Here is a 144,179-nt window from a genome sequence, read left to right as displayed (position 1 = left end):
GTGGACAAGGGTGGACGGAGCAGACTCTTCATTAATGTCATCTAGTTTGGCATTTATTAGTGTCATCCAGTTTGACATATGGGGACTGCAGGAAAATGTGGAAGAGCAGGAAGGAGCCTCAGAGACCTTCCTGCCCTTCCTCCAGGAGCAGCATGGAAGTGTCCTAGCTTGCATCAGTACATTTTAAAGAGATGCTAGTAAATGAAAGAAGCCAAATAGTGTTTATGTTAATATCTACTATGCAAAGCCAGTTGGGTGTGGGGATTTTGTTGGTTGGTTGGTTGGTTTGTTGTTTTTTTCACAATTTGGTTTTCTCTGGCCCTGGTTATAGAAGCATCACATATTTAAAACTGCTTTACTCTGCCTCTTCAATCTGGCATTTGTGCCTGCCTGACAGTATGTATTGTCAGACCACTCAGGTGTTTTATTTCTGCCACAGAATAATGCATGGCACGAGTTAGACTCTGAGCTGGAAAATTAATTCATGTTTTTCTTCTGTGTTCTGAGTGAGACAGTGGCTGTTTGTTTGGTTTTTTTTTTTTTTTTCTTTATTATTCTGTTGGTTACAGAAGTGATATTGTTGGTTGCAGGGCTTAGGCTGGGTCCTGGCAGCAGCTGCAGTTGAGGAAGCAAGGTTCCTGAAGGGAAAGGAGGAACCCACAGAGTGAACCATATATAAAACTTTAGTTGCTACTGTTGTAAACCACTGACGTATTTAGTTGCTGGATCTGAAATTAAATGCGAGTGGCATATCTCATGAAGAGCAAAGCACACCATTATCTCTTGACCATAATGGAAATACAAACTATGGGCTTGCACGTGGTGGTGTGGTAAAACACAGCTTCATTTTGGGGTTAGTCTGGGGACAGCTGATGCTGACTTACATGTCACTGAGGTGGGTCATCAAAGATGACATTTTCTAAATGCCAATTAAATTTCTTAGGCCAGAGATTGTTTAATTTGATTGAATTGTTATTTGACACTTTTTCTACGTCTGATTATTTAGTCAGTATTACGAAGTCTGGCATTGATCTTTCCATCTCTTATTAGAACAACTCCTCCTCCTTCCTCCTCTATCCACAACATTATTTCTTCAGTTGCTCTCTCTGATCTTTTGCATTGCTTCAGTTAGACAGGCTATGAAAATACACACCTGATTTCTACCACTTTCTGCATCAAATGTATTAAGAATTCTTTCTGTGGCTTCAATGTCAGTGGTAGTAGTAAAACTCCCACAGGGAAATTAATGGAAATGTTCTGCTGTGCTCTGGGCAGATGGTGTGGGTGTATACAGGAAAAACAAATTCCTGTCCCTGCTTAGCACCTGCTGTACCCAGAGGATAATAATTTCTTTGCAAATAATTGGAAGGAATTATTTTTTCTGCTTATCAACAATCTTTTTAAGCTGCACTTATCTCCTCAAAAACTCCCTTCAGAAAGTTTAAGAAAAAATTAGAATTGTGGTTCTGCAACATACTCCTTGAAGATGTTAGAATTGCACATGACGATCTGTGGTAATTAATGTGAAGTCAAAGGTATGCCACTGCCCTTAAAAGGCGGTTTTAAGCAAATATTGACATTTTTCAGTTCCATCAAAATCAGGACCAGCCATTGGAACTGCAGGATGCACTACTGCTAATACATATTGACAGCAGTGCCCTGATCCTTAATGTTTTTGGTAACTTGTTTTTGGGAGTCCACCTTTCTAAAGCATTTTTAATGCATGTGATCTGTAGCTGCTTAAGAAATTGAGAAGAGCTGAAATTCATAGCATGAGATTCCTCTGCCTTGAAAGTCACCAGAGTAAAAGCCCATATTTCTGAGACTCTCTGCTTTGATTTCAGGGATCTTTTCCAGATTGCTTCTAATTCAGATATTAAGTCTACTTGGTAACTTCACACAGTCTGCCTAGGGGTGGCTGCTGCTGTGACAAGCCATAGGCAGAGATAGAAAATAATCAGAGATTCCCTGGTGCTAGCTCAGTATGTCAGAGTGCTCTCAACCTGAGGCTACAAAGGTGGTCAAAATGTAAATTTCTTAACTAGTTTTGAAGTCAGAGAACTTATGTTTTGGGAGTTTTATTCTGGAAGTGCATTACTGCTAAATGTTTTGATCCTCGCCCCTTTCTTATCTAGAGGAGCTGGGTGAGAGCTGCCCTGAAGGCTCCAGCGACTGTACAATAGAGATGATATCTCTTCTATTTCTGGTGGTACGGGCTGTTTTGGATGGACTGAAACAGTAGTCTTGGTTATGTTGTACATTTAATTAAATTAAAGGAGCTAAGCCAAACATCTGGTTTGAAATTCTAGAGAGGAATGATAGATCTTAGCCTTGTTTTGAAAATGGTGGCAACATTTGTCATGCAAAGAAAAAATGTCTGATAGTTATGCTGATAGTAGTGAAAACTGTGGCAAGTCTCAAACTCCTGGAAGTCCCTAGACATAAACATGCTTGGTTTTCTGCACAAGATCAAATACTTTAGCTCTTTAGCCTGGCATCACTAATACTTTTGAATGTGAGAAGGCTTGTACTACGTTTTATGCAGAAAATTCATAAAAATGTTAAAATGCTGTGGCAGTTCTGTCTGTAGTGGATCTAGAAATGTGGAAATCAGAATTAAATTACAATGAATGGGATAGCACAGTGGTTTTGGTTTAGTATTCCACATTTATTGAAAAGTTTGGATAAGTGATCAACCCTCATTGAGGTACTGAACCTATGCTGCCACAGCAACTGTTGTGGTTGAATGGATTCCCAGTATCCACAGAGGGCAGCCTGGTTTTATCCAGTTTATGTGGGTTATCTCCTGACATAAGCACATTTTATGGCATTCAAACAGCATTTCCCAGCCCATCTTAGGCCAAGTAGCTGCTTATTTTCTGGTGAAAACTGGTGACCCAACCATGACACTGTAAGGCTGCTTTTGACCTTTCTTTCTCTCAGTTCAGAGCTCTCGCTGCACAGGGGCAGCAAAGAGGGCTTGAGAGGGTTTTAACTCCTTGAATACTTTACTGATTATGTAGCAACAGAAGCCACCAAACACCACACTCTGACGTGGCTTTTCAATTCTTCCTTGTTTCTCCACAAATCTTTGTATTGGTGAGGATTCTTCTTCTGCTCCGCTGCTCTGTTGTGGACATCCAAGAGATTTGGATCTAGGGTTTTAACTCAAACCTGAAATGAAGCATGCTCTATGTGCCCATCCATATTCTTTTTTCCAAAAGGACGGTTGTTGTGAGCCAGCACTAAAGACAATAATAAGCTATCAGGCCTGTCAGTGGTAACACCTTCTGATGATGATTTGAAAAGGATGAGGCACAATCCTGCTGAAGCTGGTGCCAGTTAGATCTCCTGAGAGTTCCATCTTCACCTGGGCAGTCTCTGAGCAGTAAAAGCCTGGCAGCAGTGATGAGAGATGAAGCATTTCCTCCATCAGTGATGGGCCACCAGCTTAGCATTTGGTTGTTTCTTCATGAAACTGCTGCTTGACCAGATAGCAATGAATTATGACCCATAATATACATATATCATTATTTTCATCTTTTCCAGGGCTGAAAACTGCTGTCAAATGTCTTCCCAACAGCTGAATGTCCCAAATAACTGTTCAGATCCTCAGCTATTTTGTAGAAGAAATGTGATTTATTTTAATTTTGCACTGCTGTCATTTTAAGTGAGGATGTAACTTAAACACACAAACACAATGGTTTTCTAACTGTACCAGTTGTAAACACCAGACTGGTGATAGGTTAAATTTGTGTTCTTGGTAGCAGTGGCCAGCTCCAGTTTTTGAAATAGAGTTATATTAAGAACTGAAAAAGTATTTTAGAACACATGGGAGGATGTAACATTTCAGGATGCATTATAAACTGAAAATATATTGCAAAAGCTGAAGAAGTGGGAGATGGAAAAGTTTCTAAACAGAAGAGAACATAGGAAACATAGGAGTTCTCAAAATTGAAGCAATCCATAAGTATTTTTCCAATTTGGTTTTAGAAATCTCTTGTTATAGCTTTAGAATTAATTTTTGGACTTACTTTTGAGACTCTATTCCCAGTTTGAATGGCTTGAAATCTGTGCTCAAATCAAAGAGCAACACAACATGTGCTTTGTTTTGTATACAAGCATTCTTCTCTCTGGTTAATCGTTTCAGTGTGAGGGGAGAGGGGAGTGGATGGTTTGGTTTATTTTCATAAATGCAGCACCCATGAAAACACAAGATTTAACTGCTTAGGACTCTGGTTCCAGTGCAGTGGTAGAACCACTTGGGTTTATGGCTGATTAAGGAATTAACATTCATTTTCATGGAGAGTTAGGGCTCAGGGCTGTCAGAGGCTTCTATTTCAGAGGGGTTTTTTTGGCTCTGCCCCTTTCTCTCTCTTAGAATATGTGATGCTGCATCCATCCTGATCTTTTTCTGGGACAAAAATAGTTGTGAAGATACTACAGACCATGTCTGACCATATGTAATTACATGCTGACTCAGAAAGAAAAGATTTCTGCTACCAGGGAGTCCTCAGTTGTAGGAGAAGAAAATTAAGCCTGCTTATATTCAGGCTAAAATTATAGATGACTTTTGTTAGAAAAGGAAACCTGCCTTCTCCACAGTGGTTGGGAAAGGGAGTGGGAGCTCTGTATGATCAGGACTGTTCTCAACCACCTGGCAGAGGTGGTGATTAAGACAAAAATATCTGAGAACAGCAGTGAAGAGGAGACTGATGTGGTCTGAAAGGTGAGCCTTTGCAGAATGGGATGAAGCAGAGGAAAAGGAAAATAGAAGCTGAATGTCAAGAGATTCCAAATGAAAATTGTGGAAATGCTTCTTGCTCAAGTGATTTAATGACTGAGTGTTCTGCTGCCTCTTTTTCTGTGGAGGCAGGAACTTGATGTGTGTCTATGGAGGTGAGTCAGGGATGGTTGATTTGCTCAACAATTCACTAGAGTGTACTTGAAAAGAAATAATTGTAGGTTTTATGCAGCTTCAATCTCTTCCTTCTAAGGATGTTATTCCAGAAGAGCCCAGAGCCTAGGATGCATGTGGAATAAATATGACTTTAAATGTCTATGTCACATTAAATTTTGTGTAAGTATTCTGAAGGTCATGGAAACCAAGACCATGTGTTTTTTTAACAACTGGAGAAGGACCCAGTGTCAAGAGGCAGAGAGATAGAAGTTATTCTGTATCCTTCAGGCTGAAAGTAGTGCTGAACTAACAAAGTTCTGCTTTGTGCTTTGCTACAATGTGCTTCTGGCTCCTCATGATGACTCTATCTGTCTTAACAGCCACAGGTTATAAATAAATTGATTAAATGGCTTAAATTGCATCTTCTTTGATGCAGTTATAGACATAGCATTGGAGAGCTTGTATAATATACTAGTATTTTCCCAAGGCAGGAAAACACCTGACTCCCTAGCAATCTTTTTTTTTTCTTCCAAAGCTATTCAAACACACAGCAAGCACAGTGGCACTTCAGTCTTCATGAATATGACATATGTGAAAAATTTGCAGGAATTAGATTAACCTTTTTCCCCACTCATTCTCCCCCCAGACATTTTCCCAATGTTCTCTTCCCATTTAAATCTGTGTGTGTATGCATAAGTTTGTAATTTGAATACTATATATTAATACATGTTTATGTGTAAAAATTACATGTATTGCTACATGCTATGTAAAGCACTTGAATGTCACTATTGCTCAGAAACACTCTCTTGTTTCTCTGTATTTCAGTTATGTAGTTCTTTACTTTTTTCTCTCTTCCTTCTGAATTGAAATGTCCTGAAACCCCCTTTGTTGACTTCTCTGTAGTTATTTGTCCAGTGTTTAGTCCCCAAACACTGTAGGTGTGCAATTAAATTGTGGACCTGCAGATCATTTCTGTCCAGAAGCCAGGCTGCATTTCAGGGGAATTCATCCCACCTTAAGGGGATGGTTTGATCCTCAGCTGGATGCTGAGACCTCCAAGGTAATGGTTTGATGTTTGTCTCTCTGCAGGGAAAGTTGTTGCTGCTGGAGGTGCTGTTTCTTTAGTAAATGTTAAACCTTAGCAAATGCTAAACTGAGTTTTCTTTTCTGACATCTGCAGCTGACTACATCCTTCCAGCCAGAAAAAATTTTTGTTAGCTAAAGGCAAACCCCAGCCAAAGCAAAACAAATGGGTGATGACTTAATTGTGGGCTTCCAGCATATCAAGAGAGCCTACAAGAAAAATGGAGAGGAACCACAACAGCACACAGTGACAGGAGAAGGAGGAATGGCTGAAAGAACGTAGATTTAAATCAGATATTAGGACAAAAAAAAATCTTTACTGTGAGGCTGGTGAGGCACTGAAACAGATTGCCCAAAGAAACTGTGGTTGCTCCATCCCTGGAAGTGTTCAAGGTCAGGCTGGGTAGTCTAGTGGACTACTACAGCAGTTCTGTAACTACTACTACACTGATGCCATTGATCTCTCAGGGTAGTTGCTTGCAGCTGTATTCCAGCCAAATGCCTATCAGAGAGTTCCACAGAGTCTCAGTGAACTACAGATGTTTTGAACTATCTGAATTCACCACCCGGTCCCTGCTGTTATCCTTAAATTCTCTCTAGCATTTATCATACTTCACTGGAACAGCTTCACAAAAGTATGCAAAGAGATTTGTATGTCTGAGAGAGTGTTTTGATAGCAAAAGATTGATGAGCCTGACTTCATTTGTAGATGTGTGGCAACCCCTCATTTCCCTGGGTTTGTCACCATTACCAGCTCTCCAGAGAACTTTGCAGACTGTCTCATTAGATCGCCTCCTCAGCAGAACTGTTTTCTGGGCTCTTTGCACTGTAGGAATCACAGAGTGAAATGTCTTGAAAGAGTGAGGTTGCAGAAATGTGGCATGGACTGTGTATATGGAGAAGACTCTGTTGAGGCAGCTGCCCTTTTTGAAGCTGCCAGGAGAAAAAGACCAGTCATCAACTTTAATATCAATTACCAGCCCTCTGCTTTTGGGAATGGACAAGAAAACCTCATTGAGGTGAGCATTGCCTCAAGCAGTAAAGCATCAGTGATACTGGTTTCTGTTATTCATACAGAATAACTGCTGAGATAACAACCAGCAGCCTTTTGCTGTCATTAAATCCTTCCCATTCCTCTCCTAAACACAGCCAGTCTGTCATGGATACTTATCTCCTCTTCTGATTCTGTCTCCAGAGAAAATGTTTCTTCTTTTAATGCCCAATAGGCACATAAATTCCAGCTTAGTTTTCAATGAAGAGTTAAACCAGCTCAGTTGTTTAGAGATGCATTTTGTACCTTAATTTGCTTTGTTTTATCTTATCTTTCTTATTCTTCTTTTAAAAAACAACTGGTCATGGCAAGCTTAGGTTATGGCCTACTGCTCAGCTGGAATCATCTCAGCTTATTTTTAATGCTGCCCTTACTTAACCTGATTTGTGGAGTTTGTTACAACTTGAGATAACCAGCTCTTGTTCCCAGCTGTGGAGCAAATTATCTTTGTGACCCTCATATCCTCTTGAATGCTCTTTGAAATGTGCGTAGGGGCTCTTATCCATCTCATCATCCAGTGACTGGCTCTGTGACATTTTGCTGTATTCCCAGAAAAATGGGTGCCTTGCCCTAATTATTAAAATGAATTGTGATGCAGATTGCCAACCTTCTGTGAGCTGATTAAATCCAACCAAATATCTTTGTTAAATGTGTCTATGTGCCTTTGAAAACAATTCCTCTGGCCTGCCATGAGCTCAGACTGACTGTGTCATCTTGCTGAAGATCTCCAGCTTGTGGAAATTCTCCACTGCTGGGGTACTGGGAAGCTGTGTGATGACCAAAAAAATCCTATCCAGAGGAAGGGGCTTGCAGTCCTGAAGCTGGATCTTAGAAAAGGTAGCGGGAATGGCAGCAAAATGCCAATGGAATTAATGGCTTGTTATTTTTGTGGTTTTTTTTGCTCCACGTGAAATCAGTGCTGGCAGTAGATTGTCTGGCTTCCTTCTCAGCCATTGGGGAAGATTTCCCAGTGGCAGCAGTCCTTGAGGAGTGTTTCCCTGCTCATGTATCTGGTCATAATTACAGCATGGATCAGTGGGGTGCCATTTATCTCTCATTTGTTTGCAGGTTGGACTTCTTCCCCATGGATCTGTTTGTGTGACTTGGCCTGTGCATTGCTTCATCTAAATCTGTATTCCTGAGGCTGAGTGCCTGTTTAGAAAGGAGTGCAGTGTTCATGGGGAGTAACAGAAGGCTCTGAGCCTGCATCTCTCCTGGCAGGGTGGTACAGGAATCAATATCTGTTACGGATCTGGAACGCTTGGAGGCAGCTCTGTGTGCTGCAAAGAGCTGGTGGATCTCAGACATGCACCTGTATTCAGCATTTTCTCTGGGCTCCCACACATGGATTTCCTCACTTAGCTAGAAGAGTGGTTTATTTTGTAGTTGCAAAAAGACTTGTTTCTGGCTCAGATTTTGTTCTCAAGCTTCTACCCTCCGAACTTTAAGAGTGGTGTTTTGGTGTTTAATGTACCCTTACAGGACCTTACTTGGTTTACTTTTAAATCAATTATTTCTTTTGCATCTTGCCAATTTTATTTGTTTGTTTGTTGCTTTATTGGAGGGTGGTGCAATTCCCTCATACCCATTCCTCCCTTTTATTTTCACACAGTGTGTGTTCTCCAACATTGAACACTTTGCTTGTAGGGAGCTGTGGTTTCCCTACAGAGGATGATAAAGGGTTTTCTGGATCCTCTGTTAGAGGATCACCTGCTCTATAGATGCCATGTATGATAATTTTGGACTCTAATAAAAATATCACCTTCTGCATGATATTTTTAAATATTTTAAAATTTTAAATATCACCTTCCTTCTGGGAAGATAACAACCTACCTTATTCCCAGAATGTGCTGGAAGGGAAAGTATTCTGGGATTTGTCCACATCCAGATAGACAAATGGATGGATCTCTCACAGAGGGAACAGTCTGCTGGACACCCTGGAGTTTGGACATGGGTGCTGGGTGCTCTGTAGGGTCTGGATGGTTGTGGTGCCACTAGATGGTAGTGCTGGTCAGGCCCACCAGCTGATGGGGACAGGTGATGGCAGGAGCATCCCAGAACGAAAGTGGAAATTTAAAGTTCATGAACATGTCTCCACTGTAATCTGATCTGGTGATGTCAAGCAATGTAACCTTGTCTTCTCCTTGGACTGTGGAAATGAGCCCAGGTAAAATTTGCTGTGATTTGGTGTTGGAACCCTGGGCACTGAGAATTTTAGACTTTCTGTGCTGACAGACACTGACCCCCAGGAAAACACTGCATTTGACCTGAGGCCTTGGAAAAGGCTTCCAAAACTGAATAATAGAACTGGGATTATGGGTGTGTAGTTTGAATAAAAGTGTATAATATCATCTGGTGGAAAACTTAGAGTTTAAGGGTTTAGAATATAGTAATGTATATAAAGCAAGACGGAGTTTTTTAGGGAGGAGGCTACGTCCTTCTTGTTCACCTTCTTCTTCATGAGTCTGGGTGGTGTTTTGTAATTGGGTAGAAAAGTCCACATTGTGGGCCATGGGTGATTGGTAATTGGGTTGAAAGTAAAAATAATTTAGGTGTTACCTCGTCATTGGACAGTTTATCCTTAAAAGGCCTTGTAGAGAGACAGATGGGGCCATATTTTTTAGCTAGAAGTGCTTTAAAACTCATAGTTTGTTAGACAGCTGTATAAATAAGAATTAATGCACATCTGAGCCCGAACACAAAATACCATCTTGAACATTTAATTCTGACTCTGGCAGGAAAAAGAAGATAAAAAAGCAACAATTGGGGGACCATAAACTTTGTACCACAATTTTGTGTCACACCTTTTTTGAACTGAGGGTGTTCTTTTTAATATATCAGCAACATATTGTGCCTCAGAAAGATGAGAATATATATTTTCACTTTACATGTTGAAAACCCTATTAAATTTGGAAGTGATATTCTGAATGTTCAAAATGAATTGACTAATCAAATGTCTGTGAATATATCTGTAAGTTTGATTTCTCAAGTAACATAACTTAAAAAAAAAAAAACAAAACATACAGGGTATTATTTTGTCCCTCGATTTTGTTTTATGTCTTGTTCTAAGTTAATATACCCAGAAGATACACTGGCAAATATTAAAATATTGGTTCAGGGAATCTAAATGGACTATCTAAAGTGAAGGGTGATCTTTCTTCTCTTTCCATTTTCTCCAATAGGTTATTTTACATATTTCAGATTACATCAATTGGGAAAAGTCTCTTCTTTTGGGCTGCTTTATTTACTTCTTTGGGTGCATAGCAAAGATAGATTGTTCCAATGTATTCTTTGCTGAGAACTGGCTCTGAAAGCACTCAGCATAAGGGCATGTGGGAATGTGAATAGGGTTTTCTGCATTCTTAAAAAATTATCATTGCAGAGAGAAAAAACCACTCTACTTCCTTTAATTTTTTTTTGCAAAAAACCAAAGACATCTTTGATCCTGAGACTGTTTATCAAGAAGCGTCAGTTTTCATTCCCCTTTTCTAAACAGTGCCAAGAACATTTGGCTATTCTCTTCTCCATCCCCTTTAATTCCAGTCCACTCATGGAGTGCTTCATTCTCTTTTTTCTGATAATACCTAGAGTGAAACTCGTTTCCTTAATCTACTCTGATATGCTGTTCTCTGAAAATACCAACTGAATTTATGTGTTCTGATGAGCTGCACTGCACATTGTCTTCCTCTGCAAAGTTTGCAAGCAGGATGTTTAGGACCTTCTTCCTCCCTGTGGTTCATCCTCCTCTCTGGTTCCAGCTGTTGTTTTCCAGAAGGCAGCTCTGTGACCCAAACACACTGAGCCCTCTGGAGCAGCCAGCAATGTCACTGCAGCTGAGATCCCAAAGGAAAAGCCATTTAGGTTGTTCCCACAATCCTTTTTCTTGACTGGTTACTTTCTTCAGGGCTTGCCATTTCTGCTCTCCTTCCAGAGCCTTTTTGTTAAGATTGGGAACTGACCTCTTGACCTCAGTCCCTGCATCAATCCATTTTATCTCTGAGCTGGTTTATGCTACTTCAAACATGCAAAATAATTTTAAGGGCTGCTCAGAGAGAGAAGGGCTTGGTTAAGTGGGGAGCGTGGAAATTTTCTCTCCTGGACTTGGAACTGTTTAGGTTATATGTTTGCTGGCTTGTGAATCCAGATATTGGCATTGCTGGACCTGGAGCTTGATACAGAGTTTAGATCTTGAAATACTCCAGATTTGAGGGGTATTCAGACCTAGGGTTTCAGACCAGGTCATGGCAAGCACACATAACAGCAGCAAAGTTTGGAGCTTTGTTTATGCTCCAGTCAATTTCCACAGTTCTGAACGGTTCTCTGACAATAACAAAATTGTAGCAAAGGGACAGTGGTAAAGAACCATCATCAATTGTTCCTTTAGCCACCTTGGTGCCAGAGAGACTCGAGCATGGTTGGTATATAAACCTTTCATTGATAGACATCTGAAATTCACACCAACCCACCAAAATATGCATTGACCAATGATATGTTTCTGGCCAAATTCTGTGTGTTCAGCACTCTGGGCCTCGCTGGAGTTGTGTGCTGGCCCCCGAGGGTCTGTTCATTGTTGTTCTGAAATTCAAAAGATAGAGAAAACTGATTATGTCAGCATCTTCTTGAAGTCTTGCTTCGTTTAGAAAATATTCAAGATGACAGGAATTCTTGTAAATTCTATTTCACCACACATCAAAGAATCATCCATGTTCTTTTCGAAGATGCAACCGTAGTTGCATAGTTTTCTCTATGAGAAAAGCTTGGGAAAAAACCAAACAAACTTCCAAGTTCATTAAGATCCTTGGGAGTGAGTATCTTAAGTTCAAATTTTTCTACTTTTCTTTTTTGTTGTTGTTGTTATACTAATGGTATTCTAAAACTAAAGTTTTTATTGTCTGGAAACATATCTGGTGAACAAGACTTCTCATAGATAAAAGTTTGAAATTCTGGGTATTTGTCACTCTTCCAGTTACAATCCACCATTTCTCTTTGAAGTTCTTATCTTTGCTGAGAGGCTCTGATCAGTACTTCTAACCTGTCATCAAGCACATTTCCCATATGTATTTTAAATAAGGTCATATGTCCTTTGCCCCATTTATAAATAAAAAACAGGCTTAGAGGGCTGAAGAGATTTTAACAAAATCATACAGAAAAATGAGGCCAGGGCTCCTGTGCTGTACACCACAATGCATTGGGTCTTATTTTTTTTCCCCAGAGGTTAGATACCCTTTATTAGCCATTTAAACATTTCACTCTGTTTCTACACTTAAAACAGATGAAAGGCATGGGAATGGTGGAAACAATGCATTTTTTTACCTGGGATTTTAGGGGTTATGAAGCCAACAGCTGACCTTGAGGAGGGAGAGGAGGGGACTGTTTAACATTCTTTTATTGCCTAGTAAAACGTCCAAGGCCTCGTGTACCGAAAGGAGCTGCCAGGGTAGCTACAACACAGACACATTTCCCATTTACCTTCACCCCTGGTGACCCTGGGAGCGTGGCAGCAGACCATAAAACCTCCTATTATGGTCTCCTCCCCGCCGTGGCCTGGCCCCACGAGAGCAGGCTCTGCTCAGCCTGTGATAACCCTGCAGTCCCAGCCTTCCAGGGCGAGGTTCCCTGGGTTTTGTCACAGTGCAGAAAGTGAGTCTCCAATAAATAGCAGGAGATGCCAGAGGATGTGGTTGAGGCGCACTTGAACCAGGCAGGTCGACCCTGTTAATAAATTAAGGCTCAGGAATCCCACTGGGGTGGATAAAGGGTTGGTGTCTCTCCAAATGAGCAGTCTGAGCTTGGTGCCAACAGAGACAGAAGTTTTTTAGCAGAGCATCAAGTCCATTTTATCTCTGAGCTGTTTCTGTTTTTCTGTTTTATCACCACACTGCTGATCTTTCATTTCCTAGATACCTTTCTTGGTGTTTCTTAATGGGGCTTGAAAACAGAGCAATTCCCTTCAGCTGAGGAACTGTCCCTGTTAACCATCAGTGAAGTATTTAATGTACTAAATAATTTTATGTCTGTAAATTAAAAAAAAAATAATAATTTCTTAGGACATGGGGAAGAAACCACTATTCTGGTTATTATGAATCTGTGCCTCTAATTTTGTATGATTTCCAGCACTGCCAACTAGGACATAGAAATGACAGCGCTTCTTGGCTGTATTTTCTATTCTCTATTTGCAGCATTGCATCTGGGAGAAGATTTTTCTTGAGACAAACATCCACTAAGGACAGGAAAAGAACACAGGAGCAACTGTCATCTCAGTGAAAAAGTTATGAAGCTTGGATTCAATGCGCTGTATTCAAAAATTCATTTATCTTGCCCTTCTTTATTATGAAATTGTGCTAGGTCTTGGACAAGGTGATTTTTCAGAATGGTGAACTGATTTCTTATGGATAAGGAGCAGTTGTTTGAGGAGAAGAAACAAAACTAGGGGTTGGATGTGAAAGGGATTGTTTGCTTTTTTTTCTACTTACTAGAAATAGCTGTCATTAAAAGTAAGAATATAATTTTTTCTCTGTCTTCATTGCCTCACCTTTTAACACATAGTGCTAAGAAATGCTAATTATGCAGTTACCCTTCTCTGCAGCCCTTTCTAATATAATTTCTCATTACTGTGAGTGGGAATAAGGAATCACCCTTTCTAATGAAGTGGTGTAAATGTGTGCACACTGCCATCATAGGAAAAATCTTCAAATGAAGAAGAGAAGTAAGAAGCAACAGTGAGATTTTCTTTTAGAGATCTTTTTCTGAGTAGAAGTCAACATTTGAGGTGTGCCAAGTGCTATTGCTGTGGTGATTTGCTCAGCACTGGGTGGAATACATGAGGGGAAAAAACGTAAATTTCTCATTGCAAAGAACTTAATTGAGGAACTGCTCTGGTAAGTTCTTGAAAAATATGGGTGTTTTACTTAGTAAGCAGGTGATTTTTTGACTGACTTGGAGGGAGAATACACCTACAAATAAGGGTAGAAAAAGAAAATACACAGGCCTTAAAAGCTGTTATTGGTTTACTTACAAGAGTGGAAGACAGGTTAATGGACCCAAGGTGGGTGAGACCTTGGGGAAAAGCAGCTCCGTGTGAGTTGCCAAAGCCTTTGAAGGCAGCATCAGCAATTTTTTGTTGTTATTTCTATAGGGAAAACTATAAATCTCTAATTTTTTCCAGAGATGTCATTGATCTGAAGGAATGACTGAGCATGTAATTTTTGAGTTCATGTTTGACTGTGTGTGGAAGTAGGCAGGAAGAGAACTGCAGTACGGGATTTATAGAGTGAAAAATGGAGATGACTGAAGGGTAGATCTGTCTTAAGATATTTGGACAAGGAGGAACAACTGGAAGATTTACAACAAAGAACTTTTTATGATAAAAAGCCCTCCCCAATATCTAACTGTAGTATTTTTAATGTTCACAACACTTTTTTTATTCATTAAAAGCAGAGGAAAAAAATAGTAGTTGGTTTGAATAAACATCTTGATGCAGTTTAATCATTCTGGTAGGAACACTATCCTCTTTTCTCTCAATTTATTCCAGAGGAAGGGATCATTGGGTTTTGATATGAGCTTTTTCTTGATATTTAATGAATTTTTTAATTACAGGTGCTGTCAGAGGATCATCCTTCTTTTCCATGGGAGAATCATTCTCAGAGGAGGGTGAGCAAACATCAAGTTCTCTCTTGTGCTGCAACAAGCCATGCTTCTTTAAAGAATAGAATATTCATGTAAAAGAGAGGAATTGGTTGAAAATGCTATCATGGAACAGATTGGAGGATGCTCTCACAACAACTGCAGTTTCAGCTTTTACAAATTACTCCCTGTCCACCAACAGAATGAAATCAGCTTTTAAGACAGCTGCACAATTAGGTTTGGTCATGTCCACTTTGGTGTGGTTTCACTGAGGCATTTTGAAGGGGCTGATGGTTAGTAAATTATTGTCCCTTGTATCCAGTTAAGGGAACAGAATTTGGAAGTGTAAGAGTAAGGGTTCAGATCCAAAGTTCTTGATAACATAATGGGAATTATTTTTATTAACATCAGTAAACTATGAAACAGCTCTAATTCAGGATCAAAAGGGGTAAGTCTGAGGTAGTCTGAAAATTCAGTTTAGTCTTGATGCAGGTGTTTAAGTAGTGAATTATTCTGCAGTCAAGTCCCATCTTGCTATGTATTTTTGCATTAGAAAAAGATAATCAATTCAAAAAAGTGCCTCTCAGCCACCTTACTGAAACATTCACCAGTCTTTGGGAGTTTCTGAAAACTTCCTCTGACTTCTACTGGAGTTTGCCATTGGTACACATTCACTTCATGTAATTAGAAGCACTTTATTCCCTTCCTGAAACTTGATGAGCACAATAATTGCATGTTGGAAACACCATGCCTTTTTGTGCTTTTTTTGTGATCAGAGTTCAGACTGGGTGACAGAAGCCACTGGATCAAACCCACAAAGAACCATGTAGGAAAAGTGCAGGGCCTTTCTGACTGAGCTGAAATGCATGCTGTGGCTGTAAATCAAACTCAGCTGACAGACTGAGGGATATCATCTGGAGCTGGAGCTGCTGGTCAGTGAGTGGTGTGGCCAAGGACATGGAGATGATAATTATTATATTGAATATAGAATTGAATATAGAAAATTGATTAGAGCCATGGTTAGTAACCACTCACCCACTGACATCAGCTGTGAGATCATGACATCCGCAATGCAATGATCTTAATAAATGAACTTGTTTTCATACAGGTTTATGGGAATCCACAAGAATGTTTGAGAATAAGAGCCCTACTGACCAGAAGTTCACACTAGAAAACTACAGAGCACACTAAATTTTGTATGAGCTCACAAAAATGCTTGGATTAGCTCTCTTTTTAAAATGGTTGTGGGAAATAACTGTCTTAAGTGGTTATCAAGATATTTTCACTGAGCTCCTCACAGTAATCTAAATTAAAGTGTGGTGGGGATTGGAGTTTTTTTGGAAATGTTTTCTAAATGTCTCAATGTAAAACCAAAACAAAACTGACTTCAAATCCCTAAATTTTGCACCAACAATTTTCAAGTCTTTCCTTGAAGAAGATGAAGGCATTAAAACGGACCAGAATTTAGTGGAAAAAAACTTTGGCCCAGCACCTGGGAGAGGTATGGCAGAACATTGTGTCTATCATTTCATGGATGTTTTCAGTAGCTTATGGATTTCTGTCTGCAGCCATTTCCAAAACCCCAGAAGATCTTCACGGGCTACACAGGTAAGTTAAACACTGTGATCTTATAATCTCCACTTTTTTATTCTCTCTTTCTCTCTCTCTCCCTCTTTCTCTTTCTTTCTCTTTCTTTTTTTTTTTTTTTTTTTCTTTTCCTGCTGCATCTGTTTGTGAAAATTGGAGTGGTGGTAGATTTTGTTGGAGAAAATTACTTGAAACCAGGATAGTAACTCTGCTTCAAAATGATAGCAACTCTAACGCAGAGGTAAAGATCTGATGGTCTGCTTTACCATCATCTCTTCTTTGCTCCCTGCAGTAATAATTATTTTTTAAAAATCTGAGTTTAAACTTCTGGTAACAGCTCATAATTATATATAATATATTTTCATATATTATATATGAAAATATCAGTCTTTCACAGAACGTTACTTAGATTCTTGGAAGTCCGAGGATATCACTCTTCCCTAGCTTCTTGCCTCTCTAAAACAACTTTTGTCATTCCTGCTAGATTTTCTATTGAGTTATAAACTTGAATGTTTTAACTCTTTTGCAAAGAAATACTGTCCTTCACAGAAATCCCTTAAGGGAAGTTGCAGGCTTTTTGCATTTGTTATGGTTATTTCAAATATCAAAAAAAAAAAAACAGAGAAAAGAAGCTACAGGCAACTACTTACTGGTCTATTACAAGAGGTTTAATATTTACAGAACTATCTTTTGCTTTCTTCAGTTCACATAGACAAAGCATTCTTTTGTTAATGGATTTCTGTTAGATACACAGTAAAATTATATGAACTTTTTATTGTTGATAGCACTCGCTGCTTTAGAATTGAATTCTATTCCAAAGAGGGGAAATACACCCTGAATGCAAAAGTGAAATAATTTGGGTTGAAGTAGATGTAAACTTCTTTCCCAGATTTGAATTGAGCTGAATGTTTACATGAATGTGGTTTAGATTGTATCTGTCCTCAGGAGATACAAGATTTTTGGATATCAAGTGTCTGTGTTCAGTATTTTAGTATTGGCTTTGGTGAGAAACTGCAGAATTACAGAGAAACCCTAAGAACAAAGATAAAATTATTTGAACTTTTTTTGAACTAGGCTTTTATACTTTTTTTCTTTTTCTTCTTTTTTTTCTCTTCTTTTCCCTTTTTTGTTTTCTTTTTCTTTCCCCTCTCCTCTTCTCTCTTCTGGATTTTTTGAAAGCTGGATACCAAAACCTGGCATCGATTACAAATTCCAGACCTAATGTCATTGCACAATAATAATTTTATTTCTTAACAGTTAGATTTGCAAAAATAAATCCAAATTAAAACCTCAAAATATCCCACTGTTTCTGATTACTTTGCTTGGTCAGATCACTTGTGTACCAGCACTGGTGTATGAAATCTTACAACTGCTTTACAAGAAAATAGAAATTCAAACTTTATTGGGGTTATGTCCTTTTAGGATTATTTATTGGTTTTTTATTTGAATTTTTTTCATGTCAGAAGTTCCATCTGGGTCTCCTTGATATTTCTTGTAGTAATGACAGCTTTGACCAGGCTAGAGGAAACAGAGTGGAGAGTTAAATCATGTGTACTGACAAAGGAGTTTGGTGAAAACCCTTATTTTTCACATTACTGATACAGTCTTAGTCACCAGAACTTGCTGGATTTTGAAATGAGGTTCTGTAAATTCCCAATACCACATAGAATTTAAAAGGAAAGAACATGCAGTTTTTTTCTGTGAGGTATAATTTGAAATCTGCCTGTAAATATATATATATATATATTTCTGAATGATAATATTTTATGACAGGCCATGGCTGCTCCTAGTGATGCAGAATATTTCAGTCTGGTTTGAGACTGGTACTTGACACAGCCATCTGTATTACAATCAAGAGAGGTTCCCTGACTGAAAAAAAAAAAAAAAGAAAATTTTCAGCTCTTCAGAGCACCTGTGTTCAGCTGTGTTCTTAATTGTAAGGCTGTCGTTGCTGCTAGCTCTCACAGATTCAGTGTGTGGCTCATGACAAATGGTGTCTTTTCAAGCTTTGGTATGATTATACAGGAATTTCAACAATGCTTTTCTTTTAAGCTTGAAAGTATCTCCTAGAGTAGCTCCTGAAGACTGAAAGGCAGAGAATTCACTGTGTATTGATGTTTTAAAATTTCATAATTTTTTAGGAGGTGTGACCATTTCTTCTTATTTTTCAGTTTTCTAAGTTAGTAATAGCACACTCAGGAAAAGGAAGGCACGATATACTCAGGTAGACATACACATTTTTGTTGCCACAGTGTGTCTGCAGAGAATCACATTTATCAATACAAGCCTTGTATTTTTATAACATATCAAGTGCTTACTTATATAGAAGATGCAGAAATATGTAATTATACTTGTTTTTTTACATGATTATATTTTTTAGATTTATTTTTCTTCAATGTTAAAAATTAATATCCAGAAGCATTTGCAAATGCTCTATACTTGAGAGAATGACATCTGAGAAGTGATACAATCTTTTTGCCCATGGGTATCAGAGTCTACTGACAACTATCATAAAAAAAAAAAAACAAAACAAAAAACACCCCACCCAAAACAACCAAACAAAACTCAAACTCAAAACAACCTCATTTAATACGACAGAAGTGGCAAGAGACCAATGCTGCTTTGAGGAATGGAGATGAAATCAAGCAGTCCAAAAAGGCAGAAGGTGAAACTCCCCTCAAATTCTTGGGTTTATGAAACACCCAGTAGCATGGACTTACCTCATTGTTTCAGCCAGTCTACTTCAAACTGAAAATGGAGAGGAATCCTTCAAGTACAAGAGAGAAATTGGCCATTGGGGTGCTTTCTGCCCAGGATGTGATCCAGGGGCTTGACCCATCCCATGCAAACCCCAGCAGAGTCCTGCCCCAGGGATTTGCCACTGCTGCAGGGTGCATTAGCAGCCTTTGTCACAGGCAGTGGTGCTGGCAGAAACCAGGCTGAGCTGGCCTCACACAAGCCATCATCATCATCTCACCTCCTAGAAACCTCACACAGCACTGGCCAAGCCTCTGCTTTGTATTTCCATACCCCGAGGTAATTACTGCCTGGCATCTGCAGAGGACATAAAAATGCCTAACACCGGAGTTTCTGAGATGACACTGCTTTCATCATAGGTTTAATTTTGTAAAGATCATCAAGGCAGATACAGCAAAATGCCAAGAAGCCTCTTTTAATTAAAGCCTCTTTTTCTTTATCTTCTTAAGATTTGCATATGTATTGAGCCATTAAAGACAAAAGATAAAAGGAACCATAAACACTGTTTATACATAGCTTTTATGACTTCATCTACTTTGCAGGAGACATTATTTTGACTGGAGCAAGTTATAGTGTGGCTTTGACAGAACTCAAGGCTGCTTTGCAGTGCTCCAGAGGCAGACAGTGACTGGTGTTGGGAGTTTTTACCTCCTAGCATAGATTCTGCACCCAGATTTCATGCAGTGCCCTGCCAGATGTGACATTCTTATACCCTCACTCCTGTTCGCCGTGCTTTGGATTGCTTGGTTGGCCCAGGTGTGGAGGAAGAAGAATGGATTACAGCTCCCTTCTTCAGTGCTGAATCTTCCCCTGCTACAGGTTAATACTCATGCTCTGCTTGATTATTTACCATTTATATAATATACCTTTCATAAAGGTACACATTATGTACCTCCTCTTCAGATTAGCAGTGCATTATGCCTGGAACATGGGCATAGTTGGCAGCAGGTGAAAAACTTCCTCTGTCTAAATCTCCAGCAAAAATATCCCAGACCTCTCTGCCCAGGATCTCACCGCAGAAGCTCGGGATTAAGATCTGTACTATTTATTTGGTAGTACAGCTTTTTGGTGGGTTTCACCATTAATATAACCCTTCTATTTTTTCCCTATAATAGCCCTCCTAATTTTTCATCAGCTTTGAAATAGTTAGCAAGGATATTTGGAGCTATGCCTCACTGTAGATGCTGTTTGACTTCTCTATTCCAGAACTAACAGCCAAATAGATTCAAATAAAATGATCCAAATTTTACAGTGCTTATTCCGGTAAAATTCACTCTTTGTTTTCCTTAGATGAAGATTGAACAAAAAGCAAAACAGGCCTTTTGGAACTGGCCCCTTAATAGCTAGAAGGAACACTGGAGACATGTAATAAGATCAATAAGTGAGAGTTCAGCACACAAGACACCATATTTTTTTTCTTTTTTATTTTTTTTCTCATATATTATCTACAAGCACAAGCTTTCATATTTTTAATGTAAAAATGCATACAGATCATTATATATATAAAAATCAACTAGCCTTGTAGCAAACTGTCAGATCCAACTATCCCCAGGCTGGGGACAACCTGTCTGGATCCAGGTGCAAACCCAGTGGCTGATCCTCACTTCCATCTATGGTTGCACCAAACCCCCAGATGCGAAGATTCTCAAAGTTCTAGGGAACTTCTGGGTCCTGATCCAGGTCTTGCAGCACGGGTATGACTAACTCTTCATCAATTGAAGATAAATATTTAAAAAAATTTCATAAGTGACAATCAACTTGTTGCAGGTAACAAGTATCCCTTTCACCTTTCCTCCCTGTTTTTGTTTTTTGTCCCTCCCATCCTCTCTCCACAGAAATGGCAGCGGGCAGAGGAAAGAAATTTAATGTTAGTGTCACATACATACACTTAAACAGCAGCAGAAGAAATAGAATTTAATCTGTTGATTAATCTGCTGCAGAAAGGCCACTGAGTGTGGGTTCATGCTGCACTCCGCCTCTTCAATGCTTGGGCAATTTTGGGCTCAATTTGCACATCGCGGAAATACGACAGATTTATAACATATCCAGTAATGTGCTGCAACATTGTGAGCAACAGTAAATCAAGTTGCATTTAATACTGTGTGATGCATATCAACAGATTATAATATACCATAGTAGAACTGGCTTTGAGGGGGAAAAAAATTAGTGAGCAATTAAGTAAAGAAGTTTGTCTTTGTTTTGGAGTAAAGGTCACAAAACAGCAGCCTCCTTTTTGACCAAGTGTTTATCTTGTTTGGCAGTTTCCAAATTCAGTCCTTGCAAAGGAATGTTACTATTTTTATTCTAAGTTCTTTATGTAACAAGGGATATTTGCACAGTGCAACATTTTATTTTCACCAGGATTTTATAATTTGTCCACACAGATGTTATAAAAGAAGATACAATTTGCTGGAAATATTTTGGAAAGTATGAGGGCTGTAACTTACCCTCTCCTTCCTTTCAACTCTTCTAGTATAAATATAATTAATTATTTTCTCTTGTCATTCATTTATAACCTTTTTGTATTTTAAGTGCAGCTCCAACCTGAACCCCAAGAAAGGTTTTTCAGATAAAAGAACTGTTGAAATTTTCCAAGAGGGATGAATCAATTGCTTAGCATACCAAAATAAAGACTTGGCTACGTTGCCATGGGATTGCAGGTAAGGATTTTGTTTACTTCACATAGTGCACCAGCACTGATTTGAAAGATAACAAAACCTTGTGCTTCAGCTTGCAAATGCTCACTCTGGCTTCTAATGTAACTAAATTGCTTGAAAGTTCAGTCCCTAAAGCTTACGGATTCTGGTTTGTGAACGCTCTTTCACACTTGGATCAATTCTACATTACTAATAGGACTAAAAATGACAAAACCTCTATTTTTCTTTTTGTGTGTGTGTGTGGCTTTTTTTTTTTTTTTTTTTTTTTTTTTACAGAAGTTAATGATGAGTAGTTTGGGAACAAGTGTGTCACAGAGGGCTGCTGCAAGAACCCCCTGCTCAGAAGCACGTGGTGAAGTTTCCATTGTGTCCAGCTGATGTACAGCAACACACGTGAGCATGAGGACCAAAATATAGACATTGATTCCAGGAGAGTGAAATGAGTTTTTACCACCTAGAATACAGAAGCAGAGAAAACAAACTACAGCCCAAGTAAAATACATGTCTGAATGTGATGTTCTTTGCTAGTTGGGCAAAAGTGAAATTTAAAAAAAAAACTTACTTTGGCAAAATATCTTCAAGTATTCAAGTGAATACTTTTAATGAAGTCCTAATTTGGAACTTTGTTCACAGGGATATACAGATCTGCCTCTTCAGCCTGTTCCACCACCTGTATGGCTGCCTACGACTCTACAAAGTGCTAGCCAGTTAGATTTACTCACTTTCCTACATCTGTGGCAATTTGCATTTGATAGCCTTTTGGAGTTACTTCCTCACAAATAACCACATGAAGTACAGAGCAGTGGAGAATAAAGTTGCAAGTAAATGCTACAAGGGGGCTGTTCCTCAAAGAACAACACTGCTAATTTGTCAGACCAGCCCTTGGCTGTGGTTCTACATGTTGACAGTCTGAGCTGCCTAAAGGGATGCTACACCACTGGTGGGAGACCAGCACAATCTGAATGAAAATCTCCTAATCTTAGTTCTTGCATCTTTTAGCAGTTAACAAACCAATTAGATAGGAGACAAAACTTGGCAGCTGGCTTAAATGAGATGATGAGGGAGAAGGAAAAAAAACTGGACACCTTTTATCCCAGGCACCAAAATCTGATAAAATGTATTTCCACTTCAATGTGCTAGAAAAAAGCCACAAAAAACCTGCACTGCTTTAAGCCCCAGAGTGCTCCAAGAAGCATCTGGAAGGTTAAACAGTTGAAAATTATGGTCTTTTGATATGGTAGAGGCTATTCAGATCTGATTTACATTTGGGCTTAAACTTTAAATACTTGCCTTCCCAAGGATTCAGTTCTTCTTCGGTATAAACAGACTAAGAGGAATTACTTGAACTGAAACAAAAGACAAAAAAAAAAAAAAAAAAAAAAAAAAAAAAAAAAAAAAAAAAAAAAAGGAAAGCAGCTAAAATCTACCCATACTTAAATCAATACAACACATATACTCCCATTGTCCCAGGCACAATACTACTCTTTGAGGGTTAAATGCTGAAATGCCATTGGACTAGATTGTTATGTCTGAAGAAATCTGCAGAGGAGCTGGAAGAGCAGCTGAATTTCAGCTCTCTTGAAATGTGTGTCTAGCTGGCTAAACACTCCAGGAAACAGACCATTCCTATAATTTTTGTATACCTTGCTAAGAACATCAACACTCATGGATTTAACAAAAATAACAAGGAAGGAGTGAAAGCATACAATGAGCCAACTTAGAGCTGGTGAAGGTGTCAGGTTAACTTTCTGATTCAACACAGCAGCCTCTACACATACTCAGTCCTGGAGAACACCAGTTGTGACGATTGTTGATGGACTGAGGACTAAATCTTACTCTCCAGTGGCTACTGATCAGCTGTCTGGCTGGAAATGATGTTTAGGCACTACTGATTTGCAGGAGATTGGAGCTAGCCACGTAGAAGCAGAAGATTCTCTCTTCGTTGCCAATCCCCACAACTGTCTAATCTTTTGGAGCTCTTTTGGTGTTTATTTTTTTTTCCCTTGGTGTTTTTTTTGTTTTGTTTTTCTTTTTTTTTCCCCACATTAGTCAGAAGCAGTGTGGCTAAATACACTTCAGAACAGGAAAACAGTATGTTTCTGTGTTACTCAAAAAAAGTGGTGGTGTTCATCTTTTTGGTTTTTTTTCCATTGCAAAGATTCGACCGTCTCTCATTAAACACGCTCTGCTTGCCCCATCCCTACCCCAAACTAATACACTTCTCTGGCTCAGGGCAGCTCCTTTTTAGCTGCTGATTTTGGTAAGCATCTTATTAATGGCCTGCTTGACATGAGTGGTGGAGCTTCGCCTCCGAGTCTTGCCCTGGACCATCTTGCGGCGCCGCACCTCCCGGCAGAGCTCGTAGAAGGCCTCCATGATGTTGCCCTCTCCTGTGCAAGCAGAGCACTCATAAAAAGCACACGCAAGTTCCGTGGCCAGCTTTTCACCTTCCTCTGTGCTGACTTGCCTGGAGTGATCCAGGTCTGCTTTGTTCCCCACCAGGATCAGGGTGACGTTTTTGGGCTTTTTGACTTCATCCAACAAGTTCTTAAGCGGCAGCATTTCCTCAAAGCTGCCTCTGTCCGTGATGTCGTAAACCAGCACAAAGCCCTCGCCCCATCGCACGTGTCCTTCCTTCTGAATGGCATCCTCCTGTTGGAAAAGACAGCAGAATGCCTTTAGAATTTTATTTGTGATGAAGACAGCAGACCTTCTGAGAAGTGCTGGTCCTCCAAAGCCTACAAAGGCGTGTGAGTCTGCTCTACTTTATACTTTGCACACATCACTGATGCCTTAAGTTTTAGCTTTCATGGTTTTGACATTCTGTGCTGCCCAGGGTCTGAGCAGGGTCTGCAGGTCTGAGCCTCACATTAAGTGTCACTCAGCTCTCTTCACAGAGTAGGGAGACAAAACAAACAAATCCTTTTCCTGCTGGAGACCAAGGATGACTTTCAGCCCCAAAAGCACAAACAATGGTGGCTGAAGGGAAGAACAAAAAGGATAGGACCTCACAACCTGAAACGATAATTGGACAATTAAACCCCAACATGCAAATGGATCAAAACTTACAAAAGTGTGAGACCTCTTGACAAGTCATCGATTTTGTGACCATTCTTATTCCACCTTGGGTGTAACCCTGGTCAGGCCCTGTCCTGCCCAAGGTGTATCCTGGAGGCTTTTCAGTAAATACCGACTTTATTCTCTATCTCTGTCCAGTCTCTGTTCCAGGTCAGCCTTCCCAAGGCGTCACCACCTTTTTTATCACATTGCATAGGAGATCTATTACACCCAGTGCCATGACTTGCCTAGGCTTGTGCAGCATGTGCACCTGCCATGTTTTAAAAGAGAGACCTGACTATGACAAATCTTACTTCAGTGGGAATCACTGACTGAAGCTGTCAAGCCTCACCACTTGACTGTAGAAATGGACCGTGACTTTGTGCCTACTTGTTGGGCTGGTCCTGAATAAAAAGGCATGATAACAAAATAATGTCCGCCGCCCCCCCCCGAGTAAGCCCCTTGATTTGTTTGTTCTTGCAAGCAGGATCCCTTGAAGAAGGATATGGATCCAGCATGGGGGAGGAGAGAGGGGGGGTCTGCCCAGAAGCAAATCTGTGTCCCCAGAGTAGGGCACACCTGCCACCCACTGCTCTGCCGCAGATTTCCACCACGATTTTCTCCCCTGCTGCATACCCTAGCCAAGGAACTGGATAGCAGCACTTGCACCCACGCACCTGGCCAGCTGTGTCTAGTATCTCCATGGAAACCACTTCATCATCAATGGTAGCTTGGTGACGGTATGTCGACTCTAAAATAAGAACACATGTTGTGAAACGTATTAAAAGAACGTAATTTTCTTTTTTTTTTTTTCTTTTTTAGATCTTCCTCACAGATCTCCCGGCACAAGAAAGGGGATTTGACGCACAGTTTGAGTAAATTTTCTTTGCTGGAGCTCTTCCAGCCATCCTGGAGCACACTCAAGTCCTCTTTTCTAAAACAGCAACACTTTTACCTCTCTCCACAGGGCACAACCTTTCCTTTTCCATGCTTTTGACCAGCAGAAGCCTGATGGATGCTGCAATCTGTAGCCAACAAAGGACAGTTTGCTGTGGCAGAGAGCTCTGCAAAGCTGTATCCCATTTTTTGTGTTTGCTCCCAGGAAAGGCTGCTACCTTTGGAAGACAATGCCACAACTCTCAAAGGATCCAGCTCAGCAGACTGTCACTGCATAGCTCGTTGATCAAAACCAGTATGGTTGCAGATTAAGGAACCTAACCACTAAGCTCAGGCCTTACACTGTGAAAAAATTACAGACCAGTTAAGTATTTTAGGAATGTGTGTTTTAAACATGCTGAAATCATCACATTCCCCGCTTCTAGCAAGAGATCAAGCAGTGATTTCCCTGTTTATGATTTATAAGGATAACCAGCAGGCATTAAGCATTTACACTATGGGAAAAAAAAAATACAAACCAATAACCCTATTTACTGTCTCAGGTTCTGGAACCAAGCAACTAATCAGAAAACTAATGACAAAGGAGCTTGTTTTATCTTAATAAGCTGATAAGCTAAATTTGATAGCATTTGACCTAAAACGGGGAAAACTATCAGTGCTAACATTCAGATTTATTACTGTTGCCAGCTCACAGATGTCCTATATCAAAAGGCAAATATGTAAGGCTGTAAAAGTCTGGCCAGTGGCTATGAATTCTTTGCATTGTCAGAGACACAATTCTTTCATTTGGTGCAAATCTCTTCAATAGGAACAAAGGATATCTTTTGAGGAAACACATTTCTTTAACTCGAACTTTTGGAAGAGCTCGTGTTTCATGAATGTCTGTTTTCATTATTCAGTTAAGAATGTCACCTCTTCACAATCAGGAATGTTTCAGTGCTGTTAGTGCTGCAAATAGTCTCTCCCCAAACCAAAAATGTCACTCCCTCCTTGTGCCACCTTAATTGCTGCAATAGCCCAGCTGTCTCCAATAGGGACAAATGGTCAATTTACTTGGGCAGATGGCAAGCAAGCTTGCTGTAGGCTTTCAGGCCATGAAGACTGGGTTTTCTTAAAGGCTGTAAATACCCCTTCTGGATAAGATTTCCAGGCTGTTGAAGGAGTTGGAGTCTCCCTTTGTGATCCTGAGGGTGTACCTATGCAGCAGAGTGAGATATATCAAAGTCCCTTGGTGGTATGTCTTATCTGTGCCTTCCACACATCCTCCTTCCTGGCTGCAGCAATTCCCTCAGGGAATGCAAAAAAAAAGCAGGAAACCTTAATTTGGTGTTAGAGCTGCACCTTCAATGAGTTATTTCAGTGTTCAGTGTTGGGTTGGGATTCCCTGTGTAGTAGTCCAAGCTGGAGGTTATTTAGGAACTTCTGCTCTGTTTCTCTGGAGGAGGGTGCTGCAGAGAAGGGATGGCTCTCTGAGTATGAAAAGTGATTTTAGCTCCTTACTTGCTAAGGCTTTGCAGTGCTCATATGCCTTCAACCATCTGGCCCTGCTTGACAAGTGGCTGCTGAGAATTTTTCACAGAACCCGAGAAAGTTCTCACCCAGCCATGACTGCAGGATATCTGTAAAATGTCCTCAGGAGGCAGGATGGGTTAGGCCATATAGATCTTCCCTATGAAATGGGAGAATAAATCTCACGGGAGAGACTTTTGCTCACTGTGCAAAAGCAGAATGAATCTTAAGTGATACTTAACTTCTCAAAATAGGACTCTGGCAGCACTTTATGTTGCAAGTTTAACTTGCTTTGGCTGCTCACATTGGAAAGGAATTTGATCTTGGATGAGTAGCACCGATTTTAGGTCAGATTCGTGTAAATAAATCTCACTAAATGTGTGTCTGTTCCTGTGCTTTGGAATGTGTGGTAGCTGGGTGAATTTTAATGAGGAGTGTAAAACAGCTGGACGTTGAAAGCATTTTTGGTGTAATCACAGTCATGGCTTTTCCTTCAAGGGAACAGAAAAATCTGAAGAATCTAGTTGTCTTGTAAATTATGAGCCCTGAAGATGAGTTCCAGCCTGCTCACATTGATCCCATGATACATAACAAAAACAGTACCTTGCTTTGGGACTTATTAGTATCATTTTCCTTGTGGCACAGCTTTTTCCTTTTTTCTTTTTTTTTTTTTTTTTCTTTTTATTTTTTTCTTTTGACATGCAGCCAGAAAGTAATTACAAGGCTCAAGATAACTGCCAGACCCTTGACTGAGACAAACCACTGACAACAGAGGTGTCTGTGTCTCACCCAAGCACCCTTGACTCCTACTGGAGTTGATGAAATAACCTAGGTGCTGATGGATATAGCCTGTCTGAGCTCTCTCCCGGAATAAACTCCACCCCAAAAGTTCTTGACAGTCCAAAATTGGTCAGATGAATCCAGGCTGTAAAAATCCTATGCTTGCATCATCATGGTTAAGTAGAAAAAGCAAGGTGTAACACTCTACCAGTGGCTCCCAAGATTATTTCAGGCAAATTTCTGCACTTCAGATTGTGATTTGCACCAGGTGTTGCCTATACATTCTACCTCTAGCTATGTGGCTGAGCCCTCAGAGATGGGACAGACACCATGGAGCTGGGTTTTGCTCAGGCAGCAAAGCAGAATTAGGGAGATGCTGTGCAACCTGATCCATAACCTATGGAAAGAGATCGATTTATTTGCTCTGCTTCAATATAAGTAAGTAAACCTGACCTGTCCTTGCTGGTCTGGGGGTGTGCTGTGCTTCCAGTCATATTCCCAGTGAGAGGCTCAAAGGTGCTGATGAGTGTGGCTTTGAAAGGTGATAAGAGATTTCAGAGTGGCTCCTGGTCATAAAGCTGCAATCCCCCAGCACTCCTGCTGTGCAAGGCATTCTTGGTTCTCATGGTACCATCGTTTGAAAACTTAAGGTTTATTTCAAATATATTTAGAGCTTTCAAATGGGCTGAGAAATGTGTTGGAAAGTGGCAGCAGTTGGTTTGGGTTTGAGCCACAATAATTCATTAATTAATGAATTAATCAATTGACTATGGCTGCTGAATAATTATGGAAAAAATATTTTCCAGGGGAAAAAAAAAACTTCCCTGGAGTCTCTTGGTAAGCATACTACAAATATCACAATTCTTCTGAGCAGTATGATTTAAAAAAATCCAGTTACTGTAGTGTGAAATATGGAGAACAAATCCAGGAGGAATGAGGCTTGATTAGGTTGCTGCTTAGTGAACAGTTTGGTTTTTATGACATTTTCCTATTTTTAATTAAGTGGGAAGGTAATAGATAGCTAGTGTTTACATAGGCCCTCTATGCTGTAAAGCTTTCATCTTGGCATGAGAGGATCTGCTGCATCCCTAGAATTTCCTCTTTTTAGGTAGAACGCATGGGTAATATAAACCTAGTCTGGAGAAAAGCATTTCTTCTTGATCTGCTGATATTCTCAATAAACAATACTTTGCCCTCCAAACAGAAACTGTAGAATAGTTTTCCTGAAGAGGTCTCTAAAAGCTCTTATGAAAAATGTCTTTGTTACCTGTTGCTGCACGCAAATATGGTTTTTCTGCTGGATGTGAAGAATGGGTTTCTTTTGACAAGTGACGTGGTGCTGCTTTTCCTTTCCTATAGCTTCTGTCCTCATTCAACTTTTACTGGGATAGGCAAAGAAAATGTGGGCAGGTATCTGGGAACTGAATTCATCAAGGCATGCTAAAACCAAACCAATAAAGCCAATAAACCAATGCTAGCAAGTAGGGAGTAAGCTCAAAGGTTAAAACAGTTGTTGATTGTTTCAATTTGAATTTAATTTTCTCACCAATACTTGGAAGGGAGGTTGGTTCTTGGTAGGAATTATGTCCCTGATAGATCCAAGCCTAAACAAATAATAATTTGCTATGCCTTTTTGTCTTGCCTTTTGTTGGTGAAGCTGTGTTCACCTTGCTTCTGACACTATAAATGAAAACTAACCAGTGAGACTCTTCTCACGCCCAAAACAAGTAAAACAAAAGCCTTCTCTCCTGAAGGTGCAGAGGCAAGCGCTGGGAAATTCTGCTCATCTGGGAAACATTTCAGAATGTGACCAGCAACAAAAGCAGGGGACAAAATATTTTGCAGCTGTAGCAAGAACAGCCACTGCCATTCCTGATTTTTGCTGTCTGTTGAGCTACTGTAAAAAAAGCAGTATTTTTATTACTGACATCAGGAATACCTTCATCCTGAGACCCATATGAAAGAAAACAAACCACGTTTTTGGATAACTGCTTCCTATCTTATTGTCAGCATCTTCTGTTGCTGTTCTCAATTACAATTTCATCATTTCAAGTCTTTGTTGAGAATTTTAGAAGCCAGAGTTGGTGTTTTAAGGTGCTTTAGGCCATGTGAGTCCATTTCCTTAGAAACACCTCAGAGAAAACTGGGAATACTTTCATGGCTCATTGCTATAATAGATTCAGTATAAATCCCCCCTGCTGAAGAGCGCAGTAAAAATGAGGCAGCATATTAAATGTATATCAAGTTAAATAATGTTTCTACTGTTTTGATGTAGGAAAAACATGATCACAGGAAGATGCCTAGGAAGGCACAACCTAGACGGCTGAGGACTGAATCCCTTGAGCACTGAGGCAGAAGGAGTAATTTTGTCAATAAAAATCGAGGACACGAATAGCTGGAGTCTGGCTTGAGAATAAGGCTGTTTGCCAGTGATTTATGAAGTGCCTACACATTTGTCATGGCAGTCCCTGAGGCACAGGCTGGCAGCCATTCCTCCCAGCCCCAAATTGTTGGTTGTTCCTCAGCCCCACTCTGGCTGAGGGCCCTCTCAGCACCACATTACTCCCAGCCTGCGCTTGGACAAGCTGGAGTTGTCAACACGGGTGGTTTCAGATGAAATATGCAGAAGGCAAAGTTCTGCAAGATGATGGCTCTTCTGCTCGCTGTAGAAAATGGTTATTTTCCATCATGAAAGACTGCATTTCATCATTGTAGACTGCACTATCCTGCAGTGCAGCTGGAAGAGGCTGGCAGGGGAGGCTGCTTTCCTTCCAGGGCTGTCAGCCTTTACACGAGGGCTGAGAAGGCCATCAGTTAATGATTTCTAAACACCTCTTTTACTGTGGGCTGCTCTGTTGAAAGCTCTGTTTGCTGTCTGGGCAGTTTCTCCCTCAGCTGTGCTGCTGTAGGATTTTCCTGCTAGAGACAGGCAGTGAAACCTTCAGGAGTGTTAAGGGAAACTTGCTGAGTAAGCCACAAGTCAAGAAAACTAAAATCCCACAATGCACAAAGACAATGTTTCTTTAACTTGGGATCTGCAGTGGGGATGGCAATCCCAGGGATCAGGAGTTTGTATTCACATGGTATTCCAGCTGTCCAGACAATGTGTTAGCTGAATAAACCAGACAGTAAAGACAATCCTGGAGAGCTGCATTTGGACCTGAGCTCTTTATTGTGGCTTCAGTGGCACAAAGTTGGCCCAGAAAGACAATTCTTGCATCTTCTCTTGCATAATAAATTATGCTAAATGCTTCTAGTCTCTAGTCAGGTCTTGATTCCCACAGCTAAGCTATTTCTGGTTCTCAACCATTTTGATGAAAGCCAGTTTGGATATATTCCTGATATATTCCTGCTATACTCCTGATATATTCCTACTTTGCTCTGTTATGTTGTTCATGCAGAACTGTGTTTATCCAGTGCAGAAAACAAACCTAGGCCAGCATTATTTGCTAGTTTTGCCATATTATTTAGATCACATATGGGACTTCCAAGCTTTCCTTGTGATTCCTGAATGATACTGTTTTGCTAACAGAACCCCCCGGCTGTAGATGTAGGCAAAACTGCCCTTCTAATGTAAAAATAATCATCCTTGCAAGAAGTTTTCCAGTGGGAAAAGCCTTCTTGCCAGTGTAAATACCTTCGCAAAGTCATTTCTGCTGTTCTTGCCACAGTGGGGTAATTTGCAAGTCTTGAGCTCATCTGTAGGAGATTTAGTTTTCTGCTGTGGGAGAATTTAGGGCTCTGAGAGGTTTCTGTCTCCTTCCTTCAAGCAATTTTTACAACTTTGTCTCCTATCTTTCTTGTCTTCCTGATACCTACACATTTTACCCATGTTTGAGGGTCTCTTATGGGCTGTCTGTGTGCTGCATTAGATAGGAATTTAGAGCAACACTGTTCAAGTTTTTTATTCTGCCAGAAGAAAAAAGAGTGAACAAAAACCTGTAAAGAACTTGTGATATAGTTGGGAGAAATACTCTTCAAAAATGTCACTATTAATCTAATAGTCCTGGCAAAATCATAATTTTTCTTAAGACTCCTATTTCTTATGGTTACCTCTCCTCCTTTAAAGCAGTGAAGAGTCTTCTCTCCATCCCATTCAAATTAAATAAACTCCTTTGCTTTCTCTCTCTTTGCCTTCATATACAGGGCAGTCTGCCATGCCCTATTCTACTGATTATCTGCTAAGAGAGTTTTCTTTTCAGAGGATTGCCGAAGTCCTATGAAATGTGGGAATAGCTAGAGGAAGACATCCAGTGTGAGAGAACCAAGACACTTATAGAAAGGTCAACAAAAATATCATCTCCTTGTTTGCTGATAAAAGTAGATTTTTGTTTCAAATCCAGTCTTTGCTTTGGTGTTTCTGTGTGCCTTTGATGAGTGTCTTAAATCTGAGTATCAGTTACTCTAAGGATTTACAATCCTTCTGTAAGAGGTAGGATTTTATAGGAGAGACACAGAGGCAGAGAGACTGCAGACAACAAATCAGTTACAGAAACAAGGAAAGAGCTGAGGAGCCAGTCTCCTGCATTTACCTGGGGTTTTATTTGTTTGGGTTCTTTTCCTATATAGCAAAAATTGATGCTTAAGTCCTTGAGCCTCAGGAACCCCCTGATTCTTCCAACTATACATAAAAATGCTAATCCAAAACAAATGACATAACATAGTTCATAATACTCCCTGCCTTTTTTTTTTTTTCCCCTAATTCTTGGCTACCTCAGCTCTGTTTCTAGTAAAGCAAATCATTCAAGTTTTGGTGGAACAAATGTGTTCTCAGAGAAATGCTGCAAAATTATTTTTAAAAGTGCTCAGCCATAGCAACAATGAATTTTCTTCTTTCAACATTTGATCCAGGAGATTCTCCCTGCATGTCATGGCTTATGGAGGCAGGAAATTTGCTGCTACCCATGAAGTTCTCTGCAGGCCCTCTGTCTGTCTGTCTGCTGCTGTGATGGCTCTTTGGGCTTCCTCCTCCTTTTTTGCCTCTCAGGAAAAAAAAATAAGTTTAGCAGTTCCCTTGATTACTCTGATTCAGCATCTCCAATTTTAAAATCAATTAAATATCAAAGTGAACCACAATATCTCTCCATGTCTGAGCTCAGGTGAAGGCACCCTAAATTCTGGACACTGCCAGTAGCTCCTTGGGGAAACTGCTGAGATTCAGACTGTTACTGCAATACTGCAGCTGGGACTGGAGAGAGCAGCTATTCCCTGCTGAATTCCCTGAAAATTATGGTGTCAAGCCCTGGGGTCACTGAGCTCCACAGGAGTCCCACATTCATGGTAGGAGTGTGGTTTCACTGGTGTCCTACCCAGGCCAAGCATTCTGACATCACACTGAGCTTGCTTATATGTTTTTCAACTTGTGTTCTATTTAGGAACATGTAAACATTAATGAATTTTGGTTAAATCCATGTGGGAACCCAATGCCCTTTTCTCAGTGGATATTTAACTAGCTAAAGAAGACTGGTGTCTAATGCTGAATGCTTCATGTATTTAATATTTTAGAAAACAACTGCATGCATTTTTTTAAAATGTGCAGTTCCATCTCTACACAGAGCTCTTTCATCTAATTCTGTTGAAAATGTGAAATAGCTGCAATTTACTGTAAATGAAGATGGAAGTGGAAACCCATTCAGCTTGATAATGCCAGGTAGGAGTTTACCTTGAGGAATTTAGCACCTTTTGGAAAAGTAAACAAAAACCCCATGCCAAGACAGTGACAATGACTTGCCAATTAAACAGAAATATTGGACGAGTCAAGGCTGATGGTGCACACCGCCGAGAAAATGACCTTTGCTGTAGTTGTTGCCCTTTGGCTGAGAATAGTTAAATGAGAAGCAGAGTGAGATGTACTTTTATGAAGATGCAGCTGTCCCACCAGTGTCTGCACAGACCCAATGTCTGCACAGAAGTGGTAGAGCTGCCAAGCTGGGACTTCAGCAGCAGCAGCAGCTCTTGTTTTCCAAAGCTTGAAGGGCTCAGTGACGTTCCTCCCACCAGAAAATGTTATTTTGTGGTTGGTAATTTGGCTCCTGGTGGTGAAGCATTCCATCCAGGTGCTGCTAAAAATATGGCCCTTCGTTTTCTTCAGGCAGGTTAGAATAGTAAGGAATATTTATAAGGTGTGGTTTTTCCCCTTCCAGTTAAAATGTGCCACCCTTGAATAAAAAGAGGAATAGAGTTGTTGGTTTTGGTTTTTTGTTTTTTTTTTTAATATGATGTTTAGTTTAGATTAATGCTGAATTTCTATCAGGCCTTGAACAGCTTGGTGAAAGTGTTCCTAAAAATAGCAGTTTTTTGGGGATTGCTTGTATCAGAGGGCTAATGGGTGGTTGAAAACTTGACATAAGAAATAAACTATAAATTTGATTTTTTTGTCACAGCCCCAGTGATTTTTGGCAAAACCTCCCATTGCTTAGTAGCTGGATGGTTTGCATCTGTTTTACTCTTGTCCTTTTAGAATAACTTGACAAAGCTGCTTATTTCTCCTCATAGAGGAAATGACTCTCACTGACACAACTTTAATTTTTTATATTGATTGAGCATGTAGATATCTCTCTTTCCACAGGACTGCCAACCCATGACTGCTGAGAAGAAATGAATCTATTCTGCTAAAACTTCTCAGTGAATTCAGATGTTTACAGGTAACTGGACACCAAATCACTGCAGGATGACGATGCTAAAAGACAGAAATGCATTTTTTTCAGGCACTGGTTTCCAAAGCTTTTCAAGGTACAGTTTCTTTCTGACTGATCCCTGAAGGCCTAAATAGTGGCTATGATTTCAAGAGAATTTTTCATCTCTAACACTTCAGGGCCTTTTTTGAATCCCATTGTGATCTGTAGTTTGACGAAATAATACTTTACAAAACAATCTCTTGGTGAGCAGCTTCTACCAGAGATTACTGTGATTAAGAAATAACTCCTTGACAATAGTTTATTAGTTTTTGAATTTCTCAAATCGTTTCCTCAGAGCAACCTGGAGCGCTGAGCATCACAATGACTGTAATATATAACTTAAGCTATTATTCTCTAAACTGAATGGGGATGTAGAATTCAGTAAATCAGAAGAGATTTAATTTTTTAGTTTATTGAGATAACGCTGCTGCCTGCACGAAACCTTTCTGTGCTGCAAAGAGAAGACAATTAGATTCCTGAGGGGCACAGTAATTTGCAATTGCATTCATTTGTAAAACAGAAACTAATGTCAAGCCTTGTACAGCAAAAAGGGCATGGGGCTTTCATAATGGGGCAAAAAATAATAAACCTTCTGGCTTGCTAATAACTTCATTTGTGTGCTTAAACAAGGCAAAAAGGATGCTTTTGCATGCAGTGGCCCTGTAAGAGATTGTAAGAACTTGGACTACACTGATAGAGAAGGCTTTATACAGCTCTTGTCAAGTCCTCAGAATTATGTATTAGTGATAGAAATGTAAAGTATTAACATTAATCATACTAAAGGAACATTCTATTGAACATTCCACTGTGCAGCACAAGGCAGGTGACACATAATTCACTGAGGAATATATTGATAGCAGCAGATAAAATAATGTATTTGAGTTCAGGTTGTGCTGAAATTTATTTTCCCAAGATGGGAGTTTTGATATCTGTTCTCTCTCCATTTTGCCAAACAAAAATACTTAGTATGATCCTGGATACTTGCTTTTTACAAAGGGCTTCCTGGGTTCTGTGGTAGAATACATTAAACTTCATTTCTGCTGTGCAATTTTATGGCATCTTCTATTTCCTTAATGAGTAAGGAAAGAACATTGATTAAGAAATTGGTATTTAATTGTATGATCTGTGTTGGAGCCTGAGAAGAAATGTTAGGAAGGAGAGAGGAGCATGTTGTTAGAAAAATGAGAATTTTCCAGCCCTTTACTTTGAGTGTGAATTACTTAGTCCTGAGGTATTGAAGACACCTTCTAAGAAGTGAATGCCTTGTCTTGGACTTCATGGCCTGGATTTGCAGAGCATTTAAATATATGCTAATTTAAGAAATGCTAAGAAAATGGACCTTGGCACAAATTTTAAGTGAAGCCTCTAATTCAGGGCAACTTTTTGACAGGTTTTTTGAGATATCTGAGCCAGCTTCTTGAAAATGCCAGACCCAACAGAGGCTAAGTGGGAGCAGTGGAAGGGACATGTGGATGCCCTTTAGATGATTGGTACCCTTATCTGGTCACCCCAAAAGTCAGACAATATATGTTTGAAAATGAGGATGAAAAAAATTACCTAAGTCTATGTAGGCTAATTGTAAAAAACCTACCTTTGTTTGGCCATGAATTTTTAAGATCTTTGTCCTAGAATACAGATCTGCATCTCAGTCATCTCATTCTCAAGCAGAAGACATTTGAGTTATTCAAAAGCAGAAAACTGATCTCACAGTTAAGGCATCAGCCTTAACTTTCATGTTTTTCACATTCTGTGCTGCCCAGGGGTGCAGGTCTGAGCCTCACATTAAGTGTCACTCAGCTCTCTTCACAGAGTAGGGAGACAAAACAAATCCTTTTCCTACTGAAGACCAAGGACAACTTTCAGGCCCAAAAGCACAAACAATGGTGGGCTGAAGGGAGGAACAAGAAGGGTGAGACCTCACAACCTGAAGCTGGAATTGGACAATTAAACCCCAATATGCAAATGGACCAAAACTTACAAAAGTGTGAGACCTCATGACCAGTCATCCATTTTGTGACCATTCTTAGTCCACCTTGGGTGTAGCCCTGGTCAGGCCCTGTCCTGCCCAAGGTGTATCCCAAAGGACTTTCAATAAATACCAACTTTATTCTCTAGCTCTGTCCAGTTTCTGTTTCAGGTCAGCCTTCCCAAGGCATCAACACTAAATGGTCTGAAGAGCAAAATGCTGAAACAAATTCATTTTAATGGCAGAATTCCCATGGATTTCTGAGTGGGTAGAAATTTGCCTCACACATTAACTCAGCCTTTGTCTGGATGGTGCTGCTTCTCATTCTGCCATCTTAGGTAACAATTTGCTCCAGCCTAAAATGACCAGAGAGAAGCTTTTGTGCAGCAAACTTAGAGGCTGACTGAGGCTTGGAATTTTAACTCCTGTGGTTTCCATTGCTTCAACTATGGTATTGAGGTTTGGAATTTTAATTCTTGTGATTTCCATTGCTTCAGCCATGCCATCCCACACCATCCTTCCAGGACACAATGACCTACCTAGCGTTGGGTCGTACTCCCAGATGAACCGCTTGGTCAGGAACCGCACCACGAGAGCTGCAGAGAAAAAGAGATTTCAGGTGAGAAGGACAAAACATCAGCTCAACAGATTATTTAAAGCTTTCCCAGCAAGGTTTTCCATCTGAGTGGACAGGCAGCAGCTCCCCTGAACTGTGAGCAGGAGGCAGAGTTGCTTATTGGGGCACTTGAGAACTTGTCACTGTTTGTGGCCCACTTCACACTTTTAGGATGGGGGCAACAGAACGAAAACAAAGAAAAGGGGCAAAATACCCCCACAACAAACAACCAAAAGAAGTGCCGCAAAAAAAACAAACAAACAAAAAAACCCCAAAAAACCGAAACCAAAAAAACCCCACCAAAAAAAAGCAACCCAAAAACCCCACAAAACTCCCTCAAAACACACATAAAATAATAATAAAAAAAAAAACCAAAAGAAAAACCAACAAAAAGGAAAAACAAACAACAAAAAATATTGGGAAAAAACCCCCAAAAAACAAAGACAAAACCCCAAAAAACAAAGACAAAACCCAAAAAACCAAAAACATAACCCCTCCAAAATAGCAAAAAAACCCCAAACAAGAACAAAACAAACCCCAAAAAGTTTTAGCAGCATTAAAGCCACTAGTTTGGATGCTTTAGGTATCCTGTAATCAGTGGGAAAAGTGTTGGTGGTTTTGGAAGCAGCTTTGACACTTCAGACGCTGGTTGATCAAAATAATTTTATTCTTGAAAACTTGCCTTTGGATTGTAAGCCTTGTAAGGCAGAAATAATTGGCTAAATAGCTTCCCTCTCTATTTTGGCATGTTTTCCTTGTGACGGTTTAACTTCCACATTTTGCCTACTTGAAGAAAACAGATTAAGTATTTCAAACCAATGGTCAACACATGCTATTAATCAATTTTTAGAAACAGAAAAAGAAGTTTAGATTTTGGAGCACAGGACAGATTGTTCTTAGTTTCAGCTTACAGGCTAAGATCTTATAGGCTAATTATATGTTCTTGTATTTAATTTTTTCTATCCCTCCAAATCCTTTTAAAACAATTTACCTTGACTATTCTTGAATTTAAAACTATGTGGTGCTTTGAATTTGCAGTGATGTAAATGAAGAATTTACCACTGCAAACCATCCAAAATCCTTTCTGCAAATGAAGCCAGAGGTAGCACTGTACTAGCTTTTAGTGCAGCAGTTACAGCTACAGGGAAACTTTTCCTTGTGATCAGACCCATATGATTGTTCCATTTTTTTGGCTGCAGGTGGACAGTAAAACCCAATTCTGATCCTTTCGAAAACTGAAGCCGGGAGAATGCCCTCCATCCCAGACTTCCATGCCCAACAGTAGGATAAGGCAAGAATCTGTAGAATAAATCTAATGAATTAATATTTGCTTAATCAGATAATCAGAATATTAGTTTTAGAACTAATTAACTCTGTCTCATACTTGGAGGGGTAATAAGAAGCTGATCCAAAGAAAATTAGATCACCACACAATAAGAAATTTGAAGCTGGTGTTATTTTAAATTTCTGTTTTCCTTAGGAAATTCTAATTAGATTTTTTTTTTTTTTCCTTAGGCTTTGCTGAAATGCTGTCCTTGTTCCTCAGAGTAGATGGGGCAATTCTTAGTCAAAGTAACTTTTCAAGTCATGGTCCTTTAACCTGAATGTCATAACAAAACAAGATGATCTCTTTATAGCTTATTTCCCAGCCGTGGTGATGTTGCACCAGGACTTTTTTTTCTGCACTTTTATCATAGCTGGAAGAGTTCAAGCATCTTGTCGTTTTGAAAGTTTTGTCATGATTCCTCTCTAATTGCTAGTAATAGATTCTCTCTTACTATCTTCTTTGTCAAGGACAGATTTAAAAACAGATTTAAAAAATTCAACAGATTTAAGATGAATTAAAACAGATTTTAAACATCAAACAGATTTTAAAAAAATATAATTTGGCAGCCATACTCTGAAGGAGAAGTAGTGATGGGCTGTGTGGCAGAGCCTGAGCTTGTGCCTGGACGTCAAGAAGCTAATGAAGAAAGAGAAAAGGCAGAAGAATCTGTCCAAGTATTTTTATACTTAAACATGGTCCACCTATTTATGATAAGCTTGTACTTGTAGATGGAAATTGCTAGAGAGGAGAGCAGAAATGATGGAGGGGACGGGAACTTAGTCAAGCACAACTAAGGTCATGAAGAGCAGCTACTCTGAAGGAAAAGAGGGAGAAGATATGATTTTGGAAATGCACAAATATGAGAGATTGAGAAGGTGACAAGCCATAAAAGTAGAAGTAGAACTGGACTGGAGGTGCTGAGAAACCCAGAGTTATGTCCACAGGATGAAAAGGTGCAGGTGTGCAATGCTGCAGAGGTGAAGAATTAGAGATCACGGGTGTAAGCTCTGGTGAGAAGGGGGAAGCCAGGTGGTAATTATCTCCAGCACATGCAGATAAATAATTACATGCTTAGGAAGGAGCTGAACTAAAGAAAGGAAGGGTAGGAGGTGGCTGCCATGCACAGTCAGATGGCAATTAGTCTCTGCTGGCAGACCTCAGTGGTGAGCACAGAAGGCACTGTGAGCCACTTGCTTGGCACTGCTGCCAATAAACATGTCATTAAGTACTTTACCTTCCTTTGGGCCCAGTGAAGGGAAGAAAATACCCTTTTAGCAAAACCCCAGTGAGTGGGGAACTCTCAGCTCCAGAACCACGTGCTCTGTCAGTTTTGGGGCACACACCTTGGGGTGGTGCAGGACTGCTGCTCCTCCAAGGCTGGCTCTGCTCAGCCTCCCTGATTCTGACCTAGTCAATTCCTCCCGAGTACTTCTGCTCTCTTTCATGGCAGTGGGCACAGCACATCCTACAAAGCTTCTCATTTCCACACTTTTTTATGGGGCTGAAGATTAGCAGCTAGCTGCATTTTGCAGATGGGGAACGTGAGAGGCCCTTGATCCAGAGGCTGTTCTGTTTATGAGCCTTGCAGACTATGTTGGAAGGGAAATGTCTTCACTTTTGCCTCATTAGGGGTGCTTAGCAGATGGGTCTCTGACATCCAGGGGAGCATTAAAACAATGTATGTGACTTTGCAGTCTGATTTGACTGAAAATAGAGGATGAGGGAAGAGCTGGGAAGGGCATCCAAGTCAGTCTGGAGACCAACTTACTGACTTGTGCCTCTTGCCCCAGCAGTGATCCCCTGGAGCAGGGGAATTACTGTGGAGCCATGCTGTTTATGTTGAGCTCACTCACTGCCAGATTACATCACTTTTCTGTAAAATAACTCTGCCAGCAGAAGAATCAGGAGTGAGGACATTAGCAATCCACTAGACTTAGAGCTGGAGCAGTCAGATTTCTGCTGCTGGCTTAAATTATGCTTTGGACAAAGCAATCAAATCCCCCCAGTGTCCTTAGTAATGCTGCATAGAAGATGAGCTGAGATGGACATTATCTTCCCTCTCAGCTGAGCAAAGGTGCGTGTATGGTTTGACCAATTTTACTGACATGCTGAATGCTAACAAGGAGCCAAAAATTGCCCAACATACTAAAGAAAACCAATCCAAATGCTGGGTTTTGTTCAAAATAACATTGAGACTGAGACTGTCTGAAACACATTATTTTCTGATTAAATTAAGTGACTAATTCCAATATCCATATTACAATGGCCATTTCCAGGGCTCATCTTCAAATGCATTTTGAAGCAGCCAGGGTTCAGATTGATGCAGCAGTTAAAAGGAGTGAATTTCATGGCCCTCCACTGAGACTAATCCAGGCTCTTCCCTGAACACTTCCAGCTTGTGAAATGCAGGAATTTGCAGGCTTGGAAGGAAAGAATCTCCACCAAACTGCCTCGTGGATTCCCGCTGTGTGTTTTGGAGACATGACCATCACCAGAGGGAATTGATGTCACATCCCAGCAGAGGAAGAACAGACTCATGTCTCCTTCTGCTTTTCCTGACACCCTCATTTCCAAGTCAGCTGTTTCTTACAGGGTATAAATTAGGGTAGAACTTGGCACAGGGCTTTCTTTCACTCATGTTTAAAACTTCTGCCTTAGAAGTTATTCTTGGAGAAGAATCATGACTATCTGTCAAATACATTTGCAGTGCAACTCCACTGAAGACAATGAAGTTGTACCAGGATTTAACTTGGCATATTAAGCAAGATTATCAACCACAAAATTAATCAATTTCTTTCAAATTTGTGTGGTGGAGTCCCTTATTCAGCTCTAAAAATCCCAATCCATATCCTTTGGAACTTTTTTTTAGAGCATGTGTGATATTTTACTTTTTGATTTAGATCTTTGTTTGGATTTAGTAACATATAAATGCTCTAGCTAAATTTACAAACTGTCTGAATACATATCTTTGTGGATTTGGTACTGTTCCAGCTAATACAAGCTGAGTTTTTTGAGGAAGAAAGGAAGTAGGGTTTTATTTGAAAAACAACCCTCTTCCCAACAAGTTACAGAGTTCAAAGTTATTCTAAGAAAAATAACAGCTTTCCACAGTGAAATAATGGTATGATGACTCTTTTATGCCATGAGAATTTTCAGCTATAAAAATGGTCTGAAAGTAGTCCCATTATTTAACTTATCAACAAGTCCATTCCTGGTGCCATGATGATGTGTCATCAGTAAACCACACTCGGCAGGAGACACCAGAGTGGTTAAAACTAAAGGTTGTAATGATCAGAAGACACTTTCAGAAATTAGGCATTTTGCTTTTTCGTAAAATACATACTTTTTGTTAGAGAGTTTATCCCACATTCACTTTTTCAGAGGCCCTTTATGTATTGGAATTTCAGTCCCCCCTGGAAGATGGGATGAGTTCCAGCCTGCAGGATGGCAGTGTTGCTGGATTCATGGAGGTGATGTTCTGCCTCCTTAAACAGAAAAAACATGAGAATTTAATTTTCTTCTGACAGTACAGGTCATCTGAGGGCGTCTATGTGTGGGGGAAAGTGTGGGCTTATAACGCAGAGTCCTTTTCTGATCCATCAGGGATGCAAACATGCACTCACTGCCTCTTGCTCTGCATCCATGGGCTTCAGTTTGACTCAGCCCTGATGGGATATCTGGCAATTCAGTGAAGTGGAGATGTGAGACATGGACAGCAGGAGTTCTCAGCAGCTCTCTGCCTTTGTCTGCTCTCTTGGTTTGCTCCCCGTGGTCACTTCTGGTGCTGGCACCTGATGCAGTAAACTAGACTTTCCCTACAGTAAATCTGATGGAGCAAAAAGCAAGATCAGTGAGAAAAATAAGGGAGAACTCAATGAAGTATAAAAATGTTTTGTTTTACACTGTCTTGCTGTTTCAAACTCTGCATGTTTTAGGTATATTTAAGTCACTGTCTTAAGCAGTGAGCTGTTCAGAAAAATTCCTGTTTATGACAGTTTTTCTTTAACAGCACAGGGAGGTCCTCCACTGACTGCCAATATAAGTTAAAAGTATGTATACTTTAATATATAAAGATCAATTAAATACAAATACCAAATGTATATATTCTTATATATACCACATAGCAATTTATATACAACAGTGTGTGTCTATATACAGGTGTATATATACTGTGCTACAGTAAACACAGACCAGGATTGAACAGCTGTGTGATGAAATGTGTTGCTTTCGCCTTTCAGGAGGTTTCAGTCTGTAATGCAAGCCTTTTTCTTCAGTGGTAATGGTAAGGGCCTCACTTCTGTGGATTCAAATCTGAGCACCAAGAATGGTTCAAATATCTTTTTGTTCTGGTGGAATATAAAGGGACTGGAATATCTGTCTCAAATATCTGTCTCAATTCCCACAGCAGGATCATAGTTAAAACCACCATCCCATATTTAAGTATTTCAAAACTACCAATGAGCTTTCAAATGCACAATATTAAGTGCTGCACATTATATTTTGAATAATATTTTACATGCAGAATGTGAATGCCGCGGGATTGCAAAGGCTTTCAGATAATGATTCAGTAGGTTGTTCAGTTTGATGTCAATAACTGACCTTCTTTCTGCAAGTTGTTTGGAATGCATATCCTACTGTGGAAGAGACAAGGACCACAGTCCTGCTCAGCTCTGGTTTTTAGCAGTCTCTATCAGGTTATTCATATTCCAGCCTGACTAAATGCCAGTGTATTTCATGGCATTGTCACTTTTCAATTTCTGCTACAAGGTTTTGGGGAATATTTAATTTGTTAGAGGTAATTTCCATCTATCTCAGAGGTAATTGCATTTTGCTTCTGTGGGAAATATGTGATTTTAGGAACTTCTGAGTGGAAAGAGCCTGGGGAAAAGTAACCTGTTTCAAGGAAGTTATCTAAAATTCTGTAAGTCCATGGCACAATGTATTTACATATTCATCTCAACTGTCTTAATAGGAGACTGGACTTCTTTGCATGCTCCTCTGGATAGTTCACCCTGATTTATTTTTTTTTATTGATTAGTAGTCATTCATCCCATCCTCACTGAGCAGAAGGATTTTTGTAGCAAAACTCTCCCCACTGCTTTCAGTGCTCAAGGCATTTTTTTACAAAGGTTCCTGCATATGGAACTCAAGCAGGAGGCTTAATTTACATTATGTTACTCCATTCCATAACATATCATTTCAGTCTAAAGTTGTTTGTTCCACACATCTCCTCCCATGTGAAAGATAAATTAGACTGGTGTGTCTAATGGTTTTGATCATTTTAGGGTAATATCCACACTTGCATTGTTTCTCTCTTCTGACTCCACTGTATAACTTGTTCTGTCACCCCTTCTGTGAAGCCTAAATTTGTGGTGTGCTGTTACTAACACATACTGTTTTCCAAAGTTTTCCAAAGTTAGTTGTAACACCTCCAGATGTTTGTGAGTCTGAGGCAGAGTATATTTGTGATGGTGTTATAGAGAAAAATCTCAGGGATGAAATCACACACAAATAACTTTTTGGCTTTTCTGGATAAGTGACACAGGTAAGTTTCAGATCTCCATGCTCTTTAGAAAGACACTGGGCAGAAGAAAGCAGAACAGTAAAAAACGTCGACATAACCCAACCCTCCATCTCAAGATGAAAGTTAAAAAAGTTAGATGTATTTGCGGGGGAAAAAAAAAGAAAGAAAGAAATAAGGGGTGGAAAGCTTTCTTCTTTAAAAATCCAGTACTTCAATAAGACAATGACAAGATGTTAAAATTTTCAGTGGCTGTAAATTTTTTTGTATTTTCTTTTTCTTGCGTTTCTTCCAGCGTTGGATTTAGAAAACATCCCACCCTCTTTTTATGGTCAAATTAGTTTGTCATCTTTAAGAAGGAAAAAGAAAGAAAGTAGATATAGGAAGGAATTCCATAATGCTTTCAATGGCAGGATGATCTGGTTAGCGCCAAAGCATTTTTGCATGAATTTTTGTTGGTAAATGTATTTTGAACAGAAAGGCCTTTTTTTTGCAAGGAAGTTAGGATTTTCAAAAGAAATGACTCAACACCTCACCATTTGTCTTCAAAGAACTTTCAATTTAGGAATTGCATATTTAAAACAAACGCAGTTTTATTAGCCTCTGATTATTCTTTCATTCACTGCTGTTTTTTATCACACTGGATAAATCTGGGGGATTAATTGGATCCTTTTATCCCGGTGTCACTGCTACAAGGGGAAGGCAAAGGATCACTTTCTTTGCTGTTGCCTGCACCAGCTCCTTGGCTTCAGCAGATTCCTTTGCAGATGCCAAAAGGGTTCAAACTTGATTTTACTCTGTCAGAGCTGAGCCTGAAACAAAGTGTCGGCACCATGAATGATAATTCTGATGGAGAAAGTAATTTTGGATGTTTTGCAGATGCCTTGAACTGCTCCTAGGATGGTGTGGAGCTGCTGCCTCATCCCCTGAGAGGAATACACATGAGCACTAGAAAGAGTGGCCATAAACATATGGCCAGCGCTGAATGGTGGGGATTTTTGTTTGGTTGTGATATTTTTGGTATTGGTGGCGATATGGCTGTGGTTGGTTGGTTGGTTTTATTTGTCTGTTTTTGTTTGTTTGGTGGGGGGTTTTTTTGTGGGAGAGTGGGGTGGTTTTTTGGTGGTGGTTTCTTTTGGTTTTTTTTTTGGTTGTTTGGTTTTTTGTGTTGTTTTGTGTTTGTTTGTTTTTTTGTTTTGTGGGAGAGTGAAGGTTTTTTTGGCTTTTTTTTTTTTTTTTTAGGCTCTCCTCCAGCTTTTTGTCTGATCCCTGCTCTCCTCCCTCTCCCACGCTCAGAAGCCAAGAGATGAATAGGAAGAACTGGAAGAAATGGGAGAGAAGTGAAGTTCCCTTATTAACCCACGCATCCAGAGAGGGTTGCAGACCACTTTCCCAGGGAGTAGGAGAGCAGGGGACACGGTCTCATGCACAAAGGACATGAAGAAATCTCTCCAACAAAGTTTCAAGAGGGTTCTGTGTGAGCCCTTGGCCAGAGCAGGGACTGGTCAGCAGGGCCCAGCTGTCCTGTGAGACCATCCTGGCTGCCAGCAGCAACCTGGCCATAAATCCCAGCCCTGCCTGAGGGGGAGGCTGCTCCTGAGGAACTCAAGGAACTTCCTGTTGGGGTTGGTACTTGGTAGTTCTGAGGGCTGGTGTTTCAACATCTTCTCTTCTGCTGCTCTGGCCAGGAGCAAAACATATTTTGTTTGACGTGCTAAGTTCTGGTAATAACAAAGCCATCCTGGAAAGGCACAAGTTACTCTTTGCTGCTAAGCTGAAGGCTTGGAGTAACTCAAAATGCTTAAAAACACAGTTTAATCAGGCTCTAGTGAGTCAGCTTGAATGAGAGGGCAGTCTCAGTGAGTAAAAGCATTACTGCGGGATCACTGCCTGTACTTGTAATCTTCACAACAGGAAAAGTGCCTTTGTCAGACTGCCTTGCTCTGCTACTGTTTCACTGGTTTGTATGGATCAGCATAAATGGTGACTGGAAATGGCATAAAGGGGTGCGGGGCTCTGTATTTCATGTTGGTAGACAGCACTGGGTAATTCTGTGTGGTCAGCATCTGAACAGACTCATTGTTACTCTCTTCTCCTCAGACTGACCATAATAATTTTCTTGTCTTATTTTCAGTTATGTATACTATACCAAGTGAGACTATAGCTTGAATCAAATTTAAAACAAGCTGTTCCCTGGATTTTTCAGTGATAAACTAAATTTTCAGTGATCAACTAAATTTTTTTTTGCTTGGTTTCTGGATTTGGCTCCATGGAAATCTCAGACAACCTAAAAAAGCTTTGCAATTACAGTCCATCTAGAGTAGGATATTCAAGAAGATCTTGAAAGATCATGTCCTGTGCAATTTCCACTTTTCTTTGACAGTGGAGCTTTGGTGAACACCAGAAGTTTGAACCAGCCCTATTGATTGGTGATTGATGAATGAAGATGCCTTTGTCCCAGGAAGATGAGGAATTAAGGCAACAAAATACACTGAAAATTGACTCATGAATTTTAATGATCCTCTTTTTTATATGAGCCTGATGACATAAGCCTTGAGAAATGTTACATCTTTTTAACTCAGTGCACAACCAAATATTTAGAAGGACCTATCTTTTTCAAAATTAGGTATTATTCTCATATTTTAGCTATGCCTTTTTTTCTTTTTTTTACACTCCCTCCTTCTCTCTGTGTTGTAAAGACAACACAGAAAGTTCCTGTTGTATGCCAGCCCCTTGGAATCTTGAACTTTTCTTTGTACCAGCAATTTAATTTTTTTTTAGGAGAAAACAGCTTTGCCATTACACCTGGAGAATTAAGAGACACAGGTGGAGGAGCAGAGAAGCTCTTTAAGAGGTATTTCCACAGCAGGGTTTGCAATGCTGCAGGATGATAGAATTGAATGATAGAAATGCTATGAGCAACTGAAGGGAAATGGAAGGTAAACATTATGGACCACATCTTATAAACAGTAAAAAAAATATGCTGCAAAGTAGAATTTATTAGCTGAAGACAAAAGCTCAATCTGAACAAAGGTTTCCTAACGTGCTGTAGAAGTGATCATCCCTGGAGGCAGAAAAGTCACCCTAGAGGAGATGGAATTGGTAGCTACCTAAGAATATCTAAGAGTATCATGCCCAGCATCACCTTCTTTCTTTTGTAGAGCAGGTTGAAGGAACAGGTGTGGGTGGAGAGCAACTCTTCATAAATCACCAGTGACCAAAGCCTGTTTATGTCTGAAGCCTAGCTGGTGATCTGCCTGGGCTCACATCACTGCTCATCCCACACAGCCTCTGTCAGGAGGAAGATTAATTAATCCCAGATCCTGGAAGCAGTCATTTCCGACAAGACCATGTTATAATGGGCAAAGATAAATACTGCTCAGTGGTCCAGCCAGTACACTACAGAGTGCTGTGCTCAGTTCCCAGTGCTAGCGACAGCACTAAATGAATTTAAACTAATTCATTGTTTTGATAAACAACTATCATCTCCTATATCTGGCTGCAACTACAGTTTTATGAGCACCCATTTGGTGGCTATAATAATGTAGGGGCTATTATTAGCCTTCTGCTTGGAATCTGGACACACAATCCTGGGAACTGTTCAGAGTAAACTTTAAAATTATGTGTGTGTGTGACAGGGGGGAAGCATGATCTAAATTTAAATGGTAAATTTCTGCTTTCATTTTCAATGCTTAAGGGCATTCAGCTAATAAACACTGCATGTCTTCAAACAAAATAAAAGACACAGTAGTAGATAATGGATGCTGTAAAACCTCTGACTTATCTCAAGTCTGAGACTTGGAGGATTAACATAACTTAGTTTATGATGTTCATCACAGCTGCCAGGAGACCTGGCCCTGCCTCCCTGGAGTGCAAGAGCTACAGGGAGTGATCCTCTGGTCTCAGCTGAGTAATTAGCTGTGCTTAGTTAAAGGTCTGCATTAAGAGGGAGCTTTTCTACATTTATCCAAGCTGAATAATGAGTTATACCCCAAAAGTCGGAGGTGCTATCTGTGTGAAACTCTCTTGTCCATAGAAATACACAGATAAGAAACATAACAAGTCATATATTCAGGGCTCTTTCAGTCGTTATCTCAGGCAGTGGTTTATCCACTTTGAAGTGACCTTAGTGATGGGATTTTCTTCATTCCTTTTACATGAGGCTGAAAACACCAAGTTCCTGTTTGTTCCAGGGGGACTTTAAAGATCCCACGGCAGTTTTGCAAGAGGATTGTGTCATCTTTCCCTTCAAGGACCCTCCCCTCCATCCTGAAGCCTGGTAGGTACATATCACCACGGTGGATAGCAGTCTCAGGGGCTCAAAGATCATTCAGCTCTAAGGAAGTTTGCAATTATGATGATATTAGCTTCTATTATTTTCTCGGGCCAGTGTGATAAACCTCTCATGGCTAAGTTCTCCTTCTAATGCTTTAAGAACACTTCCTCAGTGCTCTTTTCAGAGTGAGCAGAGAGCACATAAACAATTCCACTTTGTCTGACAGCAGTTGACTACAACAGTGTACATTTATTTCCCCTGTTGCTGCCCTGTGCTGTCTGCAGTAATCTGCCTTTGCTTAGCTGCTCACAGTGACATGGTAGGAGACGTGAAGGAACACAACCCTGGGACTCTACAATTTAACAAGCTAAAAACCCTCCAATTTCTCATAATGAAAGCTGATGCAGTGACTAGGGAACCAGTCCAAGAGGTGGTTTACATTCCTTGCTTCACTGTGCTTTGACATTTTGCTTTGCCCAGAGTGATGGGTGATTACCTTTACAGCACTATTAGTGTGCATGGCAGAACAGAGAGGTGGCCAGCATGATGCCCAGTAGTATTTAAAAGGTGTTGGGCTGAAAGGATGCCCTTTCCCAGTGTAACCCCATGCATTCCTGCCCACCAAGTGTGTTGTCACTCCCCACCCAGCCATACTGATTCACTTGTGTGTGTGGGGATGGACTCTGTGTGGAATTAATTAAACTCTCCTGATTCAAAAGATGCTCTTTCCCCAAAACTCGTTTATCGTGGGGTTTTGTTTGCTTGGTTCTGGTTTGTTTGTTTTCATTGGTTCTGTTATTATTTGGTTTGCTGTTGCCACACCTGGGGATTTCTCTTACACTAGGGTGTTTCTAGAAAGTTTTTTGCAGCCTATCTTTCTCTTTCAGTCTCCAAGCAGCTGTTGAAAATTTTGGTCTTTAGTTTCTCTGGCCATTCCTCTTCATTCCAGCTTCATCTGGAACTTGTGTGTAATGCTGTTGCTGCTGGGATAAATGGATTATCACTGCAGGTAAACTGATGCTGACAAAGCAGAAGAGTTTTGGAAGAGTTTAGAAATATAAATAACACTTGGATGCTGAAACAATGCCTTCACAAATGTACCTTTAGAAGCTGTTTACAGAGTGCAAGAATAGTCTAAACTCTTGGCTCTCTGCTGCTTTTAAAAGAGGAAGTTAATTTAGATGGCATTTTTAACTTTCCTGATGCATCCTGGCATAGCCTCCCCAGGAGGTAAAGATGAGCCTTGTGGTCTCACAAATGACTGCTGTGGGGTGAACTCTTCAGCTCCAGCTGAGTTCAGCCAAAGCTGAAAGCTTGGCTGACCTTTTTTACAGGAGCAAGAGTTATTTTTTTAAGTAGCCTTAAATCACTTTTTTACTGTTTTAGTTTCATACAGAAGAAGAGATATGGTCTTTAAAATCTACTTGCAGGCAGTGTCCTGCCCTAGAGGCTTTTTCTTTAGATGGAAGAGCACCTGGGAGGGCTGAGGCACCTCATCCACCCAGGGCACATGTGATGAAGCCTCAGTGCCTGCAGCCCTAAGGGGGACAATAAAACCCAGCAATCCTGCTCCTGTGTCCCCCAGCAGCATTGCTCTGTCGTGCTCCTCTCCTTCTGCTCCACCTGTTGTCCTGGAGGATGAGCAGCCAAGGCAGCCACTCCTGCTCTCACCATTGTTATCAAGATCAGAGCTCTAGCAGGAATTTTGTTATTCCAGCCCATTCTCTGAATTCCCTTCACTCCCACTCTTCAGGGTTTAGCCCAAGAAGAGCTGAATAATTTACTGCTCTGAAGCAATGAGCATGGTCTGGCCAGAAAAGGGGCAAACAACTGTACTCTCATTTTAACCAGATAAAGTACAGCACATAAAGATGTGTCACTGCATTGCTAGAGCAGATAAGACCAGGGCTGAGAGTTTGGGAAAGCAGAGAAGCAGCAGGCCCAACGCAAGCTATTATCAGACAAGCCACTGAGACAGAGAGCATTGGCTGGAAAAAAAGAAAAACATTCCTGGAAATCAAGCTGACAATGAAAGGGAAGAAAACTCACATGCCACTGAAATTATTCCTAGAGAAGCACCCACCAGGAGGCTGTTTTGGATTGGGCTGCTAAATTGTTCAGCAGCTGGGAAGTGCCCTGCCATTGTTCCATGCAGCTGGGTGTATTTCTGGGATGACTTCTGCACTGAATTCTTCTTTCCTTTAATGCAGTCTGAGGCACAACCTTCTGGAGTCATCAAAGCTTTTCTTCGTGTAGGTTGAAGCTCCTGCCCCAGGGAGTTGTTTAGATGCAGGGAGAAAAATGATCTTCTCAAATTGATAAGGGCAGCAGGCCCAACCATACAAGAAAAAAATTAAGATTGAAAGCCTACAACAGCTAAAAACAAGGAGGTTTAGCTTAAGTTCCTGAATTGTAGACAGGTCTACATCTAGAGCTTCTCATCTCTCCAGTGTCTTCTATGTGAGGGTTCTTGCAAATACTTCACCAAGTTTTCAAGTTCTTCCTATGCTATTCATGGCTCAGAAAAGCTTGCCTGTGCCTGGAAAATCATCTTGCATATAAGTTGAAGTACAGCTGCTATGTGGATAGGCTGCCTCCTGGTCTTTCTCTTGTGAGACCTGGCTAAAAGACTTCAAAAATCATTGGAAAAAGAACTGCTAGAACAATTTTTGACTTTTTGGGTGGAGAACTCCTCAAAAGCTGTCCAGCTACTTTATCTCCTTAATTTTAAATTGCTCTCCTGCAAGTCTGGGCCTTCCACAACTGTCTGGATGGTGCTGGAGCATCCAGCCACTCACCAGTAGCTGCTGGAGGGTCTAGGCACTTGCTATAGATCATACTGGCAGATCTCTTGGAAGCAGATACTTTACAAGTGTCCAGTTTTGGTCCAAGGCATCAAAACTGATGCCTTGGGAAGGCTGACCTGAAATAGAAACTGGACAGAGCTAGAGAATAAAATAGGTATTTACTGAAAAGTCTTTAGGGTACACTTTGGGCAGGACAGGGCCTGACCAGGGCTACACCCAAGGTGGACTAAGAATGGTCACAAAATGGACAAAAGGTCATGCGATCTTACATTTTTATGAGTTTTGGTCCATTTGCATATTGGGCTTTAATTGTCCAATTACAGCTTCAGGTTGTGATGTCCCATCCTTCTTGTTTCTCCCTTCAGCCACAGTTTGTGCTTTGGGGCCTGAAAGTTGTCCCTGGTCTCCAGCAGGAAAATGATTTGTTTTGTCTCCCTACTCTGTGAAGAGAGCTTGACACTTAATGTGAGGCTCAGAACTGCACCCCTGGGCAGCACAGAATGTGAAAAACATGAAAGCTAAAACTTAAGTGCTTACTTGCCTCTCCATGCCATTGTCACTAAGCCAAAGCCCTCATCTATTCCTGCACATCTTCAAGCTAATTACTAAAGAAAGCACATAGCCTCACAGAAGAGCACAAAACCATCCCACAGACATCTCCTAACCACACAGCTAATGAAACATGGATAATAACTGCTGGCTAGGAGTAGATTCAGTGGGTTTTTTGTCCCACCAGACTGAAGCTCACTTGCCACAGGCCAGAGTGTCTTATGAATAGCAGATGGACGTGCTGTAAACCACAACAGGCAATTAATCCACAGTGGTGTCATGGTGGCACCCAGGAATCTGTGCCAAATGGGTCATGGTAAAAACACTGGTTTAGTGAAATCACAGGCTAGGGAGAAGGGGACAAGGCAGGGTAGCTGAAGTTCTATAAGGGAAGTAGAAAAAGTATGTAAAGTAAAATGAGTTTTGTTACCATTATATTGCCCTTACAAGTAGGGATTTGATTGGAACTTTTTTCATTAATGTGTTGCCATTTTAGGCTATTTACCTCTCTGTGACCTCTCCCATTTTCTGAAAGAAAACCTGAAAGGCAAGCTTCCCCTTAATTCTGCTTGATCTGTATTTCTTCTGCACTTTTTGGACAGACCTTCTTTTTCCACTACACAAAAAATATGAAAACTTTTCTGCTAACTAAGGTTTGAGCTAGTTCTTAGTAATGTTGTTCTCATATCCTTTCTTTTTCCCCTTACTCATCCAAATAGTGTTGGCCATATTTCCCACAGGTCTTTAGGTTTCTGTATCTGGTCTTGATTCTCCAGCACAGGCAAGTCAGCTGTGACCCACCCACACAGGCTAAGACTTATGTCAAATTAAATTTACTTGCATTCCATTTGGAAGGATTACACAGTAAATAAAGTTTCTTATGTTTCTCTCCACTAGGACTTGAATTGATGCAATTATGGGGGTTTTTCCCCCTCCTTTGGTCAGTAAAGTATCACAAAAAGAGGGTAGATAAGTAACTGGTCACTCCATAAGCTTGGTGCAGGGCTACACAGACCATGGCCTTTTCCTGGCTAAATGATCTTTCCATTGCTCTGTAAGATCATAAAGTGTATTTGTCACCAAAATCCCAATCTGAGCAAATTCCTAAAACATCTTTTGGTCTATGGTTGTCAAAATTTTGGATGACACCAACCTAAAAGATTAGGAACTGATTAAAAGGTGTTTGAAAGATTTCCCAATTGCTTCAGTCAAGATTAAGTTTTTTCCAATGGCCCAATTCCAACATTAGCCTCAGTCAAAAATTCTCATTTATCATAAACATAAATATATTGAAGATTTTCAGACGCAGAAGATTTTCAGAAATCAGATTTGCCAGAAGCACCAATTTTCCTGGCACTTTTCTGCAGCCCTAGAAACATCCTTATTTAACAACGTTGGCCCTCAACCTCTGGGAGAGAGAGAAGTTACCCTTTAGCACTGGCCAGAGGCTCTTGACCTATAGCTAAGAAACAGTGGGTCAGACTTGAGCAATCTCTGATCTCCAGGGGCTCTATTGAATGCAGGGCTACTTCAGAAAGCAGAGCAGGGAGTCTCACCCAGATACTGAAGGCAATCCCCTCACCACACTGCCTTTCTAATTCTGCAAAAGCTTTAATGCATTAATTTTGACACAAGGTGAGTGAGGACAGAAGCCTTGAGACCAGAGCATTGGCAGTGATGGATCTTCCATTTCTTTGGGGTCTTTGGGGATGCTTTCCCTTCCTTTTGCCAGCTGAATGAGAAGTTTCCACAGGAATGGCTGTGACACATAACTGGGCAAAGCCCAGGGATTCTGTGATGTCTTGCATGGTATCTCTGTCTTGCACTCAATCACAACAGCCTGCTGAGCAGATCTGCTGCCGTTTAATTAGAGTGTCTGGGCTCACCTCCTGTCCTGCTCTAATGACATTAGTCAGAAGTGAACTGTCTGGTTCCTGCCTCTCCCAGGCCAGCTGAGCTTCTGGCCTGGAGCTGCCCAGATTGGTTAATTGCTGACTTTTAAAGGTCAGCTCTTACAGAATCTAATAACACTCAGAGGGTTTCCAGCACAAGGTGGATTGGAAAGAAGAGCCTAGATTCCTCCCATGAGATGTTTTTGGTAAAGAGCTGTTGGAACCCTGGGCACTGAGAATTTTAGGCTTTCTGTGCTGACAGGCACTGACCCCCAAGAAAACACTGCATTTCACCTGAGGCCTTGGAGAAGGCTTCCAAAAATGAATGATAAATAGCACTGGGATTATGGGTGTGTAGTTTGAGTAGAAGTATGTAATATCACAGGCTGGAAAACTTCGAGTTTAAGGTTTTAGAATACAGTAATACACATATAAAGCGAAATGGAGGTTTTAGTGCATAGGCTGAGTCCTTTTTAACCTCTCTTCATGGGTCTGGGTGGTGTTTTGTAACTGGGTAGAAAAGTCTGCATTTCGGGCCACAGGTGGTTGGTAATTGGGTTAAAAGTAAAATAATTCAGGTGTCATTTCTTAATTGGACAGTTTATCCTTAAAAGGCCTTGTAGAGAGAGAGAAAGTCTCCATTTTTAGTTTGCTAGCTAGAAGTGCTGTAGAACTCTCAGTTTGTGAGACTGTAATGTAGATAAGAATTAATAAACATCTGAGCCCGAACACAAAATACCGTCTTGAGCATTTAATTCTGACCCTGAAAAAAAAGAAGACAAAAAGCAACAAAGAGAACCTATAGGAGCAGCAGCTTCCCCTTGTGTTCAGGGCAGCTGGCACAGCACTAGCTTTTGGGGGTGTGCACCTCAGGAGAGAATAAGAGAGATGTGTATCTGAAAGGAAGTGGTAAAAACAAATTACCAGCTGCTCTGTCCTCTTATAAGGTACCACATCATATCCTCAGAAATTCTCCATCCTTGGAGTACCCTAATAGGAAAATTGAGTGATTCTTCAAGTAGTATCTGTTGGGTAAAAAAACTCAGAAAGCTGGAAACTGGCTAAAGAACAATACAAATATTTCGGTAAAGGATGGATGCCCTCAGTTGCCTGCATGCTCTGTCCCAGCGAGGAAAGCAGATCTGCTGCTGGGGATGCATGACTACAATCTACAATCTACATGGTTTATTCATCAAAGCTAATAACCTCTATCTTCGGAAGCCTCTATATTTGAAAAGCAGATTCTCTTCTGTTTTACCCTCCTTCACAGGAGTGGGGCCAGCAATGGGCACTGTAAGACACTCTGTCTTGGTAAAGGAGACCAGACAGCTGAGGGCAATTGTTGCTCTTTTTCCCTCCCTGAGCTCCCTGGCAGGCAGGAAAGGAGATCCTCATCTGGGACACTCCTTTCCTCGAATAGATCCTTTCCCCCCTCATGCAAACACCTGAATGAAACAGCTGCAAGCTCTAAAAACCTCCAGTTCCCTCACTGATCCAAATTCAGCCTGCCTTGAGCCAGGCAGTCTTCACTTTCAGAACTACAGAAAAGGGGATGTTTTGAGAGACATCAAAGGGGAGCTTTGGCTCTGCTGCTTCCAGAGGAAGAGCAGTCAATATATGTAATTACAGCTGGGACTTCCACTTCTCTTCTTGGCAGACAGTCTTGTTTAAAATCTTTCATTATCAATTCACAACTGAGTTTATACAAGATGAGTAGATTTTTTTTTTTGTCTTTCTCTGGTTGACAGTTTTCTAACATTGTTTAGTAAGAAAAAGTTTGAACAGTTGCTTTTATCTTTTCCTTTATTTTCTTCACCCTTCTTCATCCCTTGTTATTGATTTTTGAGGGCTTTTCCCTTTGAATTTTAGCCTGTTTTTTCATGTGCTTATTTTAAACTGATTTGCATGCAGATGATCAACTGGAAATGCAGTTTGGGTAAGATGTTTACAAACTGATATTAAATCACTCTGCTTGTTTGCACAAAACAGTAATTGAATAAACACTGGTTATTAGTTTACTTGCATATTTGCTTTGCATTCTTTCACTTGGTTTCCACAAACAACACAGAGATGTTTGTTCTATAGTTAATAGCATTTAGGATAGTCTAAAGTAAATAAATAAATAAAATTCTTGGTGTGTTCCCCATATAAAAAGAGGATTTTGTAAGAGTAAGACCTAGAGAGTAGCTTTAGTTTTCTTAACATTGCTGTTTTCTGATTATTCATATACTTTAATATTTTTGTTACATATTCACTCACTGAGCCCCTGTCTTTTTTTATTATTATTATTGTGCTCTTTCTTCTACTATACCCATTTTGCCCTACAGCAAGCCATGAAATTAATAAAAGAAAGCCTGGCATAAATACATTTATATTTTAAGTACTGAAACAACATTTATATTTCATTTTTTTGTTACATTCTTTCTATAACAATGTAAACTTCCTTTCACAAAAACCTAAGTGCATGCTGCTGTATTTTACAATCATACAATGTTACAACTTTTTGATTTGATTTTCTGAGTTTCTTACCTAGGATCTGTGTTGCCTTCTTTCTGCTGTGACCTTGATTTTACATATGCTAAATTTTGGGTTCCTAAATTTTCTAAGAGTTCCTGAAATATTTTGCCAGTTTATTGCTGCTAAGCAATTGATCTTTCCTGCTTTCCAGTTAACTGCATGTAGCTTTTCTCCATGTGATGTTTTCAGCTATATAAGCAAGCTGATATAAATATTTGGTAGGAGCTGTTAGATAATTTTGTTTCCACCCACAGTTCTGCAAGAGGATTCATTAACTAGAAGAATATATTTTATCATTTTATGAAGAGCACAAGTTATATGGACCCGGCATAATTTCCTGAAAGCCACCCTGCAGAGGTGACATAACAAGAAATCCCCAGTTCTGGACTCCATCAGGTAATGCTACTTTGTGACATTTTACTCCATAGGGTAAATTTTTAAGTAAAGCTAAGATCTTATTGCCTGCATTTTTTTCATAAAATATGAATTATATTGCATTCACTAATTATATTTCTATGAGGAAAGAGAGCATTCAGAGTTGCTTTGGATGCCATTTTGATTTCATTCAATCTATCTGTTACAGCACTGTGTAAGCACTGTAATCTGACAAGTCCTCCTCACAGTGCAGGAGTTCAAAGCAAGAACTGATTAGATTAATTTTTTTTTTCAATTTGCCATCAAATCACTCTCTTTCAGCAACAGCATGCATTTAAAGCAACAAGCAGTGCAAGGTGCATGTCAAAAATTCAGAGGGCAGGCGGGGTAAAAACAGTAGGCTTATAATAGTGTGACTGCAGTGATCTTCCTGGATGTTGCAAGAATCTTTTTCTATAGTTGTACCTTACCTTAAAATGTACTCATGTATTTCTGATTTGTGTTTGACTATCTATATATATTTTTAACAAAATTGGAGTCACATGCACGGTTCCTCTCTGTGCATATGGATAGCACAGAAAAAGGGGACACATACAATTAAATGGTCACCAAGTCCCAAACTGACTCCTGGCTCTTTAAGCTACAAGTTGCAAAGGACACTGCTCTAGCATGCCAAAGAAAATACACATTTAATGGGATTGTTCTAAGTGAGGAGTCCCAGAAGAGCAGTGACAGAACTCGAGAGCACTCTGGGTGCCTTTCTGTGCTCTCTAGTTGTCTACAAAGAGGTTACAAGGAGGGAGTGACCACTCTGGCTGCTTCATGCCTGGGTTCAGAAAGCCCTGGGAAGAGCAGGTCAGAAATCTCACTGGCTCTGAGTAGGGGGGAAAATGGTCAGTGAACCCTGACTAGCATGAACTCCATACTACTAGTTATTAATCTTTTCAGAAAGTGATGTTCTCAGATTGTAACTTTAGAAAAACATGAAGAAGTGACTGGATTTCACCTTTCCCTTCACAATTACATGTTCTCTTATTTCCCATTCATAATGAAAATTTATCCTGCACTCTAGAATCTGGTGTGGACACTCATTTTCTGTAGTGCCCCACTTTGATTTTTTTAAATATCAGTTTTGACTTCAGTAGGAATTATGATGAGAATGAATGATTGTGCAGTACAATTTTGTTCTAGTAGTTTTTATGTTAGACTCTAAACCTGTGTAATGTACCCACTGGACAACATTTGGCCCGTGGCATAAGTGCCTATTTCTCTTCCAGCATATTAGGGCTTGAGGAGGATGAACTCTTTGCCCATCCTGCTTGATATTGCTTCTCCTGCTTTGGGCTTCAGCTGTCATTAGATTTTATGCTCTAGTAAGAAACTGAAGCTTGAGAAGTTGCTGCACTGCAGGAATTCATCACAGGGAGAAGCTGCTGTGCTGCTGACTCAGGGGAGTGGAAGGCTGGCAGTTCATATAATGTTTTCTTGAGCAGCAGAGCTTGAGGATTTGCTGGAGAGTCACACCTATTGCACCCTCTGGATGTCACCAGGGTTTCACACAACTAAGGGAGTCTTTCAGGCTGAGAGCTTTTGTTTCTGAATATTAATCCTAGGATCTGAAGGGGGCAAGGAAAAAGCAACCACTGCAAGGAGACATCCCTGTCAAAGCTGCAGCTGAGCTGCAGTTGTTCTAGAAAATCAGTGCAACCAATGAAGCTTGACATTTTAATTGTCTTGTTTGCAGAACTAAATCTGGTAATGAAGAATGCTGTTCAGTGGCTGAGATTAAAGGTTTGAAATGTGCCATGTATCCTCAGACATGCACTAGAATGAGAGCACTCTCAAAGTGGAGGCTTGAAGTGGATGCTAGTAAAAAAGGAGCTGAGGAAACAAGTGAGCTTGTCAAAACCAAATTAAAATGCTTTTCCTCCTCCAGACTATCCCCTGAAGAGCTATTGTGTTAGAATTTGGTTTCCAAAGCTACCATTAATTTGTGAACTGGCAGGATTTTTATGTTGCAGTTGCCAATGTACCTGTAATGCTGGAGTCTCTAGTGGTACTTCTGCAGAGGTATCTCTAGGCTGCACTTGACTAGCAACACAGCAGTGAGTAGTTTAGGTGGAAATTAAATGAGTTCAAAGAAGCATGTATGTGTTCCTGAGCTCCTTCTAGCTCTGCTAGGGCTAAGATCACTGAATTTGATTTGCTAAGGAAAAATCTTCATGATGATGCAGCCCTCCACTGGAAAGATTCTTGGTACTTTTTCCATTTAAATGCATTCTTCTCTGCCAGGAAAGAACATATAACACCCAGGTAACCTTGAGCACAGATATAGGGCAAAATCCCTTTGGTTTTATTGGTCCCTTGGAACACAATTGCTGTAGAAGGATATGTGAGAAACTGTGCTTAAAACTGCCCTCTTGAATGTACTAATTAAAATCTGTCAAGCATATTTTGACTGGAAATAGTTCATGACACAATGGACATATTTTTGGCCTTGAAAGGATGACTGAGACACAAACAGCAACAAAGCTTATTTAACACTGGTTATATATTTTTGTTAGGGAAGTCAGACAGCATAATTCTCACCAGGGACCACTCTTGATGTACTGGCTCCACGGTCCACCTTGGAACATGAAATTCTACAGAACAGCAAAGCTTTTAATCCCTGGTTGCAGGCTGGGGTTGCTTCAGGCCTGAGTGTTTACTACCCAGAGAGCTGCGTTCGTCAGCTACACATGAACGTGGCCTTCTGTTGAGAGAATAAATGCCTGATATTTATGGTCCCACACTGTTGTAGGACGAGTGAGTCACATATTTACTCACAGGATTAGACACCAAGGACCTGCTGCACCACCACGCCTGTGGGTTCTGAAGCACTTGGGGGCTGTAAAGCACTAGAATAATGATGCTGTTCCTCCTAAGTAATGTCAAAAATGTCTTTGCTATTCAAATACAGCCTCCAATGCTATCTAGGAGAATATCTGAGGAAGATAAAGGGAACTAAGGACAGGAATTGACAGGCAAGTAGGCTGGCTCATTGTCACAGTGCAACATTTCAGGATATCAAGTTGTTTTCTAGACCTTGAGCTGGACTCATTTTCCCTCCAGAGAACTTCAAATTTTTCCTGGTTTCCCTGTGTCAGAGAAGGTCTAAAAGTTTAAGAAGACAGGAAAAGGGTACAGAGATGCCCTGTTCCCACTCTAGGTCAATTGCAGGGAGGAAATTATTTTTTGCCAGACAAATTTCTGCCTCGGAAAACATTTTGATTTAGAGAAGCTGTGCTGTAGGCTCAGTTCTTTGGCATCCAGTGCCATTTGCCTCCTGGACTGTGCTTGCTGCTTGTCTGACTGCACAAGGAGGAGTGGAGAGGCTTCTCTCTGGCTGAGTGCAGGTACGAAGTGCTGCTAGAAATTCCCTGTAGTGCCCTACACAGCTCTAGCAGCCACTTAGAAAAGCACAGACAGGTCTTGACAGGTCCTGTCCCACACTAGCCTCCTGTAGCTGTCCCAAGTGACTCTGTTTAAGCAACTTCACAGGGCCCTGGCTGGACATGGAGAATGTGCAGCCCTCATTCCCACGTAAATGTGAATGTGCAGCCGTGTTGGATTTTGGGGTTTGAAACTGAACCCTAGCCTTAATCTCTCTTAATATCTCCTCCACAGGAGATTTTTTATGGGACTTGATACCTAAATTTGCATTCACAAGGTATCCCACAGCCTTGGAGTAACTATGGCCCTATAGTAATGTTCAGCTGATCCTATGGGGATGATGATATAACCTCAAAATGTTGGGATTGCTATTTCTTCCCTGCTTCTTGCAGATAAATGTGAGTTGCTTCCTACTAATACCTTTGATTTGCATCTCTAAGGATTTCCCTCCTTCCAAGAATGCAAATGGCAAGTGAGTCAGACCCCACTTAGGGGAATACCCACCTGTGACAGTGGCAGTGGTACAGATTCATAATCCTGCTGGATGATCTAAAACCAAACCATTTCTATGGATATTGCCACGGGAAAGTTCACAAACCACCAGAACAACGTTGTAACATCAGCTTAGGATGACCTTTCATAGGCCAATACCCACAGTTTATCTCATCTTAAACTGCTCCCACAGGCAAAACATTTGGTTTGCCTTTTAAACAACCAGTGGGAAAGCAATGCTGTTGTGAAAAAGGAAGATGTGCTGTTTTGTCAAAGGCAGTTGTTTTCTCTGACTAGGAGAGGAATGGCATTTACACTCAGAACACGGTACTCTGTCCCAGAATTATTTGAGAATTAAGAAGGGAGAAGGTAAAAGTTCATTTAATAAATATTTTACAAGCAGTGGATGGGAAAATTAGATGCCATTGCCCTCTGCTTTGGCAAGGTACCTTTTTTTCCCTCAAAGAAAGCATAAGGAACTAAACTCAAAATAGCCTCTGTCTTACAGGAAATATAGGAATTGCTAAATCTTACTCTGCACATACAACTTCCCCCTTCTCACTGTCCAGTTACAACCCTGCTTTGTGCAAAACAAATGAATCAAGTGACTGGAAAGGCCCTGATGAAAATAACACACACTGGTGAGATCAAACAGAAACCTTGGCTGCAAGAGATCAATATCAGCATTTGTGACACTACATAAACCACGGCACAGAAAGACAAATCCTACCCCCTCAAGCAGACACTGACATAAAGCAGAGCAGGTCAGGCAGGGAACAGGAAAAACTGTACAAATACTTTGGGGTTTTCCCTGCCATTAGTTGATTCCAGGACTACCCATTCATACTTGCTCATTAACATTAGCTGGGTGGAAGTGGAGGTGAAGTTACAAGGTATAAAATCTTCAGTGCTTTGCAACTGATTTACAATTTATTTTCATTTTGGATAATGTACTGTGTAAGAATTGGAGACCTTCACCTCTACTGCTAATCAAGGAGTCAGACAGTGACTTTTGTGACCCCTAAAGCAGGACTTTTGAGTGTTCTTACTTATGCTACAGGTCTTTATCTTGAAAAAACAGGCTTAGAAGTTTACACTAATTCAGGACACATTCCTTGTTTGCATTTGGAGCAAGAACAAAAAAAAAATTCTGGATTCTGAGAAATTCCTGCACACTATGGACAAATAAAACACTATGATTTATTTCCACAATTCCCATAAATTTTCCTTCTCACATTGTAGTGTAAACTTGCTTTCATTGCCTAAGGTAGGAGTGACTGAGGAAGTCAAGTATTCAGTCATTTCATGCTTGATGCTATGCGATTGCATCTCTTTTGACTCGATTTTCTTTAGAGCTCTTTTATCCAAGGATGCTACTGTGCTCTGGATTGGGTAACACTTCATGCTTTTAGTCTCTACATGCTCACACTGCTAAGCATGTGCTGCTTCAATGTGTGTCTGTAATTAGCTGAGCAGGTAATTCCCTACTTTTCAGAAGACCAACACTGCTGCTCTACTCAGACTTGTGTTTTGCACACACTGGGCTTTGGTCTGAGGTAGTTTTTAATGCCCAGGTTCCCTCTTTACCTTGCAACTTTAGTCCTCGCCTTCTCAGTGTGTACTCGGACTTAGGGGCTGAAAGGGGAGGCTCTTTTTAACCTGGGTTCCCAAACACAGACCTTAAATTGCAGGGAGAGAGACCTCTGAAAAGGTTAGGAAAATGTTTGATGGGTACAATCATCAGGATTTCAAAATGGCACTCCAAAAAAGTGAAACACTTCGTTTGCACCCCTCGCAGTCACACCTGACCTTTTTATTAATGAATGATGTTTTTGCAACCAGTCTATCAGTAACACTTGCCCTCCTTTCAGAAATATGTTGTGATCCTTATCATGTAGCTGCTGTTTGTGATAGCAAAATGGCCTAGAGCAAATATCCAGCTCGTGTGATTTGGCATAACTCCATGGAAGTCACTGAGGCTATGAATGCTTCTCCAGGGACAGGATCTAACTCAGTATTTGTGTTTCTTTTTTTTTTTTTAGGAACATGGGTTCATTTTGGAATGCTTCAAACACACAGTTGTGATTCAAACACACAGTTGTGATTCAAACATTATTTTGACTTTTCTTGCCTCCCCAAGAACTTGAAAGGCACTTGCTGTTTGGTTGGAAAAGAATTCCTGACCAATTTCACTCTCAAAGATTTTTTTTTTATTTATAAGCTGTGAAGAACCAAAAATAGCTGTGTAGGTAGAGGAGAATGACCCTTTTATCCAGGCCCTGCATTTGACAGTTGTGATTTCATGAGCTGTGGCCAAAACCAGGAAATGGGCAGATCAAATTTCTCATGTTATTAGTGCAGTTATATTACCTCAGGGAAGTAATTATTGCCTCAGATTTTGTTGTAACACAGATTGAAGACAAACAATTTAACGTCACTGGGTACTGCATCTTCTTCTGAGTCTCACAAACCAGCAAGGGACCTTTCCCTGCTTGAAGGTGCTGCTAGAAATGAGTTGCCAAGGAGCTGAGGTGCAAGGGACATCAGTGCCACACACAACCCAGCTGGCAGAGCCAGGGCCACTGGATCTCCAGGCTGAAGCACCATCACAGTGGTGGCCTCATCACCACCCACTGAAGCATTTCAAGAACTCAAATGAGGCTTCAGCCTGGAGATCCATGGCCTGCTGCTGGGCTGATGACGGGCCCAGGGCTGGAGCTAGGACACTGAGACAGCTCTGCTGGGCATGGTCTCAGTGACATGAGACCATGATAGTTCCCTTGCTCTCTATGGCTGCTCCTACTTGAGATATATTTGTCTTAACACCCTGTATGCATCCAGAAAACTGAAGAGAATGACTCTATGCCCAAAATCAACAGCACAAATCCCAGTCAGAGCCAGTTAGGATGCAGCCACAAGCTGCAATGACTCTACAGTATCCTGGCTTATCTCCAGATGCATTTGGATGGGAAAAGGCTTTTGACCAACAGCCATGTGGGATAGATCTGAACCAAGGATGAAAAGTAGCATAATCTTGTTGCTGTTTTCCCACATACCATTTGTTAGCTACTAGCATGACATTTTCAGCTCACTTTTAGCTAAAAGCTAGTCATTGCTACTAGAAATACTGAGCCCAGGGAGTTAGAAATGCACTTAGTAGCTTCTCTTTATGAGAATCTCCTTGATTTCCTAGCCAGCAGCAAGATACTGCAAAGATGAATTTCACTCTGTTCTATGCAGACAAAATACATAAGCAACTCCCAAGGGCATAAGATAGACAGTAGAGATGGATTTTTTATGAAAAATTATTTTCTGTATTTTCAGATTTCATGAAGCTGCTTAATCTTTAGGTTCCTTCAGTTCTACAATAGTGTATCCCAACTCTGATAATGTATTTTTTTCCTCCATACTGGTTCTCCTCTAAAAGTACTTGTTGGTGTTTTTTTTTGGTTTTTTTTTTTTTTTTTTTAGTACACCTCTTTCTTACCTATAAGCACGAAGATATGTTTTTCACTCTTATTCTGCTTTGTTGCCAAACATTTATTACACAGAATGAGAATGGAATCTGGCTTACGGCATGTGCTAGTGTTCAGCAAACTTCCCTCACCACTTTTAATCCATTTCAGCCAAGTCAAGTCATTGTTCTGCTCTATTTTGTGTCAGGTTATGAAATCATTTGTGTCTGAGAAATGTTCTCCATCTAGACGAATTCCTCACAGTGTGGAAGTGAGCACTCAGACAGCATGTACAAGTTAAAACACACTCTATTCTCACTGTGATACGTGTCTTAAATGGTTTCTCCATGCCAGGGTGATCATGACTCTTGAAGATGCCTCCAGAGTGCAAAGGTTTTGCCATCACTAGTGTGTGGTAAAATACAACTGAAAAACATATTTGTATTTGTGTTACTACAGGCTTCACTCAGCCATATTTGGAATATGAAGTGGATAAATTTTTATAAATGGCAATAGCACAATCTAAAGATGGAAGGAGTGGCCTGTGGCATGAAGCATGTTTTATCTTTGCCTGAAACAATCTGGGAGGGGACCACGGTATCTCTGCCTGTGTCTCCATTTCCTCCTTTGCAAAATGCAAGATGTTACAAGATCTTTCTTATAGTGTGGTAAAGCATTTGCAAAACTTTAGGCCTTGTCAGCTGCATGCAAGGCTCCATATGGCCTTTGAACAGCTCCTGGAAATGTGTCCAGGAGCAGAATTTGGTTTAATGAGGTTTCCCAGATCATCAAGTGGGAGTGAGTTCTTCTGCCCCAGCTAAATGTCATGGCAGGGGTGATGTATCTTGAAACTTCTAAAATGTTGAGGGAAAAGCTGACTCTCTGTCTTCTGCAATATTTATGATCCTATAATTACTCTTCCTTTCAGTCAGTGGCTCATCTGTCTTCCAAGGCTTCATTTTTTAGGAAAACCTTCCAAACTCAGAGAAGATGGACTTTGTGGTTGTTTTTTTGGTGATGTTGGTTGGTTTGGATTTTTGTTTGTTTTTTTAAAAGTCATTACAGACTCTGATCCATAGAATTGGTTTTCCCCCTTTCTTTTAATGCCATTTATTTATATTTACAAGCCTCTCATTTAAGAAAAATAATGGACTAGGAAGTTGTGCAGAACCTTTACAAGAATGAAAGCTAGTTCAAAAAGAAATGAGAAACACTCTTTTTACTTTACTTATTCCAATACAGTGGAATAAGGATGAGTTTCTGAGCCAGCCCAATACTCTCTTTAAGCTGGGAATTGATTTGTGTGTCAGACGTGCCCAAGGGAGGGTGACAGAGGGTCTGGAGCACAAATCTTATGAGGAGCAGATGAGGGAGCTGGAGTTGTTGAACCTGGAGAAAGGGAGGTGCAGGGGGGACCTCATTGCTCTCTACAACTCCCTGAAAGGGGCAGGGGAGTGTATCCAGGTGGGAGATCAGGTTCTTCTCTTGTAGACAGAAGAAGAGGAAATGGCTTCAAGTTGCATCAAGGAACTTTAGACTGGATACGAAGAAATGCTTTCACAGAAAGAGTTGCTGGTAACTGCAACAGTGGTTGAGTCATCATAGCTGCAGGTATTCAAAAGATGTGTGGATGTGGCACTTGAGGACCTAGTTTAGTGGTGAGCTTGGCTGTGTTGGGTTAATGGTTGGATTTAATGATCCTAAAGTTTTTTCCCAACTTAAATGATCTGATGATTTTTGTCTGTTTCTGTACCAGCACAGAGGAAACCTGCAGGCCTGTTGCTTTTCAGCTCTCTTCTTTCACTGACAATTTTAACTGGCTTGCAGAATAATTTAAACTTTTTCCTAACAGGAGCATATTCCTTTTCCATTATAAAATGAAATATTTTCATTTTCCATTTCTGACCACCAAAAAATAATAGAAAAACCCAGCAAAAATATGAACAGTCCTGTATTTTCTGACATTTCTCCCAAGATTAAATTATTATTTTCCTAAACACCCTCCATTAATAATAACCTCTAAGATCTCTTGAAATCTACTCAGTTTCAACAGCAGAAGCTACTGCTTTTGGCAATATTATTTACTATTTCTTTCACACAAGCACTCACACTCACATAAAGCCTGTCCTAAAATCTCCCTGATTTATCCTTTCATGCTCAGCCAAATTATGACAAAATTGCAGTTAAGCGTCTTGTCTTGTCCTGATGTGTGATCATTGCACGTTTGATTGTTGTTAATAAACACTGATGATCACATTAATTGTCAGTACAAACTAACTGCTTTATTTCTGAGAGCCCTGCGTGGTCTTTGTTCAGTGCACAGCCATGAGGTGCAGCTTGTCTCTTCAACACCTGCACCACTAATGGAGACAAAAGGTTCCTGAGATGACCCCTAGTGACCTGGAACCACTGAACCAATGCAGTGTGTGTGCTGAACATTGCTGTGTGTGATAAGTGTGTACGTTCACACTTGGTCTCCAAAAAAGCTGTTTTTATTATACTTGGCACAGTGACACGGAGAGAGACCAAAATGAACAGGCAGCAAAATATAGTTGAGCCTGTTTTAAAGAAAAATTGCATAAATTCATAGTACAGCCCCAGTTTAATTACTGATCAGGATATATTTATGCATGATAAGAAGCAGCTTATTAAAACAGCTAAACGTAATTATCTCATCTCTACTCTAGACAGGTCTGACTGTCCTTGTACAAAAGCCAGCATGGCAGCTCATCTTTGGGATCTGTAATCATGAGCTTTATCCAATCTGCCCAGCAAGCCTTTTAGCGTGTAGAAACTAAGTCTGCCTACTTCTTTCAGCTCACCAATGGAAATCACTGATTTCATCAAATTCTGTTGCAATTTCCTTGCTCAAGCACTCGGACTGATCCTGCCTGGACACCTCAGCCCACGGTATCTATCAGCCCCATACAAAGAGTTGTTTATTTTGAGCAGCAGTTTTACACAGCCCAGTTTGGGTGCCTCTGTAAGACCACATGGCATTCCCTAGGGAACTGCCCAGAGCAGTGTTTTAGGGTGGGTCACACCCCTACCACACAGCTTTAACCCTTCTAAGAACCAACAAGAGCACACAGCCCTTGGTCCTGATCCCCTACAGAACTCATGGCTGCTTTCTCTCTTGCAGCTTTTCACACAAAACTGCCTGGGAGCTCGTGTGGGCTGTGACAGCTTGAAAAGAGTGGTGTTTCTCCAGCCCAGGAGCGTGGGTGGTCATTGCATGCCATGGGAGAGGAACGGAGAGGGCTGAGGGGTCTTTGAGAGCGCAGGGCTGGTGGGGATGGGCTTTGCCCTGCCCTTCATCCCTCTGCTACAGGAACAGTCTAGAGGAAACTACTCCCTGAATCCCACTTGGAGGGGAGGGGAAGAACTCTGTTGTTTTATCCCATCCCATGCAGACAGCTAAAGGACCAGATCTGTGAGCAAAGCATGTAGGTTAAGTTTTTGACAAGGTGGATACACTCTGAACAGTTATGGGGGTTATTTTGGATCTTATGTATACAAATGTGATGTGAATTGTCATCTGATTGACTCAGTCTCTTTTTCTATTTGTGTCAGATAAATGCTTAATTTTATTTGCCCACAATTCAACAGCTTTGTAGCTTCAGAGCCAAACACGTGAAATCTGACTTTTTATTTGACTTTTTCCCTTACTTATCCCCAAACTGGCTATTTATTTTACAGCTCCTAAGGTGCCCCTAAGATCCGAATATTCAGGGCTGTCTTCCCCACCTCTACCTCCTTAGCTGAAAGGTGACTCAGATATTGCAGTGCAAGTTGTTATACATTCCTTCCAGGGGTGTTTAGAGAGATGCTTCAGCTGTAAAGATTGTAACCAGATCTCAGTCTGTCTGAAAGGCTGCTTATGTTTGGATCCAATTGTTCTGGTTTACATCCCTCCCTAGGAATGTTTAGTTATCCTTTAATTGTAAATGATGGTACTCGTGTGTATTTGCTGTGATTTCTTCTGCTAGAAGTGACATTTCAAGTTCTACTCTCAAGGAATTAGGATAGAAATCCCCAAAGCATTTAAATCACTTGAGTATACGGAAACGTTTCAGCTATTGCCAGCTGTGGATGTTAGCCTTTGCCATCGTGCTGACAATGTCACTTAGGAAAGCCCTGCGGCAAATACCTAAACCCACCACAACTTTAATAAAAACTCAGAACAGCATCACCTCCCTGCTTCCAAAATTTCAGCAAGCCACAGACTTTGACCACAGGGGCAGGAAATGTGAGTCCACTGGTTCTAACTTCCTTGGAAAAGGCTACTCTTAATTGTAATACCTCCTTGTAAGAGTATTTCTGATCTGAATTCCGTTGTTCATTAAATGACAGCAAGCTTGCTGGGGAGTGCTCTACTCCTTCCATTCAAAGGCAGCCTAGAGCAGTTCCACCAAAGGAACTGCCTCCCAAAGGAGAATCCCGCACGGCACAGAAAGGATCTGTTAGGCAGAACTGAAAAACTAAAAGATCAAGTGGAGAATATTTACACTGAACTACAACTGCTCTCTAAACTGACATTTATACCTTGTCAGCTTTAGGTGGAATTATTGCTTACGTTTGCTGATACAGCATACTTAAAAAAATCTTTTGACAATAGATTCAGGTGCATTGGAAATAATACTTAATTAAAACCATGTAAGTAAATGTCAGTAATAGCCTCCAAAGCTTTGACATTCAAAAAAAATGAAGTTAAATAAAAAATCTCTACAACTGCCTCTTCAGAGAAGGATGGTGAGTTAATCTACTACTTTCTGCAAGGTTTAATGTAATAGTTTTATTATTCAGGAAAATGGGCAGGTTCAACCACTCCACATATTTGGGAAGAGATCAAATGTAGATGAAAGCTCCCACTTCAACCTTACTGATGTTTAATGAGACAATTTTACAGAGCTGCTGTTCCTTCTCTTATCAGCAGCCTCCTAAATCTCCTGGATTGCTAATGGCTTCTGTGAAGCAAATCAGATCAGCATCTGGTGTCTTGTAAAAACCAGTGCAGCAAAATGTGCCAATGCCTGAACAAAATCTGATTTTGAGGTCTGAATGACACAGAAATTTCCTATTCAAACAGCTGCAAATATTTTGTTTCCCTTTTAATCTTTCTTCCCCTCATCAGTTTAGTTAGAATTCACAGATTCAGAAAACTGAGCTCCCAGGTATCTTGCTCTCTCATTTGGCTCAAAGAACAGCCTGGAGTGAGGGATGTTCTGGGATGTGGCTGCTGTCCTGGAGCTCCAGGGCTTTGCCTTTGGAGTCCCCTCTGCCTGTTGGAACCCTGGGCACTGAGAATTTTAGGCTTTCTATGCTGACAGGCATTGACCCTCAAGAAAATACTGCTTTTGACCTGAGGCCTTGGAGAAAGCCTCCAAAATTGAATGACAGCACTGGCATTATGGGTGTGTAGTTTGAATAGAAGTGTGTAATATTACATGGTGGAAAACTTAGAAATTAGATTTTAGAATATAGTAACATGTATATAAAGCAAGATGGAGGATTTAGGGCAGAGGCCAGTCCTTCTCTTTCACCTTCTTTTTCATGGGTCTGGGTGGTATTTTGTAATTGGATAGAAAAGCCTGCATTTTGGGCCACAGGTGGCTGGTTATTGGGTTAAAAGTAAAATAATTCAGGTGTCATCTCTTTATGGGACAGTTTATCCTTAAAAGGCTGAGAGAGAGCCTTTCTTGTAGAGAGCTTGTAGAGAGAAAGGCTCCATTTTTACTTAGCTAGAAGTGCTGTAGAACTCAGTTTGTGAGACTGTAATGTAGATAAGAATTAATAAACATCTGAGCTCGAACATGAAATACCATCTCGAGCATTTAATCCCGACCCTGGAAAAAAAGAAGATAAAACACAACAACGGCCCAGCCCTTCTCATTCAAAGAGACCATGATGGATGTGCCCTCAGCACAGCCAGGAGTGCCTGGAGATCCACCTTAGCATTCCTCTCGAGTCACTTGAGGCCTGGCTCAGAGAGAGGTGAGAGCTCATCGTGCTCCTCCTGCTCTGTGCAGGCCTGCAGTCGAAAACCCTTCAGTCCAGGGCATTTTTCCCGTCGGTCAGGACACAGAAAGCAGCTGTCTGGGTGTCCCCTGAGCACTGCAGATGTGAAGACAAGCCTGGTGAGCTGCTGCCTGTGGTGCTGCACGCCAGCCACAGCTGCAATGCACTGGGAGGATCACGGGCTGCAGCCTCTAGCTGAGGGATGTGTTGCTGTGGCCATCCTGGGAACCCAGCAGGGAGCAGGAAAAAACCTCCCTCAATCAAGGGGGAAATAAATATCCCTACTTAGGATTTACAATCCAAGTTGCTTTTCCAAGGGGCAAAGACAGGAAGCTTCTTCTCACCTGTGCTAACAACTCAGCTGGGTTTTGTTTGGGACAGACTGTGGGGAGTAAGTGGAGCTCAGCAACTTCCCACAGCTGGATGGGGATGGACTGGATGAAGCAATTTGCTGCAGTATCAGCCTAGGGACAGGAGAGGAGGTAGGAGCCAAAGGAGGTTTGTAAACAAAATAGTAATAAAAGGAAAATTCAGCTTCAGGGAAGCTGAAAGCATTTGTCAAATCAGCAAGCAGTCTGCTCTGAAAGGAGAGAATTGTTTCAGAATAACTAGAGAAAATTCCAGAGGTTCTGGCAATTGTGAATCACCCCCAAACTTCTGTGTTTTGGGTGGAGAGTGTTTTGCAGACACAACTGAATTATCCCATCCAACTCTGGGCTGTGAGGCTGGGTGGGAATATGGATGTGCAAAGCTGATAGGATGCACATGGAACAGAGACTTAGGTGCACCAAAGACTGTGCTCTTAATTCAGTGTGTGAATAATAATCCTGGTGGAAAATTAACCTACAGAATTGTGCTACAGAGCTATTGACTCTGCAGCTGCAAAAGCCATATGACCAAGTGGCAGCCCATGAGCAGAACTGTCTGCTTCCTCTGACAGCATAAATTGCAGTTCACATCATCCAGCACTCCCATGAAATAGCAGGCTCATGGCTTTGCCTCACAGGTCATCAGAAGAGCACTTTAGTCCATCTAAATATCAGGTGCATTGGTATCATTTTCCTGATTTTCAGGTGGCATTTCTGTAAAGAGAGTCATTTTCTCGAATTACAAATAGAAGAACTAATCAGTCAGAGGAAATTGGGGTTAGAATGGGCATTTCAGGCATTCAGTTATGGATGAATCTCAGAGCACATTTAGACTGCTTGTCAGACTCGTGAGGATGAATGTGCTGTGGCAACTCCCCTGTGTGAATCCTTGACGTGTACACAATGGCCACATCCTCACGTGCTTTCATCCATTCTTTTCCAGGCAAAGCCCCCCTGAAAACCCACAAGTACATGACTGAATACCCAGCAAGACTGAGACAAAGACAGAATATTTGTCTGCAAAGCCAGCTTGATTCAATGCTCATCAGACAACACACAGCTGTCCAAGGTATGACAGTACTCCTAAAAAACCTTATGCTGTGTTTAATATACACTATTATACCTTAAAATGCTATGACACATACAGGAAGAGTTGAGGCAATCTTTGTCTTCCTTTTTAATTTATACTGGGGAATAATTTTTGACTGAAGCAGCAGCTTTGGCACTTCCTGATGTTTTTCATGTTCCTAATCTCTTTTATTTTCACTCTGTCAAAGTAACCTGCTATTGATTTCTACAGTGCAATGTCTTCTTGAAAGACTGTACATATTTGTTAATCTAAAATAAAAAACAACTTATGGATGAGGCAATTTTTCTTTTAGTACACTATTCACACAGAAGGCAAGCACCTGCTAAGGGCATTAAGGATATGAAAGATTAGGCTCAATCACCAACCATCTTCTAACTCTCTGTGCCTATATTTCCACACCTTTTGCAGATAAAAGCTTTATTTACATGAAATATAATGTAAATATTTAGGTGCATAAAATTAATGGAACAACAAATTTTTAGTATTAGTTGTAAGAGACACCCAATTAATTCTCTTTCTTACTTGTTATAATATCCTTGTTAAGTTGGTAAGAAAACCAGCTCTAAGTATTTAGCATTCAGGTCGTCCATTATATCTTAATTTAATTACTTTGGGTCTATTATACAATCTTTAGGTACATGATTGTGTATTATTTTTCCAAGACCTCAGTACTTTTCTGAGGAGGGTGGAGAGCAGATTCTTGATAATGAATATGTCTCTGTATAACAGAGATCAGTTTCTTTGGTTGCATTAGGTGGACACATGCAATTTAGTTCTGGATATGATTCATTCCAGGTGAAGCTCCACTTGGGAAAAATAGCCTGAACATCTTTGGTGCTATGGCAGTGAATATGTTTAGTAAAAGGAATGTCTTTACCTCCCACTTGAGAATTCCTTTTTGTTACAGACTACAGTTGCTTATAAATTTGTCATCAAAAGCAGTCTTTACCTGTAAATTGGCCTTTGATTTGCCATATTTTGTATTAAGTATTGCAGTGTATAACCAAGTTCATATGACAAGAGAAAATGATACATTAGAACAGTCTTTCACCAATGCTGTGCTTCATCTGAGAGAATGAGCTCTCAGATCTCACTGCAATCATGGCCGGGACATTTACAGGTATGAACATACTGTTTTTTTACTTTTACTCTATTCCACTTCATCTAATGAGCTTCCCAATGAAACACTTCACTATTCAGATCCTGTGTTTCTTTTTAAAAAAACCCAAAATTAAACACAGCACCCCCAAAAAGAGAGTATCGTTGCAAAACTCATCCAATATCATGTTATGTGCATACTTCTTGTTTATTATTACTATTACTATGATGGTCTTTGATGACTTAATAACGTAGCAATTTTGCAGACTTTATTAACATTGGGATCTTTGCTTTCAAGCTGTAGTGGATAAGTTGTGCTAACAGATGCTCTACTCTGGGCATTTTTTGAACACAGGACCAAAGAATCATAATTCCCAGCATTACTGGAATGTTTTTCAGTTTATCCCTTCAAAGTGGAAAAAAAAGCCATTTTCAGAAGCCTTAGCAAGTCAAATAAAACCCCTAACTAAGATTCTGATTAGTACCTTTTCTGGCCTGGATAAATTATTTACCAAAATGTTGTGATTTCTCTTTAAAAGATATTAAAGGCTAAATTTAGTTTTCAGAAAAAGGATGAACCCAAAGATATTAGTATTTTTCTCCTAAGCTTTTGAGGGATGGGACTATGATTTCTTTCCTATTTGTATACAACAAAGAACCAATTCCGAGCCCTTTATAGCATAAACAAAATAATGGTGACAATGCATAATGATTAGAAAGGGGGAAAGAATTACTCTAGATTTTATAGAATGAGACATACAAAATGCCCAAAGTGAACACAAGAAAAGAATTTACATTAAAAAAATTATTCATGATGAACATAAGAAAGCATTCCATGGTTATATACAGGAAAGGCAATAATGAATAATAAACAGCAGAAGAGATGCTGTTCTCCTTATTGACCGTGAAATTCCTTTCCACACCTGTTTATTTCTTCACTGTGCTGGGAGGCTCCAAGAGGTAAAATCTAATTTGAACTGATAATACATGCGCCTGGAGTCTGATTTTCCTATTTTAAGTGTGCTCATTTAATACTTAATGGATCAAATGCTGCTTTCAGTTATATAGAAACCCGCCCATGAATTTTATTCATTTCTTTGAAACAACTCTGACCTTGTTTCAACTAGAAGCTGGCCTAATATTGTTATTCTAACTGGATGGAAATGTGAAATTATGATAAGAATGCAGGATTTTTCCTTTAATAGAGATGGTTTGTGGTGTGTTCCAGTTTTGATATCTGTGTTTCTGGGATGGAATATATTCATAAGCTAAGCACTAAAATGATTCCTTTATTTAAAAAAAAATAGGAAATTATTGATATTATTAAAGCAGATTTGGTGTTGTTTTGGGGGTTTTGTTTTCGTTTGTTTCTCTTGACATAGGCAGGATTGTATCTGTGATTTTTCCTTCAGGCTATATAACCACTCTGAGGCTGATTTCCTCTTGGTGGAGTATTCCAGGACAAGGGAAAGGTACCATTTCTGTTGTGCAATGCATTGTGTGCAAATAATGCCTAGGATGTAAATTAAAGCCTGCCCAGCAGATAAATATGTCTGTTATGACAAGGCCTCCCCAGTCCAAAAGTGGAGGTCATGCTCAGAGCCACCCTCTGACGTTCATTTTTCAAAGGATGATTTAAATAACCCTGTGTATATCAAAAGGATCTAGATTCTTAGCAAAAGGAATTCAGAGCAGGCAATGGTAATTTATTTTGAGCAATTAGTCACTGCCCTGTCAATGCCAGCAGAGTTCAGCAGGAGTTTCATGGGTACAAAAATGGGCTTCATCTTATTTAAGTCCAAAGGACTGCTAACAGTAGCAAGACCTACAGTTCTGCTCTAATAATTTAATTTCAAGTGTGCCCAGATTTTCTAAACCTAGACTTAGTCTCTGCTCTGCCACATCAGATTTGCAGTGAGATAAACTAGTAAAATCTTAGTTGGCACAAAAGTGTTGTGGCAGAGCAGAGAACCTGGTCAGAGACCACGTCTTTTCACCTCACTGTCACTTGCAACTTCACAGTAGCATGAGCAGCCAGCCTCCATGCTCTTAAAGTGATGGGATTCTGTCAGTAAGGGCTGCAAGATGGTTTATCCCTTTCGAGGTCTCCCAGTCACGTATTTTTAACCAGGGTACGTCACAAACTCAGGGCTGACTCAAACACAACTATTCCCAAAGTTGTCCCATAATACCTTTCCAGATTTTTAAACCTTGTGCTGCAGTTGAGATAGGAATCTCTGCATGAATTCCCTAGTATTCATTTTCCATGGAAGTCATTTGGACTGGAAAATAGGAAGAATTAAACTTTCTCACAAGATTTCACACTCCCCTTGGCTCCTTCCAACCCCAAACTGACATGGAAGCAGTCTCTCCTGAGGAATTCTGCTGCCTCTGGTTCTGTTTGACATCAAGAAGTGTTGAGGTATGTGTAAAAAGTTAACATTTCCCCCCCTCTGAATCTCAAATAGCACACAAAGTTCAAATGCAGTCACAACCAGACGTCAGTTGTAAGTTCTCCATGTCCTTGCTACAGATATTTCATTTCCAAAAGCAGCCTGTTAATGTCAAACATTTCCATTCTAGCATTCAGAGATTATGAGTTTATTGCAGCAGCTATAATCTTCCTGTATTTCAAGGGAAATATATTGGGAGACATTGTAAATGCATTTTTCCTCTATTAACATAAATCATGGCATCTTGTGTAATAAAGTCAAATAACAGGGCATAAATTACACCAGAAGTCCTGAAATTATAAAGAAGTCCTAAAGGAAAAACAAAATTAAATTAAGATTTCAGGTTTAAAATTTTGTGTGGGAATGCAATTCCTCTCACCAGGTAGTTCCTTCTGTCACCAGCACACAAAAGCTGAGGTGCTACTAACGGGACACAAAGCTTTTCACCAGAAGGCTTTAAACCCTGCAGCTCCAGAGTGTGTGGAAAACATGAGTCTCCACTGTCTGGCTGCTTCTTGGTGGCTTCTGCAGGGCAAGTTCCATGGAGACATGAGAAACAGGCTGAAATCTTCATTTCAAGTTTTTTCCCTTATGGATAGCTATAGCTGAGGTTGCTCAGGGCAAATTCAGCTTCATTAGCATGTGTTCAAGGACCCTCAACATTGTTTAAACTCTTCAAGGATGATGGTGCAGCATGAGACAAAGGAGATGGTAATTGATTCTTTCATTAATTCAACTAAATATTTTGGGTAATGCCTTCAATTAAAGTATGGATTTACACTCCATATTTAGTCAGGTTGTTGTCATGCCCTAATAGCAATTCAGGCTTCTTACGGACTTATTTATGGAAACTTCCTTTCACTGCTGTGAGACTACAAATGATCTATTGTATGCTTGATTGTTTCAGATGCTCTGGTTTACATTACCTTTCTTACAGCTAAACTCAGCATAGGCTGAGAAAAAGCTATGAACGTTATTTCAAATGGAAGAAATTTCTGTGCAGCCATAATCCCAGCCTTCCCTTTTTCCACCCACTTCTCTTCTTCAGTTTGATACCCGTTTCTGTTTAGGAACCTATCTTATGCTTTATTTATGGACTACATAGTTTCTAAGTGAAAATAAGAAAGGAGGGAAATCAGAAGAGAGATATTCCTTTAGGAAACACTGTGTATTTGCTGAGGTCAGTGTAGTAAAGCTTTTCGTATAGCAGCAAATCCAGTGACACTTTTTCTGCCACGGAACAAGTCTTTGTGTGCATGTCAAAGCACTCTCCCACTCTCCCAGAACTTTCTTGCACTCTTAGAAAGCTGAAAACCAAAATGCAGGTAGAGTTTCTGGGGTTGTACACACCCTGTGACTGAAAATACTCTATTTTTGACTCTCATTATCTCTTTCTTTTGGCTTGTTCTAGTGTATTTTTAGTGCTTTCTTACATCACATTTGATAAGGAGCCAAGTTACAGTAAGTTCTGCAGTCTGAAAGGACTGAAGCTCCAGGTAACCATGCTGGCTCCTGTAAGGGGCTCCATGGGGAGGTGAGGCAGGGGGGACATTGGACTTCTCTCACAGCTGCTCAACAGGAATCCTGCTAGAAGGCCAAACATCAGCAAGGTTTCCTGCAGCAGCCCTCTGCACCATTCAGGGATAAACAAAGGGGAGATGTGTGAAGGCTTTTCTCTGAGCCAGGGAGCTGCACCTCCACATGTGCTGCAAACACCAAAGAAGTTGAGTTCTGAATCCTTTTGTTTACATGGCCCCTGCTGCAGCATCATCCATGCTGGAAGCAAGTGGTGGGCAGTGATGCCACCTCTGCCTCTCTCATGAGCATCCTGTGATGGCAAAAGGCTCTGAAGCCACAGCTCATCATGCTGACTGAGTCAACAGCATCACCACTCTCCTGCACTCACCCTTGTGCTGCTTCTTTGTGAGCTGCCTTCTGCACTGAACAGCTGCCATCGCCCTCAGAATCACTCAGTACCAAAAGGGAGGCACTGTGCCCAGAGTGTTAAAGAAATTGATGTCTTAAGTTTTAGCTTCAATGTTTTTTGCATTCTGTGCTGCCCAGGGGTGCAGTTCTCAGCCTCCTCACACTCAGTGTCACTCAGCTCTCTTCACAAAACAAATCCTTTCCCTGCTGGAGACCAAGGACAACTTTCAGCCCCAGAAGCACAAACAAGGGTGGCTGAAGGGAGGAACAAGAAGGATGAGACCTCACAACCTGAAGCTGTAAGTGGACAATTAAACCCCAACATGCAAATGGACCAAAACTTATAAAAATGTAAGATCTCGTTACTGGTTATCCATTTTGTGACTATTTTTGGTCCACCTTGGGTGTAGCCCTGGTCAGGCCCTGTCCTGCCCAAGGTGTATCCTGGAGGCCTTTCAATAAATATCTACTTTATTCTCTAGCTCTGTCCAGCCTTTGTTTCAGGTCAGCCTTCCCAAGGCATCAAAATGGTAACAGTATTTTCCTCTTTTATATAGGCTTTACCAGCAAATCATTGGGAATAAGGACTCTGAGGTCACCCAATCTGCCTTGTGCCAGTTCAGTTTCAGCTGTTTTGGGCAGATGTTTATCTTGTGGCTGTGAGCCTCCTGTGATTCATCCACCTTCCCACAGCAATCTGTTTCAGGGGTCTCTCATCCTTGCTCTTGGATATTTGGCCTTAAGGTCTAAACTGAATGCTCCTTACTGCAATTTTAAGACCACTGCTTTGCTTTTGTTGTAAGCACAACTGCATTTTAAATGCTGTAAAATGCTAACTGTTGCTTTCCCAGCCTTAAAGAGCTGTAAGTAGAGTGGAGTGATTACTAGAGATGATACTTGGTTTTAAACACACTGGTATGATAATTTCCCTATTTGCAACAGGCTGATTTGACTCACGGTCATTCTGATTCATTATAACCCTCAAGTCCTTGCTGGACAAAGTGATTCTCAGCCAGACAACCCCCAGCCTGTGCTCATGCCATTAATGTCTTCTACCCGATTGCCACAATTTCCACTAGTCAACGTTGGATCACCACCTTTTTTCTAAACAGAAGTGGTCTTTTTCTTGAAAGATAAGTCACCCTACACCACTTCTCCAAATCACCAGGATCATTATGAATTCTTACTCCATTCTCTGAGCACTTCTTGCCCATCCCAGCACAGTATCATAAGAATATTTTCCACCCCATCATGAAAACTATCAATTATTAAGCTGCCTTGTGTCTGTCAGAGCTCAGGGACTAACAAAGGGTATTTGCATATCGAGCCATTGTCTGTCTCTGCCTCTGTCTCTCTTTTCTGCTCAATTCCTCTCCTGAATCACTTTCCAAGTAGATCCTCTGATACTTTCCTGTGCAGGCAATTTTCTCATAAACGGTTCCTGGCTGAACTGGGAAGACTGACTCTTTATTATCTACTCAAGGCTGAGTGTTTCAGTTCTCAAAAAACAATCTTCAATCTCACTGCAAAGCACCAAAATGCTAAGCTCACTTCAGAATAAATAGCAAAATTGTTGCAGACTTCTTTGGTACTTCAGGTTAAAATCCAGCTGTGATCTGAAATTTAAAGTTTAGATAACTTCTGCTTTTCCATTCTTCTGAGCATCTTGGTGCATGATGCACTGAGTTACGTCCAGCACCCGACGTAGCTATATCTTATTTTTATTTATCTGCTTCTTCTGACCACAGAAACAAACCTGGCCAACAGAAAGGAGTCCAACATCCCTACCAAAGGCTGGGTCAAGATGACTATAATAAGCAAACCTAACAAAGTTAATGCAAATAAGATTTGCAGACTCTATTACACTGAGTTCCTTAGGGAGTGATTCAAACTGAGATTAAACTTTCTGGGAATGTGCACTGGGCTGAACCAGAACCAGTTATCATTGGACCCCCCTTGAGCCTGAAAAGTTAATTTCTAACTTCTGTTATTTTTTCTACTCTAGTGAAAGCTTTTGCTTTGAAACTTGTAGTCACACTATGGTCCCTGTTTTTATTACTAGCAAGAAATTTATGACTCTTGGATATAAAGATGAGATAAAAATGTAACCAAACACATTACAAAGATTCAGAAATATAAATATGAAATACAAGAAATGCTTTATATTTATTGTTTTTTTAAGTTACAAGCCCTTAACTTGTTCCATCAGCTTGTGAAGAAATCCCTTCATTTGAGGTGAAATATAGGTCATGATTTCTGAGTCCTTTGGCTTGGCAGCATGATTTTTGGCCTGTAGCTCCAAATGGAGCTGGCCATCTGCACTTTGGGAATCCATTACCGTTGTCAGAACCACACGGGGTATTATAGCAACTGTCCAAAGCAAAACAAAACCAAACCAAAACACTTCAAGATACTATAGTCATTATATCCATCTGCCTATCTATTTATAAACTAGTTTGTTGAAGTTCTCCCCACATTCTGAAGGCAATAACTTGCCATTCCTGTTTATTTTTGCAGGTGTCCTTCAACCACGTTTTTTAAAAAAAAGCAAAACAGCACAGGGTTAAGAAGGGGAGAACTTGTTTGCTGCACTGAGTGAAACAGTAGGTCCTTTTCTCAGAGCCTGAAAAATGATACTTCAGTGAAGAATTTCTGGAGTTGGCTCTATTCATTTGGCACTTTGGGGAATACTAATTGAGCATTCAGTAGTTCAACACGGTGGGAGTGGGGTAAGCCAGTCCAGGAAAACCATCAGCCATGGGGAAACCAATTTCCTCTCTCAAACTTATTGTTCCTGTATGTCAAAGGTGGTCCCAAGAGATTCTACTTGTTGCTGACACATTCCAGAAATCACTTCATTTTCCCACCTTTTTTTTTTTTTTTTTTTTTTTTTTAATTGGCAGAAGCAGACGAGTGAGTTAAGTATCCCAGGGGCAAAAGAGAAATCTTATGAAAGAAATGTTGAGAAGAGAGGCAAGACAGCTAACAAAGAGCAAAAATGTCCAACCTGCCTGGGCAATTTCACTGTCCTCGGACTACTGTGCCGTCCATGTATATATGAGCAAATAACCAGTGCCTCTGCAAAAATATTATTTACTTGGCTTCTCTCTCTGCTGATTGGAAGTAGAGCAGCTCTGTTGAACTCATTAGAATTCTGTCTTTGCAGCTGCTGAGCTCACTACAAAACTGAGATGGAAGGTCCTTGGAACAAGGACCTGTGAGATAAATGTTGCTAACCTGCTGAAGGTGTGGCTGCCCCAAGCAGTGGGGATGTGCCAGGAGCAGCCTCGCTCTCCAGCTGTGTTTGAGAAGCTACCAGAAATGAAAGAACTACAGTAGTAGACAGACCCTTTCTATTTCTCCTCCAAACCAGAGTTATCTGGCTGTCCCTGACAGGAACAGTGAAGTCCCTTGACAGTCACAAACACTTTTCACAAAGCAGGTGTTACACCAGTGAACATACAGAACAACAGGCATTTCCCAGATGCATTTGTTTTCCTTTTGTACAGCTAGAAAGGAAAACACACAATTATCATATTTGCATAATTCCTTTACAAAACTAGCCCCTCAGCAGTTTCAAAGACATTGCTTCATCTCCTTCTCATTTCCTGCAGGGATATTACTGTCATCTGGAAAATTTAAGTCCACCTGACAACAAATTTTCTGGTTGAAACCAATAGCAACACAGCAACAGCTTTCAAACATTCTTTGCACTGCTTGGCTAGGAAGCCAGGATTAAAGATAGACTGTGTTTCTCCACCTCACTGAAAGCCTGTACTTTAATGTTTTAAAGCTTCCAAAATTGTGTGCCAATAGTATCATATCTGTCACTGGCAACAGTATTCGTTCTGCCAATGACAGAATTCAGCTCTGGGAGAACTTACTGTGGTTTTCCTTATGTGGTGGCAGATCCACAGTAGGTCATAATTTCTCACCTACTAGGTATTTTCTCTGAACTTTCAACACATGCAACTCTTCCTCACTTCTTTACAAAGTTTAGCAGGCCTGTCAACACTGTTACCCCAGGATCTCACATTAATTAATCTATCCTCACAGCACTCCTTTGTTAGATGCCAGATTTTTCAGAGAGCTCAGACTCAAATTTTCGAGTGCTCAACACCTAAATTGGAGCCAGATTTTCTGAAAAACTGAGTTCTCTTTCAGTTTCTTAAAGAAGGTGCAAATTTTTCAAAGTTTCCATCAACCCTAGCAGCAGTGTCTGCTGCCCAGATTGTGTGAGAAGTTGAGGACCCAGTGTGCTAAGCTTCTTCTCTACCTGTTGGAACCCTGGGCACTGAGAATTTTAGGCTTTCTATGCTGACAGGCATTGACCCTCAAGAAAATACTGCTTTTGACCTGAGGCCTTGGAGAAAGCCTCCAAAACTGAATGACAGCACTGGCATTATGGGTGTGTAGTTTGAGTAGAAGTGTGTAATATCACAGGCTGGAAAAGGAGTTTAGGAGTTTAGGGTTTTAGAAAATAGTAATATATATATAAAGCAAGATTGAGCCTTTGGCATAGGCTGAGTCTTTTTTCCCCTTCTTCTTCCTAGGTCTGGGTGGTGTTTTGTAATTGGATAGAAAAGTCTGCATTTCGGGCCACGGGTGGTTGGTTATTGGGTTAAAAGTAAAATAATTCAGGTGTCATCTCTTAATTGGACAGTTTATCCTTAAAAGGCCTTGTAGAGAGAGAGAAAGGCTCCATTTTTAGTTTGTTAGCTAGAAGTGCTGTAGCACTCACGGCTTGTGAGACTGTAATATAGATAAGAATTAATAAACATCTGAGTCAGAACACGAAATACCATCTCAAGCATTTAATCCCAACCCTGGAAAAATAAGAAGACAAAAAGCAACATCTACCTATGAACATTTTGGTGCCTAAAGCAGAGGTGATTTCCTTGTGAAGTCTGCCTGTCAGAGTGGCAGGCTGAGCTCTTCTGAAAACCTGGAGTTCTACTGTAAGGTTCTCACTGCTTTGCAGGAGACAAAACCGACAGCTGGAGCGAGGGCCCAGAGCAATGGAACATTTGTGCAGCAGGTGGAAATGAGCTCAGGATCCAGGCTGTCAAGCCACCCATTTCTGTCCCCTCTTTAATCGGAACTGGGCTGCAATGTGGCCGGCTTGTGACAGCTCCAGGGAGAGCTGTGTGTCACGGGCTGTGACGTGGGCACAGGCTAAAACACGAGCTCAGCAGCATCCTGCAGGATGACAGAGCTGCTGCGTGAGGCACGGGGAGTGAGGCAGAATGAAGCAAGTTCCTGGAAAGCCGCAGTTCCTCCTCCTACTCGGTGGAACTGAGAAGTACGGATGTACTAGCTGTGCTTACATCCCAGAATTAAAGCAGTCCTACAAAGGAAAAAGGTGGTTTGGCAATTTTTGGGTTTTTGGTTGTTTTTTTTTCCCCCACTAATTGCTGTCTTTTATTGTCTCTGGCTTACAGCTTGAATACAATGCAATGTAGCTTCATCCACTCCAACTCTGTGAGCCCATAAAGTGATTGCAGATCACTTCTGCTCAGGACAGCCCCAGAAAAGAAGAAGCCCCAGGTCAGACTGAACTGGTAAGCACAAATATACACTGCTGAATGACAAAGGGGAAGAGTGGGAAATAGCCTCAGTCATTCATGCTGTTCACCCATCAGGTCGCCTCACCTTTGTTTTGGACTAAGTAGCTACCTCAGAGACAAACTAGACTCGAGTGGATTTAGCTCTGAGGAGAACTCAGGGCTAAGAACCAGTCTTTATTTTGTGTAGCAGCAGAAGCATAGCCACAAAGCCTTGCCAGCAGAAAAGGTTAATTACTCTGCTATTCTACTTTTCCTTCCTGAGTGACCATACTCAGTGCTGGCTTGGTGAGATCTGAACCTCCTGTTTCACATGGAGCAGCCACACCTGAGGCTGAGAACCCACCACAGCCATGCCCAAAGCAATGGTTTTGGTGGCACAGCAGCTTGGCAGAAAGGAGAGACTGTACAAAAACCTTATTGTTAAGACACAGAATTCTCCCCCACTCTGAGAATGTAGGCAGAGGTAATTTTCAAGTATTCCTGTTTAAGCTCTGGCAATTGTTACACACCATATCTTTTAATTCTAGCAAAAATGTCTCAGTTTTTAAGGGTCCAGAGCAAGATGGCAAAGACAACAATCACAGATGAGCTAATCACCGACAGTGCAGGTAGAGAGTGGTGGTTGCTCATCCTCTGTAAAAGCAGCTGAAGCAAGTTTCAAGGTGGGCCTGGATTCTCAAACCCAAGGCAGTAGTACCTCACAGTTTCCTGGTCTCTCCTCTTTTTCCAGTCACATAGGCAGCTCCTTGTCCACTCCCTCTTTCCGTACAATATCTTACTTTTTAAAAATACCTCCAACCAGGCTGTGCTAGTGTGGCAGATGGGAATTCTCTGTCAGCTCCTTTATGATGAAACATTTATAAGGTGTTGTATGGCTTAAGAAGGCAACATATTAGAAACTTGGGAGGCGGAGGGTATAGAGGGAGAAGCTTTCCTATTTTAAGTTTAAGCATTAGGAGCACGAGTAGAGTGAGTCATAGCTCTTCAAGCATGAATCCCAAAGCAAATAACGAAATGGGAAGAGGAGAAATATACATTAGGCAGACAGAGCAAACAATGTCTTAATCCCTGCAGACCTGGATGGCGATTTGGTTGCAAAACAGCCAGGGAATGGGCTGAGGTGACACACATGGGTGTTCTGGCCACAGAGGAAGGTGAATCGTTGCAGGTGACTTGGGACATGAGTGGAGCTGTACTGATGGGCTGCAGAATGGCCAAAGGGCCACAGTTTGTGTTCCCAGTCCTGTGGGGAGGGAGGGATGGAGGGTGTGCAGTGCCCAGAAGGAGCTGCCTTGTCCACAGCTGGCCGGGGTGTTTGCCCGGCCTAGAAAGAGGGAACAGTGATTACCATCACACTGAACATGAAGGGTGGGTGGGGAAGACATTTCTAGTTTTGCCCACACCCCCTTCAGGCAGTATCACTACCATGAGTACTCCCAAAACGTAATGGTATCCCAGCAACGGGGCTGGAATAACATCTCATGGATAGAGATGCAACATTCAGAACCCTCCACGACAGCCATAATTATCCCCAGGGCTAATTTTGTCAATTAGGGAGGCACTGGAACACCAGGGATGGTTTTGCCAATCAAAAGGAGGGAACAGAAGTGCATTTTTTCTTGAAGTCATTATTTATTTGTTTTGGCCAAGAGCATGTTCCAGTTTGCTCTCCTGGATGGTGTCACCACAACATCAGCCTCAATCACCTGCACGGAAAACAGGGTTTAGCTCATAAAGAGGCACTATCTTGATGTGCTTCATTAACTACAGAGTGTTATTTGGAGATCCAGAAACTTCTTGGTTGCTGTGGTCCAACACACCTTTAACCTAGTCTTTACTTTGCCACTGCCAGACTGCACAATTAGACAGCAGGCCAGGCTTTCCTGTTTGCTTAGCTGGAGCCACTGCACTTCAGTGTTTACTAGCATGGTTAAAAAAAACTCCAGGAGGGTTGGTTTTGGGTTTTTTACCTTTTTTTTTTTTTTTTCCTTCTTTAATTAGCATTTGCTTATTTGTCAAAATTGAAACTTTTTGAAGGGATAGTTTGATTTTGACAGTTTTTCTTCACAACCCAGGAAGCTTTGGGATCAGTCAGCACAAAGGCTGGGATTCTTAGGGCTCTTGGCATTGCACTGCCTCTGGGGAAGAGAGCCAAAATGTCTGCTTCTGAGCCCTAGTCCCATGTATTTTTCTTTTTATAGAGGATTTTAAAACATGTATATTGTCAGAATATTACCACAATTCAAATCATCTAAATTTTCTCTTAAGCAGAATCACCTTTCAATGCAGAACTGCAATATTTATGCACTTAACACCATTGCCAGAGGCACAGAAGTACAAAGCAGGTGCTATTTGGAATATTAACCAGCACCTACTTGTATTACAAACAATAATGCAGTGTCTTGCTAGAGCACATGTGAAATAAAAGTTCTCCTCTCATTGATTCATTGCCACCCAGGTGACAAAGTCTAGCTGGAAATGAATGCACCTTATTGGATCTGGGATAGATTCCAGATGTCGCTCACTGGCTTTTTTTCTGATCCAAATGCCCTCCAAATTTTAGCAACCATGATATTTTTAGACCTCTCTAGCATCTTGTGTGTAAGAGCTTCCTAGCAGGCCTGGGAGGTGGAGGAAACACTGCAAGCCCCCATTCCATAAAGGAGAAGGGTGGAAGCAGGAGGTTGCCAAAGCCAAAGATCACAGTGCAGTTCCAGCAGAGCAGCACAGATGGCCACCCTTGCAGGAAAGAGGAGCTGTGTTATTCCTGGCACACCCAGGCACCTCCATTCTGCCAGCCTCCATTCTAGAAGCTGGGATGGCTACAGGAGCTCATCATTTTCTGTCCAGAAAAGTCACAGCTACTTTGTGCTATGAAAAAGAATCTATGCTTTCCCCCTAAGCTGGATATGTTTCAGGAGAAAATGAAACAACTTGCTCCCAGTGGTGATTGTGCCAAATGCTAAAAGCCAGTACAGAACCACGCTGAGAGCCGGGCTCCTCATCCCTTTGTGGTCCTGCTGTGCCCCACAGGGATTTAAGGACTAAATATTTCCATTTCTCCTGCAGAAAGGACTCTAGTGTTTCCTCAGCAGCTTGATACTGTGTGATGGCATTCGCCTGACAGGGTACAGAGAACTTCAGCATTCTAGGTTGTTAGCACTTATGGCATTTTGAGCACCACTGAAACACGCTGTCTGTACAGCATCTGTTACCATGGACTGCAAGCACTCATTTCCAGAAAGAAGAACAGCTGCAGCAAAGTAAAAGTTGTAGTAAATGTAGTGCACGCTACATCAGAACTGCTATGGAAAGCAAATCAGCCACATCCATTTCTTTCAAAACCTCCTGCCACCTGCACCCTAAACATTGGCCTAGTTTTACTGGAGAACTTATTTCTCTCAAATTGCTGAGGGTACACCTGCTTACTCAGTGCTGGTGAATTTGACTTACAAACATAAAATCACTCTCACATCTCCAGGTCTGTTTTCATTGCAGTTCATAGGCCATGAATAATTAACTACAGTTCTGCAACAGAGGCATCTGCCTTGGCATAGAAATTCAGGGTTGGAGCTGCAGCTGAATTCAGCACTTGAGAACCATTTCAAGTAAAGTCCTCTAATTCTCCCCTTGGCTCACTTTGGGAATATGACAAGTGATGAAGAACTGCCCCTAGACTCATCCTTTAAGGGAAGTTCTTCCTTACAGATATGAATCAATGTGGGAATGGCAAACAACACCAGTTCATATGTCTGGATGTATTATACTCCAGAGCTATTTTCTAGGTATTATTCTGCACTGTGAGACCACTCATGATAATCTTTGCCCTTGCTCAGTGTTTGCACAGCACCAAACACAACCTGGCCAGGTGTGCTGAGAACTGAAGTAAAACTGCAAAAAACCCAGTCTGGGAGGAGCAACACTGAGGGAACTCAGGTTTTTGAGTTTTTGGGTTTTTTTCAGATGTGGATCCCAAGATTAAGCTCAGATATCTCAAGAGGAGAGCTTAAAATGAACAATTTCTACAGCTACGGATTTACATGCATTATCAGGACACAATATGCTTCAGGTAACTATACCTGTTTGTCAAATTTGGATGCAGTTTGGTCAGTAAATAATTAAAACAAGAGACAGATGGCTAAATAGAGTAAGATGGAATGATGGCGGGGAAATGAAGTTTCCTTAGGAAACCAAGATCACAAAGACAACAGTGAAATGAAATGTTTGGATTCACATGTTTTCTCACTCTTTTTTTTTTTTTTTTTTTTTTTTGGTGACACTTTTCCAGAAGTACCTCCCCTTATTGCTTTTCCTTTGCCAATTAGAGTTGTGCTTCTTGTGTAATTGTCTGAACCTCCAAATTTCTCAGAGACAGAATTAAAGTGGACTACAGTAAGTTAATGTGAGATTAGAAGAGTAAACACAAAGCACATTTAAGATACTTTCTCACTAATATGGACCATGATAGTACAAATGAAACAAAACTATATTCCCATCTCGAATCAGACCTATGGCAGTCTTAGCAAACTCTGCTTAAACATTGTTGTGGGTTTTTTTCCCTCTACACTCCAGTTTAAGCAGAAGCAAAGAATCCCACAAATCACATTATAAAATATATTCCTGCAAGACTTCCAAACTATTTTAGGATGTTCTAAAACCTTTGAGAAATACAATCAAAATAGGTTCTTGTGTTCCTTCCTAACCAAGTTATGTGAAAGTTTGAGATACCATTCTTACAGAAGAATCTCTTACACAACAGAACAGTTTTATAATAAGGTTGTTGCAAAATAGTTCCTTTTTATTTCTTCAGTTTTGAAGAAACAAGCTGAGATTTATAAGCCATCTCCTTCCTCAGCATTTCCAAAGGTGAAATATACTTGTATACAGTGGAGCAGTATTGTGGCCTCAGTTCAGCATGGTGCCTGGTGTAATGATACAGGACAAAAACATTAAAGAGGACATTTGTTGACCCTTTGTACAAGGCTGAACATTGAGATATCAAATCTAATCTTAAAAAAAAAAAAAAAAAAAAAAAAAAAGCCATAGTGATGAGAAGACTACTTCATCTCCATCTTGGAAATGTTCCACCATTACCATCTGCACAAAGGAATGAAACCATGCAGATTTTGAAAAACTGAAGCTGAATACTGGCAAGTTTTCGAGCTATATATATATACACACTTCTCAAATCTGCAGCCCCCTGGCAATACCCCTGGCATAATAGCCTGATATAACGTGTGTAGTGTTATAAAGAAAGGATTCCTCTTTCCTCTGAGGAAGTGCACAGTTTGATAAACTCTCCCAATAAACTCTTCTTCAGCTATTAAGAGCTGAAATATTATGCTTTTGCTGGATAACTCGTAAATTACAGAGACATAAACATCACATCATTAGCAAGGCCAGTATCAAATGTAGCTGTAAATCATGAAAAGAAAGCTTTTATTTGTAGATCATGGCTTGTAATTTTAAAAATTTATGCTTAGACAAACAATTTTCCTCATCAAGAGTGAATAATTAAACCATGGCTTTAAAAACTGTACTTCAGCACCACAGTAACTTCAGGGCTTGCTGATTTTCTTGGGATGTAGGAAGGCACTCTGGCCTCTGTCTGATGATTCAGGTATATTACTCTCAATTTCAGTAGCTGAAAGCAGGCTGCTGCACATGTCAAAATTATTTGTATTGGTAACAGACCCCCCCCAAAATTGTTCCACACTCAGTTTTGCTGGTATTTTACTCTTCTAACGGGCTTGGATTGTGAAGTGTGATGCATGTTTAGAGCATGGTGTTTTCTCCTGTGGTTTCTTATCTTCTTTTCTTCATGTTAGAGCCGGGATTAATACATGGGAGTCGCAGTTTTGGACTCCCGTGTTTATTAATTCTTATCTCAGGTACAGTCTCACGAGTTGTGAGCTCTAACTAACAAGGTGGAAAATGGAGTACCTCTACCTCTTTCCAAGGTCTTTTAAGCACTATTTACCCAATAATGAGATGACACCTATATTATTTATACTTTTAACCCAATAACTGACCACCCAAGGTCTGCAATGCGGACCTTTTCACCTAGTAAGAAAAAAAAAACACCCAAAACCATGAAGAAGGACTTAAAATCTTAAATCCTCCATATTGCCCCTTGTATATTACTATATACTAAAATCTTAAAATCTAAGCTTCCAGGGCTTCAACATTCTCCCTCCATCAGCTTCATTCCAGAGCAACCTGCCCAGCCAAGAGAGCAGCCAAGGAGCTTTCAAAGCCCCTGCTGAGAGCTCTGCCACCTTGCCTGCCCTGCCACTTGCACCAGCTGGCCCCAGGGCAGCTGTTTCTCCATCACCCTCTCCACAGGACAAAGTCCTGATGGGAAATGCAGGCCGTGGGCAATCAGGGGCCAGGTGATGGAGATGAGCTGACTGCAGCATTCCCTTTAAACTGCAAGCCCCCGGGCTGCTCAGGGCAGTCTAAAGGAAGGGAATCCTCTCTGGGAAAAGGGATGCACCATCAGAAACATGGGAAGCAGTCACCAGATAAAGGTAAGAGCCTTGCACAGAAAGCATTAACTCCTTGGGGATGTTCCTGGAGCAAACACTGATTTTGTGTCTGGATACCAAATAGAGATTTTTCATGTCTACCCACTGCTTACATTAATTCCATTAATCGACATTTGCAGATTTATGGGAGTGTAAAGCAACCCAAAAAGCAGTGAGAACTATTTTTACAGTCTTGCAGGAAAGACTTCAGGGAAGGCTGTGTCTTCTGGTCACAGTCAAAGGAGCAAATGAGAAGCTCTTGGGGAATTCAAACTGGACTGGCTGGGGAAATTTTTCTGCTTTGCATTTCTTGTGTAGAGAGCTATTTGAAAATTCTCCAGCTAACTATTTTTTTCCCCTTCTGGAAAATGCCAATTCATGAAAATCAACAAGTTTCATGGGAATATGCTGTTTTTTAAAGTAAAATATTTTCATTGCACAGAAGAGCAAAAAGCAAATGGTGATGACAAGGTCAAGGAATGTTCTGATATTTCATTTCAAGCTTGTCAGCTTTAACATTTCATCTTGCATAAAATTTTAAACAGAGGCAAAAATGAACCATGGGTTATTAAAGTAAGAAAATGAGTTTACAGTTAACTTTTGTAGCTGCATGGAGCTGGAAACAGGGTGTGCTGAAAATAACAGGCCTTTTGTAAAGCTCCAAAATCTGCTGCTGGTGGTCTCACTGGGGAGTTTTATCCTGGGTCAAGGAGCTTGAAATGGGAGAGGGTAGAGCTGTGAATGCCCACTGCTTGATGCCCACTTGAGGAATCAAGATACTGCTGTTAATAATGAGTTTAAGAGAGGACATCAGATCATTGTGTGCCCTTGGGCATGGAACTGCATTGCTAATGCCTTGCACACAGCTGTGTTATACAAGCCTTGGGATTAGATGTTTTGTCTGGAAAAATCCTACTCTCAAGGTTTAATTCACACCTATCCCTTTCAAATGCTACTGTTGGATTACTTGTGTGTCCCATTTTATCTTGTGGGAGTGTGACTCTAATAAATCCTTACCTGTGGAAAGTGCGGCTTCCAGCCCATTTCTGAACACTCCTGTGCTCATCCTTCTGATGTGGAAAGATATAAAATATCACCAATTTTATTTTTAATTAGTGGTCTCTGCTCAAGAACACAGATAAGCAAGTTCAAGTTCTCTAGGTGCCTCTGTGTTTTTCCTTTTATTAGGATAATAATTTTGATTTCTTGGAGAGCTTTGGTTTTGGTTTGTTTTGTTGTGTAGTAGGAGTGAGTGGTGTTACACGTTTGGTTTTTACAGTTGCAGTAAGTTTTAGAAGATATGCTTGTCCTGGAGATCAAAATATATGTGCATGTGCAATGCTTGTAGAGAATAAAGTGCTTTTTTAAAATTTAGGGATTCACGGTCAGCTTCTGGGCTTAGAAGTATTTATTTTTCTGTATTTAGTCAAAATGAAGCAAAGGAGCCCGTCTGACCTCAATTTAATTAAAAACTTGCTCTTGAAATATGGTTTTTATGCTGAAAGTGTCAATTTTGTAACAGAGCTATACACTGACTGCTTCCTACATGCAAACTGTGCCCATGTGGAGGGTAGAAGTGTTAAACTCAGCACATGCTTCTTGTCTGGAAATGGGAGAGCAGCTCAGAGCACCCTGTGAGGGCCATGTGTTGAAGCTGGCAGTCAGACCTCCTGCTGACACTCCTCCTTTTATATGACAGCAGACAAGGCTGATGTGAATCCTGTCTGAACAGCTTGGGAGCAGATCTTTGGAGGGCTTTTTCCCCACTTCAAAGGCTCCTCCCACCATGTGAGTCACGCATTTTCTGTATTTTATCTAGCTCTCTTCCTAGCTTATTTTATTCATACTCAAGGCTCCAAAGAGCCTTTTATGATTTGTTTCACAATGCCTTTCCTACATGCTTTAGAGAACAAGCTGAGAATCAAATTTAAGACAAGGTTCACTCTCACCACTCAATTACAGAATATGCTCAGTTGGAAGGGACGCCAAGGATCATTGGCCCAACTCTGGACACTGCAAAGAATGGGAATATCTGATGTGATCTAACTATAAGTTAGATTCAGTTTCAACCACACAACCTGGGTTATAGCAAATAGAAGCTGATCTCTGTATATGGTAGCCAAATAATCCTTGGGATAATCTAAATTCTCCTAGTTCATTATGGTGTGTGTTTATGAGCATGTGGGCTTTCAGCAGCTTTTTTTTTTTTTAATTGCCTTGATTTTTTTTTTAACTTAATTTGGTTCAACTGATGGAAAAGAGGTCACTTTATCTGCTATACTGGAGATCATGATTGCATTCACATGCTATGGACCCCCTGCACACTTCAAATGCTTTGTGAGACTGCTTCCCCTATAGGGCTCCTTGCTCTGAGAAAGGACTTGTCCAAAAATCATGAGCTGTGTTGCAAACCACATTTAAATAATCAGCTTCCTCCTAGGAGCCACAATACAGAGAATGAGATTTTCAGCCTATGCTTCACCAGGCCTCAGAGAGAGATGCAGCACTGATACACCAAGGCAACACTTTTATTGTTTCTCCTCTCTGGGGCTAACTAGGCTGTGCCATCTGTTCCTGCCTTCTGGACAGGGTCCAGGGAAGTGCCAAGGAGAGCAATGAAGTCTCAGAAACTGAGAGGTGAGGGTGGATGAAAAAGAGGTTCCAAGCAGGGCAGAGGAGAGTGAGGCCAGAAAATGATGAGGCAGAAAGGGAAATATGCAGGAGTGGGAGAACAGTCATGTCCTACAAGTCTTTCTGCAGCCTGTGCCTGGCTTGGTGTGACCTTCACTGCAGTGTCAGTGGTAACTCCACTAACAGGGGAGCTGGGGGACAGCAGAGTTTAGGAACTCAGGAAGGGAAGGAATGCAAGAAGGCTCCCAGGTGAAGAGATGCAGCCCTTACCAGGGACTGGCCTTGGGTTCTCTGACCTTAAAAACATGCAGGTCCTAGGAAAAGCTGTGTTTTAAAGGGATGTGAATGACTTGATGCCATGAAAGGAAAGGTGGTGCCTGGCTGCAGTCAGTGGAAAGCACCAAGAAACCTTCCTAGGTAGAAAATGTTCTGCACTGAAGGTTTAGCATTTGGGCCTGAACTAGTCAGTGATTCTTTTGCTGTTTTCCTAGACTTTTGGCTTGACTCATTTGTGAGTGGCCATTCTCCAAGAAAAATGTTATGCTGTTTCTATGGGATACACAACAAGTCCCAAGTTTTTTCAGGATCTGATAATCCTACTTTCCTTGTATGCCTGTGATCTAGTAACTATCTGCTGGTACTACATTCGGATCCTTGCACATAAACACCACATGCTATCTAGAAAATATGGACAGCCCTTGGAGTTTAGCAGCAAATGAATTCCCTGAAGACACAAAGCTTCCCAATGGGACACATGATGTGCTACATACAGCTTCAATGTATTTGGTAGAGAATGAAGAGCTGAAGGACAGCACGAGATGCAAGTTGGTGGGAGAGGTCTGAAGGGTCAATGCTCCTCTGCCTTGCCTCTGACACAGAACCATCTCCCACCAGGTTCAGGAAAGGAACTGCCTCTTTTGCTGAGTTGAGTTTCCACACATTTCAGTGTCAGTCTTTAAAATCTTGGTGCCTTAACCTGAAGCAGTCATTGTGTAATTCTATAGTCCTGAGCACTAGCTACCAAAAACTTTGCCTCGTTATCTTGACTCTACAAATCTTGTTGCAGAACCTGTAAGAAAAGTTGTGTAAGGCACTGAAGCCCCTTCAGACAGTGAAGATGATGATGGTGGCTTATAAACCAGGATGTGAAACTTCAATCAGACAGTTCCAAAAGCCATTTGATACCACACAGGCATTATTGCAAGCTTCTGTTTTATTTCTGAATCCCTGATGTGGGCAATGGAAGATAGACAGTTTGAGCTCTTGGAGTTGCATTTTTGAGCAAGGACAAATACCTGAAAGGGAATTCTACTAAATCATAAAATATTAGGCTTGAAATGTGGACAGCTATGCAGGATATTCATTATGCTTCAAATTAACACTATCTCTCCTTATTTCAGAGCAACTTTCTTGTCCTCTGGGTATGTTCTTCGCAGGATGTCTTTGTAAGACAGCTCCTTGCAGGATGTGTTTACCTCAGAGCCTCCCTCTGTCATTGCAATGTGCTGAAGATGAATTAGTTCAACGTACTTCTATGGCTCTACTTGCTCATCTTTGCCCATTGGCAGAACAAATCCTGCACATCTTCTCTGACACACCTATAGCTGCAAAGTCCCTTTGCAGGCAGAAATACTGCAGGAAGGCCCTTTGGTACAGCAGGATATTTAAATTTCTCATCTGGCTTAAGCTGTCCTAACTAAACTGTGTGAAGCAGGATGTCTGTATTTGTTCACAGTAAATTTTCACATTTACAGGCAAAGTAGGATGCTTCTTATACCTTGCTTTGGATTGGCTTCTGACTAGGTGTCTATCCATAGTCTTGGCTTTTGAGAGGAAGAATCCTTAATTCTTACTGCATCCTTAATTCTTTCTGCACCGTGATGCTTGCAGGCAGGTGTAGTGTCCCAGCCTCCTGTTTTCCACAGGAAAAGGACATTAGGTACACATTTAAGGGCTAGTAAGTACCGCTGGCATATTGCATGAAGATGTTCTCTGGAACAGAAGTTTCTACAGGGGAGAGCTATTTCAGATGAGTGCTTCAGTGCCAATGGGAAAAAAACATAGGGGGAGAGTTTAAAATGGACTGAGAGGAAAAACATTTTCTTTGAACCAACTTGAGTCTCTTACATTCCATTAAGAAACATTTTATAACCTCCAGTCCTTTTAAAGCAAAAGTACGAGCCTGCCCCTCACCACATGAGGAGCAGAATTTTCTTCTACTTCTGTTGGAAGACAATGTGCTTTTTGCTTTTCAGAAGGGTCCTGGTGTATTCCTAGGTCAGGCACCAAAAGTTTAAGGAGTTGGGGGTGGTGTTTAAATGCCTCACCAGTGAGATGGGAGGAAATGCAGAAGCACAGGGATATGTTCGGTGAGACAGAATGAAGGCACCTAAGCAGTGGATTCTGGTTGATCCAAGCAGGAGCACCCAGAGTTGAGGGATCCTTGAATCCTCATGTCCTTGAGATTCCACACAGAGAACACATTCTGTTGGATGCCCAATGAATGGACAAGACACTGGACTTTGATGTTAGGACAAGATGGGGAAGGGTCAGGTGAAGATACCAACTCCTTAGCTTAAAATATTCTGATTGATAGCTTTTCCTCCCCTGGGAAATGGGCCTTACGCATATTCACACCCCCAAATGTTTTTCTCAGACATGATCTTTATGGTCTCTTTCTTTTACAAGAAATTTACTTTGACATTAAAATAACAGATTGAGAGAAAAACTCCCGTGGAGGCTGAGGAGGCAGCCACAAAAGAAATCTCATCTACTCCCAACCATTTTTACACAATTACAACACAAACTGACATGCTTATGTGTGGAACCTACAACTGGTGTGGTATTCAACTATTTAAAGGTCCAAAACCATTTATTACCCCCAGGGTTTTTTGAAGTAAACTTCTAGTCTAATAATTACACTAGAATTGAAGTGACTGACCTAAGGTTGTATAAGAAATCTCTGACAGATACAAAATGTGAATTCAAGTAGTTGGTTTTCAAAGACATCTACTCCTTAATGATAACTACATCATAAGATACAGATATCCCAAACTAATTCAGGTAAGCACTACATCATTTACTTTGACCTAGCTGCTCTTTGGGTAGTCTTTCCCAAATAAAGAAGTTTGCCTCCCATGAGGGCTGCCTTGCATCTTCCTCAGTGTTCCTGTAGATAGAAAAGAGGGAGAGCAAAACTCTTCTGCTGGGCTGCTAAAGATTTTTTTTGAAGCCTGATGATCAGCAAAATTGTAACATTAGTACAGGCAAATGCCTTTCTGCTACATATAAAACACAGTCTGTGGAAGCATGGAAACTCTGCGAGTGGTTCCTGAGAAATGTGACAAAGAAATCTCCTCACAGAAAGAGCATTCAGGGAAAGCACTTTAAATTTAAGGAGAAAACACATCCCCTGAGTCACAACTACACTCAACTTCCATGTGCTAGAGAAGGAGGAGGTTGTGGTGTAAAGGAAATGGGAGGTTCCCCCAGTAAAAACTTCAGATGAGCAGTTGCTTCTTCAGGCATCTGCTTGTAGGATTATGCCAGACGTAAAATCCATATGGTGCACTGCAAACAAGGCACTCGCTGCTATACAAACATCAGCTGATTTCTGCACATCTTCTGCTTGCCTTCTAGCAAACAGTAGAGAGAACCCTCTAATCTCTGCTGGGGCTTGCTGGGTCCTGTCATAATTAAAGAGGAAGCAGGAAATTAAAAGGTACTGTGTTCTTCAGGGACAGGGATGAATTGAGGCAGAGAACGATTGTGGCTTGCCAAGACCACACAAGGAGTGGGAGAACCCTCAGATTTCTATTTCCACTCTATTTCTATTCTATTTCTATTCTATTTCTATTCACCCAGTTTGCAGCCCCCCATTAGAAGATATAGGAGAATCTTTAACGCAAGATTAGGGACTCCTTGCATTAAAACTAGGATTGCTCAACATAAAGCAACATGAAACTTAGAAAGCAGATCACTGCACTCAGTCTGGATAATCTCCTGGCTAGCTGTGCCCCTTTGGCCCACAGGGACACAGATAGAGGATGTCCTACAGCTCAGATCCTCAGACTAAACCACCCTGGGCTCAGGCACAAGTGTCTTAAAATTGGATTTAATTTTAAAATTATCTTAAAATTATAAGACTTAAAATTATCAATTCGAAGTGCTCAGGTTGGTAGAGCTCATTTGAGGAACCCTGTGGTCCTACAGGGGTTTTGATAAGGATGTTTTAAAGCACAGTGGTGTAGCTGAAGAATTTGATTACAATGAGACAAATCTTTCTGCTGCTTGGCTACAGACAGATAAGGTGGGGTTTTTTTTTACCTAGGAATCTGGGGGACTGCATAAAAAAAAAGAGAAATAAAACCCAAAAAAGCCTCTACAACGAACAACTACAAAGAAAACAAAAACAAAAAACCAACCAAACAAAAAAGCAACCCCAAACTCCCCAAAAACAAAACCACAAACTTGCAACACTTTGAATATCTCCAGCTTGAAATATAATTAGACTCTTGAATAAGCATGTTTGTGTGTTATCTTCTTTTATAAGGGCTGAATACCCTTGCTTCCAAAGGAAAAGAACACCTTATGGATGGCCCAGCCAGCACAGAACTGTGCCTTCCACATAAAGTGCTCTTGCAATAGAAAGCAGCCAGGCAGAAGCAGAATGAAACATAAGCCAGTAACTTAAGAATCACAGTAGAAAGAAACACAACTGCCCAGATTTTGCTCTCCACTTCAGTGACATTGTTTTGTGTGGTCAACCTGTTGCAGAAATTTCTAGATTATAGACTTTAAAAGACAATTCACCTGTTTAGCCTTAAGAAGAACTATCCCCTAGTGCTGTGGCTGTGCTGAAAGGAGTCCTAGACCAGAACAACAGTAATTTTTGTGCCCATTTTCTTTGTTTGTTTTTAATACCTGTGCTGAGACTTCAAGTGCCGCTTCGCTGGTTTTCTTTGATGGAGGCCTTTGAAACAGGTTAACTCAAGAAACTTTTTGATTTGTGGAGCTGAGTGCATATAAAATCATCCAGATGGCAAAGAGCCAGATGCAGTCTTCTTTAGTCACAAAAATATTGTCATTTCTCATGACTTAACTGCAATGTTTTTTGACACTTGCTGCCTTTTCTGCAGCCCTGACTGATGGCAATAGACACTTGTGAGAATCTAAGCTTTGTTTGAAAGCCCATGGAGGTGTGTGTTCAGCCACTGAGACTATGCAGAGAAGTTTGAAGATGTTGTGCAGTTGTGTTCTGAAACCTCACACACAAACAGAAGAATCTTAATAGCTGAAATAGGAGTGCAGGAATTCCTTTCTGCCTTCCCCTCCTTTTACTCTATTCCCAGGAGACTTTCTCTGTCATCCACACTTTGCACCTGTATAGCTGTCCCAAGACAATGACCTTAAGCATTTCTCTGAGCTTAATACAACCTTCTTGTGTCTCAGCATAAGATAGTAAATAACTCCAAACTGGTCAAAGATTTTTCAAGTTTATATAATAAATACCAGCAGAATTAAGAAGAGATGCTGGAACACTAGGACTAAAGTCTCTTGCTGTCAACAACAGCTCACTGTGGCTCATTCTGAGACACAGTTACCAGAGAACATTGCAATGTTTCTTCAGACCTTTACACCAGCCTGACCTCAAGGCTAAATATTGAAATGTATGCTTTTTTTCTGGCTGCTAATTAACTGCTGGTGTGGACAAACAGAGACACACGTGGACTTCAGAACTATCATTCATTTGCTCTGTACATAAATGTGATCCTTGCACTTGTGTTCACATTAAAACTCCTCTCTTCAGCAGTTAAAATTCACTTGGAGTAGCTTGGAAAATTCAGGATAATTGGTATGAATGACACTACAAATGAGATTGTGATTTCCTAGGAGATTCAAAAATGCAGGAAGGTGATCTCTGCTTATATCACAGGATGAAAATTACTAAATAATCTGTATCAAACTAGTAAAGCAGTTAACTTTTTTTCCTTTCTAAATAGATTTATAAGCCCACTGCTCAAAAAGGCTCAAGCTCTTCTCAAAATCACCTGGGTTTTTTTCATATACAAAAATATGGAAATATGTTGAGGGAAAGCTTCCATAAAGAAAAATAATGTGACATTCTAAATCTGTAGACATCTCCTGTACATTTTCCAAAAATCAGAATTTTATCATTTGCTGTAGGTGTAAAATTAATACAAGTACTAATTTCATGGCCCTGCAAGCCACAGGGGAAATGATGAATCAATGCAGCTTTTGCAAAGCCCTGAGCAAAGGGAAGGTTTGAGCAGGAAAAGTCTGACACAAAGGCTTGAAGGATGTGTCCCCAGGAATGGCAGCAGAGCTGTAAGGCCCCCTTTCCACTGTTCTTCAGCAAACGGATAACTTGAAGGGAACAGGGAATAAAGAGATCCTAAGGGGAGGCAGTGGCAATCCATCAAAACCCTCCTTTGTAACAGTGCAGAGAAAGCCTAGGAAAGACCCAGGGAATTTCAGACCCTTCAGCTCCTGTGCACAGGGACAAATGCTGAAGGGGTGTTTTGTTTCACCCAGCAGATGCAGCAGGCTACAGTCAGAATGATTAACTTAACACTTGCATAGGCTGGTGATGCTGCCCTGTAAACAGGTTTTAAAAGCTTTCAGTTCCACAGAACTTAGTGCTTAAGCAAACAAGGTACAGTTTAATGGGGACATCATGACATACAAGAACATGAACTATAAACCAACCCAGGCCTCTTTTTTTTCCTGCTTTTCTCTTAGTAATGTACAAACCAAAGTCCAAATGTGGACATGCTCCCAGGGTTTTAGGATTCTGCAAAATTGAAATTGGCCTTATTCTCACTGGGATAACAAATTTTTCATTGTGGCAATTTTGGACAAGGTGAAAGCTGCCATTCAAACAGCTTGCTCCAGGATTACTGCACTGAAGAGGAAAGTGGAGGGAACCAGAGGGAAGGGCAGAGGAAGTTACTTTATAAAGAAAAATTGCATTAAACTCGCTTTCTGAGTGAAGATGAAATTGAAGTGGCCCTTAAATGAATTATTTTCCCCACAGCTTGTTTCAGCAGCAGACAAACTCCAGAGCACTCATTTATTCACTTGTTGCATTGTGGGGAAAGCACAGCAGAAGAGACAATTATCAAGCCGTGGATAGGGCTCCGACTTTGGGTAGTACCAAACAAAAACTCATGTCAGCGTTGTGTCGTTCACTGCACACACACAACACCCACCCATGCTGTATCCCCACAGAGCAAATGCAGTTTTTAATGTCGATTTCCCAGTTAAAGCTGCACTAATGGTGCTAAATGGGGCCTGTGTTGGTGGTAAGTGCATCGAGCTTTGATGGCAAGATCCTTTTCACCCCTAATCTAAGTGAGGCGCCAGCAAATCCATCAGAGGAGATTTATTTGGAAGATTCATCACACTGCTGGCCTTGCTGGCAATAAAACAGGCTATAAAGTTCCACCAAAGCTAAACAGCAGTGTCCTGCTGGGCTGATGGAAATGCCAGTGCACGGAGGGCCCCGTGCTCATCGCTTGGGGCAGCCTGAGCTGGAGTCTGGCCATAAACAAAGGCTGCCTCACTGCTCTGCAAGTGCTAAACCTCAGGAAGGCATTTGGACCACTAATAGTTTTAAGAGTCTTAAAAGCATTTAGCTAAGACAAACATCTAGAAGTAAGGTGAACACTCAAAATTAGTGTGATGTGCTGACAATGGTTTCTGGGGCTACTGCTGTGTGGTTTATACTCAGGGTATTATAATTGCTTCCTAAGCTGCTCACTACTCTTACTTGAACACTTGAACTATTCCAGCCTGGCACTAAAAAGCTAAAAAAATTAAAAATCACGAAGCTGCAAGCAACTGATCTTCAATTGAAGTGGATGGAAAAATAACTCTTCTAGAATGGCTTCTGTGTAGGAGATGAGGTACAGCAACTAAGACTTTACCACTAATCTCTGATGCTGAGAGCTGCATTCTTCTAGCTTCCAGAGCTGCTTCCTAAGACAAATTTGTCTCAGATAAGCTAATGGAAAGGCAAACTTAATCCTAAATTGCTGTTTGCTCTTCATTTCTTGGGGCTTTTGTCTCCCGTGTACTTCATTAGACCCCCTTCTTCAGAGGGTCTGTGCCAATTTTTTTCTTCCCCTACAAAGCTTCTTTAAAAGAAAGTGTCCTATATCTAAGGCTGGAATGTCTTCCATAAGGATAAACTTGTAAGGAAAATTTAACTTCTACCTCCAGCATGACATACAACTTGGAACTTCCAAAGGCATTGGTTTACTTTCAAACACAGATACACCTCCACAGGCAAAGAGAAAGAATACTCATGCTGATATCCTGCCCCTACTCTTGTCATATTTTGTGCTCCTGCTTTGGGGACTGATAATACTAGAATACCTGGGTAAAGCTGCTGCAAGAATATTTTTTAACACAGACACACAGCTGTTTTTTATTTTCCTAACCTTGTTCTTAGAAATGTCTGAATTGCTTCTGCAGACGTCTTCCAGTAAAAAAAAAAGCAGCCTGGAGCAGACACCCAGCATGGAAATGTCAAGTCTGAATAATTAAACCTAAGCAATATCCTAGGGAACTTAGAAGGGTGCTGGTACTACCCTAAAACTATTTAATGCTACATTAATAAATTTTGCTTTCAGCAAAGCCTCAGCTGAAAACTGAGGCTTATCCTAGCAGATGATACTCATCCCTGTCAGAGAAAGAAATGCAGGAGGCCCGCTGACTTCACTCAGGTCAGCATTTAGAGGCAGCACAGCTGAACAGCTCCTGTTACTGGACCCATGATCCTGACATGTCATGTGCTAGTCATTACCACTGTCTCCTCATTGTTTCAATTGCCAAAGCTCTTAGCAAACCACCCCTTTTTTCTTTTTACTCCTCTGAGCTGTCCAAGCCAGGCTCATGTAGAAGTACCACATTGCTATTGAACAGAAAATCTCAGGACCTGTGGGCATTTTCTTGCTGTCCTATGATAAGAAGCCTTCTACTAAATGCTTGTATCTAGGAGATGAAGACAGAAGGTTGTGGTAAGCCGGTATTTATGTGACTGAAAATTATTAAACACGTGATAAGGGCAGTTTGAATCATTCAGACAGCAGGAAGAGTCCTCGGTCCAAGGAGTCAGGGTCTAGATTGAGCTGGAATGGTCTGTTTTAGACTCCTGGGTTAGATTACCTTGGTATGAGCTCCTTTGTGGCTCTATTCAGTGTGTCCTCACTATGTGAAATCCATGCTTCTACAAGGGCATGTTGGTGCTGTGCTATATAAAGTCTAGTGCTGTTGTAAGGCAGGGGTGGGAAAAAGTGTGAACTACAACTTTTTCAGATGATGTGTTTTTAGTGAATTTGTAGAAGATGCTCCAAATCTTGAATGAAAAATGATGCAGCACCTCTGACTGAGGAAACAGCATACCACACTTTTCCTGGGTCTGTGGTTGTGCCCTTACAGTCCTTGCTTTTAAGCTGTGTTTATAGTCTTTCAGTTCATTATATTACTTTCTGCTAGCATTGGTTGTGGGGCCACCCCAGACCTCCTCTTTCCTCCCTGGGAGGAGGCAGGGTGGGCACGGTCCATGGCATGCCTGACCCTGCTCCAAAGCCCACAGAAATAAACACAGCCTTTTTCATTTATTTTCATATATCAACCTCCTTCTCTCTGTGAGGGCCACAGCATTTGTTCAGGACACAGCACAAGGTTATTTAGTCTAGCGTTTTGTGGAGCCTTGAATTAATCTTTAATTTTCCATAACTAATGTTCTTTATTAGCTTCGCAAATAATCCCTTGAAATTTTCATCTAGTTTTGAAGAGCTGCAACTAAAGCTCACCTTCTGTGACTTTGCTTTTTCATCTCCCAAGAGTGTTAGCTTAAGGTTTGTCTTTCTAAATCTGACTGCTTCTACATTTCCTCTTTGATATGTGCTGATCTCCTCTGTGCAAGCTCTTTATTTGCCAGTGTGTTTTCAAATCTTACACCTTATTCAGAGGTAAAAATATTTGTGTTAGCATGGGTCACTGGAAAGCTCTGTATTTTTGTTCTGATCTCCGTGTGAAAAAATTGCATCTGTATTCTGCTCTTCTATGTGCTCCTGTTAATCCCTGTTCTTGCAAATAAGCCACTGCTGCACAAATTGTGCTGCTCATTTTAATGAGTTCAAAAGCATAAAATTTGGATGTTCTCATTAATATCCCTGCAGCACAGTCCAAACATTGACTCGGTGAATGCTTCCAACCTAGTGCCGTAAAATTATATGTTAAATAAAACCAATACAGAAAGTGATATATTTTTTTTCCCTCAGATACTTAATATTAAATCTTAAAAACTTTCATAACAGAGTTAACAAGATCATCTGCCTCATCAAATGAAGAGTGTGGTTAGTGTGTAGGAATAAGCAGATATACAGACTACAAACACTAGTAAGAAAAAGGGAAGTGGCCCAGAGGTGAGGATCATGACTATAGCAGTGTTTTAACTCAAGGAAAAATAAAAATCCATTAAGCACTTAATTTAATGGTCAACAAGATCCTATTTTTCATGTCAGGAAGGGTTATTACAGTCATCTTCTCTGATCCCCTTGTAATGAAGGACATAAAATGTTTGTTACTGGGGAATTTATTTAATGAGGAATAAAAACCTGGGGTGTTCATGAGGCACCTAGAATTGGACAGGTTCTGCACTGCTGAGAGTAGCAGGGTAGAAACCCCTGCACTAGCTGCAGGGTACACAGTGTCCAGACTCCAGGTTTGTCCAATATTGAAGTGTGATGCCAAGTGCCCCACCTGTGTGACAATTTTTAGATTTTCTTTCAAATGCATCTAAATAATATCTTCATGAGAAAATTAATAAATATGAATAAATTTTGGCAGAAAGAATTTTAAATTATATGAACTCAATAAAACTTACATGTAATGAAATCTTGAATTAATAGGATATAGACTTAATATTATATAAACTTGATAAAACTTAAACTTATGATTTTCTTTCAAACGCATCTAAATAATATTATCTAAACTTTATAACACTTATGAAAACTTAAAACACAGCTGAGGGAGCTGCTGGGATTTAGTTTCTGGAAACACAGGTGTCCTAAGTCCTCCTACAGCAAAGTGGTGAATAGAACTTGCTTTAATGGTGTAATTTTTCTTCTTTTAGAAGCAGTGGCTGTGATGTTGTGCTGAGAGGGACAGGGACAAACTGAAGTTAGAACAGTCATTGGCTATTCCACAAGAGACAGTCCCCATTCCCATATGAGCCAGCACCTCCATGCATTGATGCACTTTTCTAGGCTATTTTGTGGGTTTCACTGGGACATTCCTTGCTCCTCAGAAAGCCTGCAACCCAACTGGGAACTAGAGGATGCCACTCTGTGCTCCAAGCTTCAGGAAGATAAGTTTTTCTACAGGTGAATACTCATACTGGAAAAAAACCCAAACCAAACCCACCACATTCATTTTGTTCTCCAAATACAAGAGCAGGATCATTAAAAGCATCCTTAAGACTCTTCCGAAACTTGATTAGCCCTTACAAAGTGCAGATCCAGGTGCGGAACTATTTTCACTGGTTTGGTGCCCTGGGAGTCATTCTGAGCATTCTCTGCTCATGGCTGACCTGCTAACTTTTTCCTGAGAACAGTCTGAGATCTGAGAGCACTTTTGCAATCAGCAGATTCAAAGTGTTCAGAATATAGCCTCAGAATGTCACAGGATTGTAGAGCCCTGACTTCTTAAGGGTCACTTGCTGAAGTGAACAGAGAAGTCCTGGGATTGCACAATGACCTGATTCTTCTAACACATGATGTCAGATTGCTCATGCTTGAAACCAAAGCCTTTTTTCAACCCTCTGCCATGTTATCCATAACAGATGCATTTTAACCTTCACTAAGAGTGACAGTATTAAAGGGATGAACAGGAATAACAGTGTACAACCAGGCTTCAAGGTACCTTCCTCATGAGCATGTTTCCCCCAGCCCTGTTCCAACTCCTGCTGTTGGTCATTGCATTTTCCCTGCTTTTCTGAACATGCCTGCCTGGCACCTCCTGTGTAGAACCACAGGCAGGATCTAAGGTGGCAATGCACTCTTTTAACTCCGTGAAGGTCATCCTCTTACTTCTGTTTGCAGCCAATGCCTGTCTGTGCTGTGGCAACTGGGAACAGCAAGCAGTATTTCCAGTGCTCTGATGTGCAAACAAAGCTCCTCAGACTGGATGATATTAGCATTTTCACAGCCTACTAGAAGGCAGCATTTAGTAAATGTTTAGCACTTGAAGAAATGCTACAAAATGAGCCATGCAAAATTATTTTAGATGAATAAAAAGTCTTTTAGATACAGACCTAATGTGAGGGGAGATAGATGATAGTGAGCAGATGATATGATTAGTCTTAATAATACTGGAACTTTGGCCAGCTGGGTGTGAAGACCTGCAGGCAAACCACGGTACTTTTCATACCTGTAAAATGTTAGAACTTAAGAAACTGCTCGAAAATTCTTCATTTTCCATGGTTTTTCTCTTGCCTCACTGTTACTGCCAAACTATGGCAAACTATCCTGCTCCAGAGCTGATATTGATTGTACCATGATCAGCAGCTGCATGTGATTTCACAGATAAATATACATTTAGCTGCTAAGACTTCTTAGGAAAAAGGCAACTTTATTGAGGCTTCTTTATGGAAAAAAAAAATCCCATTTAGTATGGTGCTTTATTCTGAACAGACTAGGAAAAAAGAACAGGCAAAGCTACTTTCTTAGTTGAGAATCCAATGTATATGCCTTTTCAAGCAGGAAAGAGTGGAAATAGAGTGCAATCTTTTCTGTGGGGTCCTAGAAGTCTGCAGAATGATACATAAGACCTTTCCAAACTATGGAAGTATTTCTTATAGTACAGCCTCCCAAACTCCTCCCAGTCTGCACTGAACACTATGTGAATTTCCACCACGGTGGTACTGAGTTAAATCTCAGGGGCCTCTTTCATACTGGATCCCAAATAGCAAATTAATGAAGAAAACAGTCATACTGAGACTGTTTAAAATAGAGGTAGCTTGTTTTCATGAGAGAGGCTTGGTTATTTCACATGCCAGGTCAGAAACTGCAAATAAAATTTGCCAAGAAATTACCAAAGTGATAGTGAGGATACACAGTGGTGGGTGGTGAGAACTAGACTGGTTTAATTACACTGAATACTAAGAAAAGAGTATTCTTGAATGAGATGTCATTATCTGAGATTACCATGGGAGACTGAAGATTAGTATATGAATGCTTGATTATCCAGGACACAGCTTACTCTAATATCTTGAGACCTATCATGCTTCATGTAGATAAAGGCCAAATTTTCTTTAATTGGAGATAATATTTTTGAAACTTTTGCCTGGAAGTAGATCTAACAGACCAAGACATGTTGTGGATCACTGTTCAATTATTTCATGGTGAAAAACAGCCTGGAGGAGAACCAATTCCAGTGCACATAACCACAGGAATCCAGCTGGGTTAAGCAGCAGTGCTTGGCATCACAGATTCTGCCACTGAGGCTGGTTAACAAGGTGCTTATTTTGCCATACTCCCATGCCCAACATTTTGTAGAGTGTGGGGTTTGGTGGGGATTCTTTGTTTGTGTGTTTTCTCTGCCACCCATGGGTCTAATACTGCATTCTTCTGGGGTGACTCTTTGATAATTTTCAATTTATTCTGAAGTGAAAAAAAAATAAATAGCTCACTCTGATCTTTTAGCTTCTAATTCTTTCTTACACTTTCCTGCTTTGAACGACACTTTTGAAGTTCTCACTTGTAAAGCTCCTCTGGGTCAATTGCTGGGTAGGTCAGGGAAAGATCATGGCTGACAGTTCTGTCTAACTGGCTTCCACTGCTCTGGGGAGCGGGATTTTTGTTTCCCAGGGCAGGCACAGAGACGAGCTGCTGACAAAAGCAGCTCTCTAGAGTAGGGTTGTGCAAATCTCTGATAGACTATATTACAGTCAGACTGAGAGTTGGATGGGAAATATAGCCACATGAAGGGGAGAAAGAGCTTGTCTTTCCATCCTTTTTGTGTTTGTGGTCCTGTGGGCCAAAATGAAATTAAGCCCTACTGGGGAAGTAGTGAAAGACAGGATTGCCAAATATGTTTTTAATGAAAATAAATGTTGCTCCTGTGCTTTATTTTGCTGTCAATAATTAATGTCAGTGGAAGAGCCATAAAGGGGCAGAAGGATCCCACAGGGCTGACAGGGGTTGGCTCTCAGATGCTGCCAGTCTGGGAGCCATCCAGCAGGCTGGATCTCAGCAGCCCTGGCCCTGAAGTCATGGACAGGAGCACTGGCAATGCTCAAGTCACAATTCCCTTGGTGACTTGGGGCTATCAGGCTCCCCTTTCCCTCATCCCAGTTCCAATAGTGGCCACTTGAAGCCTGCCTTGCAGGAGGGCCTTGCTAGTGGCCACTGCTCCCACAGCCCTGGGAAAGCCACAGTGCTACTCCAGCACTGCAGGAATTCCCCCCCTGGGAGAATGCATCCTGTGCACTGCCCAGTTACATCCTTCCACCCCGAAAACTTCTCAAGCCACTTATCCAAATGCTTCCCCTGTGGTAACACACCACTGCCCCAGGCTTCTGCTCTTGCCTGTCTACAGCTCCTCTGCTGCTGACCCCAGCAGAACAACCCAGGAATGTCAGCAGCTCTGTGTGCTTCTAAACTCAGGCTGGATGTTTTCAACATACTCCCTCATTTTCCTGCGAGCAGACTACTGTCTAACATTTCTGGAAAGGCAGCTGGAGGCTCCAGCCAATTTCTATGACATTTTAAAGCTGCACATATGTTTAATATATCTACTACTTCCTTCCCCAGGGCTTCATGCTTCTCTTGCCATTCATCTTTCCATGCTGGATGCAGAGAATGTGAGTTATCTCCAGCGTCACTGCCATAATATATGGCACTCCCCAACACCTACATGGCAAATCCATTAGAAGCTGTAACAGCTGCAGCCTGACTCCAGCAGCGTGAATGCTCTACCTGGTGGGAAACAGCCATAAAAAAACCCCGAACTATTCCCCATTCAGAATTATGAAAAGGTGATAGAAACAGAGGCACCTCCCTCAGCTGTTCTCCTGTCTGCAGGAAAAGGTAGGAGTCGATGGGAGCAGGAGGGGCTGGCTTGATCTGAGGTGAATGGAAGGAAATGTGGGTTCAAACAGCAGGCCAGGCTGAGTTCTGGAAGCTCCATAACTTTGGAGGGGTAGTGGGGAGCACATCAGCACCCCTCAAATGGCCTGTGGAGAGGGAAGGGAAGCTGAAGGCTGTCCTCACCCAAAGCTGAAATTGCTTCTGCAGCAGGGGGTGTATAAAACGCCGCCAGTAGTGCAGAGCAAACACAGGCTTGGAATAAAAGTAGCAAATGAATGAGGATACCACAGCTCCCTTGCTGCCTCAGAGCAATTCTTTGTGTCTCCTGCTCACCAGAGCATTGGGAGTGCCTGCCAGGTGTGTGGTGAGAGGGTACAAACACCTCCAGCCACCAGCAGATAATCACAGCCCTGTAACCAGGGCTCAGCTAGAGCCTGAAGCATTCCATTGATCCTCCTACCTTAAGGCAGTGTTAGTTTTCCATACACGTAACATATTTATTTTTGAGTGCTGTAGATGTAAAAGGCTCAAGGGTGGCACAAAAGCAAATGCAAAAAAAGAGATTTTGTTTGAGAAATATAAATGTAACTTGCTTCTCCTGCTCTGCCACAAAGCCAAAATAGGTAAATTTACTCACTTCTATGACCAAGACTAGCTATGTACAGACACACATTGCTTCCCTTTTTAACCTGTGCAAAGCTAGCTTCAGGCAATGACTGCCTGGAGCAGTCAACACTCTCCAAGTCCAGCCAAGGAATGGTGTCCAGGACAGTAGGGAACACTTGAGAGTGACTGTTCCCTGGTGCATCATAGCACTGCTGCCACAATTAGCTCATCTGGATCTCATGCCCTAGCATTTGATGATGCACAAGGCACTGACAGTGTGGGCAAAGAAGGAGCTGGGGATGAGAAACAGAGATGGGAGGAAGCCCAGAGTGAGGAGGATGAGAAAGGATCTGTAAAAACAAAGTCTTCCTGTGAAGCACAAAGCCATTTCACCATATGCAGTCCTTGGGGAACATATTCTAGGGAACTGGCAGAGGAAAGGAGAGGGTGACAGCTGAGAAGAAACAAGGCCAAAAAAATGTATGCAAGGACTTCAGAAATCAGGGAGGTAAAAAAGTTTGTGCAAGATTAAAAATCTGTCTGTTTCTGAAAGGACCTGCATTCAGTGCCCTGCTGGGGAACAGCAGACTGACCAAGGAGTGCAAACCTTTACCAGAACCAGACAAACCATTCCTGGGACTCCAACAGGAAGCTTTGCAGTTGCCTTTGGCAAAACTGCAGGAGACAGGAGGGCAGGGCAACTATCTGAGCAAAGCAAGAGCTGCAGGGGGTGGCCAGGCACTGGCCAGGGAAAAAATTGTGCTGTATGCATAAATCTTGAATCCTGGCATTCCTTCTTCAGTAATCAAACAGCAGGCTATATTTAGCTCAACCTAAACAACAAAAAGAAAAAGAACAGCAGGACCAGTCTTAGCTCTAACAGCTGCCACCAGCTGCTCAGAGGGGATACAGGTAGAGCTGATGTCAGATGTAGTTAAATGAGATGGAACAGGGGAGGCAGCTATGCTTGAATGGACAACGCTGGCATCTGCTTAGAGAAATTCTGCATTTTATTATTTCATGGCTAGCCAGAAGGAGGATCAAATGTCGAGCAGAGTGTGAATGGTTTCTGCTACACCAAGGGCAAGGCTACAGTGAACCATGGATAGGCAAACAAGCAGATAAAAGGGAGGAGGTAACAGACACAAGCAGAGCAAATGTTTGAATGTCTAACCCAGGTTCCTGGTGTTCCGTCTCTTTAGTCCCAGCAAAAGATCAACAAATACAGTTTTGAGAAAAGGTATTGGCTAAAGAGATTGTATCTGTGTGCTAAAGGCACAATGCAACTTATTTCAGCAATGTATCAACCTGGGGCTCACCCTCTAAACAGGCATCAACATCATCCACTGAGCAGGAGCTGATGATGGTCATTTCAGTGCAACTGTTTGCTTGCAATATTACTTTCTCCAAGGGACACATTTGTATTCTTGCTGGGGAAGAAATAATCTTCAAGTTAGTGACCTAATTACTGTTACGACTTATACATGCACAGTCCCTTCAGAGAAGCTGGAGCTGATTGAAAAGTGTAAAACCAGAGAATGTAAAAAGTGGGAGTGTTTTATGAGTACTTTACCAGCAAAATAGTACAGGACAATTAATATAGTGGGTGTTAAATATGATCACTCAATAACCACTTAAGCATCTGGTTGTCATTGCCATTCCTAAGAACAAAGGAAAAAAAAGCAACTGATCTACTACACTAGTGTAAGCAAAAAAAAAGAAAACAAAAACAAAATCCACAACAGAAAATCCAGCCTCTTTCCACCCACATTTCTGGATTTCTGAGGCACCTTATTACAGTAATCCATACATCAGCTGGTACAGCATGGACTTTGAAGACCTTGTGGCGGCTTTCCCTGCCTTACTGGCACAGCTGTGAGCTTGATAACTAATCACTCCTTAATAACTCATGTTTCCTCTGCAAAAGTCCCTGAAATGCAACTAGTGGGGGAAAATATATGAGCAGGGATTTGTGAAATAGAAAAATCACTTTGGGCTTCTTTCCCAGTAACCCACAGGGGTTTCTGAATGGGGGGTGGGGTGACAATGAATGCAGTTCTATTTTCCACATGCCCAGACCTTGCAATTGGGAAGTGAGCCCTGGTAGTGTGTTTCAGACATATCCCCAAATAATGAAAACAAAACACAGATTTGTTGAAGGACTCTCTAGTTTGGCTGCTGCTTGAATTTTTTTCTGTAGGAACTTTCAAAACCAGGTATCTCTCTCCCAGATATGTTCCTCCATCCTGGCTTAGACATGGGAAAATAGCATAAGCCAACAGATACAAATATAAGTCTGCTCAGGACTTTCCCAACTGTCACTCTAAAATGACTGGAGTTGCTGGGATCCTCATTTCTGTGATGGCACAGGCTCTTTGCGAGGTGACAATCACTGAAACCACTTTTCTGGTCACTCCTTTGCCCAAGTGGAAGCATCCAAGCTGTTGCCGGACTCAAAGGCGACAACAGCCCTCTGCTCCACGTGCCCTGACTGCACAGTCTTAAAATCTGCTTAGAAGCCAACACATTTATTGGGGGCAGCCTCTGGGAGCTTCAGTATCTTCCCTATAGCTTCACACACTTCCCTGTCCCATTCCTGGCTGCAGCTGCACAGCCCATGCACACAGATGAGAACTGCATCTGCCAGGGGCTGGGCAAACCACCCCTGTTAACACAGAAACTTGGAGTGTTCAGCCTGGCACACACACGGCAAAAAGGCATTTTGGATAGCACATGCTGCAGCTGGACATTGTCTCTTTTTAGGCCAAAATATGAAGGCTCCTAAGTAGAGGTATTTTGAGAATTCATAGTCAACTCAGGTATGAGTTGGAAAAGCATCAGCCATGCAGTGTTATCCAGTATATGCCCCGTTTTTCTCCTCCTGGTTCATACGGTTTTGCTCCTCTTAGATTTCTAGGCACATACTGTGTCTTGTGATGACATGGAAGAACAAGGCCTTTAAGTCTTTATTAATTGCTACCACTGTAGTTTTAAAAGGAGCTATTTAGGAAATCCTCAGTTTTGTTACCATAGGAATGAAGCTGTAGGATGCAGTGAAAGAACAATTTAAACAGCAGTGTTTAAGTAATTCACTTCAACTTTAATTCTCTGCTCCATCCAATCTCCCCTTGGCCGTAAAGGCTTCAAAAGATTTCTCCCCTCCTCAGTGCTGCTTGACTCCAGCCCAAATTAGGAGGTACAGCCCTGTTATCTATAGCAGGTCTTAGCAATGTCCCTTCCCACCCACAGAGCACTTCCTCCTCTCCCCAAGTGAAACAGCTGCAAAGTGCTCCTTGGCTCAGGCAGAGCTCATCTGGCTTTTTTCAGCTGTTGTAAAACAATGTTTATGCAGCTTTTATACAGTAAGAACAGGGTGAATGGAGGAGCATCTAGTCCACTGTATGAGAGCAGGTTGGGATGCTTGTGCCTGATGAGTTTGCCCATTACTCAGTGTAACTCTGATCTGGGGGAGCTCCTGTGTGCTTCCTTCTGAGCTGGTTTTGCTCTTTTTTTTCTGTTTGAAAGCTTTAGGTGTGCATTAAGCAAAAAGGCAAAATGGGACAATTGAGTAGATTAGCCACTTTGCTGGTTTTCTCCAGCAGGCAAGAGGAGCAAGGCAAGGAAGGAGAGCAGTGAAAAGCTGCCACCCACATCAGCTATTGTTTTTTAAACCTTTGAACTGTGGAAACATGATGAGCAGCAAGAAAGCAGAGTAGTGTTTTGTTTTCCCTGGATTTAAGTCTTTCGAGATGCTGTCACTCCTCAGGTTTGTGAACAGTGTTCTGGTTTCCCACCTCACATTTGGGAGAGTCTTGGGACTGCTTTGCAGAACAGGGAGCCTTTCCCCCTTAGAACAGATGCCTGGCGTCAAGGATGAGACTGGGATGTTCCTCAGCTTTCAGTAATGGCAACAGGTCTAGTGACTTCAGTCATGCATCAGGGACAGCTTTAGCTCCCCACACGTCCTGAAGCACACCACTTCTTTCTCCACAGCTGCCTTGACTCACTGATGGGAAAGGAGCCTCTCCAGGACCTTACAAAGCCTGTCTGTAACTCCACAGACGCTGTCAGGTGCTCCAGCCACTCACAGATTAAGAACCTAATGCCTGGCCCCTCCTCAGCAAACAAAGATGAGCCAGGAAAGCAAGCCAGTGACTGTATTTTGGCATGACTTTCTGGCAGTTTCAGTGGCTTTATTTATCACCCAAAGTCTCCTTTTCATTGCATGTGTGCTCCAGCATTCTGCCTTGTGCTCTTGCTTCTAGAGTCTGGCTTATCTTCCAGCTGTCTGGCCAAGTCTGCTCCAGTAAGCTCTGACCACAAGCTCCTGTCTCCACAAGGCATGACAAACTGGTCACAGGGATAGGGAGTGATAGAAAACACACCATCAACACTATTCTAGCAGGGTACTACCCACCAGACCCAGCTATCTGGAGATTGCTCTGTGTCCAGCTCTGTTTTTAGCAAAGGTGTAACAGCACTTCCACAGCTCCAACTGTTGTTGCTGTTGGCTACAGGCAAATAGGTATTTTCAGACACCAACCCCCTCACACACACACATACACACACTTATTTCTCTGCAGTTGGCCAAGCTGTTGAAACTGGATCCTTTTATGGGAATGTACAAGAGGGGTTTTCATAAGCAAGCTGGAGATTCTGGAAGGCACAGTTGCTGCTCTGTTTAGGTAGCTGATAGCACTTTATAGCCCTTCCACCCCATTAAATTCAGCCTGTTGTGCTGCCCACTTGTTTGTGCTTTCATTTCCACACAGATTCACAAATATGGTCACAGTCAAAAGCGGGAACCTCATTCATATTTTATGTAATATTTCCTTGCATCTCAAAGGGAAAAAAAAAAAAAAAAAAAAAAGGAGAGTGGAGGAAGACTTTGAAGGACTAGGACGTTTTTATTGGCTTTCCATTTCTTTTGTCTCCCACCCAGTTCCAGGACTACAGGAAAGCATTTTGACTATTTATACTATCTTAATATATATATCGAAGCCTACAAAAAGGATACAATAGGTAAAAAAAGCTCTTGTTGATCCTGTGCTGGTGTAGCATTTTAATGGAGCATTTAAAAGGTAGCTTTGTATTTTTTAAATATAAGCTCTCAAACTATTACAAATATCACGGAGAGGGGACTCTCTTAGTTTTCCTGTAAATATTTCAGTGTTTTCTTGCATTATTTTGAATCCAGCCAAGAGACTGGGCAACCACAGAAACCATCAACTGAATGTAAGATAAACCAAAAGGGGAACCACTGAAGTTGCAAAACTTAGGCAGGACAGTGAAATATGAATACAAAAGAGGGGATGTTGTAAGGGCAGCAGGGAAGGAAGGAGGAGTTTAAACTTATCCTAGTATATTATCAGCATTCCCTCAGGCATTCTATTCAAAAAGGTGGAATTTAATCTTCATTGCCTTTGAATAAGCAGTATAATCTCTAAGAACTTCTGCCTCACATACGCCTTTTTTCCTGATAGCTGACAGAACCACTTCACTGATAGTGTTCTGGTAAAATACCTTCAGGGTAAATGTGCTTTTATAAACAACCCATTCCCAAGTTACTGAAACTGTAATACATTTATAGGACAGAACCTTGGCATGTGTAATATAAAAGTCACTTTAGGGAACTGGAGCTGGTTGATGGCAGCTGAGTCTGGCTTAATGCTCTTACCAGGACATCCTATCTCCTGCCTTCTCTTGTGCAGATTTTTTTCTAAAATAAACAGTATTTTACAGTTTCCAAACTGCCACAGGAGCATGACGAGGCTCAGTCTCCCCATTTCCTCATCCCTGTGGTGCAGGGACTTGTTAGAGTGGTCATGGAGCTGCCAAGTTAATGCAACACCCCTGAACTACCCGAGCGAGTCTGCAACCCTCACGCTCTGCTCCTCATCTCACCAGAAGAAAGGCTGTCTGGAGAAATGGATTTTTAACATTTATGCCTCCCCCTTGTGTCTCTACCATATGAACTCACCAGACTATGTTTATTTCTGAGATCTCTACAAATGCAAACTTTACATGTTTGTTGCCTTAGATTGCTGGTAAACATGTAAACCCAGGAGCAAATTGAGAACAAAACTTCTCTGAGTTGCTGAGTCTAAAATCTCCTGTGGAAATCAGAACTACAACTGTTACAGAAGTCATCTAATATTTAACAGAGGATAGGGAGCATAATATTCTATGCCTTCATTGAGCACAAGCTATGAAGAGACAAATTGAATATTACTAATTCTGTTCCACTGGAAAAGAATAACATTGCCACTCACTTCATGAGAAGTGGGTTTGATTTAGATGGAGAAGTTTGATTTGGCACTGTTTATTGTTGGGCTTTTTCTTAAAAAGTGATAAAAGTATTTTTATTTGATAGCACCTAGAGAAAACAGCATCAAAAGCCAAGGAAGAGAGAATTCCTGGCTTGATCCCAACCTCTCTGACAAGAAGGAGGTCAGAGATGTCCTTTTTTATGAAGAGTTTGTCTGCACAGAGGAAGCAAAAAGTTACCCAGAGATAAGCAGAAGGAAAATCAAAAGTCAAACGTACCTGACTTGCCCACGCCAGCTCGACCAAAGATCGCCAGCTTCACTTCTGCACTCTTGGCCATGCTGGAAGGAACACAGTGGAGGCAGGAAAACTCACTCAATTGTCAGAAGTGAAGCAGAAGAACTGTTCCCAGCTCCTGCCTTCAGCTTCACCGTGTCATTGTGACGTCAATGCAGAGTCTGGGGAAGAACACCACAGGGATGGAACTGCAAGGAGCCAGGCTCTCCCCTTCCCCTGCCTGCCTCCCCCTCCTTTTCTTCTTCTTTTTAAATAATCATGATAATTGACGCTACATTCCTGCTTTAAACATTGCAGTAACACCACTGACATCCTTCAGCTTTCTGGCTAGTTTGCCTCACACTGGCACCGTAAGATGGCAAAAGGTATGTAACAATCCCAAGCACCTGCCTTGCAAGGCTCCTAACTATTCATTTCTTCCTTTCTCTTTCAGCTGAAATTACATATACTTACTGTATTTGAATCATATGCAGGGAGGATTTTTTTGCTTTTTTTGCAGAATAGATTTAATAGCTGTGAGCACTCACCAGTAGTGCCTGCAGATAGCTACTCTTTCCTTGAGCCCTCCAGCTCCAAAAAGGTTTCAATTACTCAGCAGCAGTTGCCTAAAACCCTCTAAGGCCCCCTCTAAACCCTCTAAGTACCTTGCTCGCTGCCCTAAACAAATCCATACCCAGAAAGTTCTCTAGCGCTCCTTTTTAAGCTGCTTCAGCTCATACATAAACATTCAGCAAGGCACGGAGTTATCAGAAGGATGCCAGAGTTTCTGGTACTGCACTTTGAGCATGGGAATGATCTGTGTTCACAGTTTTGCTGCATGACCTTGATCTCGCTAACCCGGACAGTGAAATCTATACCTATTCCTGTCACTGTAGAATGCTTTAAGATCTTCCGTGAAAACACGAATATTGTGATGATGATGATGATCCTCAGCCCCAGCTAAAAGGTCAAATACTTGGTCTCCCCTTAAAGCCGGGTAGAACTTCGTGTATGAATGCAACCAGTTACGGGTCTGCTGCTGAGCTGAAGTACCCACTTTAGCCATGAATTCTAACAGCGGCGTAGGATGCTTCCCTTGTCAGCACTCCTCGCTCTATAGCAAAATGCATTTCTAACATGTTTTTCGGGAAACAAACAAACAAGCCTAAGGCTTTTTCCTATACAAAAACGCTTGTTTAAAAAAAAAAAAAAAAAAAAAAGACACCTTATCGAGAGCGGTCCCGATTCATCTCTGACTTCTAAATGCTCCTGATTCCTTTTCCCTGCGAGTAAGTATCAGACCGCTCTCAGTCTGCACGGGCAGAGAGAGGTATAAACTGTTCCAGGACGTGGCGGAATGGGATACTCAGGGACTGACTGATACACCGGCGCTTGCCTCCCGCCAGAGCTCCTGGCCTCCCGCCGCGGAACCTCTGCCCCGCTCTGCAGCTCTATTCCACGTCTCCGTGCAGGTGTTGATTCCTCCGTCCCTCCGCTCGGGCTTTGCTCCGCACCTCTCCGGGCAGGTGCAGGGCGGCTCCCGCGGCTGCCCGGCCCCCGCCCCGCATCCTCCCGGAGCCCGCATCCTCCCGGAGCCCGCATCCTCCCGGAGCCCGCATCCTCCCGGAGCCCGCATCCTCCCGGTGCCCGCACCCGCGGAGCCCGCCCGGCGCTCACCTCTCTGCGCGCTGCTCCCCGGCCCGGCACGGTCCGGCACGGTCCGGCGCGGCCCCGGGGCGCTCCCGCCGGCGCAGCGGCGCGGCCGCACAATGCGGACGGTTCCGCCCGCCCCTCCGCTCCTCCGCCCGGCCGCACAATGCGGAGCGTCCGCCCGCCCCTCCGCCCCTCGGCTCCTCCGCTCCTCCGCCCGGCCGCGGCTCCGCAGCGCCCGCGGACCGGCCGCGCCCCCTGCGGGCTGCCGACAGCACCGAGCGCGGACAGGAGCGGCAGGGAGGCGGGAAGCGGAGAGGCGGCGGCCGAGGCGGCTCCGTCCCCCCGCGGTCCGTAACCCGTGCCCGAAAGGAAGGGACGCAGCCCAGTAATTCGGCGGTACAGCCTCCTTTAATTATGTGGGGCAGCTGCTGCTCGCTTGCATGGATTGTGACCAAGCGCTTGATAGCGGGTCCGGCCAAGGCTGTTCCGCAGTTTATTTTAACATCTCGAGTGCTCTCCTTCCCTCTCTCGCTCCCTCGCTGCTGCTCAGCAGTGTCAGCCTGTGCAGGGCCAGTCTCTCCTGTCCCGGCACGCGTGACAGCAGCCCTGCTGCCCCATCAGACTGCTTTCCAGTAGCACCAACTTTTTACTCCGACCTCTGCCTCCCGACTTTCATACTTGCCTTATGGCGAAAGAAATTGTTCTTAGTTCAATTTGCAAATGGGCAGAACGAATCATGTAAATACATCAGCCTCTGCGAGAGGTTCGTGTCAGAGCCGGGAATCAAGTTCTGAAGTGACAGGACCGAGTTCAGCGGACAGCTCTTACTTCCTTGTTTATTAAACTATCCAGTAATATAAAGATACATTAGTACCAGATGTGAACCAGAGCTGGAAAGCACTTAGAGTTCAGTGGATGTTCCTCTGTTTCTGTTCCAACTCAGATCTGAATGAGATACCAGATGAGGAAAAGAAAAAGCTCTCCCCTTATTGTCTTCCTTCACGCAAAATTAAAAGAAGTTGGATAGGAAAAGGTCTTCCATGGTCCAAGTCTTTCTACAGGAGCAAGATAAAGGTTTAGGGGGCAGGATGGCAGTCCTGAGGAGCAATGAGAACCTAATTCCCTCTAAGAAGTGCCAGTTGCTGGCACTCAGGAGCAGATCTCAAAATAGTTGGAGTGCATATCATGGAAAGGGAAAAATAATTAAAAAAATTAGAAGGCAGATATGAAAGCAGTAGCATGGTTTATGCTTTACTTGTTAAAAGCAAAGGTTTTAAGCCTTTTCTCACTGCTTAGTTTGCATAATTTAGAGGGATTAGCTTTTTCCATCCTCCTAAGAGAGCAACTGATGTGTATTTTGCATCTGGGGAAATGCGTGTTAGTTTCGAGGCCTGGCATTTGTTCTGTGTCTATGGAATTCACCCTGCATGGGGCTGTCAAATTAAATATGATAACTGGCTTTTCCAAAACAGCAGATAATTTATTGGTCATTAAAATCCCAGTGGCTGTGCAGTCAGCTTGTACTGAAGTCTCTTATTGGTGAAGAATTCAGTAAGCACTAATCATGGATACAGGCAAAGAAAGGTTTCAGGGGCTTGAAACTCAAAACTGGTCCAGGAGTGCTGCAGTTTTCTTTTTGTTTTCTCTTTGTTTTCTGTGTACTCACAGTGCTTCATAATGTTGATGAGGTTTTGGGTGGTTTTTTCCTACCCGAAATGGATTTTGAAAGCCTTGGTCTTTAATCCTGTAGATCAAGGGCCGCCTTGCTTTGTCATAAGCAATGGGGTTTTTTGGTGCTTGTGGCTGACATGGTGTATTTTCTGAATGGTTTTGCCATTTGGGCTGATCAAAAAATGTGGTGATGGGTGTTGCCCTGGCACCGGTAATGACATCAGTGGGTGAAGTCTCTCACGTGGCTGACTGCCTGAAGGATGAGGGAGGTTCCTTTCCTGCCTTTCTATTCTATGAAAATTCGAGAGAAAGGAAGCAATGCTGGGTCTGATCCCTGATGATCTGTGTGCTGAATTGAGCCTCATCCAGCAGAAAATCAGGAGAACCCTCTTTCCCGTCTATCAGAGGAAATTACTGGCTGAAATGAAGTTGAAGGAAACTCACTCCTCTTGATACACTCCTTTTCTGTGGCTGTGTGGGATATATCTGGATTAGCTCCCTGATATCCAGACCTGGCTACACCCCTTTTTACTTAAGATGATGCCACCAATGGTCCTCAACAAGAATTTTGGTTCATTTAACCTGTAGTCAGGGCTTTGGACTGCAGTCTGAGCTTTGGAGTACCCTTCTCCACCAGAAACCTTGATGGCTGAAGAACAGATAATGAAATAGGAGCATGAACTGCTTGAACTGCTTGAAATGCCAATGAGGCCACATGTCCTTAAGTCAAAACAGGATGCTGTTTCAGGATTAATTTACAGAGGTCCATCCAAGAGTTTACAGTTGACAGAAGTATTTTAGAAAGACTCACATTTTCAAGTACCACTAAATAATATTTTATGGGCTTAAAAAGACATATCCAAAGTCCAAAGAGTTCTTTCTTCCTGGTCTGGAGGTGTTACTTTTTTAATGTCAAACACTTCCACTGGCTTCTTTTTTCATCCTGGATGCTTCTGGTGTGTCTTTTGAAGGTGTCTTTTTTTGTGAAAGCCAAAGGCATTTGACTCCTGAAAGGTGGGAGAGAGGACTGGTATGAAACTGCAGCCCTGACAGCTAACACATGGAGAAGACATATGAGTGGGAAAGGAAGTTGCAGGTTGTTGGTTTCTTGGTGATTGGTTTATTTTTTTTCTTTTGAAGCTGGAAATCCCCTTATAGATGGCAATTTCTAAGGTTTCAACAACTTCCAAAATGAGATTTGAGCACGGAGTTTGTTGAGGCTCATGAGAGACAAAAAACAAGACACAGATTTCAGCAGGTCATTTAGGAGTCTCTGAATCCTGTGGAACTGAGTGGCATTTCATTTTCTGAGCACTTCAGTGCAACTGAGTCCAAGATGCAAACAGATGATGTAGAGCAGATGATGCCACAAGTGGCGTAGGTGAGAGAACAGACTCCTCTGGTATAATTCCTGCAGTAAGGACGGGGCTGTTGAACTCAGGGCTGTTGTCTTGGCTGCTGTTGTAGAGAACAGCCCAGACCTACCATGAGGAATGGTCTAGAACAGAACATATCTGGTCAGAGCTTGCATTAAAAAGCAAATCAGTTACTTGGTTTGTTTTTTCACCCTTCCTTCCAGCCCTTCTGCTGGGAGCTGAGATGATATTTGATAACTAGTAGAGAAACTACCAAATAAATAACATGTTAACACAATGTTTGCAGTTATTACTAAAGGTTCACAGGGAAAGATTCAGATTGTTTTCTTAATTTTCAGAGACTATCTTCCAAATGTTTTTGTGTTGGCTCTCAGCAATGTACATAAATCTGCTCAGTTACACTAATCTAGCACAGTGAAAAATATTGCAACTTTGTCGTTAAATTATGGATTAAATTTGCTGTTAGTTTGGCTTGTAGTCAATATGAAATATTGCTGTTTTAAATTAATATTTCATTTTCTCATATTTTTCCTGGTAGCTTGTGAAATGCTGAGTTTATAGTAATGGGTTTTCTTGAGGGTAAGCTAAGCATTTATAACTTCTTTTCCTCTCCATTTCAATACATAGAAGAAAAATTAAATACAAGATGCAGGCTTTAGTCTTAGTAAGTGTCTGTTTCTAATGGAATAGATAAGACCACAATCCTGAGAGTATTTGTGTTTAACCTTACATGGACAGGCTTAATGGAGTGACCAGAGGAGGTACAGCTTCCACATCAGTACCACCTGAAGGCACTCTGTGGAAGCTTCTGGTTCTGCAGAACCAAGGCTTCAACTTTCTGTCCCATTTGGCTCTGTCAGGTGCCAACACAGGGCACAGGAGATGAACTTTTGGGATGCTTTTCACAGCACAGTGTGGATCTCACATGTGCAAATGCCTCTGTCCTAACACAGGCCTTCTGTCTCAGTCTCATTTGCCACATTTGTGCAGAGATACAAATACACAGCTCGGGTTTCTTGCAGTAGCAAGAGATTTTTATCAGGTAGGTTTAACAGTGATGCATGAGCAAAGCTGAGAGGCACAGCTCAGTAGCAGCTATTGCCATGTAGAGGAGAGAGGTATCAGCTCATGTTTTATAACACATGGCCAACAGATATACTTCATATTGGCCAAGTTAAAATTCTGCTCACTCTTGTTTCTTCTCACCATTGAATAAATTGTGTCCTGAGAGTCTGTCCTTAAAAATGGGCAACCTGAGAGTCCACACTCAAGGCCATACAACTGTGACAGCTCTGATCCCATCACAGCTTGGTATCGTTGTTGTTTGGTTTGCTCTTTGTTTAGGGTTTGTTTTTCTGGTATTGTTATTTCTCCCTCCACACTTAGATCACAGAGAGATTGTTTGATAGGTTTTTGTTAATGTAAATTTAATTGCTGTATTATCAAAAAGAAAGCAGGGTGACTGTAACTCTCTTCCACGTATTTTGTAGTGATTAAATATCTACTTACTGTAAACCGGAACAGATTCAGTTTCTGCACCAAAGTAAATTTAAACTAAAAATTAAATCACCTACAGAATAGTCTGAAAATGGGCTAGTGCTCTTCTGCTAGAGAGATTTGTGTTATGGTTTTAATAATGTGCACTTATAGAATTAAAACCCACGGGTAACAAATGCAACAAATTTTGCAACAAATGTGCAATCCCAGACTTTATTAATGAATGAGTTACACTGGTGTGTCATCTTAATTTCTTACAGATGTATTCATGTTCTTTGAAAGGACCAGTGGAAATTGTCATAAATCCATTTGCTGTTCACATTAATGAATGCTAGCCCTTATTCTTCCTCAGTGGTATTATGATTGCAATCTGGATTGCCGTGGGGACCCCACTGTAATTCATCATTTCTTCAGCATTCAAATTCTCTGGTGGAACCAGATATTGGTGTCGACAACATCTGGGGTTTTATGTCTCTCATCTTTTTTTCTACCTCCTTCCTTCTGTTTAATCAAGAGAATGGGAAGGGGAAATTGCTGCCATTATTAATATCTTCAAGACACTGAGGGATTGCTGGGAGTTTGGAGCATGGTTACACCTAGGAGAGAGGGAACACAGGTCTGTCCAAGGAGGTGAGGCTGAGGAGCAGCTGCTTTCAGCTCACTGCAGTGCCAGACATCATGGCAGGCCTGGAGAGGCAGGAGGGCACTTTTCCATCTTCTATTCTGAATCCAAGCAGTGGCTTTGACAGGGGATACACTTTCACAGAAGAGTATCTTGGCAAGCATATTCCCTTTTTCCTTCACTTGGGCCATTTCATGTTCTATCGAACAGTTCTGTACTTGCATCAAGAGGAGACGCAGGTTGATGTGGATTTTAAATAGGAATCTTTATCTGTGTCTGATCAGATCCTGACTTCTTTCCTACCCAAATCCTTCCGATGCAAGTCCGTTCTCAGGGCGAGGGTTTAAGTGAGCTCAGGCATGCACTACAAGGTAAATCTTGAGTGTAGGGTGTTCCTTAGCTTAGAGTGTGTCTGTCTGTCCTTACCCTGTGTGACAACACACGGGTTTGTGGGAGTGAGACCTTGGCCCAAGAGACACACTGATGTTTACAAATTCTCCAGAGATGTGCTTTCCCTGTCCTGTCTGCTGCACATAGGAGGGGCTCACATAAAGATAATTCATCATCCTCCTTCGAGTCTAGCCCTTAAAATTCCTCCTTGCCATAATACCTCACATCGATTTGATAAATGTTTGTCTGCAAATATATTATGACCACTGCCTATTGTGCTGAAGGATATTTTACAATCTTTGTCCTTCTCCATCTATCCAAATCCACCAGTTGTCTTCCAGGGCTGGGAGTGTGTTGTGGTAGGGAACTAACCTTTGTGCACCCCAGCACTCAGCAGCTGGAAGGGCCTCTGTGCAACTCGTGTCACTGAGATGGTGACACGTGTAAAAATCCTGAAGAAAAAGTAGTAAGTATACTTTTCAGTCATGAAAATGATGATCTGCTGTCCATGAGCCTTGCAAATTCAAATCTGATTCACCTCCCAGGGGTGTTGGGGGCTAAATTATATCTTCTCTCTTCCTGTGTGTGCTTGGGCTATGTAATTTTGCCTTGAAGTGTATTCCTTCGCTTTGCTGCTGTTTTAGGAATTATACACTGGGATTTATAATGCCACTTTTCTCCACAATATTTGGGTGCTAGTTCTAAAAGAAAAATAATCCAACCAACTTGTTGAAATACTTGACATGTTAGTGTCATCGAAATATTTTTTTTTAGAGCTATTCCTGAATTCATTATGTATAAGGTGATCAAGGAATTTAGGAGCCTCACTCAGACTCCTTTCTGTTCAGGGCACAGCTGGTGAAGGTAATCAGCTCTTCCAGCATTAGGGAAGAGTTTAGCTGATAACAGATGCTGAGCATTTCTGTGCTGCTCTGTGAGTATAGAACACGAGGTGATGGCGCTGGTAGATTATCCATCCTCATCTGGAAATCATTATTGCTAATTAGTCTAGCTTTTGGGTACTAATTGCTGTTATCATGTTCCCTGTCAAAGTTTCTGGGACTTTGAATATGCACTGGAAGTTTCAGGCATCAACAAAGACCTTTAGGTACCATTTGTAAATGAGGGATTAATAAATCAACATAAAAGTTTGTTAGGACAGAATGAGAGAAGCAGTCAGAGATACCCTCCAATGAAAGGGAAGAAAAGTTAAAAATTTGATGTTAGAAGCCCAAATTTCCTGTAATGTTATCCTGTAAGGTGGAGAAACTCTGAAAGGACATGTTTTAAAAAGCAACTAGTAATGCCAGAGTTTCAGAATCTTTTAAGCACGTGTTAAATTCCTATGGACTCCCTGCTCAATGGATGGCACAGCTTGAAGGATTCAATAAAAAGCAGTAATTAAAACTACAGGGAAATAAACAACAACACACACAAAAAACCTCCATAAAACAAAAAACACCTAAGATTAAGTCTCTTGTTCTTTACCCAGGATTCCCATCTTCATATAAACACAAATCCCACAGAAAACAGTGTAACATTTTTATGGAGATTTATGGAAATAAGCAGTCACTAGTTTATTTAAACTGTTCATTATTTCAGTATCCATTGATGGTAAGATTGCACGAACACAGTGAAGTGTACTCCTTAAGGAGTATATATATATTAAGGGTGTGCTATACCCTTAATTAGTATGGTATCATCCATAATAAAATGTGTTTTAAAAATTCATTGAATGTTTCGGGATATAGTTGGAAAAAGAATATAAGAAAAAAATGTTTCATTTTGAAACACTTAGAGATAATACTTAAAATTAGTTGAATTTACTTTTTGTTCTGGCTTCAGTTAGAAATATCAATTCTACAGGAAACTTATAATTTAGAACAATGAATATAGTTGCAGTATTCTTGCATGGTTAAAGAACATGCTGTCCAATGGTACATTGTTTTTGTGATTTGTTACTTGAATGTTCTGTCTCAGGAATTATATAGCACTTTTTTCTCCAGTCACACAAGATTGCAGTTCAGCCTCTTAATGCATACAGATGCAGAGCAAATGGGCACTGGGAAAGAATATATCAAATGAGATAGATTAGTTATAAGAATTTTATAATATTTTGGCTGCTATTCTAAACAGGGAAATCTTAAACAAAAAAAGACCGGTACCTGTTCCACAGTCAAGATGGTTTCTGTGATATGATTTCTGTGATGTATGTTTCTGTGAAATATTCTATTTCCATCTAGTAAAGGACAGAGTTCATCTGAAGAATATCCCTGTAGAAAACGATGAAAGATTAAGACTTTTCTGTCCTTTTTCAGACTGAAACACCAAAACAACAGCTCCCTGCTGACCTTGAGACAAAGCAAGGAAATGCACAAGGAATAGCTCTTTTCAGTGAAGTGACACTGGTGAATGGAGCAGAAGTGGTTTTAGGTATTACTACTAACAAAAGTTCATCAGTCGCTAACACAAAAGCCTTGGTAAAAAAGTGTTGAAAGGTATTTGCATTCCAAATTTTTTGATGTATGTTTAGAAAGTCTTTAAGAGGTCATTATATTAATGAAGAATTCTTAAGCACATTTTCTGAGCTCTCTGTTGCTTTTGAGGACACCAGCTCTTGCCTGAAATGACTGTTAATTGGATCAGTATTCATCCTTTGAGTGGTTTAATTAATGGATGTAGAACCTGACATCTCTCATACCAGGCTGATGTTCAGGGAACGGCGATTCAGTATTTTGTAAATACTGGTTCTGTGCTGGAGGTTTCCATCAGGCAGCCAGACTGGGGGGCCCCAGCCTGCCCACGGGGTGGATGCGTTTATGTTGCTTTATGTTGTTCCCTCTCCTGATTCAGCCAGAAAACAGGCTGAGGCCAGCCTGAGTACAAGATCATAATGTGGAGAGTGTTTGTAGCTGGTGTCGCCATGCTGGGTGTGACTGCTCATGGAGTCCTGTTCAAAGCAGCTAGGGGTGGCTGGGTTATTTCATTTACCTTTAGCCATTTCATGCACATCTACTCCAAGCTACTGATCTGATTTTCTGCAGTCCATGGAGTTACCTCGAACGACGTCTTCTCTGTCTCAGAAGGCATCTTGGGGGCTCCAGTTAAACATAACAATTTGCTGCTGGTATAATCTACTTCCAACAACCCTTGTCACCTAGCTGGATACTGGTCACAGGCATCCTACCTCTGCTTAGAGTCAAAGTCACCTATTTCAGTGAGATGCACTGAGTTTAGCACACTCCTATTTTTTTTTTTCTTTCTTTCCCCCCCCCCCCCCCCCCCCCATTGGCTGCAAAGTGATTTTAGTTAAGTAGCTTAGATGGAACCATTTACTATTGGTCAAATAAGTCCTATTTTCAGCTGAAGTGTTGAAGGTTTTGTTCTCAAGGTCCATCTCTATTTCCCAAGAAGTGACTGTCATGCAGCTGGAGGTGTGGGACTCCCATCCAGGAGTTCAAAATTTGGCATTCCTATTCTTTGTAATGTAACCTATCAGGAAAGTTTGTGGCTTTCATTCTTGTTTTTAGAGAAGATGAGAAATCTATTAAAATTACACATATTATGGTACAATCTTGTATGTATGAATAATTTTTTGCTCTCCAGACCACAACAGAAGTGTTCTGAAAAGCTTCATACATGTCACTCCTAAGAGATTTTCGCTCAACAAACTTTGTCTCAACTCCTGGTTTTGTCTTCCTCCCACTTTTACAATCAAGACCATTTACAGCCACTTTAATTGTGAACTATGGTCTGTCTGGCTTTATTATAGGATCTGAGGCAATCACCATCATCAGCTGCAGCTGAATAAAGGGCTTGATTGCACTTCCTCTTGAGCCTGAATGGGGCAGACAGCTTGGCTTTAAGGTCCACTGTTGTCCCCAGTGCTGAACTCCACTGTTATCCTCCTGACAACCACAACCCGTTCACCAAAATGACCATCCCGAGGCACACAGCTATTTAATGTGGGGCTCAGGGTGGCACCCCTTAAAAGACACAAGTCGTATTTAGAAATTTGAATTACTAGGCTGACTTTCAAATAAAACAAGGATAAAAACCCTTCTAGGTTTTCTAGGGATGGCATGGTGAGGGGAACGTGTTTTATGTCTTTTTTAAGGCAGGCTGCATGTGCATTCCATGGCCCTGTGCCATCTGCATCATTAAGCCACCTTCTTCCATGATTTATATAAATCTTACAAGCACCAAAACTCTGCTAACTATCCAGCCAAACTAAAAATAACCTCTGAAAATAATCCAGCATAAAAATGTTTGCCTTCAAGACAGAAAGCAATTTATTCTTTGCAACCCTTCTACTGTGTTAAAATTCTGATTAAGTTACTGGTTACCAGTAGTACCAAGAAATTTAAAGCTACTAATCACTTGCAAGCTTCTTCTCAATGATAATTAGAGAAAACTGGTGTAGGTGTTGCTTTCAGCTATTAAAATGCTCGTAGATTAATGTTATGGAAGAAACATAGTGAGCTCTTAAGATTAGACTGTTTGTGCATTGGAATTTCCCTAATAGGATGCAAATTTATCTTTTATTTGTACAAAGTGTTGAACACTCACCCTATATTTTGAAGTATTTTCCTGATGTTGTTAATTTTTCACATGACTAATTGGAAAGTTGTGTTGAGTGATCAAAAATCTGCAGAGCTAAACTACCACTAGCAGCAGGACTGTTCATTAAATCCTGCTTTCTGTGTATTCCAGCTTGAAAAGACACATTTTAACTACTCTGTAAACAACCAAAAACTGGGAATGTGGTTCCATGATTTTGGAGGGCTTTTATTTAAGGAAAGGAGACTCATGTGAGTTCTGCTCTGTTATCAGCGGAGAAAAAGAAGAAATCCTGCAGGTAACTCAGAACACCTGCAGAGTCTGATTTCTGGTTTAACAGCAGCAAATCCTCATCTCTGCTTACACAAGCAAAGATGTTTGGCCTCCCTATTGAATTTTTTTGGAATTAATGCCTTTGCTTATTAGGACTCATGACTCCCTTAGCTGTTTTCCTGCTCCTGTGCCAGGTAAGGAGATGGTGTGTAGGGATGCTGACTTGTGGAAACATTTATTAATAGCTACATCAACCACAAATTATTGTTACGCACGAGTTCTGAATTTATTGGGAAAAGTTCATTGAGTGCTCTGTGTGGTGTAAGGCTTTAAAATGTGATAGCCAGCCAGTTTCTGGCACAGGAAGGAAAATTCTAGAAAGGGACCTTACCAAAAATCTTGGAATAGTTTTATTTAATACATAGGAGAAAAATAAAAACAACAAAAAAACCCCACCCAAAAATAGACCATTAGTGGCTTCTTTGTGATGTGTTGAGTTTCAAACTGCTGAGAGAGTAGAATAGCATTGGAGCTCTGTAGCCAAATCATAACAAGAAATGTTTTATCTCTATTATTTAGGACAGTGACACTGTCTGAGTAGAGCATTTCCAAAAAGAAGCAGGTGGATAATCTTCAGATCCTATGTCTGTCCAGTTTGATACTTGAATTCTGAAAAGCTTTATCAATTAATTGGGAATATCTGGAAAAAAGTGTTGGAAACATTTGTTTACAATAGGATATCAGTGATTGGGTTTGAATCATACTTAGTAAAGACATCTCTCTGTGTGGTGCTCTTGTTCTTAGACAGCAAAATTTACATTTAAGCACCACGAAAGCCTTCTGCTGTAGGAGAAGAGAATATAGGTTACCTGGCCCCTAATGAGTAACAGCTGTATCCAATAAAGAAAAGTGTGATAAAAGGGAGTGGGGTGGCTGGTGAGAGGGAATTATGAAGGAAGAGGAAACTCAAGGAAGAGGGAAGGAGTGGCTCATGAAGAAGAAGAAGGAGGATCCTGGGGGGAGAGAATCACTGTTGTGAGGTCAGTGTGGGTATGCAGTTAGAGCCTGTTGTTAGAACCTGCAGTCACAGTCTAGCTGGGTAAAAGCCTGCAGTCAGAGTCTGCAGAGTAGTGTATGCAGTCATCATTTTGCAAGAGATAACCAGCAGGCAGAAGCTGCAAGGGAAACCTACAGCAGGAGTTGCTGCAGCCAGAGTTGGGGGATGGTTGGAGTCAGGATGGCTGAGCTGTAAAGAGGAATAAACCATGACCCTTTTCACACTGTGCTAAACCAGAAGTCTGTGTCTTGGCTTGTTTCTACTACCTAATAAGAGGGCTGCTGCAACACTGTGCAAGGATGACAACCTAATTTGTGAGTTATTCCATATCATGTTGTGTCCTTATGCCCCTGAACATACTTGTCTGACTCTGAAGCTCAGCAGGGTTGGATCCCTAAAGTCAGCACTGGGTGCTGCAGGCTTCTGGCTTGACATACAGGGGCAAAATATCACTCTGAGGACAATCAGACCTTGGAAAAGGCTACCTAGAGAGGCTGTGGACTCTGTTCTTGCAAACTTTTAACACCCAGCTGAAGAAGCTGTTGGCAGGCAGGTCTGCATTCAGTGCTGAGCCTGCTTCTAGAAGGAGGCTGAGCTAGAGGATCTGCTGTGGTGGCATCCAACTCAAATTGTTCTAGGATTATGTGGTCTGAGCTTGAATTTTGTGTATTTTAATGTCTTTATGTAATTCTTTTTTTATAAAGCTGCATGCTTACATGAGTTGACTGTAATGATAGTATTCAATAATTATGATAATTGTATCATTAAAGAGAGGTCATGCTTTCTGGCAGGAATAGACAGAAATATTTTTTTATAGATTCCTAAAGACAGCAGTTATTGCCATAAGGCCTACTTTGTTTATGCATAGCAAAATTTTCCGCCAATTGCTAATGACAGACTAAGATAATTGCCTATAAATGGAGTAAAAAATTAAATAATAAAAAATAATTAAAATAATTGCAGCATAGTTACTTAGAATAAAAGCCTTTTGAAAATTTTCCTCTTTAAGAAGTATAAGTGTCTAAAACCAGGGGTATACTTGTTATAGAAAAAGAGTGGGCTGGAGTAGAAACTACACAATTCAAATATCACATAGAAGTTTTGCTTTCCAAGAATCACCCACTTGTTGAGTCATGTTGAGCTTAAAGCTTCTTGTTTATGTAACAATATTCTCATTTTTCTTTCAGATGGAAGGACAATTGCTGCTCTTTTAAAAGGACACGTTTTTGATTTTGGCCACTGATGCTTCAAAATAGGTAATTACTCAAATATATCCAAAGTTGTCTATTTCTGTATTGTTGAAAAATAATTAATTCATTGTTCCTTTGGCTGTTCTGAAGACCTGAATGGCAGAGTTGAAGGCTTTGAAAATGTGGCGAGTCCAATGTTTTTCAAAGATTAGGAGAACATACTTTTTTACATTGCAGAAAGGAATGACTTCTGCAGTTTTGAAATTCTTCAGAATAGCAATAATGGGGAGACTCTTTCGGTGACTGAATATAAGTGAATTTTTTTTTGTTTTTGTAACACTGTTGCAAAAAGAGATTTTATGCATGTTGAGGGTTGAGGTGATAGATTAACTGAGATTATAGGTAAATCATGGCAAAGTGGAAAAAATGGAAGGCAGTTTTATTTGGTGATAGAATTTATCTCTCTAATATTTCTTGGTTTGACTTTTACTAAGTAGATTCAATGTCAGTTGCAAAAATGAGTGACCTGTGTTTTTCTCCTGTATGAAAAGTCTCAACTTTTAAAGGAATTTTTTTTAAGTTAAGATAAGGCTTGACCAAGGAAGAGGTGTCTGAGGAATTCTGTGTTTTAAAGGACTAGCAGTGTGTGAGTGCATGTTCCAACAGATTTGTAACAGGCCTTGGGTGATGTCCCTTCTTCTTGTTAATTCATGCTCACTTCTTCCTTAAATGAATCAGCACAAAACTCTTTTTCTTGTATAACCAGACTCAGACTGCAGCAATGTGCTGAAAATGAGTTCTCTGAAGACAAGTGTCAAAAGCCTGTCGTATTTTTAGTCCTAAGACTTCATAACCCATGGGATTTTTGGCTTTTCTGTACTTCATCTTGGCAAACATGGTGTTTTCTCTCTATGGGATTCTTGCCTGGGCCTGGGAGTTCTTGCTGCTTGAAGTCAGATGTGATGAATTTTGACCTGGATTTGGGACCCAGAGGTTTGGTTTTGACCAGATTGAATTTTGACAAGATAGACTGAATTGAGACCTGGATTCAGGTATTTTACAGCTGCTACTTAGAGCTACAGGTGGAGCTCACTTTGGCAAGGAATATGAAATATGGTCCTGAAGCTGTGGTCTTTGCCAGTAGGCAAGTTTTGCTGGTTACTTGTGGCCCTAATTAATCCTAAAGGCTTCAGGAACCAGTTGTTGGGAGGGAGGTGCTCCTTAGGTGGATCATCTGCAACATTGTCCTTCAGGGTAAGGCTTGGTGGAACAGGCTGAGTTCCAGGGGGAAATTATTGTTTGCATCATATAATTAAGAAAGGCATCACTGAGAATACACCTAGTGAAGGTGAATTATGGAGGCTTTTGCACAGATTAAATCTGGAATTTTGTATTGTATGCGTACTTCTTGTTGTGATTTTTTTTTTTTAATGTACTGAAACAGCTCACAACATGGATATTTGATCTGAAGCTGTACAGAGGAGACTAATATTGCAATACCTTATACAAAGAGAGATAATTCAAGTAGATTTGGGAGCTGCAGCTGCTGTGAAAGGCAGTAGCTTTCCTTGCAGGAGTCGCATGCAGTAAAGGTGCCACAACAATGTTCTGTAACATTCACCTATAGGAAGGGGCATAAATACAAATAGATTTTAAATTGCGTACTTAGAAAGACATGAATAGAATTTCAGATTTCGAATTTATTTTTTAAAATCCATTCCTTACTTTCTGCTTAAATTGGGCTACACCCAGACTGCAGGACCTGGAAATAGTCTTTAGGTATTTTGACACAAGTCGAGGCGAGAGCCCAGCATGCACCAGCAGTCAAAGCCTGCTTTGCTTTCCACCAAAAAGCATCTGGGAGCAACACCAAGGGTGTCTTCTCTTATCTCCACCCAGGAATATAAATGTAGCCAGCTTATCTGGGCCCTGGCTCTAGCAGGGACTTGTGCTGGCAGTGGAACTGATCAAATCATTTAGGATACCACTGATCTGCAAGGAGATGCTCTCAAGATACACTCATTCCCTGACCAGCCCAGCTTGCTTTTCTTGCTGAATGCTGCCTGGCTGCGTGTCTGAGTTAAATCGTACCCTGGAGGAACAGCTTCCACAAGATTGTATTAATATTGACAATTAACAGACATCCTATTATTGATTTCTACCAAAGCAGATTTTGTTTGAGGGATCATGTGTAACAGTCCTTAACTATATTAGATTTAGCCAGAAGCATTCTTTCCTCACAGAAATATGTGCCTAGATACATTTGCTCTATAGCCACCTGGGCTTTTGTTGGGATGGTCAAATAATTCTTCTTTGAAAAAGAGCAACTAAGAGTTCAAAATATTGAAGAAAGTCAAGATCCATTTACTGTTTACTACATCAGAAGCAGTTGGTATCTTTAATAAAAATATCAAATATTGAAAATTCTAATACTTCTAGTGAGAAGAAAGTAGAAACAATCTGCTTAGAATTATTTGCCTTAAAGTGAACTTGAGCTGGTATTGTTGTTTACTAGATTAGCCAAGATGCATTTCAGTCCATAAATAAAGAATGGAGCTTTTGCCAGATGATTCATTTCCCTAAATTATGATTGACTTTGAAAAGATTTGCTTTGCTTCTTATGTATTTTTTTGGTTTCACAGTCAGTCTGAGATGAGCTTTGCCATGAGGTGTGATTACTTTCTACTGCTCTCTAACTGCAAAAATTTCTGTGAGCTGAAAATCCACTTGCATGCTGAAGTTTAGACTGAGCTTTCATCAGAGCTATGGAGAGAAACTCCATGGAAGTCAAGGGATTGTATCTCTCCTTCTGCATCGTTTTGGCAAGGCAGGGACAGAGCAGATTTTGCCCATCCACATGCAATAGAATGGTATCAAGTGTAGCTCCCTGTGGAAATGATAAGATATTACTCAGAAAACTTTGTCAAATGATTTTAAACTGAGAAAACCAGTGAAATTGCATGAAGGTTGAAGTCCAGAGCAATGCAAAGGACTCACTTTGATACATTTCGAAATCAATTAGAACAAAGGAAACCAAAATTTCCAACATTTCACCCACAAAAATGAGGATTTATTCCCTGGCATGCCACAGATTTCTGCCTCAAGGATTTTTGCCAGAAATGTTGTTGATTTGTTTTTTAAACTTTCTACATCTAAAAATTAATCATCACCCTTAAACATGCAGGCCTGTAAACCTTATTGGAATAATGGATTTTGTTTCCCTTGCTCTTTTCCTAGTTTAGGCCCTTTTGGTTTATGCTTGTTATCAGGAAGAGCTTGTGATTATCTCGTTGGCAAAGACCCTGTGCTTATTTCATTCTTATTACAAAGAAGAAAAAAATTATACTTTGATACATTTTATGTAACTGTACAGTGGGGAAGAGTTTTTTTCCTAGTGACCAGCTGTCTGAAACCAGCAGTGCATAAACACATCCATTCACCCAGATAATCGTTTCCCCAGATTTGATTTAAAACACTTCATTGAAGTTATTATGCTCATGTAAAAGAGCAACAATATATGAGTGAGCCAGGCCTTAGGCCTTGATTTTCCTCCAAAAGATGAAAGCAAATGAAGAAATTCAGGGAACAAAACAATGGGTAAAAAAACCCTGGAACTGAACCATTTCTGCAGGGAGATTTAGGACTTAATCCTGGGAAGAAAAACCTGCTCTGGCCTTGATCCAAGATAGTACTCAAATCTTAACTCTAACTCCATCTGCAGTTTCACTGAAACCTAATGTCTGCCCAAGTGCTTTGAAGACTGAGGCAGAATATCAGTAATTTGCAAGAGTAAGCCCTCAAAGAAATGATCTTGGTCAAGTGATTAGGACTGGCAATGAGCTGAACTTGTAAGAGATAGAAGGAGCTGGCTGTGGGCATATCAATGGATTGTGAAGTTGAGTGAGGATTAGCAGGAAAGTTGGAGCAAAACCTACTTAAATAATAGCTTCACTATTATTTAAATATTTTGAACTTTCTCTTAGGTTTTGGTTTTGGTTTTTGGTTGTGTCTTTTGTTTGTTTGTTGTTTTGTTTTGTTTTTTCCAATAAAATAATTTCTAAATAGGTTTTGAAATAATGCAATGTTTTTGAGAACTGATCTTTTTGTTTTGGTTTGGTTTTGTGTGTGTTTGGGGGGGGGGGGGCGGTTGATGGTTGGTTGGTTGGTTTTGATCCTCAAACCTGCTATCTGGAGTTGTTAGGTCAGAATTGAGAAGCAGAATTCAGGCATATTACAATGCCTCCATTTTTGTTCTCTGGTTGTAGAGGCTGTTACTTGAGTTTCTTCTCTAATAAATGTCTCTGCTGTTCATCTGGTTATTTGATACCACTCCTGTTTTTGCACAGTTCAGTGGTACATGTTATAGATGGTATTTGTAATATATTCCTATTATTTGCTATCAGCTTACTGATGCAGCCTATACCATTATTCATTTTTTTGCAGCTCACTGCTCCCTAAACTGAAATCTTTGCTGAACCATTTAAAATAATGCTTGTTCCATGGTTCCCACTCTTCCAGGTAGACAAAAGAGCAGTCTTTTGGCTGTGGGGGAAAAAGGCAGCTTCTGAATGGTGAATTTCTTTTCATAAGGCAAGTGTGCCTGTGGCAACATCAGTGGAGATGCAGACAGATTATAGATAACTGCTTGACACTGAATGTGTGTTAGCTGAGAGCACTGAATGCTGAGTGAGGTGGGAGGGCAGCCCAGAGCTGCCCAGGGGACACTGCCTTGGTGGAGCCTGGATTTGCAGGTGGGTGGCCAGACCTGCCTGTGATGCTCCCTCTCTGAGGCCACTCTGTGTTTCAGCCAAGTTTCAGCTCAGTGTCCTCCCAGCCCTGGGACAGAGGTGCTGCAGGGGCTCCTGGGCTGGGTTCTCAGTGGTTTCAAGTCCTGCAGAGCCAGTTATGTTTGGAACTCACTGTAGGGCTGCTGTGTTTTAGGTTCTGCATGTTCCTTTTCAAACTAAATGTGATAAAAAATTGCTTTATAAGCAGTGATTTGTGCAAATAACCCAGGAATCCACAGCTCATATATAGGTCAGAGTTCAGCTTCAATTTTGAACTCACACTTGCTAGCTTAGAACTCCTCATGCTTCCCAAGATTTGCGATAGCATCCAATGCTTGTTTGTTGGGGCTTTTTTGGGTTTGTTTTTTTTTTTTGTTTGTTTGTTTGAAGGGTTGTTTTTGTGTGGGTTGGGTTTTTGTTGTTGTTGTTGTGGTGGTTTTTGTTGGGTTTTTTTGTTTGCTTGTTTTGTTTGGTGATTTTTTTGGTTGTTTATTTTTTCTTAGATGTTTGGATCTAGGACTGTGGTTTGTACCATTTGAAAGAGGATGTTCACATCCAGACAGAGTTCAAATTTAGATCTAAGCTGTCTGTAGTTACGAACGCAATTAGAGGAAAAGAAATGTGAAGTAATGAAAGTGACTAAATTTCTCAGTGTTTGTGTTCAGTTTCACTTCTTATTTAGACAGAGATTTGAAATAATTTTCAAATTATTTAAACAGACCATCTCCTTATGTCTTAATTTAAACTGGGCCTCTTTCAAATTTTTAGATAATTTAAAAAGTGCTGGTGTAAACCAATTATAAATCACTGATGTGATGCAGGAGTTCCTGATTCAGAATGTATGGCTTATTTTGTCATTTCCACTGAGTGATTTACTGGCTAATCATTTGGATGGTTAAGAGGAAGACAGGAATGAAAGTGACTGCAGATGGCCCCCAAGCTGCTGGAGTGCCACATCCAGATTTTCCAGAGGCCTCCAGCTGTTTAAGTTCTCATTCTGCAAAGCAAGGGTTGCCCCAGGATTAACTTTTACTGCAAACCCCCCACCAAGGCTTTGGCCACCCAAATGCCTACAAAGAAAATTTCTACAGTATCTTGCTCATTTTTCTTTATGCCTCACTTCATTATACGTGGTAAATAAGCATTAGATAGTGCCAAAAAAAAAACATTCGAAGAGAGTCCTTTTGCCTGTGACCCCACCTGGGAATCATCTAACCTTAATATGAAAGATGTGCTCTTGGAGTTCAGCCAAGCTGCTAGTGGTCATTCTACATTTGCTTATCCTTTAGAGAATGCAGTTCATGCCCTTTGCCACTGAGTAAAGGGTTCTAATTATCTGAAACATTTCTCTTTTTTTTTTTCTCCCAGCATTTAATGACTGGCTTCCAAAAAGCCTGGACTTGGAACAGGGTCTTGAAATTCTGCATGACCACTAGAGTTTAGCTCTTATCTGAATTAATCTTGCTCACCTCAGGGATAATTCTCAGCTGTTTGATCTCTTGATTAAAATACATCCATGGTTATTGACCTCTAGTCCCATTTGCTCATGCAAGATATTCCAGGGTTGTTTTAGCTCAATTGATTTTCTAAAACAATATTTTCAAAAATATTTTTAGAAAATAATATTTTCTTAAAGTAACCCCAGTGAAACTTGTAGGGCTGGCTACTTGTTTAGGAAAGTCATGTTTCCTGTGTGAAAGTACCAAAGTCGAACTTCTGATAATGCTGCTTCCTTTATAAAGACACTTACTCTACAGCTGGTAAAAAATAGAATAATAAAAATTCCCCATTAGAGGGCGTTATCATTAACAGCATAACAGAGGAAATCCACACTTATCTGAAAATCTGAGAGTTTTTATAGGGCTTAAGAAGACTGAAGGATTCACATAGATAATCCTACAACTTTTACCAGTTGTTCAGGATGGGGGAGGCTCCTCAACCAAACACTTGGGTGCAGTGCTTGCAGTGCTCCAGCAGTGGCTGCCTCCCAGCACCCTGATAGCTTCAGGCAAACTGGGGTTAATTCCATCCTCTAAGTGGAATAGTGGTGTCCTCCTGGGTGTCTGGATTTGAAATTGCTACTCCCTCTGCACAAGTCACAAAAAAGAAAGGTGTTATCTCAGGGAGCAATCTGGTTGGTTGGGGTTTTCTTGTTTCTTTCTGCTGTTAACTGAATGACTTAATATTTGGAGAAAGTGAGCTCAGATGGACTTATGAAGATGAAATTGCAATTAAGGGTTTAACCTATCCCTACATATGAGAAACTGTGTAAAACCAGTGAGGGGAAGCTGTGCAGCCACAGTCACATGTGCTCCTTAAGCCTGGGGCCGATAGTGACTCCTTGCTGGGACAGTGTGACCTTTTAAAGGCTTGCAATGGAAAGAGGAAGAAATGTCTCCTGACTGTAAAAGCCCAGTTTACCCTTTCAGCCTATGATAAATTAACTGCTTTGTTAGAGTGACAGTTTACCCTGTTTGAATGCCAACAAAGGCAAAAAAATGTGAGCGTGCCTGCCTGGCATAAAGCATGGAAGTAAACCACATGCCTCCGTCAGTTCACCCCTGGCTCACTAAATCCACAGAAACCCAGGATTTGGAATATATGTAGGAATGTATTGGATGCAGCATCAAAGCATTGTCTTGATCACCATCATCCATTCACAATCTTGCAGAGTGTAGTAATGCATATTTCCTTGCTTATTCTGAGATTTGTAGCTTGACCCATGAGAATTGTTTTAACTCTTGCTGGGATGGAGGAGCAGACAGGCTGCACTCCAGCTTTGATATATGAGCTGATTAGAGCTTCTGGCAGCCTCCAGGACAGGGTTTCTCAGCAGCGAGTTCTCCAGAGGGTTTCTGAGGGTGGGATTACTGTTAAGGTTTTTTTTTGTTTTTCTTTGATCACAGTCCTGCTGCTAGTAGAGTGTGTGAAACAAAAGTTCAAATGTTGGCATATTCTCCTGTGGGATAGCAGTCCTCACAGTAGATAATTTCCGTATCTGAAATGAGCTACTCAATGACTTTTTTTTCAGCTGCTTTACTCAGCTGAAGCATAATCAGTGATTTGTTGTATAGTTATTAATGCTTCTGTACTCCTTTTCCCATGCTCATGCAAATTAATGTAAAAAGAAAAACAATATTGTAGAAGGTATGTGGTTGCTTTTCTATAAAAACAGAGTCTGAAGAATTGAGAAATCAGGAATTTCTGCTCCCTCAGATGCCTGAATTAGAAGCACAGTCATTTTTCAGCTTTGATACAGTCTTTGTAGAAAGTTTAACAGTTCAATTTTCTCCAAAAATGCTGATTCTCTCCAATGGCAAAAGAATAATCCTCCTGTGCCTAGGTTCTTAAATTCAATACTTAAATTTAGATGTGTTTAGTTATTCCCCTTGCAGCCACTGGGACCTCATGGAGCTTGCTTCTGTTCCTCAAGAGCTATGAAATCTGTGATATGAATAGAACTGATTTCTTTTTCTTTCTAACCCTGTTTGGAACTGGATATGGACCGTACTCTGATAAACTGGGAGACAATCAAGAAAGAGTATGCTTCAGGCAGTTTAAAATAGATTCAAAATAACCAAAATACAGGCCTTGCAGCCATTTACCAACCCCACAACTTGTGCAAATCATTAAGCAATACAGACTGATGATCTTCACTACACACATAATATTAGATTTAAGGGAATTTTAAGAGGGACCAAGAGATTTTAAAATAACCTTTTGCTTCCTGCAGTAGTCAATCACCAGCTGTGAGTGCTGGTTTCTCTCTACTGCTTGTACTGAAGGAAGGTGAGAATGTCTTTCTCTCATCTAGCTGAGTAAGAGAGCTGGGATCTGAGACATGTGTGATCCTTGTGGCTTCCAGAGGAGATGCTACTGATGCCTTGGGAAGGCTGACCTGGAACAGAGACTGGACAGAGCTAGAGAATAAAGTAGATGATTATTGAAAGGTCTTTAGGGTACACCTTGGGCAGGATAGGGCCTGACCAGGGCTACACCCAAGGTGGACTAAGAATGGTCACAAAATGGATGGCCAGTCACGAGATCTTACATTTTTATAAGTTTTGGTCCATTTGCATATTGGGGTTTAATTGTCCAATTACAGCTTCAGGTTGTGAGGTCCCATCCTTCTTGTTCCTCCCTTCAGCCACCATTGTTTGTGCTTTTGGGCCTGAAAGTTGTCCTTGGACTCCAGCAGGAAAAGGATTTGTTTTGTGAAGAGAGCTGAGTGACACTGAGTGTGAGGCTCAGAACTGCACCCCTGGGCAGCACAGATTGTGAAAAACATGAAAGCTAAAATTTAAGGCATCACTACAGCTGAGCAAAAGTTCCTTTTGACCTCCTGTCTGCATATTCCTTATTGCAATAGATTGCCAAAATTCATCTTGGAATTCCCACTGTTATCATCTTACCTTGCTGCTGTCCTCAGGGTCCTTGATAATGAGGTCTAGGGGGACTTAGCATCTTCCAGCTTCATGTCTGAGGGGGAAAAAAAAAGAGAAATTATACCCTCTCTTCCTTGTAGCAGTACTTACAGTATTGAGGCTCCTGGAAGAAATCCTTGGCCCAAAGGAGTCTTAAATGTATTGAGCATGGAGTGATAATTTACACCTCCTTGGAGCCTGTCAAAGCCAGCAAAGGATCGGCTACAGAAAGCGTCAGGTAGAGAATTCAATGAAATCTAATTCTTCCATGTGCCCAGCATTCTACTGCTCCACAAAACCTGCCTGGGAAACCTGTGAATGATGGGAGATTAGGCACAAGTATCAACGAAACCAGAAGTGAATTCAACACTGGAATGCATCTCATGGCGAGTGCCCAGCGTAGGATGAAAATAAACGAGGAGCGATGCGTGAAATGGAGAATACGAGCGAGGAGAAAATAACTGTGCTACATCCTCGGGCCACTCTGTGCGACACAGTCCTTAAAAACAGATCCAACATTGCCACCTGCGGGTGGCTTCGGCGAGGAGCTGGCGGGGCGCCGGCAGCGCTTCCCGGCGAGGGGACACGGGCACGGGAATTCCCGGTGGGAATGTGGGAACGGCGCGGCGAGCCTTTGGGAAGGGCTCTGGCCAGCCCAGGGGAGCGATCCTATTCTTCACACTGTGCTGCTGTGAGACAACGGTGATTGAAACACTCTTCCTGTTGGAAAACACCACTTCCACTGATTTAAGAGGTGGGAATCATTAATCACAGAGCTGTGTAATTATTGAACCAGTTACGCTGGAAAAGACCTTTAAGATCATTGACTCCGACCACTGGCCCAGCACTGTCAAGCCCACCACGAAACCATGTCCCCAGTTGCCACATCTACGTGGCTTTTAAATCCCTCTCACTTGGGCAGCCTGCTCCAGAGCTTGACCACCTTTTCCATGAATTTTTTTTCCCAATACCCAATCTAAATCTCCCCTGGCACAATCTGAGGCTGTTTTCTCTTGTCCCCCAGACAAAAAGCTTGCTATCTGAGAGAAGAGATTGACTCCTCCACCTGGCAACAACATCCTTTAGGGTGGTTTGGGAGAGCAGTGAGGTGTTCCCTGTTTCCTTTCCTCTTAATTTCCCTCCTTAGGTCAGATAACAGCATTGGTGATTTTGTGGTTTTCACTGGGTATTTGAGTCACACACACCATTCTCTTTCGCAATGTAAGTTTCTCAGTAGCTACATCAACTTCCTTGGGTTTAGTTTGCAAGGAATTTTGGCTTCAAGTGAGTTACACCAGAAAATAACTTGTTAATTACTGGCAGTTCTCTGGCTGAGTACAGTCACTGACCATTGTTAAAAATTATATTCAAGGGGAACCTTTGTTTCAGTGAAGGGTGAATTTAGGTGAGATATATATATATTTATTCAGTAATATTGTATTTAAATGCAGATTTTAAATCAGTATTTCAGTTTCTTCATAGTTTCATTCACTAATCATGCATTCTGATTGCAACACATACATTAGTTTTACACCTTCATTCTTAAAAATTAAATCCAACAGCAAACAGTGAAATAAAATTGTTACAAACTAAAAGAAAGTGCTTTACTGGTATGTACTATATATATGGATAAAAAATTTATGTACGTGTTTGTGCCTACAAAGAGGCCAAAGTATCATGGTGTATCTAAATTCTCAAAGGAATGAGCATAATTGAATTAGCTGGTTCAGGGTTCCGTTTATGCAGGTGCTGGATTCATTTGGAGAGGCACTAGATGGTGCCATCTGTAGTGTCCTGCTACTTTCCAGAAGGTTCCTTTCCTTCTATAGGGAGTGCAGAGAAATTAATAACGTGTTGATTTTGCTGGATCTGTGCATTCTGTGGAGATGGGCTGAGAGAATTGTTCAGCCCTGAGAAGAGAAGGGTCTGGGGAGGGCTTACAACACCTTCCTATTGGAGAATAGGAAATTTATATATTAATAAAGGACCTACAGGAAAGCTGGAGAGGGTGTGCAGGGCCAAGGCAAGAGGGAATGGCTTTGAATTGTGAGTGGGTAGTGTTAGATTAGACACAAGGAAGAAATTCTGCACTGGCAGAGGTTGCTCAGGGAAGTTGTGGACTCCCCATGCCTGGAAGGGTTCAGGGCCAGGTCTGATTGGGCCCTGAGCAACCTGGAAAGCGTGGAAAGTGTCCCTGCCCGTGGCAGGGGGGGTTGGACCTTTAAGGTCCCTTCCATCCCAAACCATTCTGCGATTGTATGACTTTCAACTCAAGGTCTGGAATCTGGCATAAAAATCCATGTTGCTTGGCAAGTGTTTTCCTGACCAGGTTTTTCCTTCTGGAAGGAGCAAATGAAGCAGGTGGAAGGCTTGCAGGGCGCGTTGCCTGCGTGCAGGGTGACAAGTGGTCAGCTGCAGCAGGGGAGCTGAGGTGGAAAGGGAAATGCCATCTCTGCCAGGGAGCACTACAAAAACAACCCCCAAAAGACCTTGGAGCATTACACACACTTTGCTCTTCTGGGAAAAAATCAAAGCAAAACTTTTCATGTTTTCAGGTGATTTCTCTGTCTTTGGAAGCTTGAAGCTTGGGGTTTTAACACATCATTGCTCACAGAACATAGAGTTTGTAGGTTATGCTAAATGAAATTACTGCAATTTAAACTATCTATTGCAATGTGTTGGGGAAAACATGTACTTCAAGTAATTGTTCTGGAATACAACCGTGTGGCACAAAATAAGAACTGAAAATAATTGAGATCCTCAGAATTACTACTGAATTATTTTATTATGTTACTATATAATATTTTATTATATTCCTGATTATTACTGAAATAACGCTTCTAAAATAATTAAGGCCTCAGAATTATGGGATGGTTTGCCTGGGGAGGTGATGGAGTCACAATCCCTGGATCTGTTTAGAGAAAGACTGGATGTGGCACTCAGTGAAATGATTTAGTTGAAGTGTTAGGGCTGGATTGGACTGGATGAACTTGAAGGTCTCTTCCAACCTGGTGATTCTGTGATTACTACTGAATTATTTTATTTTATTGCTATATAATATTTTATTATATTATTGATTATTACTGAAATAATTCTCCTAAAATAATTGAGATCCTCAGAATTACGTGATATTCCTCTTTCTATTCTCTCTGGCTTGTTTTGCAATCGTGACATTTGTATTCTCTCTGGGACTTGATATATTTCTTGTCTAATTTCAGGGCAAAGGCATCAGATTCTTGAGCTGTATCATTTGAGGATGTATATTCATACGCTCTTATCAGATTTTAGTTTTTTTTAGTGTGGGGCTGAACATTCTTGTCTCCCTTGACTTCTCTTCTGTCTTCCCTCTTGGAAGGCCCTGGTTGTGTTCACAGCTTTGTTTTTACTCCAGCCCAGGCCAAGGAGAAGCAAACAGGGCCAGGCTGTTTCTTCAGTCTCTGCTGTAGGGTTCTGCTGCCTCTGCATCCTGTGCATTGTGATATGTAAACCTCTGCTGGCCACAAATCCCCACTCTTGTCAGAATGGGTGCAGATCACAGAAGGGAAAGGAAGGGTAGGATGCAATTTAATGTTTCAAAGCGTTCCTGAGGACATCTGTCCTGTGGTGATTTGCTTAGAAGAGGATTAATTGTAATGCAAACTCAGGAAGAATGGGGTTCCTTTAATGATAAATGTCAAGTATACAGGAAATGTACTGTGTATAAGAGCCAGTGGAATCCAAACAGAAATATAAAACCTTTCTGGGATCTCCCTCATGCTTCAAAATGCTTCAGAGAAATCCATTATATTTGGAGAATTTCCCCAGCAGGAATTCTTCATCTCCTCAACATCTTCCATTGTAATAAGTAAGTTGTTTGAAATCCAAAGTTACAGCAAATTTGGTGAAGGCTAAACTCTGTTTTCCTTGTGCACAAATGCAAAATGCAGTAAAAGGACTGGATTGTGTCAAATGAGAGTGTTTGTGCCATGCAATTAAATTCTGACTGCTTTGTTGCAGATAGGCATTAATATGGACCCACAACCTGATTCCTGTGGGGGAACATTTGTAGTCCTAAAGCCCTTCTAACCTGAGGAAGGACTCAGAAACCCTGGCATGTCCTGCTGAGATGGAGGCTGGTGCAGAGGTACCCAAAACAGCAGAGCTTCCAGCCAGCAGGAATTGCCAACACAGGAATCGGGTTTTCCAACACTGCTCTGAATGCAGCCCAGCCTGTTTTTTGTGAGCTGTGGTGCTCAGGTTAATAAACCTGCCCCAGGAGAGTCTTTGGTTGTGGTCCTACAGATACATATGGGGACAGGTTAACAAATAAACCAGAACTGTAATGGGTTTTCTGAAGGGTGACACTGGACCAATTGAATTTTCTAATAACAAGAGCACTTGCTAGTTTTGAAAATGAGATTCTGGGAATGGAAAATTGCTACTTCCAGAATAACATGCAAGCCAACTATTACAACCTCTGTATGAAATAAATATTGGATGTCCATAAATAAATCATGTTAGAAATGTTAGAAGACTTTGGTTTTTTGTTCTGAGAATGTACTTTTGTAGAGCACCTGATAGGAAAGCTGTGGTATATGTTTTAAAATATTTTTTCCCTTTCCCAAATATTTAAATTTTTTTTTCTATTCCCTCTAGAATTTTTTAGAGAATCTGAGCTTTAATGCCAGGGCTGTCTGGAAAGTAGCTTTATGGTCAGGAGTGCCAGGGAGGAAGAGCCTTATCTGGCAACAGGAACTTAACTTTCTGTGTATGAAGGAGGTTCAGAAAAGCTGAGTTTCTTTTTTTCTTTTTCTTTTTTTAATTTTTTTTTAAATTTATTTCTGTAATTAACTGCTTGTGAGACCCAGAGCCACAAGCAAATAAAACTGTCAGTTTCCTAAGACCAAGTCCCCAAAAGGCCAGGAGAAATAAAAGTGCTTTTACTTGGCAGTAGTATTTGTTGGGTTTCTTACTGCTTCAGATTGAGGCTTGCTTCCAAACAAAACAAATTTAATGTGACAAATGAAAACAAGATTGAAATAATAAAAATTTTTCAACAACTTGGAGTTTTTTTTCAGGTAATTGCATGAATTTACTAGAAGTTTGTGAATCATATCAGCCAGATAAAACATTTTGGGAAAGGCAAATATTTTTAAGTGACCTTTGCAAGTCACTTCTGCTGTCTGCTGTTGTGTGCTCACAGAAGAAGCACAATCAGATGTTCCAGGTAAAAAGAGGGACACATACAAAATCAATGTGTGGTAAAAGTATTTCATGCTTTGCCTGCTCTTTTGACCACCTTTCACTCAAGTCAGCTTTTGTGGAAGTTTCTCCAGAAAAGGATGCTCTTCCCATCAGATAATAATCACTTCATACAAAACAAGCCCATCCCACTCACCCTCCATCATGATTGCGCTTTAGGCTTGGCTCAGTGAAAAGATCTAAATCTGTCCTCTAAGGCACATTTTTCATCTTTCCTCTTTAAAGCTTCCCCTGGACTTCCCCAGTCAGCAAATTATAATTAAAAGTAATGGAGAGGGGCACTCCCAGCACTTGCTAACTGCAGCTAATCTATTACAGCAGGGTAGGCAAAGAAATAGTTCATCCAACTGGTACAGGAAAGAGCTTCGGAAGAGTTAGATCATATTGTCCAGACAAGAACTTGGCAATGATGGTGCATTTAGCACCTGTAATCCGAATGGATGAGCTGTAGAATCCTTAGGAATCACAGGAGTAGTTAGGAAATTGGTTTATGTGTTATCAAAAAAAGATGGACAGAAAGGAAGTCGTGAGAACCTGCCTGTGCATGACTAAATCAATTGTGTCTGCTGGAATTTTTTTTAACTCTCTTTGCAGCACCTGCTCAGGATCCTTCTCACGGTCACAATTTTGCTACTGACCAGGAGACAGAATTGTTACCAGCACACTTACAGGTGCTTCCTTGGAGGTGGTTGATTCATCCCAAGCAGGGTTTTAGTTGGACACCTGGATAGCACAGCTTTTCTGTACATCACTTGCATTTGTTATCTTGATTACAGCTGTTTTGAGACACCGCTTCCAAACAAGAATCTTTTGCTGGGTGCAGTGGGGATTTCTGTGTGCTACTTGATTTCTGGGTGGCAGGGAAGCGGAAAGAAGCAATGAGGACCTGTCCTGCTGGGGGTAGCCCCTGCATTAACTATGATGCACCTTAAGCTTCCACAGTTGGATTTCCAAAATCAAGCTGCCTCTGGCTTCCTGCATTTGCTGCTGATTACAGGAACCAGGGGTTTTTGGCTTTCCTCTAAGCTGCTTAATGTTAAACTGCATTTAGGGTTTTTGGGTGTTTTTCTTTGAAGCATGGAAAAGCATAGCTGTTTTCTGGGAAGGGCTGAGGGAGGATCTCATCATCCTCACTGCTTGAAATCTCATGAGGTCCCTTTCTATAGCTGTGGTTTCTGTTTTCTCTCTTATGGAAAGCACTACATTATGATAATATTAAGACCGAGTGCTGATGCAGGCTGAAATCAGGAATCACTGAAGTTAAAGCTGTGCACACTGATGTAATGCTGCTTCTCAGGGTTTTTTGTTTGGTTATCTTTTTCCCCCTATATCATAACTGGAGCTATTTCTTTGCCAGAAATTTTTCCCTTTTAAACATTACCTTCCATAAAGTTTAAAAACAGATTTTACAGCAACGGAAAAGTGCTTACTTGCTCAATAGAGAATCGAAAAATCTTTTGCTTTGAATTGCCACAGTGTGGCAATGTTTCAGAGAATTTTGTTCAAGTCTGCTGACAGTCTTGGTGAACCCCAGCAGTGGACTGATGGTGGAGCATTTCCTCTAACCCTCCCTGTACTCTGCATAATTCAGTGTGGCAGTGACAAGCTCCGGTATAAAAGAGGGAGGAAGAATGCACTGAGATCCTGTGGTAGAGAATTGCAGTGATTGGGGTGAGGACAGGGTAC

The 144,179-nt window shown here is 41.1% G+C and overlaps 1 protein-coding gene and 2 long non-coding RNA genes across 3 annotated transcripts; 2 read left to right on the top strand and 1 right to left on the bottom strand.

Moving 5' to 3' along the window:
* Positions 1–23,665: 23,665 nt before the first annotated feature.
* Positions 23,666–113,966, bottom strand: RERG (RAS like estrogen regulated growth inhibitor). Its single transcript, XM_066319539.1, has 4 exons — positions 113,756–113,966; positions 37,084–37,140; positions 25,393–25,466; positions 23,666–24,310 (listed from the first exon to the last, which is right to left on the bottom strand). Exons 1-4 carry the CDS (start codon positions 113,814–113,816, stop codon positions 23,903–23,905), a joined length of 600 nt encoding a protein of 199 aa, XP_066175636.1. The 5' UTR covers positions 113,817–113,966; the 3' UTR covers positions 23,666–23,902.
* Positions 43,742–46,205, top strand: LOC136360910 (uncharacterized). Its single transcript, XR_010743543.1, has 3 exons — positions 43,742–44,032; positions 44,304–44,430; positions 45,305–46,205. It is a non-coding gene; the product is annotated as an uncharacterized lncRNA (long non-coding RNA).
* Positions 113,967–125,848: 11,882 nt separating the features above from the next.
* Positions 125,849–138,364, top strand: LOC136360909 (uncharacterized). The gene is made up of 3 exons (XR_010743542.1): positions 125,849–125,988; positions 128,039–128,107; positions 137,531–138,364. It is a non-coding gene; the product is annotated as an uncharacterized lncRNA (long non-coding RNA).
* Positions 138,365–144,179: the final 5,815 nt, after the last annotated feature.

The sequence above is a fragment of the Sylvia atricapilla genome, chromosome 5 (assembly GCF_009819655.1).
Source record: "Sylvia atricapilla isolate bSylAtr1 chromosome 5, bSylAtr1.pri, whole genome shotgun sequence".
Classification (NCBI taxonomy): domain Eukaryota; kingdom Metazoa; phylum Chordata; class Aves; order Passeriformes; family Sylviidae; genus Sylvia; species Sylvia atricapilla.
The sequence above is the reverse complement of the archived record's forward strand: the minus strand, read 5'-3'. Positions and strand labels throughout refer to the sequence as shown.

What these genes read in the sequence shown, in the direction of transcription:
- RERG (XM_066319539.1), bottom strand. Translation starts at nt 113,816, where the DNA reads ATGGCCAAGAGTGCAGAAGTGAAGCTGGCGATCTTTGGTCGAGCTGGC. An exon ending in AGCTGGCGTGGGCAAGTCAG is followed by an intron (nt 37,141 to 113,755) that starts GTACGTTTGACT and finishes TTTTCTCTGCAG; the next exon opens with CTCTCGTGGTGCGGTTCCTG. An exon ending in GGAGTACGACCCAACGCTAG is followed by an intron (nt 25,467 to 37,083) that starts GTAGGTCATTGT and finishes TTCTTATTTTAG; the next exon opens with AGTCGACATACCGTCACCAA.